Raw genomic sequence first — 118,660 nt, 5'->3', positions numbered from 1 at the left:
TGCTCTGGTCAGATGAGACCAAAATGCAAAACGCTATGTGTGGCAGAAAACTAACACTGCACATCACTCTGAACACACCATCCCCACTGTCAAATATGGTGGTGGCAGTATCATGCTCTGGGGGTGCTTCTCTTCAGCAGGGACAGGGAAGCTGGTCAGAGTTGATGGGAAGATGGATGGAGCCAAATACAGAGCAATCTTGGAAGAAAACCTCTTGGAGTCTGCAAAAGACTTGAGACTGGGGCGGAGGTTTACCTTCCAGCAGGACAACGACCCTAAACATAAAGCCAGGGCAACGAGGGAATGGTTTAAAACAAAACATGTCCATGTGTTAGAATGGCCCAGTCAAAGTCCAGATCTAAATCCAATCGAGAATCTGTGGCAAGATCTGAAAACTGCTGTTCACAAACGCTATCCATCTAATCTGACTGAGCTGGAGCTGTTTTGCAAAGAAGAATGGGCAAGAATTTCCGTCTGTAGATGTGCAAAGCTGGTAGAGACATACCCTAAAAGACTGGCAGCTGTAATTGCAGCAAAAGTATTGACTCAGGGGGCTGAATAATTACACACACCCCACTTTGCAGTTATTTGTAAAAAAAAATGTTTGGAATCATGTATGATTTTCGTTCCACTTCTCACGTGTACACCACTTTGTATTGGTCTTTCACGTGGAATTCCAATAAAACTGATTCATGTTTGTGGCTTTAATGTGACAAAATGCGGAAAAGTTCAAGGGGGCCGAATACTTTTGCAAGCCACTGTACATTTCTGCCCGCGAGGCAGCAAACAAACCACAACAAAGCTCATTCGAATCAAGCAACAGGCCGCCGTTTTTCTTTTGCATACAATAACACCCATCATGCAACTGTGCACACGTTACTATTTTCACCTACTGGAACATTAAAAAAACGAGGGAGCACGATATTTATGTTAACGCTGAACACAAAGGTTTTGCGGCCGCCTGTGCTGACGCCGAAATGTCACATCAGACAGAGTCTCAGAGTTCCCGAGAGTAACACTGAAGTCTCCTAAACCGTTTCACTCAGCAACGCTGGTGCACAATGTTATACCATTCAAAGCTGAAAGCATGACACATATAATCTCCCTCAAAATACTTGGTTTCACCTGTGATCGCCATGACAACATAGCACAAAATGTCTATGCAACGTTGTGGTGCTGCAATAACATGCTCTCAGCGTGCGTGTAGATGATGGAGATTATGTTTAATAGGAGACGATGAATCTAAATACAAAGCTGAACAGCTGGTGACTTTGACTTTGACTTTGACTTTTGACTTTGATGCGTGACCACCACATATTATAATTTATGTACACAGTTTGCCTCCTTTCATTGCCAGAGTAACGCTAATACCTACCAAAGGTGCAGACGTGAATTATGGCTTTGAATGCATCAGAAAGTAAGTATATGGGTTTTTTTTTTTTAAGTTCAATACAACATTGAGAATATTCAAGGTCGATGTGAGTTTTTCAGATTGTATGACTGTCTTTGAATGTACATCACTGAGATTATTGGTGTCTTTTAACCTAGTCTCCATACTTTCTACCTGTCTACCTGAGATTAGCAAGTGATTTCTTTCTCTTTTTTCACAATTTCAGTGCATATGTTGACTTAAACATGTAAGCAATACAAAATGAAGGAGATTTCTTGTATAGACAAAAGTGGGTATAAATATTGGCAGGGAAAATGGCGAGCTTTAAAGAAGACAGCTGACACAAAAACACATCAAGATAAAATCAAGTTAAAAATAAATCCAAAACACAACCAAAGGAGGAAAAACTAAAGGGAACAGAAAAAAAACAGGTAAGAATCACAGGAGAGAAATGAAGTCAGGGACCACAGAAAAGAACGAGGGAGAGGCTGTGGTTGCATTTGAATGGTCACTTTTGCTTCCTGAGTGTAGTGGCCCAAAAACATCTAAATGCCATCTATAAAAAGAGCTGATCCAATTCTCTAAATACTAACCAAAGGCTGTCCAGTGCTTTTTTGTTAGCTATTTTAGCATACGATCCACTGGACCTACTTTTGTTTACATGACTCATGTAAACAAATGATCAGTGTGACTAATTAGGAATGCCCATTATCATGTAAACTGGCTGTGTGTTTTCCATCTTGTGCCAAAACTTGCTGATATGCTGATACAGTTATCTGTGTGTTCACAGGACTCTATGCAGTGCTGTGAAAAATTAAGTACAGCCTCACTGCTTCAATAGGAATTAGAAGGGTAAGAGCAGCCAGGCATCGCTAGCAAGTGTGATCATCTTTATTAAAGCAGCAGTTTTGGCAATTTGTTTTTCTTGAGGATTCAGGTGAGGTCAGACAGTGCAATGCTTAAGGAAAAAACAAAAACAAGAGCTACATCTCACGTTGGTAGTGCAATCAGAAAAAGACTTTTAAAGAAAAACCCTCTTCTCTCTAAAATGAACATGACAGCACAGCTTAGGTTTACAAAGTTGCATCTGAACAAACCATAAAACCCGTGGAACAATGTCTTTGGATAGATGAGACCAACGTGGAGATGTTTGACTATGATGTGCAGCACCATGTTTGGAGAAAGCCAAACACAGCATAACAACTAGAAGAGTAACGTTTTAGGCTTCTTCTGCAACCACAGGACCTGGGAGCATTGCAGTCACTGAGATAAACCATGGAGCAAAGTAAAGCTAACTTGATAATATATTTATTATAACGTGTAAATGAGCAAAGAAAATGTCTGAAATTGTTACCATTTGTTCCAGGAGAGCGTTTCGTACACACAAATGATTTGTTTGTGTTCCAGACCTCGACCTGATTGAAACGCTTATATATGAGGTATTGGAACCGAGGAACAACAAAGGTGAGGAAAAGACAAAGTAAAAGCAACGGGAAAGAACCCATTAACAAAAAGACGGGAGATTGAATAAACCAAGAGAAAGAGAAGCAAAGACAGACAGATAAGAACACACACATGTAAGAAAACACAGATGAACCCTAAGTAGCATTAACAAAATCCTGCAAAGTGTTTTGCTTGTGCTGTTCACAACTGTCACCCTATTGCACAACATTTTTTATACGAAAAGCATGAAAAATGCCAACAAAAAGTGATGCCACAATGTCCATGTTTGCGCCCCCCCTGCTTTCTGTCCAAATAGACAGTTGGTGTCTAGTGGACAGATAACCCTCGCGTGCATGCATCCCTTCTCATCAGTCTGTGGCATCCTTCAGTTTCTACAAGGCTTTGTCAGCATTAACTGTTACAGTTGTTTCCCAGCCATCGCTTCAATTCGCCCATGGTCTCTGGTCACCGCGCCGCTGCCAATTTCATCATTATTTGTCCCCACCCCACCCCGACCCCCCACCTACATTGAATACACCTCCTGCTGCATGAGATGGATTTAATCATGGTCATCATCAGCCTCACACTGTGCGGTGTCTACTGGAGCATTGCAGTGAATATGAAAGAAAAAAAATATGGGATGAGAAGTCTTCTAGTTTGAAAATACAAGAAATCAATCAAAAGGTTATTAATGATAGTTTTTTTCATTTCCTGTTTTGACCTGTGTATGCATGAGACAAACATAACATCAATTTCTCGTCATGTCACAGTGCTATTTAGATCTTTGATAGTTTGTTTTTAATGTTTTCACCTCTCACAACCCAAAATCACTTTTGGATTAATTCAATTTCGGGTGTAAGAAAGATAGAAATTGTTTCTTTTTTCTCCCTCTGTGCATATTCTACAAATCCTCTGGCTAGATGACAGCAAATCAAAGGAAAACCAAGGAAAAATACTGCAGCAGGATGGATTTCAGGTGGTCTGCGGATAAATATGACGATATTTTCACGCTAAGGTGGGTTCAGTTTCCCTCTGAGAATCCATCCTTGTGTCCTGAATGGTAAACCAAGGTTGTTAAGACATATCTTACAGCAACTGATCCTGTTAAACTTGAACATTGGATTTTTTTTTTCACAGAGACTGAACTTCATTGCTACCCTGCCAGCCAGTCTGTGAAGGTTTTCTTGTTTTTTTCCATCACAATACAATATAAAAAGATGTTTAAGTAACATGATGAATGCTTTATCCATTTGTCAAGGCTCGGGGACATTGTTTTTAACAAACATCAGGAAGGGAAATCAAATAAAAAACTGGCGTGAAAAGAGAAAAAGCATGTGTGAACGTGGAGCGGTTGCTTTATAAGCTTCAGGGGAGAAAAAGTCACATCTTTCAGCAATTCACAGTCACCACAAAAGCCACTCCACACCCTGCTGCTTTTGAAATTACTGGCCCAGACTTACAGATCTGAGATTACCAAATGTTCTGCCCTATTTGATGAAGCCCTAGAAGAGATTTAACCTCAAAAGGCAGGACATCAGTTAGGCTTGGGGCTTAAGAGGTTAAACAACTCAGTTCAGTCCAGGATTGTCTCCAGTCAGCTCACAGCCACAATGGGCTCCACTGAGAGGATGTCGGTCCTCCCTGTGAGCGCCTGCCGGGCAGTGAAAAGCACATGTGCATCTTTCAGGTTGTGGGACTGACTTGAAGAAGGGTGACTCTGCTGTGAGGAAGCTTGGACCGGGTGTGACCAAACGTTCCTTGGCCTCGAGGAGTCCTGGTTGTCGGGCCAGGCAGTTCTGTGACATGGAGCGTGAGGTACTGCAGGGCGAAGCTCCGGATCCAAGCCGACCACTGCCCGTCGTCTCTTCCTGCACCTGTCAACGAGGAGCTGGAGCTCCTGACGGAAAGTGGGGTTCAGACAGCAGTAGATGAAAGGGTTGTAGCAGGTGGAGCTCATAGCTAGCCAGTGAAAGCAGAAGTAAAGGGCATTAGAAGAATGGATGGCCTGGCTGGACAGCAGCACCACATAGCAGTTGAGGGGAAACCAGCAAACGGCAAACACTCCGACCACCAGAAGCAGCATCGCCAGTGTTCTCCGGCGCTTCCTTCTCTGCGTGGCATGCTGAGCTGTTGTGGTGTCACCGATGGCATTGTGGCGCCACAGTCTACGGGCCACTATGGTGTAGGAGGCAGTGATGATGAGGAGGGGCAGCAAGTAAAGCAATATGAAGGTCAACAGGTCAATGTACTGCCAATAGACATCTGACGGCTCTGGGAAGTCTGGGACACACAGGCTTCGCTCTTTCTCCTTACTGTCAGGAGAAAGACAGAAGACAGAAAATACTACAGTACTGTGCAGAAATCTTTATATTTTGTCAGGAAAAATGGGAAATAAGTACAATGATTTATCAACATGTGCAAACATAAATGGAAATACAGATTATATATGGCAAAACAAAAACCTTGAAGCTGTAATATTCTAACCAGCTTCTAAGTCAATGATTGACTGTACGACCACCTTTCATTAACCCAGCCTGAACTCTCTGGGCAAGGTTTTTCTCATTTAAATAAGTAGTCTTCAGGAATAGTTCTCCGGGCTTCTAGAAGGACATTCAAAACACCTCTTTGGATGTTGGCTGTTCTGTCACCATGATCCCAGCCTGCTTCAATAATGTGGATGCCTGGGCTCTGGAGAGGCCAATCCATGACTTACAGTGTTTTTCTATAAGTCATCAATTCGAACCCAAAATTTCTGATTGGATTTCTTGATTTTCAGTGCAGGTCTGGTGTAATGTGACATGCCAAATCACCCTTATCCTTTCAGCAAGAATGGCTTCTTGACAGCCACCCTTCCATTTTCTTATGAGGTTTCAATGAACTTCAGTGAAACTGAAAGGGACACATGCATCTCTCAGGTCATGAACAGTAAAGCAGCAGGTCTTTGTTAGAGATTTTCCTATTTTTAAGGACTTGACACTCATCTGCTGTAGATGGTTTTTTTAGGCCTGCCACTTTTTTTTTAAACTCTCATCCAGTTTCCACATCTTTTTAAGGACACACCATGAATCACATTACTAGTTCAAAAATAGTAGTTTATGTCTATCAAATATTATTATTTTTGCCATTTTTAACAAATTCAATTAAAGAAAATAAAACACATGATGCACTTTTGTGACAGGGTGCTGGTTAAAATAAAATAAAGTTCCTAAAATTACAATTGAAAATTGGTTCTTTGTTCTTAATGTCTCTCATGTATAGATACACTTCTGGGTCATCTGTTGAGTAAGGTTCCTTTATATGTTTGAATGATACATAGTACCGTGTTAAGTAACAAGTACAAACATTCCTCTGAAAATGGTCAGGTACAAGGACTGGACTGAAAATGAGTGAAAAATCAGCCGGAGTCAGAACCAGACACAGAGAAGCTGCATTCAGCTTTTATGCTCCATATATCTGGAACAAACTCCTAGAAAGCCTCAGATCAGCTGAAACACTCAGCTTATTTAAATCCAGGTTGAAGACTCACCTGTTCTCAGCTGCATTTGAATAAAAATAATAATAATAATAATATTTTTTTTATTTGTTTTTGTTATTTAATGTCTCTGTAAAGCACTTTGAATCACCTTGCTGTTGAATTGTGCTATATAAATAAACTTGCCTTGCCAATATCCAAATAAAAACTCTGACGGACCTTCAGAAAGCCTGGAGAGCTAAACCACTTTAAATTTACAAGAAAGTCTGACTGGTGGTGCAGCTCGAGCCTTTACCCAGTACTGTATATTAATAATCATTGGCTATTGTTATTTCATAGAGAAGTATGAATTAAAAAACAACAACATTTGTCTCTGATCCACTGAGTTTATTAGTTCATAGTTATTTTAAAGTTATTCTAGCTCTTCACTTTTCATTGTTACCTGATGTTTTTTTAAACCAAAGAGTTATTCATCATATTGTGTATGACTTTCATCAGGATAAACATTCATCAGAGCAGGAAATATAGGATACAAGTGCATATATTAGTAATACTTAAGCCACTTCCTCCCCTTTAATCAGACATGAGTGCATGGGGAAGGGACCTCTGACAAATATCTGCAAACATTTCTTTGGTTTTATCCACATTAATTTGGAGGAAAAACTGGTCACACCAGTTAATGAATTCATTAAGAACTCAGCCGTGATCTTGCTTCACACCCCACAGAAGGCTCACAACCACAAAGTCTTTGGTGTATTTAAGGGCAAATCTTCATCTGTGTTTGCTCTGATTCTCACTAGTATGTAACTCAAAGCCCAGTGGAATTTGATGCTTTTTGTTAAAAGCAACCACACTGTGTGTAAAATGCATATAAAAATTTGATAAGAGCCTAAAACTGGGTGAAAAGGGAAAGTGCACAGATGAATACATTTTCACAGAGTAAAATACTAAGAGATAAAAAAGAAATTCTTTGTATACGATTAATTTCTGCTTGCACAGAAATTTGAATTCTGAACTCTGGGAACGCGTGACTTGTTCTCAATTAGCTAATCAGTCTCCTTTGTAGATATAACTCCTGTGTAGCTCTTCCAATTTGCCAGACTGCTTTTGTGCTACCAAGTTGAGCATTCCAGTTTTCATTTTGCTTCTTTGACTTTGTTGTGTCGACTTTTGGCCACTGTTTTCGCCTACTTTCTGTAACTCTTGTGACTAAGTTCGTTCTTTTTAAATCAGGCCAATATTTCTTTTTCGGATTTTTTTCCCTTTAAATCTGACACAGAGCAAACCTGTTCCACATCCATCAGTACATAAAGTAGAGAACCTCCATCTCCATAGCTAACCTCACTGAATTGTGCCTCTACATAATGACTGTGAATCATTTTACCTGTATGTAAAGGTCAGGAGTTTTTGGTAGATTGCATGTGGGAGGGAGAAGCAGCTGGCCATTATCCAGATGACGGCGACCCAAACACCACCTTGTGTAGGAGACATGCGAGGCCTCAAAGGATGCAAAATCACCTGAGAATCACCACACACAGATCAAAGTCAGTGCAAATGCATACACTTCAGATCAATATCAATCACCAGTCTGTGCCCAGGGAAGTAGAAAGAAAGATTAGAGTATGTTTTTTTACAAGCGTGGCTCCAACTAGTCGAAAACAGCGTAGTATTGCAGTATAGCCAACTGCTGTTTCTCAGCCTCTGGCTGTTTTTGTTTGTGCCACAAGCCAACTACAGTGTGGAACGTAAGATAATAAAATGTCACAAGAGGAAGGTCTCGGTGTGTATTTAGCGATGAGCAGATGTGTGAGTGAGGAGGCAAAATGTCCCTGATACACAGATTAGTCAGGAGAGCAAGTGAAAAGGGAAGGAAACAAAAGCTTTTTGTTCACTTCAGTTCAATAAGATTAAAAATACTGGCCAGATACTGTGCCTTCTCCACAACAAAAAGCATGACATAACTGTTGAAATACACTTTTTTTTTCCTCCTTGAATTAAAGTTTTATTTTGGTCAAGTTAGGCAGTCACGCTGCCTCTTGGTCAAAAAGTCCTTGCAAAGTGTACAGAGATGGTTTGGCTCATTAAGCTGCTGCAAACACAAATACAATCCCACTCAAAATAAGGATCTCATCCTTCTTGCTTTATCTTGGGACCCATATTATGGAGATTCAATGTGTTTCATAAAGACATGCCAGCTGGGAGCAAATCTCTAATTTTGGCTCATCAAACTAAAGTTGTTCGTGTTTCTCGGACCGAGCAGTTATAATTGTCCTGTTCTCCCCCGGTGCTGGTTTCTGTGCAGCAATTCAACAATGAAGGCCTGATTTGTACAATCGCCTCTGAACACCATACGTTTGGATGTGCCTGCTAATTAAACTCTGGGAAGTATTTATGTGCGCTCTACTCTGTGGTGATTGGCAATTTCTGAGCCTGGTAGCTCTGATGAAGTCATTCTCTGCAGCAGAGGTAATTGTTGGTATTCGTATCTCTAATATGACTCCCTTCTATTTGATGTTTTTCCGGACCACACCCAAAGAAACTTTCATAACTGACTTTTTCCACACTTGCTGACTGTTACGTCTTAAAATACCAATCAACTGTCTTTTGTCTTTGCATATTTTAAAGGCTCTTTTTAACTACTGTGGTTAAGCAGAGCTTAAATGTGCTGTATACCCAGGAGTTATGGCATAACTAATGGATCCTCTGCACCACTTACTGGACATACAACTGAACACTTTCTCTAATTTATGCTTCAGCTCCACTGCCACTAGGATACATAGAGAAAATCTTTACCATCTCACACAATAATGCCTGTATTCATTTTAGACCCAAGCTCTTCATTTTGTCATATTTAAATTTCGGTTTGTTTAATCGCTTTTTCAAAAAATGATCTTTTACCCAATTACACCATCCTTCCCCTTATCCAATTCAGTTGAAGCCTTTCCCCGCTGTCATAGGGCGAGATGAGAGGTACACCAATCTGCCAGGGCTAACACAGAGACATGCAACCATTCACACTCACATTCACGCCTACGGCCAATTTAGAATTGCTAATTAAGCTAAACCCCACTCTCCAGTTTCTCCAGCTCCAACTGTGTAAGCAGCAAGTGCACAGTACCATGCAAACTGGATTTGAACCTAAGACCTTGCTGTGAGGCAAAAAGGTCTTCTTACTCCCAAACTACATCTTCAGTGTAATTTGTTTACCTTTCTTAGCTTTTTTTACTCTGCGATGCATTAATATTGTTTTTTTGCCACAGTAACTTTCTAGATTTTTGGATAAATAAGCCATTTTAGTATCATTAATGTGGACTGAGACCTTCTGAAATAGTGTTCAAACACCTTCAGTTTTTGACTAATAAAATCTTACAGGCAGTTTAATACAATAAAATATGCCATCAGTCAGTTCACTTTTCATCTACTGCTGCCTGCTAGTCCTTCCGGAGGATTTATCAGTGAAAGTAAAGTCATCCCATGGTGCCACTTGCAGACTCTGCAAGCATCCTTATTTTCTTGTCATCACTCTCGTGCATACAGATGTCAATAAAGTTGCAGTATTTGTACTTCCCCTAATTTCCTTCGGGATTAATAAAGTATTCTGATTCTGATTCTTCAGCATTTAGCGAGTACCACTGAAGGGGTGTGAGTAAAGACTTATGGAACGAATTCAAACGTGCGTGGGACAGTAAGTACAGGTCTTACTGGCTATTGTGCAGCATTGTGGTAACAATGACACAGACAGACTGTGGTTATTTAAAGATGAGGTCATGAGTAGCAGTAGAGACATACGAGGTAAAAAAAAAGTTTAAAACTATATTTTGGGCAAAGTCTGCATTTAATATTATATTTTTTTAAATCAGGTTTTACTGGGTAGTCTGTACATGTGTTTCCATTTTCTTTTGACCACTGAAATTAAAGTTAATTTAGATAATGTCTCAAAATAGCTTCCTGAATAAGTGCCTATTTCATCATGGCTAATGAGTGCCAGGACAAATTCTACCTTTGCACTAATTTTATTAGTGCTTGAAAAGATGGCAACTTCTTAAGGTTCACCAAGGCATTTCACCTTTCATCCATGAGCCAGAGCGATAACTGTTGTGAGGATTATCCCCCCATCTTATTAATGCAGGGGACAGACTCAAAACACAGTCTTAACTCACAGTTTTAAAAGGTTTATTGGACAAATCACTAAGCTGTTCTGATTCTCTTAAGAATCTTTTGTCTTTAGAGTGAAGGTAAGATAAATAAGTTTTACTTCAGATTTTTGAGATGTGAATTGTGGATGGTCTGATGGAACAGCAAGCAGGCACCCAGAGAGGCAAGGCGAGCAGCATGGAGCATGGCTATGAGTGTGGCTGGGGTCTTGAGTGAAACTTGGAGGGGATGCAGGTAAGTAAGAAATCAGGTTCACGGAGTTAACTCCAAAAAGGCAGAGGGAGAAATGAAATTAATAAATGTAAATAACTCGGATGGAAAGCAAACATGGATAGCCTAATTACCACCATGGGAGGTGTAACGATCTGACGAAGATCTGCCATACATCCAGCCATTAAATACTCTGGATGATGAGGAGACTCAGAACAAGGAATCAGAGAGAGGGCCCCGCCTGATGACCCATGGAAGCATTTTCCCACCACTTCGCCTGTGTGGAGAAAGAAAACTAAAAAATCAAGTGAGAGGAAAAGGAAGACAAACATAAAAACCCCGAGTCTTCCCAGACAAGGACACTCTCTGGAGGTGGTCCATCACACGAGCCGAGGTTTTACTGTCACTAGGGCCAAAGTGTACAGCCTCATTAGGAAACTTGCCTCATTCGACAATCATTTTCGCTACCGAGGTCACCCGAGGTAGATGTGAGTAAGGGTTGAAATGCCTGGAAACAGATCTCAAAACTGCACTGTAGGTGTCAGAAGTCACCAACTCTGTTCAACTATGATCATTCACAGTGGTCATAGATTGCCACCTTGGTCCAAAATTTGAGCACTGACATCCTTGAAAGAGTATTCTTTCTCCTTTAAACTGAAGAAGCCTCCATGACAGTTTATGTAACATACAACGTGATGCAACTGACTAAACCCACAAAATGCAGTAAACCTTAGAACCAGTAGCAGCACAGGTCAATCAGTGGAAAACTAATTTACCAGAGTTCACAATATAAAAATATTATGTCACTTATTTCCAAGTGAGTCATTTCCCCCTCTCCACTGAAAAACCGGAACTTCACACACCTGCCACGTCTCACTGCTGGTTATATGCCACTGTATGCCAGCAGTACCACTGAACTCACTTGTTAACTGAAAGTAAATACAAGTCACAGTCTCATAAAACTGGTTGAGACATTGTCACATGGTGGCTATTTTAGGCAATCCAAAAACATTCTGCGTTGTTTAAAGAGAACCTGTTACATCGAACTCCATATGTTTATTCTCACGCTGTACTGCAGTAGCGCTGCATGATTCACAGGTCAAAATGATCTTTATGTCATACTGGGCCTTCATTCAGCTGCCCTCCATCTAAGTCAGCAATCTCCTGATTATCCGAATATCAGAAATAGAAACAGCATTTGAACAGCAGGCGTATAGGGCACATAGCTTTCAAGTCTTTAGTGCTGCTCTACCATGTGGGTACTAAATTAAAAAGTCTGAATAACCCTTGAACTAACAGGCATACCCAAACTTATGACTGCACAGCTCCTATCTTTCCACAGCTGGGAGTGTTGAAAACACAGTTGAAATATTGCAATTAGAATGAGAAAACACTGTTGAGATGTAGAAATACTATTTAAATGCATTTAAAGCAAAAACAAGAACCACAAGAAGCTTGTGGCTTTGTTAATTAAGAATATTACAGAGGGTAATTTTTAGACTCCCTCAGCTTCATCAGTGAGATATATAGAGTCACGATTCAGAGAAAAAATATACTTACCAGCAGCATATGTCACTTTTTTTTTTATCAGAGCTGTTTTTAATAATGTGCCCTAAAGTTACTAAGATGCTGTTTATACTTTTCATGATGTAGAGCAGGGGTGTCAAACTCAAATACACAGTGGGCCAAAATTCAAAACTGGAACAACGTCGCGGGCTAACGTTAATATTTGTTGAAATATATTTATTCCTCCAGATATAAGAATGAATCTTTTCTTATGGACTCAAACACGTTTTGCTTAAAAACTGAATATGGAACAAGCAAAGCCTAATACTAGACAATATATATATTAGCTGTATAATACCAGTAGGCCAGCTCTGATAGTAATTTGGTATGGCGGGCCAGAGTTTGACACCTATGATGTAGAGGGTCAATATACATGTCCAGTGATTATTATGGAAGCTTAACGGGATTTCAGGTGGTAAAAGTCCACAAAGGAAATGTATATAAACAGATAACTCCAAGTTTCAGCACTGTGATGAGTCACTGCATCATAAGCAGGTCTGTTGGCCCTGTATACACACTTTTAGGGGTCCATTAGCGGAGCTGATCAGGTTTTCAGGTATGCAAGTGTGATCCTTGAATGACTCAGTGACCACAGATGTTAGAACTGTTGGTTTGAAGTCATTAATGCAGGGTCACATGTATGTTAATGGATTCTTTGAGGCAGTAAGCTGCAGAGCACAGAGATAGCAAGAAGCTGAATATGTTAAATAACTCATGAGCCAGTTCAGCAGCACAGTCTGATCTGCTGCTTTGTTTTTAGACAGTAGTCCAAAAGTGGCCCTTGCTGTCACCTTCCTGGGTCTGTTGACCCAGCGTTTTGAGTTTTAGTTTATTTGGATGATATGTTTGAGTTCTTTAGGGTAGCTAAGTTGTTTATTAGTTTCCCTTTGTGTCTTCTACCGCTGTATTTAAGTTTCCCTCTCCCTTTGCCCTTTGTGTTTCATGCTGCGTGTCTTATGTTGTCAAGTTTATATTGTCTTGTCTGCGTCACATGTTTCCTGTTATATTTTGAAAGTCTGTGTCCTATGTCAGTGTAGTCAGCTTTGCTTCCTTTGTCTCGTTATGTCAGACCAGTGCCAGCTCTTTCCCCATGTGTTTCCACTTCCCCCAATCACCCTTGTGTGTATTTAGTCTGTGTGTTTCTGTTCATTCCTTGTCAGGTCGTCTGTTGTTCACTCCAAGGTTGCCATGTCATGTTTCCAAGTTTCATGTCTAGGTTTTTCCTTGTTGTTTATTTAATTTATTTAATTCTCCCAGTTTAGGTTGATGTTAGTTTACTTCAGTTTGCCTTGCCTTTTCTTTGTACCCTTTTACCAGCCTTGTTAAATGGCTCGCTTTTTGTTAATACTCAAGCTTTGGTCCAAGTTCCTTCGTGTCTGCATTTTGGGTCCACTCTTCACAATTAATACAGTCTGACACCGCCAGACTGTGACACCTTGCTGTCTCTTCATGCCTAAAAATAAGAGAGAGTGGAGACAGAGAGGCTAACACTGCTCTTAGACATACTCCAGTCACAGCCTTGTCCTTTGCAGGTTTTTTTTTTTAGTTGTCTTAGAATTGGCCCAAAGCGTAAGGAAAAACGCTTTAACCATTTAAGGCTATGACACTTCTACTGGCTGTAATTGACAGGTACACACACTTCTGTGATTTCACAGAATGCTTGATGTCTCTGCCATCAAATTCTAACAGGCTTCTATTATGATACCTACCAATAAATCACATGTTTCCCTGAAAAGAACAGGTAAAGTGGATAGTGTGTTTTCATCTCTCGCCTCTGCCAAGTCTTTCTTTATTCACATTCATGTGTTCCAAATGTACAGAAAGTGCATCTTGGAGTTAATCTTTCACATTACCAAAATCCGAATAAAGTGGAATATAAACTCAAATAATATAAACACCAACCAGCATTTAATTTGTTAATTTTTTTTCCACATATGTTGACAGGATTACAGTAATGCTGATTTGCACTTTGATAAAAGCACATTTGTGTAGTGGGAAAGCCTGCAGAAATATGGCAGAGATAGCAGAAATAAGATTACAGTGACTAACTTTAAATAATTATTGGAGACACCTGCAAAATAGTCTGTGAACTTGTCAACTTATTTATATGTACAGGATTGGTGCTGTACAAACAAAACTGCTATTGCCTACTAGCACTACTACTATTGACAAGTCAAGCATAGAGTGGGTCTGGCAGATGCCAAGGCAAAAACTAGATCCAGGTTCAGCAGGTTCAGACTTCCCTCTCACTGGCTACCTCCAAGGCATTTCCAAGCCAGCCGAGAGATGTACGCTCTTCAGCATATCCTGGGTGTGCCCCAGGGCTTCCTTGCAGCATAACATGATTAAAACAACTCAAATAGGAGGCACCTTGGAGGCGTCCTTGTCAGATGCCCAAACCACCTTAACTGACTCCTTTCAATGTGGAGGAATAGAGGCTCCACTCTGACTTATTCACAAATGCCAAGCTCCTCGGCCTATATTTTGCCATTTCAGTTTGTCAATCTTGTGCTTATCTCTCTCTTCACTCATGAACAAAACCTCAAATGGTCCACCTGGGATACCATGACCTCAGAATTTGAGATGCTAACTCTCATCCCATTTGATTCACCTCCAGCTTGCAAACCTCCTGAGTGTGACCTGGAGTTTGCTGCTTAATGAAGCCAACAAAACCACACCCCCAACAGGATACCAAGAGTGACACGGTCAGATGCCTTCTCCTTGACGTGGCAGTGACGGGTGTGAAAAGTGACTCTACATTTACACTTGACTCAGTAAGTAGGATCACACCATTTTGAGACTGAACAACCTCATTGATAATATCTTATATCTCTAGCAAGTTTTTGCTGTACATGAAAGTGTGGATATGATCAAAGCACCCCTCAACATCTCCACCGATAAGCTGTGCAGTATTACTGACAGAAACCGGCACAATATTGGAAGGAATCTGGAAAAGCCTGTTAGATGACGGGGGAAGCGGACTCTTCCTCTTGCAGTCTGCCATGACAACAACTTCCTCGCTCCTTTGTAGCCGTTTACTTTCAAGTACATCTCGTCTTCTTTGTTTAGTCCCAGCTTGCTTCCCACAAACAGCTCATCTTCTCACGCTACATTGCACCACCAATTCTATCAGTCGCATGTCTTGTAGACTGTGGATTAGCTCATGACCAACAAGGAGAGCAGATCCTGGACAATAGGGGTGCAACGATACTCGTATCGATATTGAACCGTTCGATACAGTGCTTTCGGTTCGGTACGCATATGTATCGAACAATACAAAATTGTAATTTATTTTATCAACTTTCCTTCTGACGATGCTGTCTGTGTTGAGCGCTCAGTGAATCTGCGTTCGACTACTCCGCCTAGGCTGCACTGTCGAGCGCAGATCCACTGAGCGCTCAACACAGACAGCATTGTCAGAAGGAAGAGCGCAGGGCAAGCTAGCGAGACAGAAGTTAAGCTCTCCTTGCAACATGGCAAATTGAACCTCCCCCACCCTCATTCAGATCTGGCGTTTGGAACTATTTTGGTTTTCATGTGACGTATGACCCTGAAGGTAAGTGCGTCATGGACTAAAGTAAAGCAGTATGTTGGATGTGCCACGCAATGCTCAGTTACATGGGTGGGAGCTAGTGTGTTAGCGCAGTTAGCTCGTTAACGTGTTGGCCGTCCAGCCCCATGCACGGGGCGATCGGCGGTAGCTAGTTAACGGAGATTTGCCGTGTTGTGGCGTTAAGGTCATTTCAACGAGATTAACCTGAAATCACTAGTGGGAACACAACAAATATGACTGCACATTTATGCCGACATCATCCTAGTGCAAAGACAAGTGGAAGCAGACAAAAACAACAAGCACACATGCTACAAACTTTACCCAAGTCATTTAGACAGCCGTTAGCACATGATTCTCCTTATGGGGACCTGATATGTTTAATATGCTGCTGAGAATATAGCCCAGAAGAAGCGTATAGTATAGCTTTTATTTTGGAAAGAGACATTTCTCTGTAATAAACTCTCTTTTCCAAAGATGAGTGATTCCTCAATCAGATACAGGGCTCGCAATATCGCTAGCCCGACGTCCCGGGGCTATCTCTGCCCTGCCTGTCGGGCTATTGTAGGAAGGAAAAATATATGTCAATGCTTTTGCATTCTTTCGGAAATGTAGCTGGGTAATTATGTCATTGGCATCGATGAGCCACTGTTAATATGTGACATATTGAAGTCGCGTTTGAATTTGTGCTTGTTTTTTGCTTTCACTTTGCAATCGCGTGAACTGTGTATAGAGAGCGACAGCACTGATTGGTGAGTGATGATAATTTGTGCACCAATTCCTCTGACATCGTCTTATTAATCGTTAGCTTACTATGCAAACATGACAAGTGAAATCTCCGCAGCAAGCTTAAACATGTAAGAGGTTGATCGCGCAGAGAATCGCTGAGCTTATGTGAGTGCGTGTGTAAAAGCAGCAGGATATATATTTTAGTTCTGCTGAGCCAAATAAGACAGGTCAGGGTGAAGAAGTGACAGCCAAAGAAAAGCTTACCACAAAACGGAGAAGTTATGACAAATCAGACTATAAGGCAAAAAGAAAGTGCAGCTTTATGGACAAAATAATTTCTGTGGCTGCAATATGATGAGCTATATAACCAGGGGTGCACATAAGTGGTCTGCAGGTGCGCATTCGCTGTCAAAATAGAAAACACGCACAAGGGTTAGGGTTAGGGTTAAATTTAAAAACTGTACTTTTGAGTTAAAATATATATTTATAATTTTAATAAATGACAAATTTAAAAAGGCATGAACATTTTTTTTTGTTCGAACCGTGACACCAAAGTATCGAACCGAACCGAACCGTGAATTTTGTGTATCGTTGCACCCCTACTGGACAAGTCCCCAAGAATCTGTACCAGGCCCCTAACGTAAGGTCTGCGAACAAGTTACATTTTTCCCCGAAAAGAACAAGTAAGGTATATAGTGTGCTTTCCTTTTTTGGCTTCTGCCAAAGTCTGAAGACAAAAGCTAGTACCACACTAAACTGTCGTACTCAGGAGGAGGTGGTGCCCCCTTGTGGTGTAACTTGGGATATCACTCCATGAAGGATCTGTGAGTACAAGAAAATAATTATTAGAATATAATGTGTTAAATTTGCTTAGATGAAAGGGTCCAGCAATAGATCAGAGGAACAGGGAAGGATTTGTTTGTGTGTTTTAGTCTGGTTTAGCTGTAGGCTTGAGAGTGTGTGTGTGTAATTGTGTACAGGGAAAGGAATTTATGGACACTGGGGGTCTGCCTGTCATAAAAGGAGACCGGAAGCTACAGTTGGGGATTGCTGATGCTTGTACCTTTAATAAAAACTCATAATTATTATAACGTAGAAGCAGGTTTGCAGGAGACTCTCCACATGCTTATCTGTAAATGTAAGACAATAAGAGGCCAATGGCCCAGTGGATGCAGAGTGGAGGTCTCAGTGTTTGTAATGTTAACTCTGTTTTGTATGTTGTCAAAAGGAATTTGGTGTAGCTTGGGTGAGGAGATTACTTTTATGGCCATCATGAAGTCACGTACACAGAGACACACACACAAACACAGAGTGCTTTGACTGTTACACTCACACACCCACATGCACACACACGGGTACGCACACACACAGGCACTCATGTGCTCGTGCATACACACACAAACACAGAGTTTGCAGTACACCATGAGGGTTTTATGATGGGGTCGCTTCTATAAAGCTGACTGTAACAAACAAAGGAGTGGAAGATTTGCAGAGGGACACCGGCCTTGCACATCTCCCCTTCTAGAAGATGCATGCTTAACTGAAGATGAATAAAGGTTTTGTGAAAATGACTACTGAGTCCGGTGCCGTCTCTGGATGCCTCGAGGAATAAAAAAAAGAACCGGGGTGAAACTGATTTCGTAACAGATCTATCACTGAATCCAGGAGTTAGGACCCTTATTTAACAAAATTACAAATGAAAAACATTTAAAGCATAAAAAATAAGTAAAGCGCACAATGTGACCACATGTTACTTGGAGTTCTAAAATTCACCAGCACTGACAGCACACTGAGAGACGCACACTGTAGCTGTGTCCCACCCCCATATTTAATATTCATTCTAATCAGGTTTTGAATGTTTGGTGTGTTCACCCTGGAAAATGAAAAAAATAAAAAACTTAAAATGTCCTTAGGGCATCACTGTGCGTGCATGCTAAGTACTCTTTTAGTTTAACTTTTTGAGATGGCTTTGATGGACACTAGACTCCCATAATGCACTAAATAAAGGAAATTAGATGTCTGATGTTTGAAAAGCTCCAGTAATAAACATTGCAGCCATTGCCCATTTTTACAGGGAGTGACATTTTAAATCCTATCTGACAGTGAAAGCAGACATTTTTATTTCGTTCTTCTTTTTAAAAAACAAAACAAAACAATAAGAAACCTGTTGGTTGTGCCTCAGGACACACACTCAGCAAATTGTTTTTGTTTGCATTCATTTCGCATTCATGGAAACGAATTGTCACATTTTTTGGTGAGAGTGAGCACAAGTTTATAAGTAATGCATTTCCACAGGAAGCAGAAAAAGCAGGGGCCATCACCATGCCAACTAAGACAGCAGAGCTTTTTATTTTAAAAAAAGCAACAACTGTTTTTTAATCCAAACCAAGATCTTTTAACTAATAAGTTGTTTTTATTGCTTAACCCTTTAAAGCAGCGGTCCCCATAATTGTCAGAAAATTTTAATATTTTGAATCATCTGAGAAATTTCCATGAATGACTTTTCATTTGTATTGTATTTGCTACATCTGGATTAAAAAAAAAAAAATGAAATCCTTTAAAAATGTATTACGCAATTATTTGGGTTTTTCAGGAGGGGAAAAAAAAATCACACTGATGATGAAGTCTCAAAAACTCACGAAAAAAAACTATGTATCAAATATGGTACACTAAGTGTTAAGGAGTTAAATCAAACAAGTCAACAAAAAACAGTGTCTTTTGTTAATTTACTATTTAATAAAAATATAGGTAACATCTAATCATGAATCTTGAACTACTGACCTCAGATTTAATTAGATGGCTACTTATTAGTCTAGTCAGCATCATGGCTGAACTTCACTGTACTTCTTAAAGAAAGCAAATATGTAACCCCTGCAGCAGTTCTGTCAGGGCTCTGTGTGCAGGCAGCGTAGATGAGGACCCAAACGCAGGACTCAGAGACTGAATTGTAACTGAAAACTTCAGCTTTATTGCTGGCAAAGAAACAAAACATGAACTGAAACAATGAACCCGACGAACAGAAACACACAGGCACAATCTGAGGGTACGACACGACAGAGAGCACAGGGGAGTAATCAGGGAATGGAAAACAGGAGGGAGACACAGCTGGGAGAGATTAGGGCTAATGAGACAGGGTTGAGCGAACCTAGACACACTGACATAAGACATAATCCCTCTCTCGCGCAGCTTCCGGTTCCTTGGCGTACACCTGGCTGAGGATCTTACGTGGTCAGTACACACAAACAAAACAGTGAAGAAATGGTAAATGGTAAATGGCCTGCATTTGTATAGCGCTTTTCTAGTCCATAGGACCCCAAAGCGCTTTACACTACATTCAGTCATTCACCCATTCACACACACATTCACACACTGGCGATAGCAAGCTACATTGTAGCCACAGCTGCCCTGGGGCACACTGACAGAGGCGCAGCAGCGCCTCTTCTTTCTCAGGAGACTGAAAAGATTCGGCATGAGCCCCCGCATCCTCAGGACCTTCTATCACTGTGCCATTGAGAGCATACTGGAACATACTAAATATCATCATCATCATCATCATTGCCTGACGATAGATCAAGAAAATAACCAAAAATCAAACCAAAACATGAGAACTCAAAATGCTGGATCAAAATGACCCAGAACTGTGATAAGTTCCTTGTCATTTGACCACTGGGCTTTTTAGGCTGGGGTTTGTCCAATATAGCTTGAAATGCATTTCCTGAAAGTGACTCGTGACAAGCCTTTGAATGCTGGGTCCTTATTCTTCTGTGTTTGTATGAATGAAGTCTTCAACAGGGTCTCTCTGATATTTCACTTTTGACAGCTTTCCTTTTGTTTCTAGAAACATTTGTTGTTGTTCTTGTTGTTGGTTTTGCCTTGGAGACCCCTAGGGGTTTTTTGTTATGCTTTTTCTTGTTTTGTTTTTTTTGCTTTCATATTTGTTCATGATCCTTTTCTTACATGTTTTTGTTAATTGGCATTTTCTGAAATAAAACAATAACAGAGTTGGTGGTGAATTAGGATCTGTTATGTTAAGTCCTGCAACACACTGGAATCCAAGTTAAGGACTTAATAGTCTGCTATACGGTGTCCTGTATGGGCCAGCTTTGACCCATGAGCCACAGTTTAAATCAAATTTATTGATTTAAATTTGACTGAGCTGCGAGTAAATATTGTAGTAGGTAAGTTTGACTAATTGACTAATTGGTTGTTGTTTAAAATACCAGCATTTGCTGGAGAATTTTCAAGGTTCAGTCTGCGCTATAGAAACTAACAACGTTCTGTGCTTAAAATTCCCAGAAATTACAGTTCAGTTTGTTCATTTCGACCTTTTGCAGCTATTTTGAGTCAACTGTGTAAACATTTTTAGTTACAAATGTCAAATGCTTGAGCACTATCATTAGGGATGCAACGATACCAATTTCTTCAAACCGATACGATACCGATCCTTGGATGTGAGTACTTGCCGATACAGAGTACATAAAATGATACGTCTACCACACACACACAGAAAAATGCAATGAATTGGAAGACAGATTTTATTTTATTCTCTGTCAATAAAAAATATTAATAAAAATGACCACAGAAATTACATTTCAAGCGAAAAATAAACACTTCTCTTAAATTATCGCAGTGTCCACATTGTAAACAAACAAACAAAATAACTAAAGTGTTTTGCAGCCTCCATTTTTCAGAGAGACATAACATTAATGAACCTATTGCAGAGTATCCACATTTTAATTTAAAAAAATAAAATAACTGAACTCCTTGGGTCTCTTTCCCTCTTTCAGATTGAAAAATAAACACTTATGTTCAGAATAAAACAAATAAAACTTAGGTTTCAGAATAAAATAAACACTTTTGTTAAGTTATTGCACAATGCCCATATTATATCCAAACAAAATAACAGTGAACTATGTGGCACTGTCTACAGCTTTCAGATTCACATAACATTAATGAACCACCTATTGCAGAGTGCCCACATTTTCATCAAACAAAAAAAACTTCAGTCAGCAAGCAATGGTGTGACCTCCGAACTAAACTGTTTTTGGGAAAGTGAGAGGCAGGTTATTTTTGATGAAAAGAATCATCTCTGCATGATCAGCTGTGAGCCTGTTTCTGCTTTCATTCACAATGTGTGACACTGAGCTGAACAGCCTTTCACTATCTACACTTGTGCATGGTGCTGAAAGGTATCTGCCCGCCACTTTAGCCAGGTTTGGTAACCGCACTTTATTAACCATCCAGTATTGTAGAGGTTTGTCTTCTCGTAAAATTGCGGCCTCTCCAAGATATGTCTCTAACTCTACAGTAGAACCTACCGCAGCTCTGCCCACCGATGCGAATGCCTGCTCATCTGCAATTTCATCAAACATGCTGTCCAGACTAGTTGTGGGCTGGTCACTGCGTGCTTTTCCTGAAGGTGGTTCATTCAGGTCATGATCCTCCTCTCCAGGCAACCTTAGCAGCTCAAGTTTTAGCATCTCCTTGGCATTTGCAGCAGTTGTGGTGCTGGAGAAAAAACGATTTTTATATCTAAAACAGAGAAAGAAAAAAGTTAGCTGACAATAGGTTTGCTCACCATTTTTTTTTGCAGTAACAGTTACATACACAGTCATATTCACATACAGTCAAACAGTTACACACACACACAGGCACAACACTCACCTGGGATCGAGTAGCGCGGCGATGCTATAGAGTGGGTCTTCCTCCACATCAGTGAACCGTGTCCTGACAGCTGCAGCCAAGGTTCCCTTCATTGCTTTGATCCCATGGTCCTCGCCAGTCTCCCTTGTTAGAAATCTGTGGAGCACAGTGACGGCTGGAATGACGTCTGCAGCCATGGCATCTGCAGAGCTGACTTTTCGAGTTAACTCCTCGAATGGACCCAGAACAGATATCACCTTCTCCAGCAGTGTCCACTGGTGAGCCGTGAGCATATCAGGGAGTCCATATTCAGACACAAATATTCCCAGAGCCCGTTTCTGCTCGATCAATGACTGTATCATATAAAAGGTGCTGTTCCAGCGGGTCTGCACGTCTTGCTGGAGCCGCTTCGCGGGCTGGTTGATCTGTAATTGAATGTCCTCCAGATGGGAGCTGGCCAGAGCAGAATGTTTAAAATGTCCAACTGCCACCGCATCAGCAACACTCTGTGACAGAAGGCCCTTATGAACAACCAGCTGGAGAGTGTGAGCAGTACAAGGTAGGCTGGGCAGCTCAGCATAACTCATGGCCTTTATCATATTTCTTGCGTTGTCCCGGAGCACTATGTGGACGGACGTCTTTGGTATGTCCCAGGTTTAAAGCATACTATCGAAAGCAGTTGCGATGTTTTGGCTGGTGTGCGAGCCCCTGAACGACCTTGCATGTAGTGTTACTTGATGACGAACAAACTTCTCATCAATCCACTGCGCTGTTAAACTGAGGAGCGACATCGGGGACACACTGCTTGTCCAAATGTCGGTAGTGAAACTTAAGGCTGAAATCTCCTGCAAGAGGTTATGCACGTGTTTTTTTACCTCTTCAAAAAGTTTTGGCAGCATTACGTCCGTGATGGCTGGGAATCTCATATCGCGGCTCGAGTATGCTGAGAAGACGGCGAAATCCTACGTTTTCTGCGACCGACAGTGGCTGGTCATCCAGAGCGATAAAATGAGTCCGAGCCTCTGTTATTTTAACTGCTCGTGAATTTTCTCTTGACATTTTTCATCGCTTTTCCAAAACCCGAGTTGAAGTGGGCTGTTCTGGTCTTGCGTTAGCCTTAGCAAACTCGGTGTACTCCAGAGCATGATGTGTCCTCAGGTGTTTTATTAAATTGCTTTTATTGAACGATGTACTCTCCTTCCCTCCCCTGGACATCTTACTGGTACACAGTTTGTACTCGGCCTTGCTTCTGTCATCTTCACAAATTTTGAAGTAAGTCCACACTGCTGACATTTTGTTTAGCGTAGCTACAAGAGCCGCCAGTCTCACTCGCCTAACCCCCTGGCGACATGTCCCCCTAGCGGCCAATCTAAAAAATTACCACAGAAAGTACAGGCCACCCTCTGATTCATGAAGTAAGTTGGTATCGATTCATGGTATCGGTTAACTTTTGCGAGTATGAGTACACGCACATTTTATGGTATCGGCCCGATACCATATAATGTGCATCGGTATCGCTGCATCCCTAACTATCATACATTTTCTTATGAAACAGCAAAGAGGTAGACTTAAAAATCTAAGAACTATTCCTCCAACGCTGGAAAATACTCAAAATAGAGAAGGGAGGCAGAAAACACAGTTATGAATCAGAGAGCCCAGATCAACGGGGCCAGATCAAATTGTTACCTGCGCATAGTTAGCTTTCCTGAGTCAGCACTGGAGCAGACACAGTGAGAAGAAGCTCTCAAGTATCTACCACAATGAAGCTAAAAAGGTCACTAATTATTTAAACCAACATGGATGAGAAGTTATTTAAGTACAACACAAGGCTCACAGCCTCTAATTTTGAGGCAAGCGTGAATTTTCCTTTGAAACTTAAAACATGTGTTACTAGAATAAAAAAAAACCTCCCATGGTACATCAGTAAGCTTAAGGTACAAGGTACTAAATCATGATTATCCAACACTAAAGCTGCAATATGTAAAATAACGATTGTTTTTTTTTTTTTTTGTTCTGGGAGCTGTTCAAGGTGTGTACTTTTTCTTGTTTTGAGTCGTGCAAGGTAATGTCAAGAAAGTTTGAAGCAATTCCAGACACATCTGTAAAGATTACAGTATAGAAGCTGCAAGGTTGTTGGATATATCAACTTCTTCATAGAAGTGTGTGGCAGTGTGTGGTTGGTGGCCCGGCTGCATGGGAGGAGTGGAGTAACAGGTTCAGGGCGTGGTGTCAGGTGAGGCTGATCTTCACAGCCACCTGCACGACCCCACAGCCAGGTAACTACAGCCTGGCCCCACGCTGGGGGAGACTCGGCTGCTCAACACAGTGGTCCTTGAACAGTTTGTTGAGTGACTCCCGGTCAGGACAGTGGAATGGTTCCGTTGTCACAAGCTGGCAAGCCTCAAAGTTGTGTTGACACTGGCAGATGACCACCTGGTGGAGTGGCCACCAGCGGGCTACCGATTAGTCCTGGTTCCAGGACCAGAGCACTTGTGCTGAAAATGCCTGTAAATGGAGCTGGGAAAGGTGTTCCAAGTCACTAGACCTCCGAAACCCTTGCAAAGTCCAGGACACGCATTATGCATACCGGTAAGGTGCCAAGGGGGTGCACGTCAAGCTATGGTGGATTCAAGCTGTATGCAAACCCTGGTCCACCAAACCCTGCTTCATCCAGGGGCATTGCTGTAGGCAGAATAGGTAGAGGTTTGATGCGTGCATGGGGACATCCACAAATATCTCTTGGTTCCACTGGAAATTAGGTGCATAGAGTGAAGGCTCTGGTTAGTTTGCGCCTGATACACTTCTTAATTTTGGGAACAGAATGGCCCAGGTACAGTAGGTTAATGGGACAGTGTGTCAGGGTGTGTTTACAGTGGGCAGGGACATGCAGGGTTGCTTTGTGTTATTTCTGGTGGATTATGCAACATGATATCCTGAAGAGGTGCCGCTGCACACCAGTTCTGGAAAGACTGTGGCGCAGACACTGTTTCAGGCCATCTCCTGAGTCGGCATTCCGAAAGAGATACTGACTTACCAGGGCACACCGTTCATGTCTCACACAGTAAAAGAAATCAACATGTAGCCAAGTACAGGACAGGGTAGGGGAAGTTAAAGTAAGATGGAGAGAATGGGCCAATAGCTAGATTCGGATAAAGTGAGTTGCGTGGAGAAGAATGACTGGAGCCACAGGTAAAGTTGCTATGAATTGTATTAAACTATTTAGCAACAATTTAACAGCATTTCATAAACAGGAATGAAAACATAAAATAAAATACAGTGACAGCAATAATAATAACAATCAGAATCCTATCTGAGCTCAGATATGTCAGTCTTGCCGGAGTTAATAGTCAGTGTTCAGTCAAGTCAAATCCAATAAGTCAAAAGTCTGTGATTGGTGCAATTTCGTCCTACCGCACTGTTGCAATTGTTTGTGAGAGAAGAGCAACCTGCCCTTCTGGGCCAACTCGGAATGGCTGCGGTTCGGTTCAAAGGGAAAGGCTCGCCATCTTCCTCGTCAGGAAGAAATCCAGGTCTCACGATCCCATAAAAAACCTAGCCAGCACACTTCTAATGTTCAACTCTCAGAGAGGATCTTGTCCACTTCATCCGCTCCCGTGCAGATCTCGATGGTTTCAAAGTCCAAAATGTTCACAACAAATCAGGTCCGTTTCTTCAAGGTCCATGCAGATCTCCGGTATGGATATTTGCTCAATTTATCAAGTTAATAGTTATTTTCCAGCAACAAGCTTGGCGTTGAAAATCAGCGATGGTCTCGTGCACCTCCGTCTCTCTCTGTGTCTGAGCACATGTGACGGTACAGAGCAGGGGAAGGCGGGGCTTGTTCCTTCCTAACCAGTAGGGGTGTTAAATATACTCTTTGGGGTTTTATTCTTATATTTATATTATTTATCTTTTACTATTGATTTACTTTAGCTCAACTCACTGATTAACAGAGTAATGATAAATCCCAATTAACAATAACATGTTGTAGTGCATTACTGACTCGTGTAAACTCACTGGGTTACAAACAGTTGCTGGGAATTAAATCTATTTGGACTACCCTGAGACTGACAGGCTGGTGGAGCGGCTGAATAAGACGTTAAAATCCATGATTCGTAAGTTCAAGAAAGAGATTCAATATAAGTCCTGGACCTGAGAGCAAAGCTGCACACGTTGGGAAGGTTATCACAAGAAAATATTTGTTCCAGGCCCAGGAATGTCAGCAGCACCTGTACAATAGAGGGGCTAAACTCACAAATTTCACCGGGAGAAAAAGTGCTTGTATTACTCCCTTCTTCTAGCTCAAAGTTGCTCACCAAGTGGCAAGGACCCTTCGTGGTCACACAGCTAGTGGGGGACGTTGACTGTGAAGTCGTACGGTGAGATAGGGAGGAGTCACACAAATATATATCACCTCAACCTCCTTAAAGTATGTAGTGAGCCTGAAACTACTTCTTCAGTGAGCCTGGTTAAGGACGGTATGCTCACGGCCCAACAGGTTAAGCAGGTTCTCTAGAGAAGCAGTTTCAGGCTTTCTCTATGTTTTAAGGAGGTTGAGGTGATATATCTGTGTGATTTGGGGCCGAAGGTGCCAAATTCCACCATTCCTGCCTCCCTCCATTGTGATGATCATTTCGTACAGGCCCAGAGAGTGGATGTTTCTGCATTACAACAGCGGTTTGCAAATGTGTTCTCCCCCTTGCCTTCTCTGTACAAATCACACAGAGCACCATTTTTAAAAGCAAACCCTGGTGTGACGGTGCGTTCACGGCACAACAGGTTACCTGAGCACAAAAGACAAATTGTGCAAAAGGAATTGGCTGAAATGCTAAAGCTAGGAGTAATAGAAGAGACACACAGTGTTTGGTGTAGCCCCATAGTTCTTGTGGTGAAGAAAGATGGGCCTATATGGTTCTGTGTTGACACTGCAAGGTGAACGAAGTGTCACAGTTTGATGCTTATCCCATGCCCCGGGTCAACGAGCATGTTAGGCACTGCTCGTTTTTTCACAACGCTGGATTTAACCAAGGCAGATTCTCTTATCTAACGGTCCAAGGAAAAAACGACCTTCTCCACTCTGTATGGTTTGTACCAGTTCGACACACTTCCGTTTGCCTTGCTCAGAGGTCCTGCCACCTTCCAGCGCCTCATGGACAGGGTGCTGTGTCCACAGGCTACATATGCTGCTGCCTACCTGGATGACGTTATCATCCACAGTGACACCTGGGTGGAGCATATGAAGCGGTGGCTGCCGTCCTGGAGTTCCTGAGGCAGGCGGGGCTCACGGCCAAACCAAACAAGTGTGCAGTGGGACGGAGGGAGGTACAGTATCTGGGGTACCACTTGGGGAGCGAGCAGGTGCGTCCGTCATTATTCTACGGTGCTGGCCTTCCAGCTCTGTTTGGATCACTCCCCACTGCAATGGCTCCATTACATAAAGGATGCTAATGCCTGGATCACACAGTGGCATCTGGCTCACCAGCCTTTTAAGTTCAAAGTGGTCCATAGGCCAGGGGCAGAGGTGGTCATTTCCGCTCTCGCTGGAGGGGGAGAATAGGCTAGGCCGGATCGGTCCGCAGCCTAAGTCAGGAAGTGGGGGTGTGGTTGGTGGCTCGGCTGCAGGGGAGGAGTGGAGCAGTGGGTTCAGGGTATGGTGTCTGTCCAGGACCTTTTTTTCCACAAGAAGCTCATAGTTTCTTTGAGTATTTCATAACGGTGAAAGGAGTAGTGGAGGGAAATCGCAAGTGATTAAGCTAAGAAAACCTTTTTACTTCAGTCTCTCAGCAGACACCAACTTTCTGTTCATATCTGCATGCTCACAGAGTTTTTCTAAGTTTTACTTTGCTTCTAAGTTATAATTAATATTTTCATATTTTGTAAGATGAAAAAATATTACATTTTTAAATCAAATGTATGCTACTAATGAAACCGCACCACAAAAAATAACTGGGCAGTAAAATCTCTGGTGAGCCTCAGGCTAAAATCCTGGCATGAGAACTGCAGACTATTTTGTTGGATGAGGTTGATGTTCTGTCCTCTGTTCAGATATGGGTTTGAAAAGACGAGGGAGAAAAGCTGTAATAATAAGCAAACCAAATTCGATTGTATCCTGTACGGACTCTTGGTTCCTCTGGCACAAAGCACTTGGATTTAGTCTTTTTTTTCTGCAGTTTTCACTTAATAAGCTTTGCCTGGGGTGCTACAAACTTCTTTTTTTCCTGTTTGTATTTGCACCGCCAATAGGAGTGATAGCTAAACGCGACAGAGGAGGACATGGCAGGAACTGTGTGTTTGCTGTGTGTCATGGGTTTGCGTTTCTGACAGAAAAATTCGAAAAGTTAAGCCCAGTTGTTTCCTGCTGTCACAAGCCTGACATATGTAAAATTATGGTTATTGCACTAACTTTGAGGCACTGACAGAGCAGTGGAGCTGATAATACACAAAATCAGTGTGATATGACCATATTTAGTCTATTCCAGTAGTCATTGGGCAAGAGACATGTACATACTGGACGAGTCACCAATCTTTTGCAGGAAAGACAGACAGCCATTCACACCTATAGTCAGCCAAACCCATGTGTGTCTCTGAACTGTGGCAGGAAGCTAAAGTACCAACCCACAGTGTAAACTCCACACTGAAAGGTTTCAGACTGGATTTAAACCAAGGAGCTTCTTGCTGTGCTAACCGCTCCACAACAACTAGTCGCTTTGTGAATATTCTTCTCTCCTAGATATTCCACAATAACAATGTTTGTTTCCACAAACAAAAAGTGCGGTTATCAGCGTTTAGGAACCACAGAACATCAGGTGTGAATATCAGTAGATTTTTTTTCTTTAGGACACACAAATAATAAACAGCTTTCTCTAATATTTGGCATGTGCAGTTATTTATGAATCCATAATAAAATGATATGACGGTGCAGTTTAAAAATAATCTAGTTGTAATGCCACAACAAGTTGTGAATGGCTTATTCGCGCTCCGCCCTCTAGGATCAGCTGGTTGTTGGTTCCAAACACCTGTTGCCAACAGGCTGCAGAGTGCTCTCTGCTGGACAAACTATGCAACCTTAACACTCATGAGATGGTTAAAAGGTGTTTCTTTCCCGTCTTTACTTTTTTCAGTTTTTATTTGCGTCTGTTATAAATTCAGATACCTACTGAGCAGCTCCTGTAGGTGTAATGTGTAGGTGGCTAAGAACAATGGTAGTTTCTACAATTACAGATAAAAGAACTATAAAAAAGGCCTTGCTTGTTCTGTCTTCTGTATGATAGTTCTTATTGCTTATAAGCAACCCCGATGCTATATTCGTTTAATTTTAAAGACTTCGCACTCATCATCCCTTTTCCTCCTCTTCTCCCACTGATGGCTCCGAATGTTGCAGCAGATCGTTTTTGGTCAATTTTAATCCTAATAAAACCTGCATTAAGAAAAACTTATTTCTGTCCTCGTGCTGCTGGTGAGAAAGCCACATTTAATTTTAACCTTCAACAGTCCATGTCACTGTTGAATAATCACACCATGTAAAGCAGTTTATCTAATGCAGGTCAGATGACGTCATTTATTTGACTGATTTCCCAGGTAAGCACCAAGAGGTGGCCAAAGCAACTGGACCTTTGAGAAACTGCATTATTGAAAATTGTGAGTCTTCAGAAGAAAAGATATGAACTCCCCTGCAGCCTGACATTTTCAAAAAGCTCCTCTCTGCATGTCTACTGCGTTACTGTGTTATTTATGACTAATCCAACAGTCTACAAGCGGGGCAGATGTATATAGGTGCCACCTGAGCAAAATTGACCAGGCAATTTAGATGTTTTGTCTTCATTGAGACATTCCTCTAAAACAAGAGGCATGTTTTGCTTTCTTTAAATAAATTGACTAAATTCGCTGCCTTATTGAAATTCAAACAAAACAAACCCCCTCTTAACACCAATGCAGCTATCAACAATGTATGCTCTTCCACAGCAACACCTCACTTTTCTTTCATTTTACTTCTGAAATACATTCTTTTAAATATGTTCTGAATATCAGAGATTTAACAACCTGCATCAAACTAAATAAAATATTGATTTTTCTGCTCATGGCATCTCCACTCCACTCCCCCTTGCCTTTCTACCACAGTCAGTTGCTGAGGAGCTGAGATTCTCATTAATGCTGCTGCGCTGCCTGAGTATATGTCATTTTGCCGTGGATGTTTTACTTTATTTATGCCTTTGAATGCATAATAGCATTTGGGATATTAAAAGTTTGGATAAAATCTTGTGTTGGGTCAAATACCAACCCAATCAAAAACTTGTGACTTGGAACAACAAAGAAAATAATGTGCATATCTGTAATTCAAATCAACTCTGAATTGCATGATCACACCGACAACACAACATGTAACAATGCTGCGAGCCTTCCCAGACCATAGAAAGTTGAAAAACTTCAAGTCACAAAGGGCAAAGGAACTACTAGTGACACAATGTGGGCAGGGCACAAGATAAACTTTTCCATCTTCCAGGCAAGTGATTGAAACATCCACCAATGAGAGCACAGAATGCTGTTGAAATTTGACCTGGTAGTAAACACATTTGACTCACCTGGGCATTGTAAAGCCTTTGGATCACATCTGTCCATTTGGTTGTCCCATTGAGTGGAGGTCAATGGGAAATTAAAATTCAAATATAAATAAATATACACTTAAGAGTCTTTGATAAACTTCCCATCAGAGAATTACTATTTTTGCAATTTTTGTGGGAAATCATCAAACAGTTTATGTACATGCATGCAAATTAATTCAGCCTCACTATAAATGTGTTGGAACTGACATTTATGAGAGATGTGAGTTTGCTGGTCCTGAAAGATTTCAGCTCAGATTTAAAAAATAAATATAGAGTTTTTAACAAGATATGGATTGTAATATACAGTGGGGCAAAAAAGTATTTAGTCAGCCACCGATTGTGCAAGTTCCCCCACTTAAAATGATGACAGAGGTCAGTAATTTGCACCAGAGGTACACTTCAACTGTGAGAGACAGAATGTGAAAAAAAATCCATGAATCCACATGGTAGGATTTGTAAAGGATTTATTCATAAATCAGGGTGGAAAATAAGTATTTGGTCAATAACAAAAATACAACTCAATACTTTGTAACATAACCTTTGTTGGCAATAACAGAGGTCAAACGTTTACTATAGGTCTTTACCAGGTTTGCACACACAGTAGCTGGTATTTTGGCCCATTCCTCCATGCAGATCTTCTCGAGAGCAGTGATGTTTTGGGGCTGTCGCCGAGCAACACGGACTTTCAACTCCCGCCACAGATTTTCTATGGGGTTGAGGTCTGGAGACTGGCTAGGCCACTCCAGGACTTTCAAATGCTTCTTACGGAGCCACTCCTTTGTTGCCCGGGCGGTGTGTTTTGGATCATTGTCATGTTGGAAGACCCAGCCTCGTTTCATCTTCAAAGTTCTCACTGATGGAAGGAGGTTTTGGCTCAAAATCTCACGATACATGGCCCCATTCATTCTGTCCTTAACACGGATCAGTCGTCCTGTCCCCTTGGCAGAAAAACAGCCCCATAGCATGATGTTTCCACCCCCATGCTTCACAGTAGGTATGGTGTTCTTGGGATGCAACTCAGTATTCTTCTTCCTCCAAACACGACGAGTTGAGTTTATACCAAAAAGTTCTACTTTGGTTTCATCTGACCACATGACATTCTCCCAATCCTCTGCTGTATCATCCATGTGCTCTCTGGCAAACTTCAGACGGGCCTGGACATGCACTGGCTTCAGCAGCGGAACACGTCTGGCACTGCGGGATTTGATTCCCTGCCGTTGTAGTGTGTTACTGATGGTGACCTTTGTTACTTTGGTCCCAGCTCTCTGCAGGTCATTCACCAGGTCCCCCCGTGTGGTTCTGGGATCTTTGCTCACCGTTCTCATGATCATTTTGACCCCACGGGATGAGATCTTGCGTGGAGCCCCAGATCGAGGGAGATTATCCGTGGTCTTGTATGTCTTCCATTTTCTGATGATTGCTCCCACAGTTGATTTTTTCACACCAAGCTGCTTGCCTATTGTAGATTCACTCTTCCCAGTCTGGTGCAGGTCTACAATACTTTTCCTGGTGTCCTTCGAAAGCTCTTTGGTCTTGGCCATGGCGGAGTTTGGAGTCTGACTGTTTGAGGCTGTGGACAGGTGTCTTTTATACAGATGATGAGTTCAAACAGGTGCCATTCATACAGGTAACGAGTGGGGGACAGAAAAGCTTCTTACAGAAGACGTTACAGGTCTGTGAGAGCCAGAGATTTTCCTTGTTTGAGGTGACCAAATACTTATTTTCCACCCTAATTTACGAATAAATTCTTTACAAATCCTACCATGTGAATTCATGGATATTTTTTTTACATTCTGTCTCTCATAGTTGAAGTGTACCTCTGGTGCAAATTACTGACTTCTGTCATCATTTTAAGTGGGGAACTTGCACAATCGGTGGCTGACTAAATACTTTTTTGCCCCACTGTATTTAACCACTTAAGTCAGGAAGAGTAGGTGCCTACTTTGTAAAGAGTAGAGTGCTGTGTTTAAGCATTACAGTTTGAATTTGACTGATGCAGAGCGAAAACGCACATCTGACCATTTGCTAGCAATGCTGCAAGTGCAGCAAGGACTTTTCACCAAGCTTTACAAATCCAGGAATGGAGGAGTGGAGACCAGCTTTGTGATTTCCCACAAACCCACCGTAAGCCACAGTGAGACAAAAGAAGCATTTGATAATGTGCCCCTCTCCAGGTGAACCGTAACAAGTTTGATTGAGGATTTTATGGGAAATGTGGAGTGAAAAATAACACTTTTTACTCTTTTTATCCTGGGCTGTGACACAGTCCAGTTACTCGTCTTTGCACTTGGGATAACAGAGTTTGGGATTATGGAAGAGCTGGCAGCAATGCATGGAATGAAAGGCACTAAAATCTGACAGGAAAAATAGCAGTAGCACTTTGTATAACAATAGCCCTGCCAAGTATATAAAATTTGATACATTTATTTTTGTGAGCTTTCAAGACCTCTATATCGTCAGTGTGATTTTTTTCCCCAGAAAAACCTCAATAAATTGCACCAAAATTCCAAACATAGCAAGGACAATACAAAATAAAAATCATACATGTAAAATTACTTTTTTTATTTAGAAAGTTCAATAAACATTACAGTTTGAAAAAATAGAAATACCACACACACACACACACACACACACACACACACACACACTAATTGCCCTTCATAGATAAACTTTATTGTCTGCTTCTTTGATTTATTATAGCAAGTAAAATAAAAATAAAAATAAAGACTGAGACACAAACTGAGCCTCATGGGGTCACAAACTAGTGTACTCTTAGTGTTGATTCCAGAAAAAATTGAAGGTTTTGTGAAGGACATTCAGCAGGAAGTCTGTTCCAAATCGAATATGCAAATCCATCAACTGTGGTTACCACTTGGGGAATAAGGAGCACCCGAAAGTACTAGTGATAATAAAAGTGGAGTAATTGTCTCATGTGCTCACAATATGAAAATGGTGACTTCCCAGCATATAATTTTCTGTCTTTACTATGCTTTATACTCAAATACTTTTCACCAACTGCTGCTGTTTTACCATTGCTTTTGTGCATCATAGAACTCACAGAGACTCTCTGAAGCTCCTAAGTATCCTTAAAATTTGAAAAATTGCACAGATTCATCCCCCCAACTCCCTTATAGACAAACCTGTCGTCGGTCCAGCGCGATGGCGGTGAGCGTGAGGGTGGAGACGTGCAGTGAGCAGTACTGTACAAAGCGACTGATGTGGCACATAGTTCTTCCAAACACCCAGGTGCTGTTCACAAAGCGGACCTAAAGGAGTGCACACACACAGGGCAGGCCAAAATGAGAAATGTCAACGGTCTCATCAGGTAGACACACTGGGAGGAACGTCAACTTTTAAAACTGCAAAAATGAGAACTGGCATGTAATAACACATGCCAGTCCTCAACTTCTCTAGAGTACTTCTCATTATGATTATAATGATTAGCAGCCACTAAACGGACATGAGCTAACTATGTTCATACTCCAGTTCCCACAGCAACAATAAGCCTTAACTCTAAGTAACAGCTCTGGAATACTAGTGCACCAATGAGACAAATCAGAATTATTAGTAATTTTCTTGCAGTTCAGTGTAGACCCCTAAAAATAGTGTATGCCATGTGGGGAACATTTTGCTTTGTTATAGATTTTTTTCCATTGGAGGCTTTCATAGCATAGCAACCTTTTACACTGCTCTGATTCAGGTGAGGAAATGTCAGCAAAGATGGGAGCAATTTTAGACGCACCTGTAACACAAGATTACAGTTTATAGCCTGCACTGTCAGACATCCCCACTTGAGGTGTGCTCCTGCTTCTTCTAGTGTTTATAATCACAGTTACAGTGACACATGCTGTACAGGTCATGCAGGATACAGCCATCGTGTTAGATTTTTCGGCACATATGATCAAATGTTCTAAATAGCCTAAGTGCACTATTTCAAAAAGTGCTGAAAGAAAATCTGTCGGAAAGAGAGAGAGAGAAGGTGGGGTGAGGGTGTGTGAGGCAGGAGTTGTTTAGTGATCCTTGGGGTAGGTAAGAATGGAGAGTAATATTGAGTTGCCTGGCATGCCACAGAGGGCTCATTCAAGGTGAAGCTTTTTTCTTTTTCTTTTTTATCTCCGTAATAACACATGCCAGTCCTCAAACTGGAGCTGCTGCTCCAGCCCCACTAATACACAAACACCAAGCTTTCTCTTTCTCTGTCATTTGCAGCTACAGTGCCTTGAAAGATTATTTGTCCCATTCGTGATCTCTTTGATAATCTGATCTCAGATTATCAAGTAAATTTTAACATTAGAAAAAGATAATCCGAGTAAATACAAAACACCATTATTAAACAGTGATTTCATTTATTAAGGCAAAGGGGTTTTCCAAACCTGACCAGCCCTGTGTGAAAAAGTCATTGATATCTATCAGTCTGAAATGGGTTACAAATCCATTTCTAGGGGTTTGTCACTTCAGAGAACCATTATCCACAAATGGAGAAAACCTGGAACAGTGCTGAGGTGGCCGATGCACCAAAATGACTCCAGGAACACATCAAAGACTCATCCAGGAGGTCACAAAAGAACCCAGAAAAACATCTAAAGAACTGCCAGCCTCACCTGTCTCAGTTTAGGTGAGAGGTCATCCATGGGAGAGTTCCAAAGAAAAAAAAACACTGTTGACCAAAACTAACATAAAGGCTCAAAAATCCTGAAGGAGAATGTCCAGCTATCAGTTTGTGCCCTGAAGCTTAAGTGCACTTGAGTAATGCAGCAAGACAATGATTCAAAACACTCTGGCACACACTTGGAGTGGGCTGGTCAAAATCTGGAGTTACATCCAATTGAGATACTTTGGTATGACCTTTAACAGGCTGTTCATGCTTGAAAATCCTCCAGTGTGACTGAATTAAAACAATTCTGCAAAGAAGAGTGGGCCAAAATTCCTCCACAGCGATGAGTGAAAGTCTCATTGCCAGTTTTTGCAGATGCTTGACTAAAGTTCTTGCAGCCAAGAGCGGCACAACCAGTTATTAGGTTTAGGGGGCAATTACTTTTCACACATTTTGTGTTTACTCTGGTTATCTGTATATAATATTAATATTATTGTTTGATTATCTGAATTTTTAAGTGTGACAAATATGCGTGACACTTTACTGCTGAACAATATAAGGAGTGGGAAGGGAAAAATACTCCATGTAGTCGGGGTTTCACTATACAAATGTCAAAAACACAAGTCCAAACTGAAAAAAATGCTAAGTAGGTTAGGTTGTTAGAAAAAAAAAATCCTTTGCATGGAGAGACTCAATTAGCATATATTCAGAAACGCACTGTGTTTCGTGGACTCCAACATGAGGTCGGAGGCTGGAGGTGGTGGGCTGCCCACGTCTGATTAAAGCAGCATTTTTAATAAATACATTTCATGCATTCAGAGTAAGTCCCAAACTCAATGTCAGCTGTGAGTTTGCAGGCTCCAGGATGATTCAAAGCAGGAGTGACACATTTTCAACCTATTAAATGCTCATTTTTCTAAACAGTTTTCTACCTCACGGGACGGTTTAGCTCCCAGCTAAAAACACTTTCAACTATGAAGCGGTTTTTTAATATTAAGTTGGTAATGGAAACAGGGTGTGATATATTTTGCTTTAAAGTAACTACCCCACTCACACATGAGATATATAATACAACACAGCCAGCCAAAGAGAGGCATCACGATGACACCACTAGCGCCATCTTTTGGTAGCAGTTTAATACAGAACTTGGAGCAGTGCTCGGAGTGTTGAGCAGGTTCCCCTAATTTGACTTAGTTTAATTATTGCAGGACATTACAAATGTTGTTATTAAAAAAACATTTATGTGTGAAGATAAGAGCTGCCATACCCATCACACACACATGCACACCTACACACGCGCGCGCGCATACACAGTGGTCTTACCAGAGTAAAGGGTGTATTGAGGACTGTGATGAAGATATCAGCCACCGCCAGGTTTAGGATAAATAAACTGGTGGCGGACAAGGTGCGCTTGTTTTTGACCACCACGTGACACACCAGGGTGTTCCCGAACAGGGAGATCACGATTATGAGGGAATAGGCTGCCACAAGCAGCGCCTTGATGCCCCTGTCCTGAGACTCTCCGCCGCTGCTGGCCAGAGAGCGCCAGCCCTCCAGCAGACCCTCATCAAAGTCCAGGAGAAACAATCCGGAACTCGCGTTCCCTCTCTGTCCCGAAACGTTCATGAAACGCTCCGCGAAAGAAAGTATCTCCTCTCCCGAAAGTGAAGAGTCGTTAGTTCTGTGTCCCGCTGCTGCCCGGCTCATCCAGAGGACCACGGAGAGCCAAACACATACTGCTGTCATTTTTATTATTATTATTATTATTATCAGTGTAATTATCGCATCCCCCTGCCTGTAGTTTTAATGAGAGAATGAGAGGTTTGCAGCTGCTTCTCTGTCATTCGTGTCACTGGAGTAAAGGAGAGAGGCTGAAGCGTGGGCAACAAGTTGTGTGAAGCGACTCAGCAGCAGGAGAGGCTGCTGTTTATAAAGCTTCAGACTGTCGCGTGTGTGTCTGTGTGTAGCAGAGAGAGAGGGAGGGAGAGAGACTCCTTCCTTCTGTGCTTTTATTGATTCGTTCTTAGTGAGATGTTTACCTGCAGGGTGATGCAGGGTGAAGCTGGCTGATTTGCAAGTCCAAGGCTGCTTCGGGTCTCCATGCGTGCCAAATTAAACCGCCTGGTGGTTTATAATTGAATTGTTTTGGCAACAGACATTTAAGCTGATGGCCTGTAAACGTATCGACCATTTAGAGCATTCTGTTAAATACTTGGAAATTCGTAATTTAAACCCCAGTGTGTTCTTAGATGATATTAAAGGACTTTGCTTTTTTTACTTGTATAAGCTTTTTTCGAAGATTTTTCAGGTATATGTTGCCAGTCAAGGTCAGTGAAGTCACCAAATATGGTTCCTTGTTCATTTAGGGCAGGGGTGTCCAAACTCCGGCTCGCGGGCAGTCCATTTTTAATTGGCCCGCAAGTAATTTTATAAATAGAATAGAATATGGCCCGCACTTCAACTTTTGCTTGAGTGTATTGCACTTCTTAGTTTTAACACCAGGGGGAGCTGTTGTTAATCAAGGCAGTTGCTCCACCAAAAAGGTCAATCACAGAAGAAATTTACCCCCAAGTTACTAAACATGGCAGAACCAAAGAAGCGAAAGGTAGAAAGTGAGTGCAGAAAATTTCAGACACGGTGGGAGAGTGAATATTTCTTCAAAGAATTCAAGGGGAAGTGTGTCTGTTTGATCTGCACTGAAACTGCGGCAATTATGAAAGAGTATAATGTACGACGTCATATGAAACCAAACAAGAGGCCTATGCATCCTACACTGCACTCAGAAAAATTATGGTTCTTAAATGGTTCTTCAGATGTCTTCATGGTTCTTTGGTTTGGTTCGACCTTTAAAGGTGCCCCAACCATTTCTTGATGGTTCTTTGGGGCACCTTTAAAGGTTCTTCAATGAACCACGGAAAGAAATGGTTCTTCAAAGAACCATTGTTTGAAAGGTTCTTTCTGGCACCAAAAAAGGTTCCTCTATGGCATCAGTCTAAAGAACCACTTTTGGTTCCAGTTGGCACTTTTATTTTTCTGAGTGTGGCGCTGAGCGAGAGCAGAAATTAAAGCAAAGGGTAGCTCTCCTGCAAGGTCAGCAACGGTATTTTTTTCGTGCTCAAATTGTCCAGGAAAAGGCTCCAATAGCATGAGGTCTCCCAACTCATCGCAAGACATAGCAAGCCTTTTTCAGATGGAGACCTCATAAAACACGGCCTCGTTAAAGTCACCAAAATAAGTGACGCACTGCATGAAGACTCGTCAGCCAACATTAAACTGCAACTGTCTGATAAAGCTGTGCTTTTGATTTTTACTCCATCGCATGAGATGAGAGCAACGATGCCACAGACACCGCAGCTGTCAGCTGCTATGTTTTTTTGCGGGGAGTGGACGAGAGCACGAGCGCTTTAGGTGAGTAAAAAATATATTCCACAGTACCCGTGGGTTAATAAGCATGCATGTGCAGGTACACATGCTTCAAATATCTATAATGCGCATCAATTCTGTCACTACCCTGCTTTTGCGCACCACTTTCTTATAAGCGTTTTTCTTGTTAACACACAGAGTACACACCGCTGTGCACAGCGCACGCACACGCAGTCAGCTGATCTCATCTGATGCAGATCTGCTCCTTGATCAAGTGACATTTGTCCGGATTTTTAGCAGAGTGGCGTCGGATCAGCACCGCAGCTGGATGGCCCGATTTACATACCCAGCGCAGCTGATACTCACCAGAATAATTTACTAAAATTATATGGACTCCTGTTATTAAGTCCAGTTCAGTCTGTTAATGTTGATAATCGTTTCAAACGGACGTTAATAGATGTTTTGCTAAGCCTAATAACTTAAATAACAAACTTGAAATGTATCACTTTTAAGGGATTTTTCTAACTTTAATACAGTAAAGTTAAGGTTATACAGTGGGGCAAAAAAGTATTTAGTCAGCCACCGATTGTGCAAGTTCCCCCACCTAAAATGATGACAGAGGTCAGTAATTTGCACCAGAGGTACACTTCAACTGTGAGAGACAGAATGTGAAAAAAAATCCATGAATCCACATGGTAGGATTTGTAAAGAATTTATTCGTAAATCAGGGTGGAAAATAAGTATTTGGTCAATAACAAAAATACAACTCAATACTTTGTAACATAACCTTTGTTGGCAATAACAGAGGTCAAACGTTTACTATAGGTCTTTACCAGGTTTGCACACACAGTAGCTGGTATTTTGGCCCATTCCTCCATGCAGATCTTCTCGAGAGCAGTGATGCACAATTCTGTTGCTTGTGAAGCTCGCACACAAGAATTTCACTCACATGTGCTGTACCAATGTACCTGCACATGTGATGTGACAATAAAAGTGATTTGATTTGATGTTTTGGGGCTGTTGCCGAGCATCACGGACTTTCAACTCCCGCCACAGATTTTCTATGGGGTTGAGGTCTGGAGACTGGCTAGGCCACTCCAGGACTTTCAAATGCTTCTTACGGAGCCACTCCTTTGTTGCCCGGGCGGTGTGTTTTGGATCATTGTCATGTTGGAAGACCTCGTTTCATCTTCAAAGTTCTCACTGATGGAAGGAGGTTCTGGCTCAAAATCTCACGATACATGGCCCCATTCATTCTGTCCTTAACACGGATCAGTCGTCCTGTCCCCTTGGCAGAAAAACAGCCCCATAGCATGATGTTTCCACCCCCATGCTTCACAGTAGGTATGGTGTTCTTGGGATGCAACTCAGTATTCTTCTTCCTCCAAACACGACGAGTTGAGTTTATACCAAAAAGTTCTACTTTGGTTTCATCTGACCACATGACATTCTCCCAATCCTCTGCTGTATCATCCATGTGCTCTCTGGCAAACTTCAGACGGGCCTGGACATGCACTGGCTTCAGCAGCGGAACACGTCTGGCACTGCGGGATTTGATTCCCTGCCGTTGTAGTGTGTTACTGATGGTGACCTTTGTTACTTTGGTCCCAGCTCTCTGCAGGTCATTCACCAGGTCCCCCCGTGTGGTTCTGGGATCTTTGCTCACCGTTCTCATGATCATTTTGACCCCACGGGATGAGATCTTGCGTGGAGCCCCAGATCGAGGGACATTATCAGTGGTCTTGTATGTCTTCCATTTTCTGATGATTGCTCCCACAGTTGATTTTTTCACACCAAGCTGCTTGCCTATTGTAGATTCACTCTTCCCAGTCTGGTGCAGGTCTACAATACTTTTCCTGGTGTCCTTCGAAAGCTCTTTGGTCTTGGCCATGGCGGAGTTTGGAGTCTGACTGTTTGAGGCTGTGGACAGGTGTCTTTTATACAGATGATGAGTTCAAACAGGTGCCATTCATACAGGTAACGAGTGGGGGACAGAAACGCTTCTTACAGAAGACGTTACAGGTCTGTGAGAGCCAGAGATTTTCCTTGTTTGAGGTGACCAAATACTTATTTTCCACCCTGATTTACGAATAAATTCTTTACAAATCCTACCATGTGGATTCATGGATTTTTTTTTCACATTCTGACTCTCACAGTTGAAGTGTACCTCTGGTGCAAATTACTGACCTCTGTCATCATTTTAAGTGGGGGAACTTGCACAATCGGTGGCTGACTAAATACTTTTTTTCCCCACTGTATACCTAAGTGGCCCAGCCCCTCCTATATTTCTATGTATGTGGCCCTCAGTGAAAAAAGTTTGGACACCCCTGATTTAGGGTAAACGTCTTTCTAAAAAATGAATAAATAAATTATGAGAGGGAAAAGTACGGAATAAAATTATTATATTATTAAATTTGTTTCTGACATCTTACAGTTACTTTTGCTAAGGTATTCATGAAGATTATTATTATTTTTGCTTGTTGCTCATTTTTGTTGCCGGTTCCTACCCCTGTGTGGATTTGGTGTGTGTGCTACTAACTACAGTTCCACTGATTGGGCTGCTGTCTGTCTTGGCCAGGACACTCTTGTGAAAAAGATTTTGACCCGCTCTCTTGGAGCCGCTGGTCCGGGGTGGCTTGAACCTCTTCCTTGTCGGGGGAGCTCCCTCTGGTGCCGGGTGGTTCGTGGGTGTCTGGGGCCATGGTGGCCGGCCTCTGGCGGGGTCGGCAGCTTCAGATTCACTGGGACTCTCCCCCTTTTGCTGTGGGCACCCCATCTGGGCCCTTCGTCCTTGTCCTGATGGGATGGACGCTTAGATGTCGCCCAGATGTGTGGCCTCAGGTCTGCGGGCTGCTGACGGCACTTTTCTCCTGGATACATCTCTGTCTGCCTCTGGCTAAATTGTAGATGTATAACTCAAAGCATTAAAAAGCTTTACAATTACTTATGATACCACTTTTTTCTTATAAATCAGTAAAAACTAAAATCAGAAATATTGAATTACTAAACCAATTATAGTTCTAATAAGACCCACAGTAAAAACAAACACTGACATCTGCAATTTAAGTATATTAAAAACTGCTATAAGGCCATAAAACTGAGTGAAACAGTCACGCACGTTTCATTATTTACAGGACGAAAACGTCTATAAATGGGTTAATTTCTCACTGGGTTACTTTATAATGATACACAAACCTGTCACAATATCCTATGGACCACTGAGTACTGCAGTAGTTGTATGTACAGTCTCTTCTATCTATGCCCCTGAAGCTTTTAAATCCTTCAGAGTGGACACCTGGTGGCCTCCATCACTGGTGTTTTTCTTCCCCAGTCACTCTGTTTGCGAGGATGACCAGCTCTAGGCAAATTTAGACAACTGCCATACTTCTTCCATTTCTTAATTATGGACTTACCTGAACTCTGTGGTATATCCAGTGAGTTGGAAATCGTTTTGTAGCCAACTCCCAACTTTCAAGGACAGAGTTTTCTGAGTTCCTTTATGTTTTCTTTTTGCAGCAGCTGATGAACCAGAGTCTGAACCTTACAGATACAGGTGCCTTTATACAATCGCTTCATACATGGTAGATGCACAGGTGATCTCCAATTCCTCCACTGCTGGAATCAGCTGGACCTCTGATAAATTAGGTTGTCACTTTAAAGATCAAATGTTTATTTTACTATATATACTTTTAATTAACTGGCATTATTTTATCAACATGAAAGAAGCTTGACCATTGTTTTGACCATGATCTTATGTATTAAAGCATTGAAGGGGTGAATACCTTTTATAAGCATTGTATATGCAGTCAAATATACCTGGCTCATAAAGTAGTATCAGTCTCAGATTAGCAAATAACACAGTCCCCTGCTGAGAGCGATAATAGCAGTGAAATCAGCCATGAAGAGGCTTGGACTGCTGGGAGGAGAAATAGGATACCAGCATAAATTATATATGTAAATTAAGGAAAAGACAAACACGTGTAACACAGGTGATAAATAGATTCCAGTGCTCACAAGACTCAGATTTTTACACTATAGATGCAAACAGTTTTGTTTTATTTGTACCGGTTAAGCTCAGTGTGCTGCAAAAACTCTCAGAAAAATAGATTAAAATTAAAGTATCAAATAAATAAACTGTTAATGTTATTCAATCAATAGCTGCTCTGACAGTCTGCTTCCATGCAATTACAGTGTCTGCTGCAGTGTTTTTAAATGCCACTCAGTCCAGATGAGTCGGAGGCTGAAAGGATGGGAAAAGTGACAGAAACACTGGCGAGAGCAGTAAGAAAAGCCACAAACAGATGTCAGAGACGAAAGGATAAGACACGCGTTAATGATCAAAAATACAGGAGAGTAAGAGCTGAACTGTTGCTTCACTTATCTAAATTCCTCTAGCATGAAAAGAAGTTGGCTTGTCTTGAGCAGAGGATACCAAGGCATTAAATTGGCTTCACTCTGAGCCTGTATGTGGTAGATGGATTGCAAAATGCGGGAGCCTCAAGTTCAGCATGTGCCCCTGGTAATTAGCACTGCACTTAAATAAAAGTAATGGACGGATAGTTTTAAAAATTGGATTTAAATCGATGCGGCAGAACCAGAGATAGCTAATCTCGTTCAGTGTCTGGGGTCCTGCAGCATTCATTTCTGCCCCGTGGCCCCAGAGGCTTGAACCAGCCCTTGTAGAAAGCAGATGGGCTGCAGAATGTTTTGGAAAGCAATTGCAAAATCATGATTAACTGTCTCCATCTCGCAACTCCTCACTATTAGGCCAAATTTAATGATCACAGAATCAGACTGTAAAAAGCTAAAAAGCTGTTTTAACACTCCTCAACATAAACCTTTGGGAAACCAGTTTGCACTGCATATGGAACGTTTTGGTGTTTGGAGGTTTTGCTGTGCGGTGTGATGAAAAGTCCCTCCTTGACAGGATAAATATGAGCCAGCAGGCTGGTGGGTCTCTTGTAGAAAAAAAACGTAGAAAATTATAGAGCTCGTTGAAATACTTCTAATATTATAATACTAAATGAACCATGAAAGGATTTTTCTTGATTTTCTACTGACAGTGTGAATGGCACAAGGAAATGTTATTCAAACCAAGTTTCAAGGAAGGTCATTATAAATATATATCGAATGAATACAATCACAACCCACACTCAGCAAACTGAGCTCCACTCTTCCAGTCCACACAGCGTCTGCCTGCAGGTATTTTGATCATCAAGCAGATCTAGTTCAAAGGTTTGCCTGATCGTTAAATGCTGCAAAATATTAGTTCTGCAAAGCTGCTATGCTGTAATCTGGTATGATTGTCTCAGATATGAACATGATGTGGATAATAAAATTCATTGCAGGGTTTAGGCTTACTTAGGAGTCACAGACTCGTCATTCATTTGCATTATGAGCCACCATTTGAGTCATATTTCAAGTGAACAAGTAATAATTTGTGTGAAAAAAAAAATCATACAAAAGCAGTGGTGGCGTGAGATTCATTCACACGTCCATTCATTCCCACAAATATCTGTTATCTTAATGTGGATGTGATGAATGATGATAAAAGGAAGCGTTGAAAATGGGAGGACATGGGGCAGGATGTTCACTATTAATTCAATCATTCATTTTCTTTTATTTATGCAAAACATTTGCATGTTCTTTTTCACTATCCACTTAGATTGAACATTATGCTCTTAGCATTTTTATTCAATCAACATTCAATCAACGATGATGGTCAAAGAGAGCCTGCAAATGGCTTGCATGTGTAATATTTTAAGAGTGGTAAAAGCGTGGTAGTGTGGAAGTCAGAGCTGTCGCCTCGCAGTAGGAAGATCCTGAGTTTGAATGCACCTGCTAGCATCTTTGCATTTCAGAGTACTCAGGCTTCCTCCCACAGTCCAGAGACATGTGTGTTAGGTTAACTCCATCCAGCCATTTTCTACAGCTTATACAGAGTCAGACTTCCCTCTCCCTGCCTACCTCCAAGCCAGCCAAGACATGTATCCTCTCCAGCATATCCTGGGCCTGCCGCCGGGCTTCCTCACAGCATAACATACCTAAAACACTTCAACTGGCTCCTTTTGATGTGGAAGAGTACTGGCTCTACTGATCAACATAACGCTCAGCTCTCTCTTCAGCACAACAGATCAGTACAGTACTTCATCCACATCACTGTAGATGCTGCATCAATCTGCCTGTCAATCTCCTGGTACTTAAGGTACTTAAATTAAACTTAAAGTTGGGGCCATCGCCTTTTTCTGGTAGAAAATAATGGCTTCACAGCTGCATGTGTCAGTTGTCGTATCTGATTCAGATCCATGAGGCCACAACCTGATTAAACCAAAAGACCCACATCATCCACCGTCCCAGCGGAAATAAAGAGTTTGATTCCCTAATTCTGGAGCACATCTTCCAGGAAGCAAGTCAAGGTGAATCTCATCCAATCCAGTGAATGAGGTTAATTGATGACTGCAAATGGGTATTAATGCATGTGTAATTGGTTGTCTGTCTCTGTGTGTCAACTATGCAACACACTGGCATCCTATGCAGGGTGTAGCCTGCTTCTCACCCAGCAGGAATAGGCTCCTTTGCCTGCTCCCAGCCACCCTGAAAGGATCAGCAGAAATGGGTGGATGAATGGATGGTAAGAGTAAGACTGTGCACCACAGTGACTGACTAGAGGCAATGAAAACTATTACATGAGCTCCACCACAGTGAGTACCTCTCAAGGATGCTCACTCTTTATCAAACGCTTTAGTGAACCAGACCGAGGTGAGCATTAATAAGACTTTACTGATTACTTTAAAGGTTCTTTGCAACATCACATCTTGATCTATATATGAAGAGCCTTAATAGTAAAGGACCAAAGGGACTCACTTAGTGGCTTTTTTCTTATTGGAATTTTGCTGATAGCCATTTTAATATCTGTCTTTGTTTTTGTAAAATAACAGTTCAAACATGTTGGTAAATGTATGCATTTTCTGGCAAAGAGAAGAGAGAAGAAGGCTACCACTCCTGCTTTCTCATTTGTACTGTTAGGATGCCTGGGTCGTTGACCCAGGCTTTTGAGTTTATTATATTAATATCATTTCTAGTCTTCGGTTTCTTTGTTAGAGTTCTGTCTTATGGTTTATGTCTCTGTGTTCTCTAGTTGCTCTGTCTCCCCTGTCAGCTGTATCCCCTTGTCAAGTTCGCGTCTCTGTGTTATGTTTCCTGTTTTACTTTGAAAGTCCGTGTCTCATGTAAATGCGTCTGGTTTTGCTTCCTTTGTCTCGTTAGGCCTGATTTGCCTCAGCTGTGTTTCCCTCCTGTTACCCATTCCCTGATTGCTCCCTCTGTGTATTTAAGCCTTGTGTTTCTCTGTGTCCCTGTTGTAATCTACTGTTATCTACCCTCACTCATGCTGTGTGTTTTGGGGCTTCCTGCCTGCGTTAATATTTGTATTTTGGAAGTTTGTTACTTTGAGTTCAGCATTAAAGCTGTTTTTTGAGTTCATATCTGTCTCTGGAGTCTGCACTTTGGGTCCTTTTCCTGCCTGCACACAGCTGTTCCATAACATGTACACTGAATATAAAGTGGCAACAACCGTCTGTTATCTTACTTCAAACACGGGGAAAGACTAACCTGGCTCTACACGAAGCCAACTAAATCTGCCGAGCAACATCTTTAAGGGGCTTCTTCCTCTTGTGGCATGAAAAAAAGCAAGATGACAGTGCCAAACTGAATTTTTAAAATCCTCTTTGGGGACATCCCACCCAAAAATAAATTATGCATGTTTTTTCTCTATCCATCTGTTTTTGGTTAGAACTGGTGAGTTTTGGCAAGAACGGACTGTTTATCTCCCTGGCCAACTAATTGCACTGGCCTTGTGGTTCTCTCAGCAAAAATGCTAAAAAATGTGATGCTCACATTCTCAAATGCAACTTGCTCAATGGAAAAGGAAGGCCATTATTGTATATATGCTGTATTTGGGATTAGGGGAATGTGAGATTTCTCTCTTTATAAATATAATATAGGATGCAAACATGTGTACACCTGACATGTTACCCAGTAACAGCTATAAAACTGTAAGGCCAAAATCAGTGGCCTTGGGTTCCTTGAATAAGAGACAGGTTTTAGAATATTTTCTCTTCCTTATCATAAATCCAGAGTAAAACATATAAACTCTGCCTCTGCCTGAAAACCAGAAAAAAAAAACTGAGAATAAATAACAACCAGTGAGTCACTAACAGCTATTGTACCTATTCTAAAAGATTCTCAAGTGTAGCTTGACCAAATTTTATCTAACAGAAATGCAACGCAACAGTTTACAACCTTCTGAAGTGAATCTGCCATGTTTGATACCCTTTGAAAAACATGGCTTATTTCCTCTTTATACCAGACCTGGTAGAGGGACCAGTGAGAGGGAAGGATCAAGAGTTGAATTTCTTTTTATTTTGCCCAATTAATGGCATTTTAACTTTTAAAGTTCTCATTTTCAACTAGAGTCACAAGAGAAGGGATACAGACTCACCTGTGTTTACAGGGACCTCTCAGCAAACTGAAGGATGGTGGGTAACGTCAGTAAACATCTCATTTCTGAAGTGCTGCACAGAGGGCACATTGTCATCATATAATGCATACAGTAGCGTCTGGGTTTTTGCTCTGGCTCTGCTTTGAGCAGAGGCAAGCAGTAACATACTGCTTTAACAAGGGATCAGCAGCATCATTACAGCTGCACAAAGACATCTCCTCTACTGCTGCGGCGCTTTGTGGAAGTTTCCCAGCCGAAGCACAAGCAAACACCAGATCACCAATAACGCAGGTTGCCAAAGTGTGTGTGTGTATATATATATGTATATGTGTGTGTGCAAAAACATATTTGTCAGCACAGTTGCCCACACACACTTTTTTGCATGATTAGATCAAAACTATGCAAAAAGTATGAAAAACACATGCAGTATTTTGCATGTGGATGTACTTACCAATACCTGCAGTGTTGCAAACCACATATTTTGTACCTGTCACTCTGAGGTTTCTTGTTTGTTTGATTTTCATGTCTAAAAAAATTCCAGGGTGATGCCATCCTGAGTGTTGCTAATGCACTCACTCTGTTGACTAGTTAGAGCCCAGGCCTATTTCTATTATCTTGCTGATGAGCCATCTGATTGATTCACGACTCTCGGTGCAAATGCCCTCAGAAAAATTTTAACAGGGTGGAAAAGAAGTCTTTTATATTTTAGCTTTCCAGCTGTGTTGACATGTGTCAAAAAATGAGAATAAATTCTTGTGACATTGCTTTGATTGGCTTAATTTCGTTACATTTCAAATGAGCTCCAAAAGATGTGTTGTTTTTTGCAGAATGGCTGGATGAACAACCTTTGCCTCGGAGAGCGTGTTGTGGAGATAACAAGGCAGCTGCTGAACATTAATCCTTGGCTGAGGTTTAAATACTATAAAGGCTCCAGGCGAGATCTCGCAAAAGTCCGTCTTAATTTTTTTTCTCCCATGTCCCCTGCGGGGCTCCGTAATTTATAGCTGTTCGAAATTAAAGTTATTCCAGCAGGTATTATGAAAAGCAGGAGTACACTGTGTTTCAGGGATAACAGCGACCTCTGTGGCCACAAGTGGAAATTACATCATTTTGGCACAGCTTATCATGTGCCCGCGAACCCAAAACAAAATCTCATCTCATTACAAAACAGCAATTTTACAGTTCACAGTCATTTAATTTAATTTAACTTAACGCGAGCTCAGTGTAAAATGTGGTGGATAAAACATGCCAGTTTATGCAATGTTAGTTTATTTTGTATCTTTCACCCTCCTAATGTGAAATTTTTGAATCATGACTACAAGCAGCAATTATGAAATAATAACGTGATTCCAGCATTAAAATTATACCATCACAGCTGATATCTGCACATTCACATTTGGTTCTGTTTTAAAAGAAAAAAAATGTTTATTGGTTTGAAAGGCATGCCTCAAAAGCTACAGTATGTTAGGGGTCAGGGTGAGATGGTGCTAGATGATCCCTACAGGGAGCAGCTGAAAGAAGAAGAGACATGAAAAAGAATAACAAAGTGCTGAAAACTTTGATGGTTTGGCCTACAGCAAATTGCCAGACATTCATTGTGATAGTTTCAGCCTGGCCATTTTACCGCTGCCAGTCTTCAGGAATAGTGTCCAGGCTCATTGAAGCACATTCAGAGCTCTTCAACGCTTCACTAAAACCGAGGTCGGAGCTCTGGAGAGGCCAACCCGTGACAGACAGTTTGTTATTGTGTGTTTTTCTATTCATGTATGTTTTTATTGCATACCTGGATAGAAATGTTTTTATTGATTTTTTATTATTATTATTATTACATTGGCAGTGTGTTTGGGGTCACTGTGAAAAATTAAGCTGCTGTTAATCAGATGCTTTCCAGATGGTATTACATGGTGGATCAATATCTAACAGTACTTTTCTGTGTTCATAATTCCATCATTTTGATGAGAGCTCCAATAATACTGCCTGAAATGCAGCCAATGGACAACTTAGTTTTGAGTTGTGGGAAAAAACCATGACAGAGCCTCTACTGTTGCTCTTCTGTGTTGGCTGTAGACTCTCACTTTTGTACCTCTCCTCACCCTCTCCTTACATACTCACTCAAAAGACTTAAAACAAATGTTTCAAATTTAGATTCATCACTCCATCAGACCTGTTGCTAGTGATTTTTAGTTTGGTTCTTGTATAATTTAACACAGTGGCCCCCAACCTTTTTTGCGCCCTGTCGCGACCTTTAAGGTGTCACGGATAAATACGTTAAAATAAAACCAGTGCTGGTAACAAAAAAAAGATTTATTCATAACACATGGGAAAAGACCCAGAGAAAAAGAGTTAATGATAAATGTGATTTTTTTAAAATAACTCTAAAAATCAATAAAAACCCTGAAAACCATAAATTTCACGCCAAACCTCAACTCTCACGGCCCGGTACAAAACAACTCACGGACCGGTACCGGGCCATGGCCCGGGGGTTGGGGACCACTGATTTAAGAAACCTTAGCCTTTTCTTTCTTTTTCCTTTCATTACGAATGGCTTCTTGACAGCCACCACCTTGATACCACGTCCACTGAGACCATTTCTGATGATTAGACTGATTAGCTGAAGGGCCAGATGCATCTCTCAGGGTCTGTGTCAGATTTTTTTCTGAATTTTTTACTCATTGTGAAAGACATGACTTTCAGATACTGTTAATCTGGTGTAGATACTTTATTAGACCTGCCACTTTTTCTTTTGTCCTCCACTTTGTCCAATTTCCTCAACTTTTTTTAGGACACCTTGCACATGATATGTCAAGTTTTCAGTTAACAGGTCTTGGGAATCACCTTGTTGGTGCAAAAATAAAATTTCATGCCTGTCAAATTATGTTTACTTTGACATTTCTCATGGATCCAACCAAAGAAACTAGAACAAATGATTATTTTTTTCCCACAACTTAAAACTAAGTTGTCCGTTTTATACAGACACAACCAGTGACGGTCCTAGCCTGTTTGGCGCCCTGGGCGAAAACTCCCTCCCTTATTTCTGGGATTTCGCACAACCTAGGATCCAAATCATGAATACATAATGGACTTGGATTTACAAGATTATGAATGAAATGTGCTCTATTTGGAAGCAGCCGGCCCCCTCCCCTTTCGATTGTTTGTGTGTGAGACTTTAAATCATCAAACTGTAAATTATAAATTTTGAATTGTTATTGATCCCTTTACCCCTGGTCCTAAAGTGTATATTTATTTTCTTACTCTTCTTATATTTATTGTTTGTTTACTTGCACTGCTGTAACTGGAGCCTTGTCGCCTCGTTTATGCTGGACTGTATGTAGCGGAGATGACTTTGACTTCGGCAGCGAGCAGGCGCACTGAGGGCTCTCGCGCTCACTTTTCGCGTATAGAATTTCGAAAAAACATCGGTGCAAATTATAAGTCTGTATCATAATATCTGGTGTTTTCGTGTTTGTTGGTTTGTTTTTATTTTGTTTTATTTTGCGAGTTGGTTATTAGATGCCACTCCAGCCAGCCAGAGAATCCCCCGCTGCCCCGACCTCTCCTCCCTGTGCCGCAAGCAGCAGGCGCACCTCGCAAACGGAGGGCACCCTTACTCCCAGCAAATAGGCGATAGAAAACCAATTGGTGCCTATACCATTCCCAATATGCGCTGGCATGACGTTGGGGCAGCATGAGTAGGCTACGAGCATTCTTTTTTTTTAAAATTTTTTGCCGATGCCCGTGATGCCGCCCCCCACAAGGTAACCGTATCAAACCGTATCAAAAACCGCTACTGGACACAACACCAGTTGACCCCTTTAATCAGGTGCATTTTTATGTTTGAATGGTTCACAGGTCCGTGTTAAAACACTCCTATGAAAAAGTTCACGTAAAAGGACTGGACTGAAAATGAGTGGAAAAAGCAGCCAGTGTCCAAAGAAAAACTTCCAAAAGCCTTCAGAAAGCCTGGAGAACTATTGTTCAAGATCACTTTAAAAGATTACCAGAAAGTCTCACTCCTTTTAAAGAAACACAAAGATGTCAGGCGGCTCAATCCGATCACTCTACACTATAGATACAAATGCTGGTATTGATCAGTGCCAGCACAACTGGATCAATACTTTATTTCTATCCTCTAAGTTTGGTATGTAGCCCACTAAATTGTGTTTAAAAAAAAATTTTTTTTAGATGACTGCCATAAAATATATTTTCAAAATAAATCAAAAGCAGGTTTGTTTTTATTAGGAAATTATTGTGAAAACTAAAACTCACAGTGCTTTAGTGATCAGAATTTGCAAACTAATCATAATTCATCTCATAAACCATGGCACACTGCTCTCCCCTACATTAGCTACCTTTTTAAGTTTAAAAGTATCGATATCGGTATGTTCAACACTTCCTCCGTGTTCACTACTAACTGTTTAATAAATCTGTATTTATAACACCGGCACCAATTGTTCTGCCAGACGGAAGCAGCAGTTTTACTACCAGATGTCGAATAAAAGAAGAAGTAACCCTCCGCGAGCGTTTGTGGGTAATGGAGTCTTTCAATGGCGTGTCTGCTTGGCGCTAACTAGGCGAAGAACTACATATCCCGCTTGTCTTCACTGCAGCGTGTTTTTGTGTGGACGAGGTGAAACGTACTTCGCTTTGCTTTTCTATGCTAGCAGTTAGAGCAGTTACACTCGTGTCTGTGAGCGGTGCTTCACAGATAGTGGACGTCAAAACACGGCCACCATACGTCACGGTGCGGAATGTCAACAACGGCATCTGGCGGAACAGTTTCAGGTGTGTAAGTGTGAATTAAATGTCGTGAACTGCTTGTAAAATTAATCTAACGCCTTTGTTTCACTCATAGTCACTTGGATGAGTGACGAAACGTTTCTCCCACTGAAAACGCTCCGTCCAGATGAACAGAATCAACCTTTGGAGGTCTCCTAATAAAGTTGTCATGTTCATTTTTAAGTGAACATTTCTCAAGGAATAGGGTCGTTGTCAGGTCATTTAGGACCCCTTAAAGATGTTTTATTTTCATTGAGTTGCATTACAGCTCCAGTTCTAAACCCTACATTATTTTTGCTTTACATTTGAGCATGAATAAAGACTTAATGCTGAAGAAGCATTGATGAAGATAATAAATTTTTAATGCACATGAGTCAGGTTAACAAGGCTTTTTTTCTTTAGCATTTACAGTCAAGTGAAACGATGAGCAAATTTTAATACTATACAAAGGTAACCCGAGTAAATACAAAATGCAGTATGTAAGTGGTGATTTCATTTATTAAGGGCAAAAGTTATAAAAACCGCACCGGCCACTGTCAAAATGTAATTCCCCACCTTGTTAAGTCACAAATTCAAAGCCATTAATCACATTTTTTTGGAAAGCTAGCCATGCAAAGACCTGGTTACTGTTGGACCTCTTCAATTATGAAATATGTAAATAGAACCTGTTTTTCAAAGTGAAGTAGATTTAAAGATCTCTAAAAGCAACACATCATGCCACAATCTAAAGAAAGTTGAGAACTCCTGAGAAACAATTTCTCATCTATCAGTCTGGAAATTATTACACAGATATTTCCAAGGTTTTGGACTCCAGCAAACTGCTGTGAGAGGCACTGTCTAGAAATGACCAGCTTCACCACTGAACTTTTCCAGGAGTGGCCAGCTTACCAAAATTCCTCCAAGAACACATCAACGACTTATCCAGGAGGTTGCAAAACAACAAACAGGCAAAAACCACTGCTGACCAAAAGGAACACGACGACTTGTCTCACATTCGCCCAAAAACATCTTGATGATGCCTTAGACTTTTGGGAAAATATTCCATGGACTGAGTCAAAGGTTTCATAAAAAGAGCATCGTAGCAACAGTCAAGCATGGTGGTGGTAGTGTAATGGTCTGGGGCTGCTTTGCGGCTTCAGGATCAGGATGACTTGTCGTAACTGATGCAACCATGAATTCTGCTTTCTACCAGAAAATTCTGAAGGAGAATGTCTGACATTCATGCCCTGAAGCTTGAACACATTTGAGTCCTGCAGCAGGAAAAAGATTTGCAGTCCACTTCTTAACGGCTCCAAAACAAAAATGTTTGGAGTGACCTAGTCAAAAAAACCACACCTGATGCCTCTTAAAGTCACCTTTCTCTGCACCTCTGGACCGTTTCCAGTGCAGTTTTCTGGAAATCCCTTTCACTCTCCTCAATCCTGAGTGTCACTAATGATGAGAGCGGAGCCTCACGCGACAACCGGGTGACCAAACAGAAGTTCCCAACATCAAAGCCTGAAGATAAGCCCCCTGAACAGGAGCATGTTTGTTTTTGTTCTGACATTTACAGTATTCTGCACTGAGAGTCCACCCACAACAGTTGCACTGTCAAACCAGGGTTGTGCTCTAACATCCTGAGTCACCCAAACTCATCCGATTTATTGTCCTAACCCTATTTTAATAAGCAGCAATCACTTAAAGTTTTTCGATTCACACCATGTAAAATTAAACATTGTTTTTACTTTGATACAATTATAATTTTCATCACTTCCCTTTCAGTAATTTTTCAGTTAATTATTTTTTAGCCACTGAGAGTAGTCAGCTTTGTCCTACCCGAGAGATTTAATTTAGACTGACATAAAAGGGAGAAAGGAAAAAAAAATAGCTAAAAACCTGATGCGAGAATGTCTGATCATAACAAAAATGACGATAAAATGGTTTCTGTTGTAAAGTCTGCCAGTCAATTAACCATTCTGATATTGCAAACTAGGAATAATGGAATGACAGCTCACATTTGAGAAACTTGAAAGGTCTATATTTGACATTTTCCAGTTACCAAAATAGGTTTTAATTATTTTTCTACTCATTAATTCCCTCATTGTGTCAGTGCCGCAGCTAAGAAAGAATCTGACGGGAACAACAGATGTGATGGCTTATTGTTTGTCTACTCTTAAAGGTGCGAATATCAAATTTAAGAAGCAACAGACCAAAAATAATTATGAAACCATCTGTGCATGCCAGATTCTTCTATAATGACTGTTTGTCAGCAGTGAGGTAGCCCGAGCCCGGCAGCTGGATATGTTTCTGTAATCCTAATGATGCTGGACATTTTTTATCCAATGCGGTCTATAAAGAACTGGGGGAAATAAATGAGCCACAAGGCTTTAGGTCGTTGCACACTTACATTTTAAAGATCTGGTAGATCATATCTTACACAAACACTAGGTAGAAATTAATTGGTTCTTTGGGTGGCTCACTGGTGTTTGTGTCTACTTCAACCTTAACACGAGGAACAAACTAATAACTCTGACGTGTCTTCTCTGTCCAAAGCAGCGACTGATGGAGTTTCCAGAAGATTTTAACCAGCTCGAGCTTCTCGACACACACGGACACCTGATCCCCCGAGGGTCTGGCAGCGTGTGGACCGGAAGCAAGGACGATGAAGAAGAGCCAGAGGAGAGGGAGCACAGTGAGGAGTGGTATCTGGAAAAGGAGGAAGCTCTCAAAGATGAACCCAACGAGCTCATTCTGTGGGCGGCAGAAAACAATCGCGTAAGTCCAGTTTTGTTTTCAGATTAGGGGTGAGCGGTAGAGCTTTAAAATAATATTATTATTTCAAGGAAATTTGTGAAAATGATATTATGTATGGGGAAAAATCTTTTCCATCCTTGTTTTACAGTGAGCTACTGTCACTGCTGACAGGCTATCTAATTTGAAGTGTGAATCTATTGAAACAAAGTGCCAGTTTTTCCTGGTGCCAACTGGTACCAATTCCCTTCTGGCTTCATCTTCGTTTTTGCAGCGTTTAAAAAAAAAAAGAAAAAGAAAAGAAAAGTTTAGTTGTTTTGCTTCTCATTTCCTTCCTTCTTCACATGAACTACAGTAGAACCCAAAGGAAGGAGATAATATCCTCGTTTATATTGTAGCCTGAATAGTTAAACTTTGAGTTTTTCTTCCATCTGTTGCAGCACAAACGGTATCATCAGTCATTCAGGTCTTTAAACTGAAACATGGTTTGATTTTCATCCTTTGGGCATCCAGTTTTTTTTAACCATCTATCAACATGAACATCTTGTGCTGCTGCAGTTTAGCTCACTTTTGTCAACTACTGTAGGTTTTTTTTTTGGTAGTTTAAGATGAATTTTACCCGTTTTGATCCCAACTCTCTGTAGATGACCTTTACTTAACTAAAGATACCAAACTTATACAAAGTTCACCTAAATACGCTGCAGTCTCAGAAGTGAGCAGGAAACGAGTTAACACTATTATTGTACCGAGATTAAACGGCTGTCGCAGTACAGCTTCTTCTGCAAATGACTTTTTCCTGTCGTGAAAATGGCGACAGCAGCTTTCAGTGGTCTCAACATAATACCACAAAAATACATTTTGCTGTCATCTTAAAAGCAGCACTTTGCTTCCCCCTCACACACTCCTGCCCTCTTCCCCATCATCTTCCTCTTTGCAGTCAGCAGCTGCGAGCGGATCAGTCTGTTCTTTTTCCTTCTTTGTCGCTGGTTTTCTTTGTAAGATACTGAGTTATCCAATGTAGCATCTGCTGCTGACTATTTGTTGACAGTAAAACTACGCCTCTGGAAACCTATGTTATTTTAAAGCATGAGCTTTTTTATTTTAAAGGTCACTGGGAAATGAAAACTGAAGGTATAGAGCCGCCGGTCTTTGCTGTTGCTGATGTCTCCCCTAAATTTTAGTTCAGGATACACTGACTGCCACGTCTATTTACTGCAATTTCTCAGCCAAGCATCCCTCTTGGTCAATTACTAGACACTATTTATTCAAGTTTGAATTAAAGTCCTGGGGGCACACACTGGGGAAAAAATCACAGCACAAGCTGATGCTTTATGAATTTCAAACCAGTCATGACCTTTGAGTCTTCATCTCAGGATAGAAGCAGAGCTGAATAAATAGTAATTACAGCATTTAGGGACACAAATTAAAGTCACTCCATTAAAGTCAAATGTTTGTCAAACAAATATTTTCCCCCGACAGATCTCTGGCCTGCTGCGAGATCTAAGCAGCAACTAATCGTAACTGCATAAAATTCCTACTGGCTGAAGCTGGACATCATCCAAGTGTGAGGGTAGAGCAATGGCAAAACTAATCAGCTTCGTATATTCACTTTATTTTTACACTTCACCTTTAAGGATAAATACAAAGATAAAAGCACAGTTTCATCATATGCATCCTTTATTTTGGCAGATTTTTGTTCTAATCCCACGGAGACGTTGACCACACACAGGATGGTTTGTGGTATCCTTTAAGTTGTTTCCACTTGAGAAGGTTAAATAGTGTAAATAAATAGTCTTGAATGTTGATTTTTTTTTTTTAATGATTATTTCTTCTAGTTAAAATTACACATGGCTCTCTAACCACAAATGGGAACTCGTGAATTAGTTGTAAATATTTCACAGGCAGCAGTGATTATATTTGAATTTCAAATTTTAATACTCAGAAGGCATCAATACCTTTTTCCCAGTTATATAAAAAATAAAAACAAAACACAGAGTTTACAAAGTGACCGTCTAGATTAAAAATGATAGAACTATATACTAATGCACCAGTATAGCTGTATGAGTAACCTGCTGTCTGAGACTTGTGGTAAATTCAATATTAAATGTCAAGAATTGCAGAAGTTCCACCGAGGAATAAAAAATCTCATGACTTTCTACACCATGAGGCAGGAAGCAGCACAGAAACACAGCTGCATTTAATACAGCCTGAACTCCCGAAAAAGACAAAGCACAAAAGCTGAATGAAAAACAATATACACTTGCAGATAATTAAACTTGCGTCAGCCTAATTTAATCAAAGTTCATTATTTGCATTATAACACTGTCACATCCAGCAGTTTCCCTCAACACACCATAATTGAAAAAGATTCGTGCGTGGAATAAATTCCCAAATAATTCAAAGTTATTTGGAGTCATGACAAATTTTCTTGATTTTTGTCTTGATTAAGTGAGTAGAAGAATTCAGCTGAGCAGTTTCCAGACAGTAAGTCCTGATAATGTCAGGAGAATAATTTCATGGAGCTGTCCAGAGTTTCCTTTTTGTACATGTAGCCCATAGCAGGAGATTTTCATCAGATGTGTTCTCATTGTTCTCACCTCTGGAACAAGTCAGCTTAACTTTGGAGCTAAGAAGCTGGGTAGAGCATGTAGGAGGCAGGATGCGCAGCACCCACTCATTTGCTGTAAATTCCCAGAGCTTTTGCCTTCTGTGTTCTCAGTTTGACCTTGCACTGACTTTGTACAAGGAAGCTGGCAGGGAGAAGATCTTTTGACGCCTGGTCCGGGGCTACAGTGCATGTGTGAATATAATTTAAACAGCAGTTCTTCCTCCTGCAGGGTGATTTTCAGTCTGACATTACTGTCTTTAAATCATAATCTTATATGCTTTTCATACAAGTTTCACACAAGACAGATACAAACTTTATAAGATTTATATATATCTTTTCCATATGGGTAACCTTTACTTTGAAGCTGAACAGTCTACGTTTCCAGTTTATATTAAAGTTTCTCCACTGCTCAGAGACTAGTTGACAAGTGTTTGCAGAGTGTTCCTTTTGACCTTTTTTCTTTGTTAGCCTACGTTATTGGTATCAGTTTGTTGGTTAAACCGAAGCTTTGCTGAAGAGGTATCAGAAAGTCTGAAAATCAAACTGCTGCATCAGGTCCTTTGACAGCTTTTGGTGCCTTTACCGCAAAGTAAAAAATAAACGAAGGTGCTTATGTGACTATTTAAAGTTTGCATGAAGCACAAATGGAGCCGACCTTGTGATCAATGTTGCAGAAATGAAGTTTTATTTGAGAAAGAGCAGCTCAAATGAAAGGTTTTCTTACAATCACTTTATGTGGTTTTCTTTCAGCTTGCCACAGTCCACAGTTTGTTAGCTGCTGATCCTTCGCTGGTGCACTGCTGTGATGAAGATGGTTACACTCCCCTGCACCGTGCAGCATACAGCGGTCACATCGAAGTCGTCTGTGCTCTGCTTGCCGGCGGCTCTAAGGTCAACCCCCGCACCATCGACGGCTGGACTCCCCTTCACAGCGCTTGCCGCTGGAGCCGCGTTTCTGTGGCGAGTTGTCTCCTGCAGCACGGAGCGGAACTGAACGCCCAGACCAACGGTGGACTCACACCATTACATCTCGCTGCTTCATACACAAGCTTCTCAAAAACAGACTCCAGACACACCTTAGAGCTGCTGCTCTCTCAGCGCCATCTGAAGCCGGGGCTCCGCAGCAGCAGCGGGGAGACTGCCGGAGAGGTGGCTCGACGTAGTGGGCCCCATCACTTTATGTTTGAGATGGTGGAAGACTATGTGAATGTGGTGCCCATCTCATGAACAAAAGCACAGGCCCACACAGGCTTTCACATTAGTATTGATGTCTTGCTCATGGTCAGGTTTCCTTTTGAAGCAACATAATAAACGTGAATGTCAAATCTCCAATTCATCTTCTTTACAATTAGACTGAAAGTTTCTTCTCTTTTATTCTGCAATAGACCACAGGTTAAAAAAAGGTCTCTTTAAACCTGAAATTGCAGGATTTCTGAGGAGCTGAAAAGATGCTGTGATAAGATTCAAGCTGTGTTTCTGAGTGCCAATTGTTCAGTGACATTTAGATATTAGAAATTCAAACCATTATATATGAGTAGTTATTTTAGTATCTACCTGTTAACTAAAAGTCTTTTTCAACCTTGAAAGGTTTTCTTTGGATTTGTGTAGGGCCTAACTTTTACACTCATTAGCCACTTTATTTGTTGCTCGAGTAGGCTCTGGTACTCAAACGATGATCACTTGGTACTATGGTGCCCAAAATGTGCCAAGTAAATATAACCCACACCATTACAACACCACTACTAGCCTGAAACACTGATTAAAGGTAGGATGGATGAGACTTATCAGATCAGGCAATGTTTTTTTATTTTCTATGGTCCAGTTATAGTGAACTTGTTGTGTAGCCTCAATTTCCTGTTCTTAGCTGACAGAGATGGCATCCAGGTTGGTCTTCTGCTGCTATAGCCCATCTGCTTTAAGGTTTGACATGTTTTAAGAGATGCTTTTCTGCATAACTTGGTTGTAACTTATGCTTATTAGTGAATATTCATACTGATCTTCTTTTGGCCTCTGACAGTGGATTTATGTCTGTGCTTGTATGGCTAAACCTCAGTGCAGTGTTTGATACTGTTGAGAATATTTTATTATAGAAATTAGAGCATGCCATAGATACTGCACTGCTGTGATTTGAATCATATCTAATAAACCCCAATGTGTTAATGTAAATGGGAAGTCCACAGGGTTCTAGGATTCTGCTGACATTATATATGGATCCCTTAGGCCAGGGGTCCCCAATCCCAGTCCACGAGGGCCGGTGTCCCTGCAGGTTTTAGATGTGGCCTTGATCCATCACAGCTGATTTAAATGGATAAATTACCTTCTCAACATGTCTTGCAGTTCTCCAGAGGCCTGGTAATGAACTGATCATGTGATTCAGGTGTGTTGACTCAGGGTGAGATCTAAAACCTGCAGGGACTGGCATTGGGGACCCCTGCCTTAGGCAATATCATTAGCATGCATTTTTATTGGTTTGCAGATGATACCCAGGTTTATCTATGAAGTCGGAAGTCAGGTAGCACACACCAATTAGTTAAACTGCAGGAACATCTTAAAGACATAAAGACCTGGATGACCTCTAATTTCCAGCTTGTAAATCCAGATTGTCACAGAACACGGAGTGTTCAGGTAACAGGACCCCAAAGCAGACTCAGCACACCGCAGCTCAGAACTATGTACAAGTTTTTATTGAACTGAAGAATCTTTTAACAACGCTAAGGAAACGAAAAACTAAGGCTCATACCACGGGGGGAAACGAGGAGCGTGGAGCCCAGGAGCACCGTAATCGGGACCGTGGGGAAACTGCAACAGAAAGGGGAGACACAGTTAACAGCACGCAGGTTGTCAAGAAATGAACAGCTAGACTTCATAAGTTGCCGAGGCTTACAGGTAGAGCAGGACCGTGGAGCTTGGAGGGGAGAGGTGCCCGTGAAGGGAATCCTAGGGAGGGAGGGAGGCCACAAGCTTCCAGGAGACTTACGGACTGGCGAAGAGAAGCTGTCAGAGCTGGCTGAAGTAGTCCTCCGGTGATTGCCTCAGATGAGACGTAGGTGGTTTGGAGGCGGCCCAGCCCGAGGGTGTGGCCACCGTAGCCTCCCACGGCTCCCTGGATGCCGAGCCATGGGCCGTGACACAGATAAAACTGAGCGACTGTTATTGTGATTTGGTGCTGTCTAGTTAAAGTGAGGTTTAATTTTTGAGTTCCCATTGAGTTAATATTTGATTTACTGCTGGCCTCCCTGTCAGCTCAAAGCAGTCTGGTTATGCTCTGACCTCTGGCATCAACAGTTAAAGTAGTTTAAACATGCTGTGTGCAACATAGATCGCAACTAGAATATTTTTCTTTTCAGTTACTGCTAAATATTAAAGTTTTTAATAATAGCTTCTTACTTTGTGTGACAAGGTTTTACAGATCTTCTCTGCATGCTTTTTCTCAGGCAATGACCATTAAAAGGAACCCCGGCTATTAAGACATGTTTGTGTTAAAATATGTATGTGCTTTCAATAATATATATGTGGAATTAAAATACGCCAAATGTTTTCCTTTTAAGCACATTTTACAGGGAGTGCAGAATTATTAGGCAAGTTGTATTTTTGAGGAATAATTTTATTATTGAACAACAACCATGTTCTCAATGAACCCAAAAAACTCATTAATATCAAAGCTGAATGTTTTTGGAAGTAGTTTTTAGTTTGTTTTTAGTTTTAGCTATTTTAGGGGGATATCTGTGTGTGCAGGTGACTATTACTGTGCATAATTATTAGGCAACTTAACAAAAAACAAATATATACCCATTTCAATTATTTATTTTTACCAGTGAAACCAATATAACATCTCCACATTCACAAATATACATTTCTGACATTCAAAAACAAAACAAAAACAAATCAGCGACCAATATAGCCACCTTTCTTTGCAAGGACACTCAAAAGCCTGCCATCCATGGATTCTGTCAGTGTTTTGATCTGTTCACCATCAACATTGCGTGCAGCAGCAACCACAGCCTCCCAGACACTGTTCAGAGAGGTGTACTGTTTTCCCTCCTTGTAAATCTCACATTTGATGATGGACCACAGGTTCTCAATGGGGTTCAGATCAGGTGAACAAGGTGGCCATGTCATTAGTTTTTCTTCTTTTATACCCTTTCTTGCCAGCCACGCTGTGGAGTACTTGGACGCGTGTGATGGAGCATTGTCCTGCATGAAAATCATGTTTTTCTTGAAGGATGCAGACTTCTTCCTGTACCACTGCTTGAAGAAGGTGTCTTCCAGAAACTGGCAGTAGGACTGGGAGTTGAGCTTGACTCCATCCTCAACCCGAAAAGGCCCCACAAGCTCATCTTTGATGATACCAGCCCAAACCAGTACTCCACCTCCACCTTGCTGGCGTCTGAGTCGGACTGGAGCTCTCTGCCCTTTACCAATCCAGCCACGGGCCCATCCATCTGGCCCATCAAGACTCACTCTCATTTCATCAGTCCATAAAACCTTAGAAAAACCAGTCTTGAGATATTTCTTGGCCCAGTCTTGACGTTTCAGCTTGTGTGTCTTGTTCAGTGGTGGTCGTCTTTCAGCCTTTCTTACCTTGGCCATGTCTCTGAGTATTGTACACCTTGTGCTTTTGGGCACTCCAGTGATGTTGCAGCTCTGAAATATGGCCAAACTGGTGGCAAGTGGCATCTTGGCAGCTGCACGCTTGACTTTTCTCAGTTCATGGGCAGTTATTTTGCGCCTTGGTTTTTCCACACGCTTCTTGCGACCCTGTTGACTATTTTGAATGAAACGCTTGATTGTTCGATGATCACGCTTCAGAAGCTTTGCAATTTTGAGACTGCTGCATCCCTCTGCAAGATATCTCACTATTTTTGACTTTTCTGAGCCTGTCAAGTCCTTCTTTTGACCCATTTTGCCAAAGGAAAGGACGTTGCCTAATAATTATGCACACCTGATATAGGGTGTTGATGTCATTAGACCACACCCCTTCTCATTACAGAGATGCACATCACCTAATATGCTTAATTGGTAGTAGGCTTTCGAGCCTATACAGCTTGGAGTAAGACAACATGCATGAAGAGGATGATGTGGACAAAATACTCATTTGCCTAATAATTCTGCACTCCCTGTATATATAACCGATTTACAAGTAGGCCGCCATTGTTATTTACTTCTCAATACACTCTGGGTAGTGTCATCATACGGTTTCACCGCATCACAGTTTGAACCAGAGAGAGGATGAAAATAGTCAACCAGGGCCCTATTTCAGGAAGCCGGTTTAGTGCAAACTCTGAGTAAGTATACCCTGAGTTAACGAAAACTCTGGGTTTTCGGTTTCACAAAGCGAGTTTAGATTAATTCTGAGTGAGTTACTATGACGACACACTCCGTGAAGCTAACCTGCCCCCTAGCAGGTTTACTTCAACTAACCCTGACTGTCCCCGCCTCTTTGTCAGAAACCTGACTGTAGGAAGTGTCAGACATGGCATGCCCCTTCCTTGAAGAGCCAGTAGATGTTGAAGCCCAAATTCTCCGCAGAGCTCTCCGCCGGGAGAGAGTGATTAGAGCGCGTTTGGACATTTTATCATTTCCTGATGATTTCCTGTGTGAACGTTACCGTTTTTCAGCACAATCTATAATTTATTTGAATAACATCCTCAGGCCTAATATTGCTCATGTGACACATCGCGGACATTCTCTCAGTTCTGTACATATTATTTGTATCGCACTTCGGTTTCTTGCAAACGGGAGCTTTCTGTATAATATTGGTTACGCTGAGCACGTTCCCAAGGCTACCGTCTGTCGGGCAGTCAGGAATGTTACAGTTGCACTGAAACGTCTCCTGTACTCGTTTGTGGTGTTCCCCGGTCATAGACCCACAAGATTTATCAAAGAGGGATTCCACAAAATTGCAGGTATCAGGATGAACAAAACTTAATTCATGATGTGGTGATACTTGAACTACTACTTAAATTTTACATTTATTCTCACGGTTCCCAGGCGTGATTGGCTGTATAGATGGCACTCACATTCCAATCATTGCTCCTTCAGTAAATGAAGGAGACTATGTGAACAGGAAGTCTTTCCACAGCATTAATGTACAGGTACATAGTTCCCTGTAGCATTTCAAACTAACAAATTATTTCATTATAGTAATGGATGCTAATTTGTGTTCTCTGCACTGTGAAGATCATATGTGATGCTGCCAACATTATCACAAATGTGGAAGCCAACTGCTCAGCCTCTGTGAGTGGTGGTGGTGGAGGACCCCCACCTGTTTTTCGGGCCTCCGCTTTTTTTTCTGTTGGCTATAACGGGTCACATTTGAGCATACAGAGTAAGCAACTATGTACTTGTAATGTGCTCAGATAATTTCAATAAGTGCTTACAGAAAGAAAATTAATGTAGCCTCTAACTGCAATTGATTTACATCGGACAAACAGACCAAGCACTATGGCCCATGATACAATTACACCTTACCTGTTTGGGCTTTATGTATCCTCGTGCGCGCGCTTAACTTGGGGCTAAAGCAACTCCGCGTTGATTGAACTAATTGTTATCAGCCTTTCTGAAACCGAATATTCCGAGTTGGACAGTTCGGGGTTACTCAACCCTGAGTATCGTTTTTCACTCTGAGTTTTCTAAACCGGCTTCCTGAAATAGGGCCCTGGTCTCTTTTTTTGGTTATGCTTGGACTTTTTTTCTTTTTTAGAAAAAAGGGAATTATTTTGAAAATATAACTTCAGTGTTATACTGTGTCATCATAATACTTACCTAACCCTCCTCCCCTAATGCATCAATTTGTATCTCTTTCTGCGTAAATTTATGCTGGATATGTCTTCATTGATGCAAAGAAAACACAAAATGAGTCAACACTGTTGAAACATAATGCCAGGTGCATCCCGGGCATTTTGCATTGATTTCAAATTGTTATTCTCAGCTCATATTATTTTTGAATGTACTATTATCTCTGATGAGTCAACACTCATACAGATATGATTCACTCTTCTCTCCTCTTTTTTGTTTGCCTCAGTCCACACAGGAGATTCTGAGTTTTTGTGTCTTTTTGGGAAGTAGCCTCCTTGTTTATGTGAATGATAAATTCATTTATTTTAATGCACCAGCTGCGCATGTTGAATGCTCAGATGTGTTGAAACACACATCTGTGGTTTTGGATCATTTTCAGGATCGTGTTCATCTCAGCTATGTCACTGAGGCTCACTAAAAACATGCCCAGGCAGTGGGTATCTACAGATTTGTTAACAAACTAAACTTAATAGACGCCTTTCTTGTTTTTAAGCTTTTTTGAGAAAATGTCATTGCACATGAGGGCAGGGATAGCTCAGTAGGTAGAGTGGTGGCCCCATGATCGGAAGGTCGGTGGTTCGACTCCACTTAACAGCTACCCTGAGGTACCCCTGAGCAAGGTACCGTCCCTACACACTGCTCCCCGGGCGCTGCATTGGTGGCTGCCCACTGCTTCACTGGGTGAATGGGTTAAATGCAGAGGAACTATTTCCCTACGGGGACTAACATGCACACTTTACTTTTACTTTACTTTTACATTGTCATTACTCCCTTTTCTCCTCTGGCACCTTATTAGTTATAAATCTGTGTGTGTGTGTGGGCGGGGTGCCTGTGCAGCAGGTGACTGAACTCACAACACTGTGTGTATGTGGTGGGGATAATTATGTTTACCATAAAAGTGATTGGATGCACTTGTTACTCATAATCAAACTTTGCTGGGAGAAAAAGACCCTCACATTTTTCTGCTTGGAAACATCAGAGGGACATGACCTCTTCATCTTCCCTGAAATATACACCTGTGCTTCTCACGTCTCACCTTCATTGGTTCCCTGTAAAAGCCACAAATTAATTCTAAAGACCTCATCATATTATCCCAGCAGACCACTAAGATCTTAGAGGTTCCCCACTTTCACCTGTCGGGCTCCTCTCTTTTGGAACCAGCTCTCAGTTCTCTACATTTAACATTAGATGCCAAACTTTCATTTTTGGTACAGTGTACTTAGAGCTGTACCAGTTAGTTATGCATCTAGCCTATTCTGCTGGAGGCACTCTGCTCTGCCCTCCTCCCCTCGTGAATTTATATTCCACTACATAACATGTACACTGCGTTCCAAATTTTTATGCAAATGATGTTTTTCTCTGATTTTCCTAAATAGTCGATTCAAATGACAGTCAGCATAATTTTCGAGTCATCAACCATTAGAGTATAACTCAAATGTTACTCAACAAAACTGCCAATGAAAAAGTATGTTTTTCAAAAATAATAAACTTAAAATACACTGTTCTAAATTATTCCGCACAGAGTTTCAAAACATTTTATAGATAGTAGAGAATTGAAAATGGTCATTTGTTGAATTTGCAGCATTAGTAGATCAATTTTACTGAAATCAAAAGCTATTTAATCAAAAACAGCCTCCCACCCTCTTATTTTTTTGTTTGAGGATGCTCCAAAGGTTCTCAATAGGATTGAAGTCAGGGAAGAATGGGGACCACACCATGAGTTTCTCTCCTTTTATGCCGATAGCAGCCAATGATGCAGAGGTATTCGCTGTAGCATAAGATGGTGCATTGTCTTACATGAAGACGGTTGTGTTGCAGAGGCACAGTTCTTCTCTTTCTACCATGGAAGAAAGTGGTCAGTCAGAAACTCCACATACTTTGCAGAGGTCATTTTCACACCTTCAGGGACCCAAAAGAGGCCAACGAGCTCTCTCCCCGTGATTCCGGCTCAAAACATGACTCCACCACGTCCTTGCTGACGTTGCTGCCCTGTTGAGACATGGTGGCTGTCCACCAACCATCCACCACTGCATCCATCTGGACCATCAAGGGTTGCATTGCACTCATCAGCAGAGGTGTGGACTCGAGTCACATGACTTGGACTCGAGTCAGACTCGAGTCATTAATTTTATGACTTTAGACTTGACTTGAAAAAATGTTCTCAGACTTGTGACTTGACTTGGACTTTTACACCAATGACCTGGGACTTGAATTGGACTTGAACCGGTTTACTTGAAAAGACTTGATATTTCACCCCAAATATAAAATTTAACATGCATATTATATAGAGATTGAAAATGTGACGTCATTCACGGGTAGAACCGCAAAGGATTCTGGGAACTCGTGGCAAGAGGTACTAGCACACGCAGGCTTTCAATTAAAATCAGTTATACAGCGATAAAAAGAAACACAAAAATGTCAAGAAGCTGTTGTATCATTAACTGCAATAGCCGGTCGCATGACAGCCACGGGAAGCCGACGGGTAAAGAGATCGGTTGTTATCGGATTACGTCGTGGAAGAGAAATTGTTCAGCCATGTTTCCGAAGTAACAAAGAGGCGACTGGATTGCAGCCATTCAAAGATCAAATATAACGTCCCAGAACACTCCAGCTCACAGGTTAGTCTGCTCCAAGCATTTACACGAAGGTCATTCTGCTGTTGTAGTTAATGCGTCATTTTTCTTAACATAATTAGTGATATAGGTTACAAGCAAGTCTGGCGCTGAACAGAAATTGTGGCGCTATGCTCCTTTATTTATTGTGCATAAATAGTGAATTGTCCTGACACAATATTGTGTTTCGCTTCTGTTATTATGGTACATTGACAAAAACATATACTTTTATTCACAGGATAAAACAGGTTTTTTGTATCACTAATTGCCCAGTACGATTACAGCATACAATATTATTGTCACTGCTACATTTCTGTGATGGGTACCAGAAATTATTTCCACTGCTAATTAATTACCGTTGAGCTCAAAGGTCCTATTAATAAACGGTTAATGAATGTGTATTTATGAAGACGATTTGTGAGACTGGTAAACTTATGATACGTACGATGGTCTTTCGTTCTACACGGTGCATTTCAAGGTCCTGCACCCATCCATCGGTAAACTGTACCTGGGCTTGTTGCAGTGACCGGAAGTTACTAAACTTCATGAGTGTATGCACTCACTCCAAGAACCGTATGATTATAAATATGCATATAAATATGCTACAATGAGATAGCTGACTTCATCTAACTAGCAAATGTTGTCCAGGCTACGTTGGTGATGCAGTTTTTTTTGTGTATGATATTTTTGTCATGCGATTTTAAAGCTGGTCCTACAACCGCATCCAAGAATAACATGCAGCTTATCTCAGAACTGTCGGTGAAAATTATTCTTGGAGCTAGGTTTAATTGAGCTGCATTTTAAAGAGGTGCAATTTCACAATTTGTGTATATTTTCTAAGTTCACTATTTTGTCATGTGTTGAGAAAAACACAGATTTAAAAATTACATGGTCTAATATTTACATTTAGCATAACTGCAACATTATTTTTTCATTTTTTTTTTTTAAAGACTCGAAAGGACTTGAAATTCAAAAACTGAAAATTGAAAATTTCAGACTTGTGACTTTACTCGGACTTTTACACCAGTGACTTGAGACTCGACTCTGACTTGCCTGACATTACTTGAGACTTGACTTGAGACTTGAGGATAAAGACTTGAGACTTACTTGAGACTTGCAAAACAATGACTTGGTCCCACCTCTGCTCATCAGTGAACAGGACTGTTTGAAAATTAGTCTTCATGTAGTTCTGGGCCCACTGCAGCCATTTCTGCTTGTGAGCATTGGTTAGAGGTGGCCAGATATAAGGTTTATGCACAACTGCAAGTCTCTGGAGGATCCTACACCTTGATGTTCGCAGGGCTCCAGAGGCACCAGCAGCTTCAAATATGTGTTTGCTGCTTTGTTATGGCCTTTTAGCAGCTGCTCTCTTAGTCTGATGCATTTGTCTGGCAGAAACCTTCATCATTGTGCCTTTATCTGCATGAACCCATGTGTGCTCTGACTGAGCCACAAATTTCTTACATTACGGTGATCACGCTTAAGTTTTCGTGAAATATGAGGTTTTCATTACGTGTCCAAGGCATTCAACTATTTCACGCTTTTCAGCAGCAGAGAGATCATGTTTCTTTCCTATATTGCTTGAAAATGGTGGTCTGCTTAATAATGTGGAACATCCTTCTTTAGTAGTTTTTCCTTTAATTGGGCTCACCTGGCAAACTAATGATCACAGGTGTCCAAGACTGAGTTTAGTCATCCAAAGAGCCCTGAGACACAATTTCATCCATGGGTTTAATTGAAAAACAACTTATTTAATCTTCATGACACTTAAACACAATTTGCATAATAATTTGGAACGCGGTGTAATGTGGTGTTTGTGTCTCCTGTAGTTTGTGCTTCTTTCACTCCCTCTCTTCCTGCAGGTATTTCAGCATCCAAAGCTGCTGCTAAAAGGCTTCTATTTCTTGTAATATTTGCTTTATTTGCTTACTTGAAGCAAATTGTTGGGTTTTTCTTTGTATTCTAGGGTTTTAGCATTCTGATGTAAAGTGGTTTAAGATTGCTTATGCTGTAATTGGCCAATAACAAGTAGCTTTAAACTGATTTATGCCTTTGGCATTTGCACCATGTGGACTGGGAACGTAGATGTATAGTTGGCACATGGTTGCCAGCAGGTAGAAGGTTATTTTTCTTTTGTAAATCGCATGAATGATTCATTTTGTATTAAACTAGTTCAAGGTCTTGATGTACTAAAGCTATTTTGAAATGCCGCATGCATTTCCATTAGAGATTCACTTCTTCTTAATAGCAAGACAGTCCATAAACCAGTGCCTTTATAAAGTAACTGATGTGTGTGTGTGTGTGGTCCAGGTTTTTCTTATGATGTGGGGACCTTACTCTGATTTCACTGTAATATATCAGGGACTATCTTCCTTATGGGGACTAAAACGTACATCAGTAAGTTTTAAATGTTTTAAAAGTTTTAAAGGGCACTGTGCTGGTGTCTGAAGCCACTGTTTGTGTACTCCATGTCATTGTGAGGACCTATGGGATTCTCTGATGCTGAGTTTGAGGACATTTGGTGTTTGATGATTATGAATTATTTTCCTCAGTCACTCAAAGGGTTGTTTGAAGTTTTCTGCCTTTTCCACACAGTTACTACAGTCCTGAACCTTTCTAGACACAACCTGATTAATCATCAGAATCAGAATCAGAATCAGAATACTTTATTGATCCCTGGGGGAAATTATTTTTTGTTACAGTGCTCCATTTTAAACCAACATTAAGACAAGACAGACAATACACTAACTAAGAATAGTACAATATATACATATATATACATACATACATACATAAGTCACTCATAAATAAATAGTTGGAAAAGAAACATGTGTAGTTGTAGCAGCAAACAGTGTGTTAAGTGGATGCGTTGTACAGGGAGATGGCCACAGGCAGGAATGATTTCCTGTGTCGTTCAGTGGTGCTTTTCGGTAATCTCAGATTAAGCTGCATGATGAAAAGCAAATGTCCACAGCATATTCAACAGGCTTTAACTCAGCAGCTCTAAAAGCTACTGTGAAAAACTCACCAGAGAAACTGATTATTTAATGTTGTTTATTTGCTTCTTTAGGAAATGGATGGGATTACTTGATAATCAAAGTTTGAGGTAAAATACAATGACAGAGAGTACGAGTACATGAGCACAATAATTACAACGTGTCCCTGTATACATTTATACAAGTACTCCGTGTATAAATACGCATATTTGACCAACAGTTTCATCAAAACTGTGACTGTTTGGTGCAGTGACTCCCTACATATTAGACAGTCGAGTATGAAAATTCAAACCAAAGACATCTCAAATGAAATTCCAATAAAAAAAAATAAAAAAAAACATACTTCCTTCTAAACATAAAAGATTGAACTCCTAGAGCGACCTCCTCTCTGAAAGTAGATTTCCCGAAGTGCATTAAAAACCAGCTTAAGCATTAAATCCTGCGACAAGCTATTTGGAAACCTCAGATGTGTGACAGTAAAACCCTCACCAACACTCTGTGTACCAGCTGTGACGTGTGCGCATGATGAGACATTGATGAGATAAATCTATGTAATTATTTACTTTTCAAAGACAAGTGGTTAATGAAGGTTTTAACATTTAATCAGCGTGGCAGCTGGTGATTTTGTGCTAAAACACTCACCCCAGTTTTAGCTTTTTAATTTCAAAGGTCATTTTGTGGCATTTCACATAAACAGCTTTTTATCATTGCAGGAACATTTCTCTCTCTGTGAGCTGCACGTGGAAAAGCCGTAGCTCTCTTTTATAACCTGCAGGTTGGACAGAATACAGTAATCGGCTGCAGTTCATCCATAAATCTCCACAATTAGTCAGAAACATGTTCATTTATAATTTTAAAGTTTAGTAATTATTCTACAAATAGCCGTAATCTCTTCACAAGACTATCGAGAAATGCTCAACAGTATTTAAACAAAAGGAAGCCTCATAAACTCCTCTGTCTATTCTCTTATCTGCTCCAATACAAAAATAAAAAGAGTCCATGGTGCTCATTTCAGTCTTTATGTTGTGAGTCTCTGGAGCAGCCTTCCACAAGATCTAAGAACAGTAGAAGATACTCCTATCTTTAAAAATCCAGCGGTTAAGCCTGGCTTCTATGGGGCATCTTTTAATTTATTAAATGTTCTTATTGATTAAATGTATCAGTGGATACACTGTTGCAACTGTTTTTGCACAAAGTATCCTAAAACTACCTTATTGAACTGAAAGAGAGATAAAATTATATGTTATGCATTCATTTATTTATTAGGTACAAACATTCAGCGCCCACCTCCTATCAACATTTAGGCTGCTGGTGGCGTAAGGGTGTGGAGGATATCTTCTTGGCACACTTTGGTCCCCTTAATACAAAGTGAGCATCATTTAAACACCACAGTCTGAGTATCGTTGCTGGTCGTAACAGAAATTTGTGACCACAGCATATCCATCTTCTAATGGATGTCACAGAGCTCCGGTGATCTCAAACTGGTTTCATGAAAATAACAATGAATTCACTGAACTAAAATGCTCTCCACAGTCACCAGATCTCAATCAAACAGATCACTTTTAGCATGCGGTGGAATAGGAAATTCAGCTTTGCAGCTGACAAATCTGCAAACTGTGAGATACTTTCATGTCAACATCATCCACAATCTCCGAGGATTGTTTTCAGCACTTTGTTGAATCTGTGCTGTGAAGAATTAAGTCAGTTCTCAAGGAAGACGGGGTCCAACCTCATACGAGCAAGGTGTACCTGATGACCTGTGAGCGTGTATTTATTGTCTTTATTATTATTATTATTATTATTATTATTATTATTATTTCTCATATCCTCTTTCACTGTTGTATTCCTCAAGTAAATATTTTAAAATGAGTTTTCATTATTATTATTTGCATTTTGAATTTCATTAACTTTAGAAGTCTGGCTTCGTTGTTATTTTATTTTTCGACGTCGTGCATGGTTGTACAAACATAACCCCACAGTGGATTGGATTCATTCTGAAAATATTGCTCTTTTTGTGGCTTGCAATTATGGTCAGGTCACTAATGGCTAATCAAAACAATATTCACAACATCATATCTTCAGCTTATTAGCATATAAACTGGGTAACAAAGTTTATTGAGGTCAACAAGAAATATCGTTTTCTTTGTTTAAATCTCTAAGTCATAGCTCTTGTAAAAAACAAACAAATTTATAAATAGATAATAATAATAAATATAAATAAATAACCCGATAAATGCTACAAATGCAGAGTCCTCAGAGGGACCAGTCAACTTTTTTGGAAAGTGCTGATCTCATGGACTGTTTTGGAAGATGGGCTGTTTTGTTGTTTTGAGTGTGTCGGATGAATTTTAGGAACCATTTTAAACGAATTTTAGGAAGTTTATTTACTTATTGACTTACTTCCTGCCACCGCAGAAACATCCAGCCTGACGTGGACTGAACGCGTTTTGCACTGACACATTTTGGTTCACTTGGAGTTTTATCTTTTCGATAAAAGCTGGAATTGTACAAATTCAACAGATGATTTTCACCAGAGTAAATAAAACTATATTTATAAAACTAAACAAACACCCTTAGTCTTTGCTCACTCTCCCTCTGCCCAACTTCGTGCTGTTTATTTAGTTCCTTTGGCCTGGTTATTCTAGGTTACACCACCTTACATGTTAATTTAGGGGCTTTTGGCTGATAAATTTGTATCTTTTGTTACGGCTTCGTCTCTCCGCCTCCCATCATTAGCCATGACTAATGATAAATTTAAGTGGAGGGGTTAAACAATGCTCTAGGCCAGAATTAATTACTGCTATTTTTATACACAGCCCCCTGTTCTTAAAGGTGTAAAAGTAATGGGACATTTTCCTCACAGAGAGCTTTTCTTTCTCACTTCTATATAAATTCAGCAGGTAAAAAGGTTTTGGAGAGGATTCCATGTGTGGCACTTGCATTTGGATCCATTTGCTGTGATCGCACACAGGAGCTTTTAATGCTTGGTGAAAATAGCCATCATTAGACTTCCAAAGCAAAGCAAGTCCATCAAAATAGATCTGGACCATTAGGAACGGGCAAATCAAGAAAAGCAGCACAGACAGCAGCACACACTGGTAATTTAAAGGAAAAAAAGTTAGAAAAGGCATTGAGAAAACAACAGTGGTGGAGGATTGTGGGATCCTTTTCAAACCTTTACATAATAACCAGGAGAAAGACACCTTGATGCATTCTCAATCATCCAGGAAAGTATCTCCAAAAAGTTGATTCTGTTCATCTGGATGAGCGCTTTGTCACTCATCCAAGTGACTTCTTCCACGCTACGCTATGTCCAGATGAACAGAATCAACTTTCTGGAGACAGGAGAAAGACACTTTCCAGAAGGAGACGGTTCACCGTGAGATGCAAACGAATAATCTATGAAATATTATGGTTTGAGTTTGTTTTGGAAAATCTTAGGTAATAGGAAAATAGGTGAAGTGACACCACCCGTCACCTCCCTATGAGCAGGATGTCTGGAGATCTTCAAGTCTACAATGTGCCCTCTGTGAAGGTGCAATAACACTTGTGATAACATTCTACATGCATGCATACAACTGGTGTCAGGAGCGACCTTGCTATACTAAAATGATATGATTAAAATATGTGATTAATACATGAGAAAAGAAATTGCCACCACATTAGCCTTAGTGTTGTGTTTGGGTTACATTTTGCCTGATTTATAAGTCTTACTTCAGAAAAATGCAGTTTGTGTCTAATTTGTGTGTTTTATTCAACATACTTTTGGTATTCCAAGTCAAACATAATTGGTCATTAAAAATGAACGGGGGGAATACAGTAATTACCCTAAACAACATGCATGTGTGTGCACACACACATGCGTACAGCTTGGGTTCATTGGCAACCACTACAAAAACTTTTGCCCAGTAGAGTTTCTTCTCCATGAGAACCATTCCTGTGTTGGCATTTCTCATAGACAGTTACAAAATTGTTTCAATAACTCTGAACTTTTCTCATAGCTTTGTTGTATCATGCTTTTTTAAAGCCTTGCTCACAGGTCACTGCGTGGCAGCTATCACTTCTACCTCTTCTTAAAGTCAATAAAGAGTTCTTTTACTGATGGCATGAAGTTGGCTTTAATGTTAGTTGTAAGATCTTGGGGTTGTTACAGCTTCACCTTGATCACAAACTACGCCACCGTCGAACTAAAACATAACATAAAATCCAATGAGATAGTAAGACGAGTGAATTAAAGACATAAAATGATCTATATAACATACAAACATACCTCGCTGGCTGACCCATGCTTTGAGGCAGAAATGAGCACTTTACAGATACTTTTAAGAAACAACTTTCTCTGAATTAAATTGGCTTCTCTTGCTTCAACTTGCCATGCTCACACATCAACATGGGCGTGCATCTCCCTCATAGTTCCTACATGAGAATTTTCACAATAAATGACCTAATGGCATATAAAATATGCATAGTGCAAAACAAAATACATTAACTGAAAGTAAGGCAGTAAAACTCCCACCAAATCACAAAACTATTGTGATTTCTACTTAAACATTATAATAGGAACATGTTTACAATTTAGCATTTATTCTGCTTCTAGCAATAACACAGTTTTGTGTACTGGCCTATCAAGGTACACTGGTTTGACAGTCCTTTTGCCATCCTTATCCAAGGTTGAATCACTGAGCAAAAGCTTAACCTTTCTAATTCTTCCATCTGCACTTGGATATATCTCCGTTACTCTTGCCAATTTCCACTTGTTCCTTGGAGAATTGTCCTCTTGGAGAATAACAATGTCATTCACCTTTGCATTCCTTTTATCTCTTTGCCAGATTTGTCTCTGTTGAAGATTGAGAAGGTATTCCTTTTTCCACCTAGTCCAGAATTCATTGGCCAAAAACTGAACTTGGCGCCATCTCCTTCTTAGGTACAGGTCCTGGCTCACAAATTCACCAGGAGGAGGTAGAATAACACTGGACTTCATCATGAGAATATGATTTGGTGTAAGAGGCTCTAAATTTGGATCATTTAGGTTCTCTACTGTTAATGGCCTGCTATTCACAATAGCCATGACTTCATAAAGAAATGTTCTGAGTGAGGAATTGTCAAGTCTCTTAGAAGTGTGATCCAAAATAGAAGTTAAAACACTTCTAATAGTTCTAATTTGCCTCTCCCAAACACCTCCCATGTGACTTGAAGAGGGGGTGTTCAGAACAAACTCACATCCATATTGTTTCAACTGTTCTTTGTCAAAATCCTTTAGTGCATTCAAAAACTCTCCCTTAGCACCAACAAAATTAGTACCTTGGTCACACCTAATTTGTCTTACATGTCCACGAATAGAAATAAAACAACGTAATGCATTCATAAAGGCATCAGTGGTAAGGTCATCCAGCATTTCAATATGTATTGCCCTAGAACACATACATGTAAAAAGAAGACCATACCTTTTAAGTTCTTTTCTACCCTCTTTTACATAAAAAGGTCCAAAACAGTCAATGCCACAGTAGGAGAATGGGGGTGTTGCTTCCATTCTATCCTCTGGCAGATCGGACATCCGTTGATCTTGAGTATGTCTCCTGTACTTTCTGCAGGTTGTGCACTTGTAGATGTGAGAAGCAACTGCATTGCTGCATCCTGTGATCCATAGTCCATTGGAGCGCAGCTCGTTGACAGTTATTCCTCTTCCTTGATGTTGCACCTTTTCGTGGTAGTGTTTAATAAGTAAAGACGACACATGACTTGATTTGGGAATAATGGCAGGATGTTTGATATATGGGTGCAGAGTTGCTCTTGTTAAACGTCCTCCCACCCTGAGCACTCCCTGCTCATCAACAAATGGACTTAGGCTGTACAGCTTGTGTGTCTTATCCTTCAGTTGAATGTCCTTTCCTCTAGTTAAGTCCTTGATTTCTTTGCTGAATGTGTTTTCTTGTGCAAGTTTTATTATGAACAGTTCTGCCCTTTGTCTGTCCTCAACACTTGTGTTTTCACCCTTTGTTTGGGTGAGTCCTTTAAAATCCTTCACAAATTTCTGTAGACGAGCAATAGCTTTAACCGCTCTTCTCCAGTCTGAGAATTTGGTGAGACGGTCTAGTATTGTTCTCCTTTCTTCTACTTTGGTGTTGAACACATGTACTGTTTTTAGCTCTGGATCATTGGGCTTGACTTCCGTAAACTTGCCATTTTCAACAGGTAGCTCGCTTTGCCACAAAAACTCTGGACCTTTAAACCAGTTAGAGTTGAGTAGCTGTTGGACACTGAGTCCTCTTGATGCATGGTCTGCAGGATTACTTTCAGATGGTACATGATGCCACTGTCGTGGGTCTGTGAGTGACCGTATCCTTTGAATCCTATTTGCCACAAACACGTGAAATCTCTTTGCATCATTATTCACGTATCCCAACACTACCTTGGAATCTGTCCAGAAGTGTTCTTCAAGATCACTTATCTCCAGTTCATTTCTTAACATTGCACTTGTTCTTGCGGCAACTACTGCAGCCGTTAATTCAAGTCTAGGGACAGTAGTGACCTTGGTTGGGGCTACACGTGCCTTTCCCAGGACTAGGGCACAATGAACATCACCCTTTGATGTTACTGTTCTTAAATAACTGCACTCTCCGTAGCCTGTCACACTAGCGTCTGAAAAATGGTGTAATTCACACTGTGCAATGTCTGTGTTTGCAGGTAAGACATGTCTTTGAACTTTCACCTTTGACAGGTTTTGAAGATCTAGGAGCCAGGATTCCCACTGTGTGCTGAGATCATTTGAGAGTGGCTCGTCCCATCCAACTTTCTCTTGACATAACTGTTGCAGGATTTGCTTTCCTCTTAGGATGAACGGTACCACAAATCCCAGTGGGTCATACACTGATGCTATTGTGCGCAGAATTCCTCTTCTTGTCATTGGGTGCTCTTTTACAGTTATTCTGAACTGAAATTCATCAGCAGAAACGCACCACTGAACACCAAGAGCCCTTTCCATTAATGGCTCTCCAAGTGCCAAATCTAAATCCTTAATACTTTCTGCACACTCTTCTCTCGGCAATGACTTTATCACATTTTCACTGTTTGATATGAACTTGTGTAATCTTAGTTTACCTGTGCTACACAGTTCTCTTGCCTCTTGGACTAGTTTTATGGCTTCTGACTCTGACATAACACTAACAAGTCCATCATCTACATAAAAGTTCCTTTGAATGAACCTTGCAGTGTTTGGAGTGAACTTTCCCTCACCTTGCGTGGCTAGATGTTTTAACCCAAAGTTGGCACAGCCAGGAGAAGAAGCAGCGCCAAAGAGATGAACCTTCATTCGAAAGACTGAGGGTGGAACGCTTAGGTCACCATGCTCCCACCACAGGAAGCGTAAGTAGTCCTGGTCTTGAGGTGTTACATGAAACTGGTGAAACATGCGTTCCACGTCACACATTACAGCAACGGAGCCCTTCCTGAACCTACAGAGCACTCCCACCAAAGTGTTTGTGAGGTCAGGCCCTGTAAGCAGGTGCATGTTCAGCGAAGTGTCTTGATATTGTGCAGAGCAGTCAAAGACTACACGTATCTTGCCGGGCTTCTGAGGGTGGTATACCCCATGGTGGGGGATATACCAAACAGGTGTATTACAGAGTTCTTTCTCCGGCACTTTCTCTGCGTCACCACATGCTATCATGTTCGCCATAAAATTTGCATAGTCTGTGTAGTACCTTTGGTCCCTTTTGAATCTGCGTTCGAGACTACTTAAACGTTGCATTGCACTTGGCATTGGGAAGATCTGGCCTGTCGCCCTTGAAAGGCAGTGGCATTTCATAGTGTCCATCTAGCTTTTGCTTTATTCCTTCTTGTAGCTTTGTAATAAAGCGGACATCTTCTTGCGAAATGCTTGTCTCTTCCACTGCTCTCTCTGTAAAGTCTGATTCAAGTGCTTTGATTACATCTGGAAATGTTACTTCCTTTACTTGTGTCTTGCAGATGTAATGAACCTTATTCTTTAGTTTTGTGGGTGACTCAGTCTCTGGTATAACTTGTTTTACAATGATGCGGTGACTTACTCCAATTACATCATTACCTGTATCACATGAATCACAGTAGCTGATGATGCTCCAACCCAAATCTGTTCTCTGAGCGTATGGCTGGTTTTCTTCACCACATACGACCTCTCTGGGCATTAAGGCTTGTGTGCAGTTGTACCCTAAAAGGAGTCCTATATCACAGTCCAAAGGGGGTGCAATATGTTCAGTGAGATGCTCCAAATGTGACCATGCCCTTGCAGTGTCTGGAGTAGGAATATGACTACGATTAGCGGGTATAAAGTCTCGTGTGTAAACAACTGGTACAGTGAGTTTCTTCTTGGAAAACAGTCCTCTTATTTGCAGAGCTTCAAGTTTTGTGCATGGTACAGTAGTTTTCTTGGATGACATTGTAGATAGATTGAGCTTAACTTGAGTTTTGGTTGTGTCCAAGTTATTTGCTACTTCATTAAGAATAAATGAAGAATCACTCTGTGTGTCCAGCAGAGCGTAGATCAGTACTTCTTTACTTGGCTCATTTTGTGTGGATACGTAGACTGGGACTATTGCGGATGTCTGTGTGTTTTTACTTTCATGAGTCACTCTATTAGATGTGGTCTCATTGACTATGTCTTGTGACTGTGTTACCTGATGCTGGGTTTCCTTCAGTTCACTTACTTGTTGCTCTTTAGGTGGTTCTTTCTTTGCCTCTTGTCTTTGTCTTTCTTCATGCAGGCATGTAGGATGCCGTTTTGAGCATGTGTTGCATGTCATCTTGTTGCTGCAGTTCTTGGAGAGATGGCCACTATTTAAACAGCCAAAACATAATTTTTCACCTTGAATGAATTTGACTCTCTCAGCGACAGGTTTCTCAGTGAACTTACGACACTTGTGTAAGCCGTGTCCTGCTCTTTTACAAAACACACAAGAGACCATGCTTCTTTCAGTAGAGTTAGTTGTGAAGATTTTCACTGTATCTTGTCTCTTAGGAATGGGTGTAGGTTGAGGTTTTGTCTTTGGTTGGTCAAAGTCACTTTGTCTTATGGCTTGGTATGATGTAATGGGATTACATGCGATACTTGCCTCCATTGACAGGAATGTTACAAAGTAACTGAAACGTGGGAATCTTTTGTGCTCCAGCTGGTACTCTGTAGCCTTTCGGTTCCACCTGTTACTTAACCAATCTGGTAGTTTAGCAGCAAGTCTTTGATTCTCAATGCCATCATTGAGAATGTTCAGATTCTCATTATTAGTCATTGCAGATTGGCAGCTTTGTAAAAAGTCCACAAACTTTCTTAGCTCTGCACTATCCTTTCCTGTGACCTTTGGCCAGGTGTGTAACTTGTCTCTAAAGGCCTTAGCAATGACAAAAGGCTCTCCATAACGTTCATTGAGCATATTCCATGCTGCCTCATATGAGTCTTCAGAGCCAATCAGAAAATAGCCATCTAAGGCTTCCTTAACACAGCCACCAACATACTTCTGTAGAAAAAATATCTTTTCGGCAGTGGGAATGTTCTTTCTCTCTATTAGAGTCTGAAAGGACGCCTTCCAATGCTTAAACTTAAGTGGATCCCCACTAAATACCGAGGGCTCTGGAATAGGCAGTCTATTAGCTGACATAGCTTCTGCCAAAACCTTTACAAGCTCACCTGTGCTCTCATAAGTGACATTTAACTCTCTTCGTGGTTGTAAGGGTTGATTAGCAGTATTCTTGGACTCTGTTACCTGTAAGTTTGCAGGGTTTAGAGTGACTCTTTCTTGCTTTACTGAAATGTAGTCTTCCTCATAAACTTGTAGTTTTGCCTGTGCTGCCTTGAGTCCTTTCAGATTTTCCAATCTTTCAATTTCTCTTCTTAAGTCCTCAACTGACCTTCTCCTCGCAGCACTTTCCTCTTGTTGTCTCTTTATCAGGGCCGCTTTCTCCTTTTCTCTTTGTAACTTGCGCTCAGTTTCCTCCTTTTCCTCTAGGAGACGTTGTGACATTGCAGCAGCTGCTTGCTCTGCGAATATGCGTTTGTCTTCTTCTTCAAGCATTTGCATTCTTTCTCTGTACTTCTCTTGTTCTGTCATTATCTGAAGCACAGCCTTTGTGGCTTCATACTCTGCTGCAGCTTCTTGTCTTTTGGAGGAGGAACCATTAGAAAGAACTGTATTGGCTTTAAATGGACTATGAACTGAGACACTAACAGAGCTAGAGGATGTAAATATAGAGCCTGCATCAGGCCATACAATCTCCTCTTGAGTTTCTCCTTTAATGTGACATTTGATCTTTTGCAAAACTACTGTAGTCACTGATGTGCATTTGTCTAGCTTGGAACGCATATCATGAGGTGGTCCATCCATTGCTCTGTATTCATCATAAATATCATTAAGCTCGGCTGCTTCTCTTTGTACAACGTTCATGTGACCTTCAAGAATGTCAGGTGGATCTCCTTTTATAACAGATTTTTTTGCCACCTTGATTAATGCTTTCCATCTGTCATAAATACTGTCAAAGCGACGTTGCAACCCTTGTAACCTTTGATTATGGAATTCTTTTCCCTTTTCTGTGAGCATGCGAGACCTTTCACTTCTACGTTGCTCTATTTGCACTGTTTGCTCTAAAGAGGTTTCATCCACTTGCCTTGCAGCTTGTTCTGCACTGGGAGCTTCAATTTCTGTCTCATTTGTGTCTGACATTTTGTTTTTCTTGTAATGCATTTATTTGTTGATGCAAAATCTCCCTTTAACTTGACTTGAGTAATGAATTGTGAACTTGGGTGCATTAATTCCCTTCTTGCTAACTTGTGATGCTGTTGTTGTCAGGCTTAACACAGTTCCTTATTGTTTCTCCTTCCTTGTGTCATCTTTCCAAACATAAACTTTAATGTCTGGCTTCTGGACATCTTTATGAAGAAGCAACTGTGAACCTGTGTGTCCATTAACATTTGCAGCAGCTTGGTCCTTGGTGCACTGGCACGATGTTGCCACCAGGGGGCCGGGAATCATGCAGGTCCGAGTTCGACTATCACTTCTACCTCTTCTTAAAGTCAATAAAGAGTTCTTTTACTGATGGCATGAAGTTGGCTTTAATGTTAGTTGTAAGATCTTGGGGTTGTTACAGCTTCACCTTGATCACAAACTACGCCACCGTCGAACTAAAACATAACATAAAATCCAATGAGATAGTAAGACGAGTGAATTAAAGACATAAAATGATCTATATAACATACAAACATACCTCGCTGGCTGACCCATGCTTTGAGGCAGAAATGAGCACTTTACAGATACTTTTAAGAAACAACTTTCTCTGAATTAAATTGGCTTCTCTTGCTTCAACTTGCCATGCTCACACATCAACATGGGCGTGCATCTCCCTCAGGTGCACCAGTGGAACCAAAATGCAGTACAATAGTTCCTACATGAGAATTTTCACAATAAATGACCTAATGGCATATAAAATATACATAGTGCAAAACAAAATACATTAACTGAAAGTAAGGCAGTAAAAGCAGCACCATGGCAGGTCGATATACAGTGGGCCAAAAAAGTATTTAGTCAGCCACCGATTGTGCAAGTTCCCCCACCTAAAATGATGACAGAGGTCAGTAATTTGCACCAGAGGTACACTTCAACTGTGAGAGACAGAATGTGAAAAAAAAAATCCATGAATCCACATGGTAGGATTTGTAAAGAAATTATTCGTAAATCAGGGTGGAAAATAAGTATTTGGTCAATAACAAAAATACAACTCAATACTTTGTAACATAACCTTTGTTGGCAATAACAGAGGTCAAACGTTTACTATAGGTCTTTACCAGGTTTGCACACACAGTAGCTGGTATTTTGGCCCATTCCTCCATGCAGATCTTCTCGAGAGCAGTGATGTTTTGGGGCTGTCGCTGAGCAACACGGACTTTCAACTCCCGCCACAGATTTTCTATGGGGTTGAGGTCTGGAGACTGGCTAGGCCACTCCAGGACTTTCAAATGCTTCTTACGGAGCCACTCCTTTGTTGCCCGGGCGGTGTGTTTTGGATCATTGTCATGTTGGAAGACCCAGCCTCGTTTCATCTTCAAAGTTCTCACTGATGGAAGGAGGTTCTGGCTCAAAATCTCACGATACATGGCCCCATTCATTCTGTCCTTAACACGGATCAGTCGTCCTGTCCCCTTGGCAGAAAAACAGCCCCATAGCATGATGTTTCCACCCCCATGCTTCACAGTAGGTATGGTGTTCTTGGGATGCAACTCAGTATTCTTCTTCCTCCAAACACGACAAGTTGAGTTTATACCAAAAAGTTCTACTTTGGTTTCATCTGACCACATGACATTCTCCCAATCCTCTGCTGTATCATCCATGTGCTCTCTGGCAAACTTCAGACGGGCCTGGACATGCACTGGCTTCAGCAGCGGAACACGTCTGGCACTGCGGGATTTGATTCCCTGCCGTTGTAGTGTGTTACTGATGGTGACCTTTGTTACTTTGGTCCCAGCTCTCTGCAGGTCATTCACCAGGTCCCCCCGTGTGGTTCTGGGATCTTTGCTCACCGTTCTCATGATCATTTTGACCCCACGGGATGAGATCTTGCGTGGAGCCCCAGATCGAGGGAGATTATCAGTGGTCTTGTATGTCTTCCATTTTCTGATGATTGCTCCCACAGTTGATTTTTTCACACCAAGCTGCTTGCCTATTGTAGATTCACTCTTCCCAGTCTGGTGCAGGTCTACAATACTTTTCCTGGTGTCCTTCGAAAGCTCTTTGGTCTTGGCCATGGCGGAGTTTGGAGTCTGACTGTTTGAGGCTGTGGACAGGTGTCTTTTATACAGATGATGAGTTCAAACAGGTGCCATTCATACAGGTAACGAGTGGGGGACAGAAAAGCTTCTTACAGAAGACGTTACAGGTCTGTGAGAGCCAGAGATTTTCCTTGTTTGAGGTGACCAAATACTTATTTTCCACCCTGATTTACGAATAAATTCTTTACAAATCCTACCATGTGAATTCATGGATTTTTTTTTTCACATTCTGTCTCTCACAGTTGAAGTGTACCTCTGGTGCAAATTACTGACCTCTGTCATCATTTTAAGTGGGGGAACTTGCACAATCGGTGGCTGACTCTGTTACGCTGCGTCCGCACCTACACAGGTATTTTTGAAAACGCAGCTGTTTCGTCCACATGTAAACGACGTTTCGAATCACCGAAAACAGATTTTTTTTAAAACTCCTTTTTTGCGTTTACGTGTGGACGAGGAATACAGAGTTCGTCACTCAACGTCAAAGGTATGTGCCTTTTTTCACATCACGCTGTGCGCTACGTTATTGTTTACATGAGATGAATTGCAGAATGGCAGATAGAGACAAAATACTGTTAATCTGACTATCTGCAGGTTTTACACGCAGTTACTGTCCCTCCATTTAGAAAGGCAGAGACCTCACAATGTGATTATTTTACGTGTAGTTGTTTTTTTCCTGTGTAATAATGTTCAACATTGCTATCAATACATTTTTCAAAAAATGCCTCTGTGCAAAATAGGTTTAAAAACATCAACAGCTGTGGGATACTGTTTGAACCGAGGGAACAAATCGCGGCAGGATCAGCCTGATGTTATTTGTATCCAGCTGTAACTTTACTGTATGTCAGGAGTAGTTGGTCATTACAAGAAGTGTTTGTGAACTAAAAATCAAGAATGTGGGATGCTGTTTGTCCGTGATTTAAACAGCCCAGCGCTGCTCCCGAGTCGACGAAGGGAAAAGCAATTCTGCAGGGGAGACCTACCTTGGCACTTGTGCAGGTGAAACCAAAGGGCAGATATGCTTCACCATATTTTCTAGTCTTTGGCTTAGAATGAAGTTGGTTTGGAAGCATATTCAGCGATGCTTCATCTCCTGCTTTGCGTTTCTGTAGGCGGCCATGCTAGCAGTGTCCAAGCGTTTTGTCCCCCCCCCCCCCCTTTTCATCCTGTGCCCCCCCTGCCATGACTCTGCACCTCCCCTAGGGGGCTGGCCCCACTCTTTGGGAAGGTCTGGATTAGAGGAGGAAGCGTCGGAGCTAAAGACGGCACGGAATAAAATTAGTGCAATCCAGACCAAGAAATGACTGGTGGGGAGGAATTCAGTGATGAAGAGGACGGCCAAAGAAGAATCAAGTTGGGCTTTCAATTGAAAATATCATCAGGATGATGCAGGGGCAACAAAATGTGCCATATCCTGAATTGATGACATCAGATCCTGCTTTGAACACTTCCTCAGTCTATTAAAACCATAGCAGTAAACATGATCGACTCGGAGAGGAAAAAGACTTACAAGGACAGCTGGAAGGTGGTAACCCAGAAAGACATCAAGCAAATCAGATCAAAGCAGATCAAGAAATTAATCTACCAACAGTTTATGGGATGCAGAGTCTGGTCAGAAAATATTTCAGGCCATCAACTCACTCAAGAAATTTTATTACGCTGTTACGGTGATTCGCTTTGACAATGGAGATACAAGACCAGGTTGCCATCAACAATACAAATTGGCAGTGATCAAATAGGTTTGTGGAGCAGCTACTCATCTGTATCCCAAGTCCAAAATCACAGTCGATGAGCATCTGTCAATCTAAAAATGGTACAAAGATATGGGTAACATATGATGCCAGAACAAGTTATGTCTGGAGCATGCAGATTTATACTGGGAGACCCACCAGTGTAGTTTTGGGATAATTTCCCTAATACACAAATAAAATCTTCCTAGTCAAACGTGACTGGGAACACTACAGGAGTTATTTTTTGTGAAAAGTTTGTGATCAGCAGTACAATATATTTCATCCAAGTATTTCTTAAAGTTGGAAATTCTTTTTTTAGAACTCAAATTCAAAGCATATAAACTCAGATTAATGAGACATACGGGCCACAAATACCAAACAGAAGTTTGAAAATTGTAATGTTCACAAGAACTTAAGCAGATAAAAAGATCTAGAGCAACAAGTAGTGATAGCATATCAATAATTATAGTTTTTATGATGAGTCTTAATGAGACGGTCATTTTTGACAGGAACACAAAGTTGTTTGACATGAAATGAACACAGACAGAAAGGCCCACAAACAATATGATAAGAAGTGAAACATAAAAGCACTGATAGGTTGATTTTTGATTTTATTTTTACTTAGAGTAGCACAAATGTCATCATTAAAGACAAAAAAATTTCTCAACAGGCTTTTAGCATGAAACAAACCAATGTACTGTTAGAAAACTGCAAACTACATTTAGCAGTCTTGTGAACTGTAGGGTTACTTTCTTTGTCAAATTATACTTTGCAATACAAGCTTTAAAAGTTAGTTTTTGCTGTAATGTTGGAAAAAAACAAAAAAAAAAACAAACAAACAGTGGCACAGCCTTCCAAGGGGGCAAGACACTCTGTTCTCAAGCAATGGAAAACATGTTTATTAAATATGTAGAATACCAAAAAAAGACAACTATGATTGTGCTCGGGTCCAACCCTGAGGCCAACACATCTGCAAGTTGTTAAAGCTGTAATTTGATGGAGTTATTCTAGCACATTGTATTTGCAGAGGGAACGCGTAAGTGGTGATAATAATTCATTAACTTCAGGACATTTTCTTTTTACGCTGAACTGTAGCAAAGCAGGGCTGCAGACGAACACGGTGTGCCGGATCGAGGCTAATGAGTTTTCACAACATCACAGCCAAGAAAATATATAATTTAAAATCAAATGCACTCAAACTGCAGGTATGATAATTATGACCGATTAAGCAAGAGGGGGGGGAAAAATCATTCTTACACATGCAAATTTGGGCAATTTTCACAGTGTGAGGAAAAAGAGGACTAGGTGAATAAAAGAGCATTACACAAAAAGCTGCTTAAATGCTAGTAGGAATAGAAGTCATTAGAGCGCCGAGAATGAGCAACAAAACCAAAAAGATTGGGCTTATAACCCTCTGTAGAGTCATATGGGAAGCCCCTATAACGTTAATTGCATCAGATGATCACAAACCGGCTCAGAGGATGTCACTGAAGAGCCCATTGAGAAATAAAGTGATAATAAAGTTAAAAATATTACTAATGCAAGCGGCGTGCTGATGTGTGCATGCGTGCTGAGGAGCAAAAGAAGTCAGATCCCTGGAGGATGGACAGCGAGACATGGTGGAGCTTTGATGGCCCAGAGAACCGAGCTGAGTGCACGAGATGATGACCCTTATGCTGGCCGAGGTCTCCTGCACAGCAACAGCGGGGTCGCGGGCAGTGTTGGTCAAGTTACTTGAAAAAAGTAATCAGTAACTAATTACTTCCCAAAAAGAGTAGTCCAGTTACTTTACTGATTACTTATTTTCAAAAGTAATTAATTACTTAGTTACTTAGTTACTTTTTAAAAACACAATTTACAACCTGAATAGGTGATAAAGCGATAGATCTTTCAGCCCAATTCTACTTTTTCTACATAATCCATCATACAAAATGTAATCAAATGGAAAAGTCTCTTTTTAAAACTTGTTTTATTAGTTTTAATCTTTTAACTTTAAACATCAAGCAAAAATTTAATTATATGCACCATTCTCTGACTTGAATAAATTAGTTTAACATTTAAACCTATTTTCTACACATTCCAGCACATAAAATAAAATATTTTTTGTGTTTACACTCAGTCTTTCAAATAGATGCAAGTAAAACACAGCAGAAAATAAATAAAGTCAAAGACTCAGCGGTCCTTTTGCTCTATTTTCACCTGTAAAGCAGGAGTGGGGTAGGCGGAGGTTTACCCTGGTGCAGGTGTGCCGCGGCGGTCAGTGGAAGAATCCGCGAGTTTCTCTGTGAGTTTCCCATTAAGTCGTTGCGCACTCGGTGCTTGTTTGGAAGTTTAGGGGGTTTTTTCGCTGTAAAAAGTTTTCTTCCCACGCACAACGGACACTAATGTTTTTGTCACTTTTTATGGAATCAAACTCAAAGTAAGGTCAGTACTTCCACGCTTTAAACGCTGCACGCTCATACTCTCTCCCACAATCGATATATGATCCATTGTTGATCTGCACACAGCTGTTGTCACGAACGTCGCACTCGCTTACGTCACTGTCATGAGACATTCTCGCAAAAAAAAAAAATCACGGTTTTAGTAACGCAGTAACGCAGCGTTCCTACGGGAAAGTAATGGTAATCTAATTACCATTTTTGCAATAGTAATCCCTTACTTTACTCGTTACTTGAAAAAAGTAATCGGATTACAGTAACGTCTTACGCGTTACTGCCCATCTCTGGTCGCGAGTTAATGTATTATTCAAGGTAATGTATCCAATATTTATCAGGGTGGTGGAGGTCTGTTAAACGCACAGCCAAGATTCACTTTACCAGGCACGTGCAGAGGGGGGGGCTAGAGGGGCTTGAGCACCCGCCCCTTTCCAGATGAGTGCCCAAAGTGCCCTTTTGATAAGGCAACTTTTTAAAAAAAAATTATTTATTTTTTTATGTGTGTGCGCGTGCGGAGTCCTGTCTGTGCCCCTCAACAATAATATTTAACTATTAATCACAGTTTTGCTAAATAAAAGGATCTGGCTTGCATCAGTCACATGATCGCATTTAACCAATGATCGCCCTCGACGGCAGAACGCGCTGGTTACGAGCCGGGAACGAGCTCACAAAGAGCACGCGCATTTTTAGCGGTCCGGAGCTGTAGGAGAAACACAAGTTAACTCAGAGACACAGACTGATGCGACAAAACCAGTAAGTAGGTGTACAGCATACACTGTAGTGTATAGCACCCAGAGTATTGGCTTATTACGTACACGTTGGTAAGCTGTCTTGTTGCAACTGACGAACTGAAACAAACGAGCGTGCTGTGTGTGCAACAGCGTGACAAACATTACCTGTCCTTTTATTAACTGCACAAGTAGTGCTGGTCATAGCTGCTGGCTACCTGGCTGTCATGGGTCTGTAGCTCTGTCACCGTTTTAGGGAACATATTTAGTTTTAAAGTAAGTTACAGGGCTTTTCCTGCCTTTCTGGAGGGATTATATTTCACTAAAAAACGATCTAATATGTATGTCCACATAATTATTATAATTATAATATATTAAAAACACACGCTGTATTTTAAAGAACATACATTAAGAAGCAGATTATATTAGATTTATATTTTAAATAAGACAAATTTGGATTTTACAGCAGTAAAATTATTGTATCGCTACAGTTTAAAAATGTAATAAGCTTTGCCCCTGCACAGAGTGGATAGTGAAACAAATGGAATCATCATAAATACATTATTTCATATTTATTACTTCCCCCTCCTCATTGCTTTATTATTGTAGCTCTGAATAATAATGTAAGGATTCTGGATCAGCACCGTGATGCCCATAGTATATACAGTATTCTGAAGAAGGCCTAAAATGTCCCTGTGTGTGCGTGTGTGTGTTTTATTTAGATGGATTTTTAAAAAAAACTATTACTCATGATATAACATTGTCCAGACATGGCTGGTAAGGACATGAGGAGGAAACAGCAGGAGCTGTGTGAGGCTACTAAAGGCAGGGCTATAACATTTTTCTGTCATCATTTTATTATAGATTAAGTGCAAGAGTTGTTAGGTGTGGATAATTAGATTATAGTTTATTGCAATAGCAAGTTGTGCCTTGTTCTCACATAGACAGCAAGTGGAGAGTGATATATGAAATGATGGGATGGAAGGAAGAAGAGAAGCAAAGAGTGATTCACAGGCAGAGCCTAAGCGCTGTCACCAATCTTTGAATTTTGTTATTATCTCATGACACTTGTTTAATCAGCTACCATCTCTCCTATGGACTTTTTAATGTCTACAGTCTCAGATCAACACAGCCCTGCCCTTCCCATATTAGATTCTTGATGAATGTGTGTTGTTGTTATTCAGCCTGGTTCAATGTGCCCCTTTTTAACTTTGAGCACCCGCCCCTTTAAACCTCTCTGCACGGCCCTGCACTTTACCAATACTTTTTTTTATTTAAACAAATACAAATAAACTAAGAGTACTGAGTCCTGGTTAAAAGAAACAAAAAGGCGGTCCAGAAGAAAGGAAGACCTTCGCAAATGGCTGAAGATGTTTGAGGGTTGAGAGAAAAACCGGGAGATAGTGGTTTCTCCACTTCAACACACCTGCGGATCAGAGCACTGAAAGAACACGAGCAGAGAGAAACAGGGGAGCAATGAGCATGTATGACAGTCTGCCTGAATTAAGTTTGTTTATGAAAAATGTAAATGAACACATGCGGTGGTCGACCGAACAACTTTTGTCCGGCACCTGCAGCTGTTTAAATTTTTTTTTTTTTTGCGTAATCAGGAGCACCGTAGAGCTGTAGAGTTACACGATTCACAGCTGTGTAAAGAAATGTAAATTATTCAGACAGATCTGTATGTTTAAAAGAGAGAAAAGGTCTATAGGTGACTGGTGCTTTGCAAATATTTTTATGCTTAAATGAGGATAAAACTCATCTCAATTCCTCTCCTCTTCAGAAATCCTCATCTTCTACCAGTTTTTAATATGAATGTGTATTGCACATCCATGTTTATGTTTGAATCGCCTAGACAAGACTTCTGTTGCCAAAAGTATTCACTCACCCATCCAAATCAGTGACTTCTGTGTATAAATTGAAGCACGTAGGCATGCAGACAGTTTCTGTCAACATTTGTGAATGAATGGGTCGCTCTCAGGTCCACAAAGACATGGATGAGTCAGTTTGGTGTGGAAGAACTTGACTGGCCTGCACAGAGTCCTGACCTCAATCCGACTGAGCACCTTTGGGATGAACCAGGCCGTGTCATCGCTGTGTGTGGGCAGGCAGGAAGAGAGGACCCAAATTGCAGGACTCAAGGACGCGGAAAAAACTCAAAATACACAGCTTTATTGCTGGGATGAAGCAGAAAAACACTAACTAAACTGGGAGTACCGAATAACTGGACAGGTTGGCAGGCTGGCAAACAGAACACACAGAGGGAGTGAGGGCAGAAGACGTTAACGACACGACGCTGAACACTGGAGGATACGCGCTATAAATACTGAGGCAGGAACAAGAAGGAACGAGGAACAGGTGGGAACACAACCGAGACGCGGGGAGCAAAGCTAGACACACAGACATAAGACAGGAACACGAACCTCCAAAGTAAAGCAGGAAACAAGACACACTTTTCCAGGACACGGACTCGACAGAGTGAGACAGACAAGACACTGAACTAAACCTGCAATAACAACGAAATACAACCCGAACATTAATCCTAATACAGAAACACACCAGAATAACAGAAACATAGATTCATAATAATAAAAATCAAAGCACCATAGAAACATAAAGAACAATCCATCTTTCAAAAATAAACCAAAACACAAGGAACTCAAAATGCTGGGTCGAACCGACCCAGAACCATGACAGGCCGTCTCGTCCCAGTGTTCAACTTCATAAATCCGCTTCTGAAAGAATGGACATTAAGATGTCACTCAAGTTCACAGGCGTGTGAAGGCACACCAACCCATTCTTTTGGCAGTATGCTGTATTTACACTCAAGACTTGCCCAGTGCTTTCCAGAATTTGTTTAAGCTCTATACAGAAATTAATTCATGCTTCGGGCTTTCTAAGGACTTCCATCTTTGTTACACTTTCCTTAATAAACAAACGTCAACATATAGAGGAACAATTGACCTCTAGCTGTAAAATGTTCTAAAATTTTTTGTCTTTCAGCTTCTCTTCCATGTAACTGTCATTCTTTCGTCCTATAATCTGCATTTTTATTAAGCTGCATTTTTCATGTATTTTGAGGTGACAAATCTTCTGACTGGAGGATGAAGCCCTCCACAGTTAGGGAGATGTGGCTTCATTTCAGCCTAAACCCAACAACACGTTAGAAACTGCTCTCCATTACTCTCTATAAAACAGCAAATGATCTAATCTGGTGTCCCGACACGTACTAAAACACTTTTTCTTGACTTTTCTTTTAATCATCTGCCCCTCATTTGAAGATGGATATTAATATGACCCGTCGGCAATATAAATATCCAATCCCAATTTAATTTCAAATGGAGGAAGGCCTTTCCTCAGGAGAGGGAAAGTTTATTACATGTGCAAGAAAGTAAGCTATATTAAAAACATGTTAGAGCCGACGCTGAGCAGAAAGCATCACTGCACCTCAGACGCTGTTTATGCAGACGGCTCACTCCTCCAGACGGTGATTCACACACCTGTGACTCATCTTATATGTAGCGGGTTTGGATATTGTTGAAATGGCACTGAAACAAAGTTTTGCATTTAAAGAAGCTTATTAAATCTAGGATAATCTAAGACTCTGATATTACTATGAACAACGCTCTGTAATGAATTATAATAGCTTTAAAAGCACTAAAGGCTGACACATTATGCACAACAAGCTACTGTGTTAATTAGCGACTGTGGCTCAGGGAGTTGGGAAGTGTATCTGTAACCGGAAGGTCGCCGATTCGATCCCCGGGCTCTCTGTCCTAGTCGTTGTGTCCTTGGGCAAGACACTTTACCTTACCGCCTACTGGTGTTGGCCAGAGGGGCCGATGGCGCGATATGGCAGTCCCCAGGGCAGCTGTGGCTACAACTGTAGCTGCCTCTACCAGTGTGTGAATGCGAGAGTGAATGAATTGTGGAATTGTAAAGTCCTTTGGGTGCCTTGAAGAGCGCTATATAAATCCAATCCATTATTATTATTAATTAAAATAATATGATAAAGTCATTGGTAAAATGTCCATTTCCCACTGCTACATTTACTACATGTGGTGCTAACACAACTGAAGAATGGTTAATTAACACATTGAGGAGTGTCCGACTGCATTTGCTTTCTGAAGATATATCAGATGTTCTCGGAGCCCTTATCAAACGTAGGAAAACAGATGAGCCTACTTGTGCTTTTCAGTCTTGTTGTGTATTAAACAGTAGAGTTAGATTTTGTCATAAAACCTTCACTTCTGGCATTCGGTGCTTTAAACAACACTGGAGGTGGCAAGAATTATTTTCAGAGCCAGGAGGATGAGTGGAGTGATGAAGCGGAGCCACTCTGAAGCTCCAGGGACCAGACAAGAGAAGTCTCACTGAAGGCTGGCCCTGACGGACAAAACACACGTTGTCAAATTGTCTGGCTCACTGAGCCGTGCACCACATACCTTTAAGGGAATGACCAAACAAACAGGCAATTTCTGTTCCACCAGCTGAGCAATAAAAGCTTTTTGTAAGCATTAAATGCCTGTTTGTTGTTAGTATTTTATCAGCAGTACCAATATGGAGCCAGCAATAATCATAAACAGCAGTTAAATGAAGACAGATAAATGTCTAGTTAAATGCTAAGGTTCAAATTATAATGAAAATCATAAATTATCAGCAACTGGGAAAAGGCTCCCCAAGAAATAACTCTGTAGGAAATAAGTAATAACAAGGAAATAAAAACAGGAAACACAAATAACTGTATGTTCACAGCAGTGCACGCAAATAGACATTTATCGATGTAACTGAAAAATGAAACGAGATCAGACAAATGAAACTATTAACACTAGCAATAAAATGATAGTCTAATATAGTTGTTATTTTTCATTTTATTTAACCTTTATTTATACAAGTAGTCCCATTGAGACCCAATGTCTCATTTACAAGAGAGAACTGTTCCAGACAAACATGGTAAAATTATAACAATAACATATTAAGTTTAAAAATGTATCACAAAATCTACTTTTTTTAAACTGGACTTCTCACAATTCTCTTTAAAGAACTTAAATATCAGTTTGGATACATATGTTTTAATGTGCATGATACATTTGTGCAATTCATTTAGTTTTTTTTTGTTTTTTTTTTAAAGAAAAAGCCCACTGATTATATATAGCTCTCAAAAACTCAAATCATATCATTATTATTGTCATATACAGGAAATGATGGCATATCACTATCGGCAATGAAATTCTTAGTCTCGGAGTCTCCTCAATATTGCATAGAAGCAAATATTGCACATAAAGTAACACCTAGATAAAATATAAAGAAAATACATATTTAAACAAACAAGAGTATAAGGATACCGTTATGGCCCGTTTAGGGGTGACCAGACCACAGGGTGATCCATCCTTGTCAGCCAGACCTCATCAGCCACATCACACAGTTGTTACAGTTTGATAATGATTTATTTACAATATGTTAGTTTGTTAGGTTATTTGACACTAAGAATGAGCTGCTTATAGCTTCAGAGTGGACTTAACGCCAAAACAACAAACAAAAGGAGCCTAACTCGAGGATTTACCAAGTTTACCTCATCAAAAGAATCAAAGCAAATCCCAACAACTTGCCTCCTTAACTAAAAAAAACCACAGAAAACTATAAAGCAAAAAGGCAGTCCATCCCTACAATAGAGCAAAATAGAGCAAGTACAATCATATAAATATCTTGGGACCATAATAAATGAAAAACTGAACTTTGATCAAAATTGCAAATCAGTTTGTAAAAAGGGTCACCAGCACCTTTATTGCCTTAGGAAACTTGTTCATTTCCACATTGACCAAAAAATTTTAACTTTGTTTTATCGTTCTTTTATTGAGTCTGTTTTATCCTTTTGTTTGGTGGCATGGTTTGGTCAGACCTCTGTCACAGAGAAAAACTCTCTAAATCAGATAGTGAGATGGTCCAGTCGTCTGATAGGTGAGCCACAGTCTTGTTTAGCCTCCCTGTACTCTAAGCAGGTACAGAGGATGGCTTTATCAATCCTTAAAAATGGTTCCCATCCTCTAAGGGGTGAATTTCAGCTTCTTCCCTCAGGACGGAGGTTTCTATTTCCGAGATGCAGGACAAAGCGTTATAAAAATAGCTTTGTCCCCGTTGCTGTCACTGAATTAAATAAGAACTGTTTTTGATTCGAAATATTAAAGTATGTGTCACAGTGAGTTTTATATATTTACTAGGTATGTGTGTTTTTAAAGGGATGTCAAATGCTGTCATTTTTCTGTAAAGCAAATTTACCTTGCCTTTAGGTATAAATAAAGTTACCTTACCTTACCTTACCTTACAAACACCTGTATATAATTAACCGCATTGGGCATGTTTGCAGAGGTCTGCTGGTTGGGATGAGCCAAGGATGAATGAATAGCAGTCTATGGCGGTGCCATCATATAAGTCATTTCCAGCTAGTTAGCCAGTCTGTATGGTCCGGCCTCTGGATCCACCAATCACGGAAAGGCACCTGCATACTGAGATTTGCATATTAGAAAGAGTATATTCTCGAGCATCTCACACTTCTGATAATCAGTTGTCTGCTTGACGTTTATTCAGCTGTGTAAAAACAGGATTCATACGCCTTTTTCAGGGTCAAATTCAAGCACCTTTTAAGCACTTTCAAGGTCCCTTTTCAAGCTTTTCTAGCACCCCCCCCAAAAAAAAGAAAAGAAAAAAAAGAATGCATGTTTCATTCGCATCACCTCAGTAAGACCATGTGAAAAGACACCTTTGCTCCCCTTCTGTTAAGACATAGAAAAACGCACCACACAAAAATACTGCGAAAGGAAACAGTTGCCTTATATAGGTAGTGTATAAACTCAAAATGCACATTTCACTTAAAAATTAAGATGTGAAAATGTGAACAAATCAACTTGTTGGAGATATTCTTCTCCTGTTGAAAAAAACAAAAAAAACAAAAAAGAAATAAATAAGTCTTCTCATCAGATATTGATGCTTCTTTCATGTGTAACAAAAAATAGGAGACAGATGTTTGTTTGTTGTTTGTTTGTTTTTTAAGTTAATTCCCAATAAAACTGTTTTATTGCTAACTGCATTGCTGTCTGTATTATTGCTGAAGTCCTAAATGATCACCTTTAAAGTGTTTGTGCTAATAACATCATGTCAGACAGGCATGGAGAACAGCACTGACTGTTTAAGTAGTTTAATGTGCAGGTGCTGACCATAAACACATTTTGAATTAAAGCCGGGGACCTTGGTAGCACAGAAACAAGTGGCTATTCTTTGTGACCATATGGATCGGTCCCTCATATTACCATTATTTCACCCAAAGGCACCAAGTTAATACTTAAAAAAGCTGCAGCAATACACACAAATATAAACGGTACTTGGTGACAACTTTGCTTTTAGCCTTTAACCCTCTGGGGTCCAGGGTATAACTGGCCGTTTTTGACTACTTTTGATTTGGCCTCTATATTTCACCTTTAAAAACTGTTTATCTTGCCAATCTGTTATTTACTCATTTTGACATAATGTGTCAGCACAATTTATCTAAATTCAGACAAAATTTAAAATACGAGTAGAAAGTGATATTTTTTGACTGTAAAAACCACAAGCATGTTTAACGAATCATTTTCATAACTTGAAATGCAAATAGAAATTGTACATTTTTTTAAAAAATATGCACAAGTTTTGCAAACAACAAAGTTACATGGTACTATTTACCTAAAAATGCAGCCAAGGATCAGACGTTTTTTATATAACCATTTAAAACTATTTACAGAACAATCAGGTGTTCTGCATCAAATAAGAAGGCACACAAATTATTTATGCAACTCCACAAAATTGTTTGTGTCCACTATAACACAGATGAGAACAGCACAGGGATAAACCTGCAGGTCTGACAGCAGGTGTGTCACTCAGTGTTTACACTGCAATCTGCCTTCGGTGGCTTTTTTGCAGCAACTGTGACATTCACTAGTAGAACTGACATACAAAACAAAACGACGACTACACTACACACTAACTACACAAGACAACACACTAACTTGAGACTCCAAACACGGTAAACGTCACAAATCTCTCACGTATCAAAACTCTCTCTCTCTCTCTCTCTCTCTCTCTCCGGCCACTCCTAAAACTCCCCTCTCTTCCCAAACAACCAAATGCCACATGTTGCCATATCATTTTTTGATTGGTCGACATGGTACATTTTTCCACAAATAAGGAAGGAGTGTTTTTTCTTTCTCTTTTTTCACTCACAAGCAAAGTGTGTTTGCTAGCGCTCTCCTTAGAAAACGCCGTTTTTACCGTTTCTTCCCAGAGTAAACGCCACTGTCTTATTCAAAAAACATCGGTTTTACATGGCCTATCAACACAATTTTAAAACTGGTATATAGTTTGAAGTCCGCATGTTCGACCCAAGTTGAAATGGAGACTCTGGGTCCGTCGACCCCAGAGGGTTAATCAGAAAGCCTTGTTGGCTAGTTATGTATCGGCTAATGTTTAAAGCTTTCACTTGAGTAAATTAACTAACATTACTTAGCAGTGATATGAGTCAAGTTCACAGCATATTCCATAATAGCGCTGCCATACTGCCATCATTTCTCCAGCGAGTTTGATAGCTAGCAAAATAATAATCATAATTTTAAAAAATAGCATGTGTAACGTACACGTAATGAAAAATTATTTACTAGGACTCACCTATCATGCGACTGGAGAGCGCAAACTCCGCCATTGTCGTTTTCCATCAACACTAAAACAGCAAGCTACAGGTATGTTAGCGCACTCATCCCCGACTATCCGAGGGGGGGGACACATTGAAACAGACAGAGGCCCAAAATGTAAAAACAAAAAGGAAATTTTGTTTTTACATTTTGCGACCCATTTTAGTTCTCTATCTGATAAAAAAAAAAAATTCAATCAGATAGTTATTTATTGTGAATGAAATACAGTTATATTTTCAAGCACTTTTAAGCACCACATCTGAAATTCAAGCACTTTCCAAACCTTGAAAAGACAACATTAACATTCAAGCATTTTCAAGGAGTTCAAGCACCCATACGAACCCTGTAAAAACTATAACTTTAATCTCAGCCAAACCGATTTACTCAGGAACAAATAAAATACAAAAAAAAAGCCAAACAATAACATTTTTAAGTTATCTAAGTCAGCAGTCCCCAATCTTTTTTGTGCCACGGACCGGTTTATGCCCGACAATATTTTCACGGACCGGCCTTTAAGGTGTCGCGGATAAATACAACAAATAAAACTAGTACCGGTACCGAAAAAAAGAAGATTTATTCATAACACACGTGAAAAGACCCAGGAAAACCGAGTTAACGATAAAAACGATAACAAAATAACGATGAAAACCGATAAAAACCCTGAAAATCATACATTTCACACCTGAGCCTCAACTCTCGCGGCCCGCTACCAAACAACTTACGGACCGGTACCGGTCCGAGGCCCGGGGGTTGGGGACCGCTGATCTAAGTATCTTATATATATTTAACCTGAGTAGCGAAAGACGACGGTGGGTTTGAAAACGATTTGCCGGGAGTCCAGTGTTCTCACGGGCTCTAGTAAGCCTTGCCCCCGGCTAGCTATCGAGCTGGTGGGTAACAGACGTCTCCAAAAACGTCGGAGCGCTTTTGAAAATATGTGGTGTCTTGATAAACTGAGCAGATATTTGAGGTTTACACAGTTACATTCTCGCCTGAAAATATGTTTAACGTTTGTTTTATGGTAAATGGCCTGTATTTGTATAGTGCTTTCCTAGTCCCTAAGGACCCCAAAGCGCTTTACACATCTAGTCATCCACCCATTCACGCACACATTCACACACTGGTGATGGCAAGCTACATTGTAGCCACAGCCACCCTGGGGCGCACTGACAGAGGCGAGGCTGCCGGACACTGGCGCCACCGGACCCTCTGACCACCACCAGTAGGCAACGGGTGAAGTGTCTTGCCCAAGGACACAACGACCGAGACTGTCCGAGCCGGGGCTCGAACCGGCAACCTTCCAATTACAAGGCGAACTCCCAACTCTTGAGCCACGATCTCCCCATTTTATGACCCAGAAAGAATAATAAGAGTAATATTAAAACTAACTAGCTGCTGCCATTGTTGGAAACTGAGCTGGGCTGCGCTATGAATTCTGGGACAGAGCTACTTCTTCTTCTTCTTCGGGGTTTAACGGCAGCTGGCATCCTTGTACATGCAGTGCTGCCATCTTCTGTTTCAGTCCGTTATTACACTCTTAAATCCTCCTGTGTCCTTCAAATGACGCGTCGACTATTAAATCAGTTGTCGACGATTTTGATAGTCGACGTAATCGTGACTAGTCGACTAATTGTGGCAGCCCTAGTGCAATATATTTATCAGCCAAAATTCTTCATTTATCACCCAAAATACATTTTTGTGAATGGGCTCCTGTCTACTAGTGGTTTGAAATCTATCAGATGAATAAAATTAAAATGAAAGCATTTCATTTTGATTTCTACTGATATGTTAAAAAGATGAAATGTATTATTTAAGTAAATAAAAAAAGTTCAGAATCATTTTTAAAGGTTTACCTATAGATATTTGTTTTTCTTTGTAGTGCATCCAGAAAGTATTCACAGCGCTTCATTTGTTGCACGTTTTGTCATATAAAATGGATTCAATTCATTTTTCACCTCCAGAGCGCTCTGTGGCAGGTTATCATCAAGGATGTTTCTTTACATTGCTGCGTTCATCTTTCCCTCTAACCTGACTAGTCTGCCTGTTGATGCTGAAAAAACATCGCTATAGAATTGATACTGCCTCCACCATCCTTCACTCTGGGGATGGTATTTGCCAGGTGATGAGCAGTGCCTGGTTTCCTCCAGACATGAGACCAGAGAATTTTTGTTTGGCAAACTGCAGATGGGCTGTCATGTGACTTTTACTGAAAAGTGGCTTCTGTTTGGCCACTCTATCATACAGGCCTGATTGGTGTAGTGCTGCAGAAATGGCTGTCCTTCTAGAACTTTCACTTCTTTCCACAGAGCCACACTAGAGCTCTGTCAGAGTGGCCAGTGGGTTCTTGGTCACCTCCCTGACTAAGGGCCTTCTGTCCTGATTGCTCAGATTGGCCTGGCAGCAGGCTACAGGAATAGTCCTGCTGGTTTCAAACTTCTTCCTTTACCAAATGATGGAGGGCACTGTGCTCACTGGGACAATGCTACAGATTTTTTTCTGTATCTTTTTCTGTATGTATCTATCAGATCTGTGCATTGATATGATCCTGTCTCAGTTGCTGGACAATTCCCTGGCCTGGTTTGTGTTCTGACATGACGTGTCAACTTTAACTTTGCCCAATCAACTGAAAGTAATGCAGTTGGACCCCTATCATGTAGTGATCAGGGGAAAACGTATCATGACAAAGGCTGTGAATACTTTTGTACATGTTACATCTTTGGTTTTTGGTTTTAAAGAATTTGTTAACTTTCATTGTTATCTGGTATTGTGTGTAGGATTTTGAGATGAATAAATTAATGTCATCCTTTTTGGAATAAGGTTGTAACATGACACAATGTGGAAAAAGTGAAGAACAAGTGAATACATTTAATATATTTTGTCCTATGTTTTTATTAAACATTTAGTTTTCTGCACCAAAAGTGTAAGTTTGTGCATGATAAAGTGCAGCGATTAAAGTGTGGTATAAATATGTGTGTGAACATGTGAATGAGGAATGCAGAGGCTCTTTGAGTGCTCAGTAAGAGAAAAAAAGTGCTGTAAATATGTGCACAGCCTTGACATGGATCTATGCTTTCAAAGCCTTCATATATATTTCACAGCAGGCAGCATACCTTTCAAATAATCTGCTTCATCCTGCACCTCACGTCCTATATATTTCTTTACCTACTTGCCTTGCTCTGCAGCTTCCTCGTGGCGAGGATTGAAGCAGGACCCTGGACAGCAACAAATCCAAACAAAATCCATACCACAAGAACAAATGCAGGCAGCCTGATGTGTTACTGTCCTGAATAGATAACGTGACAAGCCTGCTAACAAAAGCCCCCACTTTTCCCGATGAGGTTCAAACACAATGTTCTTGTGATTGCAATGAAAAAGTGGTTTACACACTATAGGTATAATGTGCAGAGAGAGTACTTTAAAGAAGGAATGGTTTTCATTTGACAGCTGACAGACTGGATTGGACACGAGGTCAGTAGTTGCCTCTAACCATTGATGATCTGCCCAGTCCCCTCGATGGGAACACGCTTTTGATCTTTGAATTCAGATTTCAAAACACACCGTTTGAAAATCGTCCTGCTGGTGGTGAACTGAATGTGTAGCTTCCACATGAGAGATAAAACAAGATCAGATAAGTCAACTGCACTTTTACTGCATGACAGACATGTTTTCCATAATTAGAAAAGGGATGAACAGAGGAATTAAAACACTTGTTTACAAGGAACGATGACTTCTTCAGGGGTTTAACAATGATTTTACTTTGATTTTGGAATTGGCTTCAGATTTTCCACTCATGCTCAGTATTTTCACAGGATCAATGACTTTGGGGACCTTCAAAGGTTTTTTTTGTTTGTTTGTTTTTAATCCTACCTGAAAATGATTCATATTTTTAAAATTTGAATACAAAAATTTTGCACATTTAATTTTGCAAGTTTGCTTGAAACATAACGTGCACATATTTGTTATTATGTACTTTGTCCAAGCAGCAACCTCCAGCGTTGGACTATCCCAGCTGCCACAGGGCAAGAGGAAGGGTGTACTGTGTGCAGGTCACCAATCAATCAGGGCTAACACAAAGAGACAGACAACCAATCACACTCACATGATGAATGATCAATTAGACTAACTTCATGCATTTCTTTCGACTCTGGATGCCAGAGTACTCTCGCGAACACTCACTGAAGTTAGTTATAATTTTGTACTTCTAGTTTCCGTGTCTTTGTTTTTTTGTTGGTTGGTTGTTTTGTTATATTTTTGTATATTTTTGCTTTGATTTGCTTTAATTGATGTCTAAAATTGCCTGAAATTGCCATTTTCTTTATTTAGTGGTGATATGACTGATATTAGAAATCCAGTACGTTTTCTGTCAAAGGAACCAGGGAAACTATATCATTAGCATAGGGGTTTTGCACATGCCCTGGGGGTCCAGTCCAGTCCCAAAAGGTCACTGTGTCCATTCACCTGAACTGTACTGACATATTTTTACAAGTAAAATTAAGTCATAAGATTTAGTAATAAGAATATTAAATACTCACCTGTTTTTGTAGCAGAAACCAAGCATAATGTTGATGATTAGATTTTTTTTAAATGAAATAACAAAGTAAATTAATTTTCTGCTGGACCATTCTGATGGCATCATTATGGTGAACACTGTTTAACATTCAGATATGCGGTACATTGGTACACCAAAGCAAGCTCCAGTGCTAAGCCATACTCCAGACTCCATCATGTGAGCATGCTGCATTTAGCATAGTGTTCATGAACGTTACAGGATGCTATAAAAGATCCAGAAATCAAAGCCTTACCTGCAATTACTATAAGTACTAACATTGTAGAAGTACTTGTCCTCTGTGACTACTTCAAACGTAAGACAGGAACAGTGGTTTCGACTTTGAGTCCCTCTTCTGCACAATGCATGAAAAGTATTACGATATTAGAAGCTACAGACCTGCAGTCTGGTCTGTGTGCAGACAGAATATTTTGTCTATTTACTACCATTTCCTGGAAAAAAAAAAAAAAGGCAAAACGGCGACTCGCCCTGCATTTTAAAAATTGTCTACATGCTGTTGCAAAATGCAAACACAGAGGTGTAGCATAGATATTCCAATCACTGTAAACTACATTAATTTAACAGATCTCTGCACGCCCAAATCGGTTCGAGGTCAGTAAGCACAACCAGAATTCATACATAAGGCGCACTCTCGATTTTTGAGAAAATTAAAGGATTTTAAGTGTGCTTTATAGCGTGGAAAATACGTTATACAGAAGAAAAGAATATATCACGATATATATCGTTACCACGCATGCTTCAAATTATATCACATTAACACATAGTGAGTGAGAAAGGTGACTAGAAAGGAAAAACTCAATGCATCATGGGAATCCCCAGCAGCCTATGTCTATTGCAGCATAACAAAGGGAGGATTCAGGGTCACCTGGTCCAGCCCTAACTATATGCTTTAGCAAAAAGGAAAGTTTTAAGCCTAATCTTAAAAGTAGAGATAGTGTCTGTCTCCCGAATCAAAACTGGAAGCTGGTTCCACAGAAGAGGGGCCTGAAAACTGAAGGCTCTGCCTCCCATTCTACTTTTAAATACTCTAAGAACAACAAGTAGGCCTGGAGTGCGAGAGCAAAGTGCTCTAATAGGGTGATATGGCACTACAAGGTCATTAAGATAAGATAAGGGCTGATTATTTAAGACCTTGAATGTGAGGAGCAGGATTTTGAATTCAATTCTAGATTTAACAGGGAGCCAATGCAGGGAAGCCAATACAGGAGAAATCTGCTCTCTCTTTCTAGTCCCTGTCAGGACTCTTGCTGCAGCATTTTGGATAACTGAAGGCTTTTCAGGGAGTTTCTAGGACTTCCTGATAGTAATGAATTACAGTAGTCCAGCCTAGAAGTAATAAATGCATGAACTAGTTCAGCGTCAATCTGAGACAGGATATTTCTAATTTTAGAGATGTTGCCCAAATGGAAGAAAGCAGTCCTACATATTTGTTTAATATGTGCATTGACGGACATGTCTTGCTCAGAGAGGGGCAGCCATCTGCTGTGAGCGGTTGTGGTTGAGGGGAAGAATTCTTTGAATTTGATATTTCGGTGTGTTTTGATTAGCTGTAACCTCCCCTGTGTTTCTATGACTAGTTGAGTGTTAGTCTCTTGTCTCTGTGTGTAATTAGTTCAGTTTCTGTTTTCAGTTTTTTGTCTCTTGTACTTTGCCTTTAGTTTTATTTTCAATTGCTCTATTATTTAGATTGAGCTCAGCTGTGTCTTCTTGCACTTATTCAATTTCAAGTCACTTTTATTAATGTAGCGCCAACATCACAACAACGTTTGCCTCCTATGCACTTTATATTGAAAGGTAAAGACCTGACAATAATGCAAAGGAAAGAAAGAAAAGCCCATGTCACAAACTGGAAATGAGAGTGCAGTTGGACCTAAGAGCAGACTCGATCACTTGAAATATTTACAAGATTTATTCATGAGAGGAATCAACTTAAACAGGAGCACGGTCATTAACAGAAACTCTGCACAGGTGACGTGGGAAACCAGGGGGCAGAGAAACAGTCGGGCATGCGGAACACAGGAAGAGCACGGGCTGGAACTTCTGCAACAGAGGAGAGAGGCGTGACTGGACTGGGAAACGAGTGAGAGAAGGCAGAGTGAGAGAGACAAGGCCAACTTTTACAGACAGGTAAGAGAGCGCAGACGGTCATTAGCATCACAGTGGATTCTTTTGTCACACATTAGGTGATCAGTCAAACAGCTCTATTAAATTTATGGAATTCACATTGAGTATAGATGGATATTAAGAAATATGGCTGGGTATCGTCACTGATTTCTAGAATCGATTCGATTCCGATTCACAAGGTCCCGAATCGATTCGATCCACGATTTGATTTGTTTCGATTCGATTTGAATCAGGGAAATTTTGCCTCAGACAGTCAGAAATATTATAATTCTGATCACTTATCAGTACATATCTATATTTTTATATCTATAAAAAGAAAGCTGACGCTTGCGAGACTTGGCCTGGGTTTTTATAGCAGATGACATTAAAAATATTGTGCAGTCAAAAACGAAGTGAAGCAGAGCAAAGTTACAGAGGTTTGATTAGAGACACAGCTAAGCGTACGTGCCGGCGGGTGAGAAAGCCACATCTCAGTGATTCTGATCCGTCGGGTCCGCGTTTTGTGTTCACATCTTTGTGCAGAATCCGTGTACCTGCTCTCATTTACTGTTTTAGCGGTTTGGTGGTTGTAGAAATTTTGTGAGGTTTAACCTGAGATTCTGGCGTTTCGGGCAAAATAAATTTATTTAAAAATCGATTCAGGTTTTAATGAATCGATATCACGTTATCCAAGCCAGAATCGATTTTAATCGATAAATCGATCATCAAAACCCACCCCTATTAAGAAATATAAAATTTTCACTACTGAATGGACATTAATGATTCAATTCAACCTTAACTATAGCAACAAGTCACATCTGTTGTCTAGAGGCACTTTACATTGGAAGGCAGAGACCCTATACTATTAGAAAATGAATCCCACCAATCAGAGAGCCCACTATGAGCAAACAATCAGCAACAGTGGGAAGGAAAAACTGTTGCAACCTCTGTTAGATCCAGGAAATCTGTTGAGACGCATTAGAGGTTAGGGCAACAGATGCAAGTCTTCAGAGCAGTGACAGTGTGACTTTCGTTGTGCATGCTTTAACCTGATTGAGTTTTCAGTTTTCTTACTTGTCAAAATGCATCATGAGTAAAAAACAATCCTTGACATGGTAATGAAAGAGTATTCTCAGCAAAGTTGAGTTAAACAAGTTTTAATGGAAGTTTAAGTTAAATCTTTTGATTTTTACTAATTTTGATTACATCAACGTAATTTTATTACATTAACCTAATCAAATAAGGCCAATTTTGATGAAGCTCCTGACCCAGCCCAAGCTCTCTATGAAGACGAGGAAAAACTCCCCGGGGGGCCAGAATGATGGGAAGAAACCTCGGGAAAGCCAATTCAAAGAGAGATCCCCTTTCCTGGGATGGCTGGGGGGGGGGTTACAGGAATTTCAGGATAGCAAAATTTAGAATTGGCCAAAAAAACCCAAAAAACAACCTTTTCCTGTTAAAAAAAACCAAAAAAATGAAAGAAAGACAAAAAAAGAAAGTTAGGTCACGTATCACACTTATATGATAATATATGAAATGTGTGTGTGTGAGAGATGGGTTTATCTGAGCCAGGGGTGACGCTGGAGGTCCCCCAGCGTTGGGCGCTTCTCCGGGACATCGGTTAAACACGCATCCAGGAAATTCCGGCAGTCTGGAAAGAAAGAAAGGAGAGAAAAGATGAAGATGATAGTTCCAGTGATCCAAGCCATCAGTGAATCTTGAAGTGTGATGTTTTCTTACGTGGGGACAGATGCTCGTTGAATTTCAGTTTGTTTTCAATGAACGTCATGATATTAAAGTCCCCCACATGAAGCGCTTCGTACAGCACCACTCCCATTTGCCACACCGTGGTGGGTCCAGGCCTGTATTTTTTGCCCCAGTAACATTCGGGAGGGCTGTGGATAGGTGTACCTAATAAACAGACACAATTACAATTTCTTCTAAAACAAAAGGCACAAATTGCTACATCTGTGAAGAGCAGGAGCTGAATATGTTACCATAGAAGAAGCAGAACTGCGATTGCTCCGTAGCAAAGCAGCTCAGGCCAAAGTCAATGATACGAACTCGAGGCACATCTGAGCCGGTCTCAATCAGAATGTTGTCACTCTTGATGTCCCGGTGAAAGATGTCTTTCTCTTCCAGGTCCTTTGCTGCATCAACCAGTTGCTTCAGAATGACCTGGAAAAGATGAAAAAGACAGTAATGAGTCAACAGGTTGATGCTTCTCTGATACTCTATGCTTTGATTGAATGCTGTACAGTCTAAGGCTCTTCCAGTCAACTTACCTTGGCCTTTCCTTCTGGTAAACATCCTCCATTTTCTCTTATGTATTCAAACAGGTCCACCGCGGGGACAGGTCTCTCCTGCACCAGGATCAGCTCTGTGCCAAAGTCAAACCAGTCCAACAGAGACACAGGAGCCGACGTTCCCACTGATCCATCTGCTTCAGCTGCAAGCTTCAGCAAAATGGCCACTTCCACTGAGACTTCCTTCCCGTTTTCATCCTGATATATTACAACAAAGTGGATGATGAGGAACAGATGTTTCACAGGTGAACGCTGCACTCAGTCCAGGAATGTAAAAACAGTTCAAGTGTTGCACACTTACCGTCACTTTGATGGGGATTCTGTTCTTGGGAACGTGTTTGATGGCTACCTAAAAGACACAGAGCATTGGTGAGCATTTCCTCAGTATGACATCATTAAAGGTGTAAAACTGCACCTTTAATGCTCAGCTGACGATATTATCCGTTATCTGCATTACTGCCTGTCTTACTCCCACCATCTGAACACTTACTGGGAAATGATCTGTTATCCTGTAGCCAGCAAACACTGCTCCACAGCCGCCATTTCCTAGATGGTGCTCCTGCACATATCTGGCTTGGTATTCCCCTGAAAAGACCCAAATGTTGTTTTACTACAGCTGTGACACAAATTACTCTCTGCTGTACCCTAAATGTTCATTTTGCTCTTCACCTGAGTATAAAAGCCAAGCTGCTTGCTACTTACGTTGCTGGTCGGCTGCTGGATTTTGGACGACGTTTTTGGTTTTGTCCTTTTTCTTTTTCTTGGGTGACTCTTTGCTGTCTCCCGCAGACTTGTTTCTGCCATTTTTTGTGCACCCCTTTGTGTTTTGACTGCAGTCTGCAGATGTGGAAAACAGCAAAAGCACATCAGCGTATTAGATCATACACACAAATATCTCCCAAACACTAATATCTTAAACCGAGCAACCAGCTGTGCACTTAATCTACCCCTCACTCAACTAATTAGCCTACCTTTACCAGTGTCCACGGAGGAAGACGCTTGCTCCCTGTCTTCACTCGTAGGCTCAGCAAGTTTAATCTTCTTCGGTGCACTGGTTGTGCCCGCTCCATCTTGCTGGGCCTTACGCTTCACTGCTTTGACCTGGTGTGTATCTGAGCTGGTGGAAGGAGCAGCCTGCTCAGTGACCCTCCTTCTTTTTACGGGGGTCTTCTTTTCAGGACTGGCCTTTCTTTTAGCCATCCTGCTCTTAGAGTCTATAAACAACAACAACAACACAGTAGTGAAAAAGAGTGCTCGACATCAGGACTGGAAGGATTTTGATGCCATTTTAGGAAGTATTGGTTAAATTATAATAACAAGTTTATCCTTTTGATAAAAACAGAGCAACACGAGTCCATACTAGGTCTACTAAGACTTAGATCTTCATGACACTTGTTGATCTGTTTTTACTGCTGAGTCCAAGAATAAACTTGTCACATTATTTTACCAAAAGACAAAGTGCCCCATTAACCTTTCTTTGATTAGACGTGTTGTAATTATGTTGTTTTCAGTCAAACATACCCATATGGAAAAGAAATGGTACAAATTTATAAAAGACTTGCGTAAGATGTGGCCTACTTCATACAGTGAATCATATCAGGCTTATATGATTTACTCATGAAAGTGGCCACTTTCTCATTACTTTCATATATTGTTTTAGTAAGTATCCAAAACATACAAGTTTCACACAAGACAGATACAAACTTTATAAGATTTATATATATCTTTTCCATATGGGTAGGATTCAAATGTTTCATTTTATACACAGACTGTCAACATTTTTAGAAAAGTAGATTCTGTTATTTGAGGGATTTTACCCAGATTTGATGTATTTGTTTACTTACTTTGATCTCCTGGATCTTTCTTTTCTCCTGAATTTGTATTTTTTCTCGTTTCCTTTTTCATGTTAATTTTTGAGACCTTGTAAAATGGAAAATGTCACCGTGATGAGGGAATACTTCTTCAAATGTGTGCGCTTGTCTTTCCTAAGCTGTTTAAGCGAGTTCCGTAAGTGAGCTTTCAAAATAAACTCAGGCTTAGGGATGGGTATCGTTTCGGTTTTATCCGATACCGGTGCCAAACCGGTACTTTTGAAACGGTGCCGGTGCTCAAACGGTGCTCAAACCGGTGCTTAAAGAATGGAGAGCACAAAATTGGTCCAAAAACCTCTCATGTTCAGCTGTTTTTTGTAAAAAGATAACAATGTTAGCCTTTTCTGCAGCTATGGGGCATATATGGCATCACTCTTGGCTGGAAGCAGTGCTTAATCAATGGAAAAAAAACAAACTTTGTCCTAAACCTCTCATGTTTAACTGTTTTCCACTTTTTCTTTGGTCTTTTTAGCCTTTTTGGCCAGGGTGAAGCGAGTATCTGCCATCAAACAAGAGGACAGCTGCATGTAGCTATGATGATGTTTGCTAGTTCACCTTACATGCATTAATGTAATAACGTGGTTAGCCTACTCAACGTAAATTACACACGAACAACATTAAGCTACTCACGCGGAGAAGAATGGCTGCTGCTGCATCATCATCCGTCATCATTTCTGCTACACTGGCAGGGCTAGGGGCCAGGACTCTCCTCTTCGTGTTTTTGGGGGATGTTGCATAACAGGCAACCCACCCGCAGTAGATGTGCTCGGTGTGAGGTCTCGCAGCAAGCTATCAAATATGGCGCATTTCTCGGCTTTAAAAAACCACTATGCCTCGCCAGGTGTTTCGTCGGATTCGAGGTGTTACCTCCTTTGACAGTATCACAGTATCAGCTTAAAGCACTTGTTGCAGGCTGCTGAGTTTGCATATATTGCTGTGAAGTACAGCTAGACTTTTGACCGCTTCGCCTTGGACATTTTTAATCTGTAGCTCTGCTCTAAAAGAACGCACGTACCTGGACCCGCCTACTATCCTCGGAAACGTAAAATGATTGGCTAGAAGTTTATCACAGCTCAGGAAAAAAAAGCACCGAAATGTGCGCTGCTTTTCGGTCTGGTTACTACCGTTTATGTCAGAACCGGTGCCATCATGGCACCGGACACCGGTACCCATCCCTACTCAGGAGACTATGGCATCAGAACCTTGCCTTTCAGTGACATCACTGACTGCCAGTAAAAGTGCTCCTAAGTAGTTTAAAGAAAAACACTATGGCAGACAAAGCCATAATAATTCATATAATTTAATGAGAAGTCGATATACCTACCTATAAATTTTGTTTTTTAAATTGTGCATTTATTTTTTATATAGTGTAACTACTGGACTTTTTTTCTCTTTTTAAATCTAGAGGCAACCACGTTTTTGAGGTTGTATCACCTTTCCCATAGCTATTCATTTGTGTGAATAGCTATGGGTTAACTAGCTATTGGTGTTAATTTACTGATTAACTTATAAAACACATGCTCAACTTACTGAAAAAGTCCCACAGTGGCTTCCATCCTTATGTTGGTTTGTCCAGTTTACGGCAGAACACATCAAACCTGGGGCCCATGTCAGCCCTACTTGCGGCCGTATATTTAAGTGAAGAAATATAAAGCAATTTGGCACTTGAAGAGCCTTTTTTGTTAGCGGGGGATTTATTTATTTTTGAGTCCAATGTTAAAATGCGTTCTTAAAAAAGTTTAAAAAAAAAATTAATATGAAGGTCTAACCCAGGAGTCAGCAACCTTTCTGATGATAAGTGCCATCTAAAATTTCCTTAGAAGTCAACGTGCCATATGATTGCATTAGCAATAAATTTAATAACGCTCTATATCAACAGTTACACACTATATAGACCAACTTTATAGAATTATATTTGTTCGCAGATGTTGGCATAGAGCAGATCAGCTATTTTGAAACAAAAAATACACTTTTTTTTCATCAGTAACAAGAACTCCATAACAGCAAATGAACTGTACAACAGAAAAATATCTCCCAAACACTAATATCTTAAACCGAGCAACCAGCTGTGCACTTAATCTACCCCTCACTCAACTAATTAGCCTACCTTTACCAGTGTCCACGGAGGAAGACGCTTGCTCCCTGTCTTCACTCGTAGGCTCAGCAAGTTTAATCTTCTTCGGTGCACTGGTTGTGCCCGCTCCATCTTGCTGGGCCTTACGCTTCACTGCTTTGACCTGGTGTGTATCTGAGCTGGTGGAAGGAGCAGCCTGCTCAGTGACCCTCCTTCTTTTTACGGGGGTCTTCTTTTCAGGACTGGCCTTTCTTTTAGCCATCCTGCTCTTAGAGTCTATAAACAACAACAACAACAACAACAACAACAACAACACAGTAGTGAAAAAGAGTGCTCGACATCAGGACCGGAAGGATTTTGATGCCATTTTAGGAAGTATTGGTTAAATTATAATAACAAGTTTATCCTTTTGATAAAAAACAGAGCAACACGAGTCCATACTAGGTCTACTAAGACTTAGATCTTCATGACACTTGTTGATCTGTTTTTACTGCTGAGTCCAAGAATAAACTTGTCACATTATTTTACCAAAAGACAAAGTGCCCCATTAACCTTTCTTTGATTAGACGTGTTGTAATTATGCTATTTTCAGTCAAACATACCCATATGGAAAAGAAATGGTACAAATTTATAAAAAGACTTGCGTAAGATGTGGCCTACTTCATGCAGTGAATCATATCAGGCTTATATGATTTACTCATGAAAGTGGCCACTTTCTCATTACTTTCATATATTGTTTTAGTAAGTATCCAAAACATACAAGTTTCACACAAGACAGATACAAACTTTATAAGATTTATATATATCTTTTCCATATGGGTAGGATTCAAATGTTTCATTTTATACACAGACTGTCAACATTTTTAGAAAAGTAGATTCTGTTATTTGAGGGATTTTACCCAGATTTGATGTATTTGTTTACTTACTTTGATCTCCTGGATCTTTCTTTTCTCCTGAATTTGTATTTTTTCTCGTTTCCTTTTTCATGTTAATTTTTGAGACCGTTTAAAAGTGAAAATGTCACCGTGATGAGGGAATACTTCTTCAAATGTGTGCGCTTGTCTTTCCTAAGCTGTTTAAGCGAGTTCCGTAAGTTAGCTTTCAAAATAAACTCAGGAGACTATGGCAACAGAACCTTGCCTTTCAGTGACATCACCGACTGCCAGTAAAAGTGTTCCTAAGTAGTTTAAAGAAAAACACTATGGCAGACAAAGCCATAATAATTCATATAATTTAATGAGAAGTCGATATACCTACCTATAAATTTTGTTTTTTAAATTGTGCATTTATTTTTTTATATAGTGTAACTACTGGACCTTATTTCTCTTTTTAAATCTAGAGACAACCACGTTTTTGAGGTTGTATCACCTTTCCCATAGCTATTCATTTGTGTGAATAGCTATGGGTTAACTAGCTATTGGTGTTAATTTACTGATTAACTTATAAAACACATGCTCAACTTACTGAAAAAGTCCCACAGTGGCTTCCATCCTTATGTTGGTTTGTCCAGTTTACGGCAGAACACATCAAACCTGGGGCCCATGTCAGCCCTACTTGCGGCCGTATATTTAAGTGAAGAAATATAAAGCAATTTGGCACTTGAAGAGCCTTTTTTGTTAGCGGGGGATTTATTTATTTTTGAGTCCAATGTTAAAATGCGTTCTTAAAAAAGTTTTTAAAAAAAATTAATATGAAGGTCTAACCCAGGAGTCAGCAACCTTTCTGATGATAAGTGCCATCTAAAATTTCCTTAGAAGTCAACGTGCCATATGATTGCAGTAGCAATAAATTAAATAACGCTCTATATCAGGGGTGTCAAACTCAAATACACAGTGGGCCAAAATTCAAAACTGGAACAAAGTCGCGGGCTAACAGTAATATTTATTGAAATATATTTATTGCTCCAGATATAAGAATGAATCTTTTCTTATAGACTCAAAAACGTTTTGCTGAAAAACTGAATATGGAACAAGCAAAGCCTAATACTAGACAATATATATATTAGCTGTATAATACCAGTAGGCCAGCTCTGATAGTAATTTGGTATGGCTTCGCGGGCCAAATGTAATTAGTCTGCGGGCCAAATTTGGCCCGCGGGCCAGAGTTTGACACCTATGCTCTATATCAACAGTTACACACTATATAGACCAACTTTATAGAATTATATTTGTTCGCAGATGTTGGCATAGAGCAGATCAGCTATTTTGAAACAAAAAATACACTTTTTTTTATCAGTAACAAGAACTCCATAACAGCAAATGAACTGTACAACAGAAAAGTATCTCCCAAACACTAATATCTTAAACCGAGCAACCAGCTGTGCACTTAATCTACCCCTCACTCAACTAATTAGCCTACCTTTACCAGTGTCCACGGAGGAAGACGCTTGCTCCCTGTCTCCATTCGTAGGCTCAGCAAGTTTAATCTTCTTCGGTGCACTGGTTGTGCCCGCTCCATCTTGCTGGGCCTTACGCTTCACTGCTTTGACCTGGTGTGTATCTGAGCTGGTGGAAGGAGCAGCCTGCTCAGTGACCCTCCCTCTTTTTACGGGGGTCTTCTTTTCAGGACTGGCCTTTCTTTTAGCCATCCTGCTCTTAGGGTCTATAAACAACAACAACAACAACAACACAGTAGTGAAAAAGAGTGCTCGACATCAGGACTGGAAGGATTTTGATGCCATTTTAGGAAGTATTGGTTAAATTATAATAACAAGTTTATCCTTTTGATAAAAAACAGAGCAACACGAGTCCATACTAGGTCTACTAAGACTTAGATCTTCATGACACTTGTTGATCTGTTTTTACTGCTGAGTCCAAGAATAAACTAATAATAAAGATTTGAAATAAAGATTTAAATAAAGAAATAAAGATTTCAACTAATTCTTCTTCAGTCATATGGGTATACACACTATATAGACCACCTTTATAGAATTATATTTTTTTCGCAGATGTTGGCATAGAACAGATCAGCTATTTTGAAAAAAAAAAAAGACACTTTTTATTAAGAACAAGAACTCCATAACAGCAAATGAACTGTACAACGGAAAATGCAAATGCCATTTATGGTCTCCTCAAAACAATGATAAGAGACATAGGTCTCCGAGTGTCCAGCATGCAGACGGCTACCTGAGGACACTCTTCGTGTGAGAGAAAATCTGCTCACAGGGATATGTAGAGCCAAATACTGTCAATAAGGCCTCTGCAATGTTCTGAAGACAGTTAAACTTGTCAGGTAGTGATGTCCAGCAGGTGAAAATGCAAGCTCCATGAACAGGCACACCTATGGATTCCAGCTGTGTTCGTAGTTCTGCAAACTTTGACCCCCACAGAGTCAACCTTTTCAGTTCAGTCAGCTGCATTTCAATGTCATCTGTGTCCAGCCAGATTCCATACCCAAATCCACTTGCTCATTAAAGCTTTCTGGTTTGATCATAAAAGAAAACATTGGTCCATACACCTAAAAGCCCCGAAAACGCATTGTGAATTCTGCTCGAGTCTACGGATGTATCCGTGTATTTCCGCGGTGCTGATGCTGCGCTGAGCGGAGAGCTCCTGAAGCCCTTGAAGTGTCGGAATGTGGAAATTTCAACATCGCTTGAAAAAACTACCAGCTAGCAAAGTCCCTCTCACTGGTAGGCTACGTTATTTTTAGCCAACTACAAGTTGAATCTGGTACATGGGGTTGTTAGTTTAGATACCGTCATTAAGAAGCAGTACAACTAATGTGTCTATGCGAGTTAATTTGCGATGTGCTCCGCTGGCACGGCCATTAATTTTTTAATACACCTTCTCAGATTAATTCACTGGGTGTCGTGCCATCAGTTAACCCTTCGCGTGCCAGCTGCGTGGCAGGAGTGCCCAGGATTGCCGACCCCTGGTCTAACCCATGCAAAATACAGGGCTGCAAATTCCCCTCTTGTCATCTAAAACGATTGCCTATTATTGTCACAAGGGGGCGCTTTGATGCAGTCTTGCTGCGTTACGACCTTGTGTCTCGTGCGCAGGAAGCATTGGCTGTCTCTTCCTATGAGAGCTTCGCAATAATGGCGGTCAAGTGTTTTTTCAACAAAGTATGCAGTGCTGCAAACTAGATAATGAGACCAAATTGTTTTTGTTTTTTTACATATCAATGCTAATAAGCTACTCTTTTATTAGGCCCCGAACTCTGACCACAAAGGGAATAACGTGTGTCGAGTTATTTGTCCCGGTGAGTCACTCGCTTTCGTTAGCTACCTGTTAAGTTTAGACAATGTATTTTTCCCGCCGATTAAGCTCAGAAACATTTGAAAAAACTAAACAAAACACCAATACAATCGGGAACTGTGAGAATGTAGTGTGTTGTTTTACTTATCTTGTTGTTCCTTACAGTAAGTACAATAAGTGTTTAATGTTCTAAGCTACAGATGGTACTGCCGATGCTAGGTGTGATGCTATAGCTGCTATGTGCGGTTACTCAGGACTCAGGGAGGGGCGGCCCTCTGCTGCTACCGGTTGGGGTGAGAGAAGGAAAACAGGATAAAGACATGATGTGAAAGAGAGACAGAGATTAATAACAGGTACGATTCAATGCAGAGAGGTCTATTAACTAGGGGTTTGCGATAGAAACGATATACGATAGAAACGATATAAATTTGGCCAACGATAGAGATTTTATACCGCTCTATCACGATAGCGGATGTTGATGATGTCATCAAGCTGCGCCTGTTTTGGTCGAAAGCATCGCAGTGGCTACAACCATTATCATCTGCAAATTATGCTCACAGTCATAGCAAAGAGAGATGGTGATTGATTTTAGGAGACAGAGAGGCGAGAAAACTCACACCCCAATTCAGATCAATGGAAACCCTGTGGAGAAAGTCTCTAATTTTAAATACCTCGGTGTTTATATCAACGAGGACCTTAATTGGAACACACATACGGACTTCCTCATCAGCAAAGGCAGACAGCGCCTCTATCATCTGAGGCGTTTAAAGAGGTTTAAGATCTCCAAGAACATCCAGAGGAGATTCTACACCGGGGTCATTGAGAGCATCCTGTGTAATAACATCACGGTGTGGTACGGGAACTGCACAGTACAGCAACAGAAAGCCCTGCAGAGGGTCGTGCGCACAGCTGAACGCACTATGGGAACATCTTTACCAACACTGCAGGACATCTACGCTGAAAGGTGCAGATCCCGGGCCATCAGGATCACTAACGACTCCAGCCATCCCGCTTACAAACTGTTCAGGCCACTGAGGTCAGGGAAACGCCTCTGTAGCCTGAAAACAAGAACTGAAAGGTTCAGGAGGAGTTTTTACCCACAAACAGTGAGACTCCTCAATCAAAACACAAATCGGACAACATGATGGACAATTCCATACACAGTATATAATTTTCTTTTGAGTTTTATCCTTATTTTTATTTGTATTTTATCATTTACATCTGTATTTACGTAAATACGTACACTATAGCTCTTAACTATTACAGCGTAATATTTTGCACGATATTATACATTTTTATACTTTTATATAGATATTTTTTTATTATAAGTTTAGTAAGATGCACAGTCGGGGGGGGAGTACTTTTTAGCCGGAAAAAACATTTCACTGTGTGTTGTACTAGTTATAACTACATGTGACAAATAAATAAAGAATTGAATTGAATTGAATTGAAGCACTTTTGAAATATGGGGAAAGCCAAAAACTGCGCTTCCTCCACTTCCGTAACATTGATACATTAATGTTGAATTCTCTCGCAGCTGCTCTATTCCCATGTTGTTGTAGTATATTAATAACTAACCCCGTATTGTGGATGAATAATCTCAGTTGTTCTCCTGACTGAAGTTTGCCCCGTGTATAGCATCCTGCTATGCGACTGCATTTGTCCCTGACCACCAGAATCCGTCACGATAAGTTAACCTTTATCGAGTGGGAAAAAAAGTTGGCGTTCATCCTCCAGCTTCACTGTGCTAATGTTATGCTAACATAGCTGTGTGGCTAGGAATCGTGTAGCACAACATTATATTCCAGGTAGTCCAACTTCAGTAACCATACAAACGCCACTGCTGTTTAGTTTTCTGTCTTCATTTATGTCGGAAGTGGTAGCAGAGCTGTACGTTTTAGTTAGTTTCAAAAATCTCTGTCAGAACATGGTATGTCATGTTTAGGTGGAAAGTAGCGAGCTTAACTTCCTGCTAACTTCTAACTCCGTTAAATTTAATAACTTCTGTTTTCATGGATGCCTGGATGTTAAACTTAATTGTTACACCTGGTAAAGCAGCAACGATGATGATTTTATTAAAGATTAAAGAATTTAGACCGTTTTTAACTCTGTGTTCGTTTGACTTTGGGACCTGAAATGGACGGCATTTTGGACCCAGAGTATTCCGCGAAGCTCCTACTACGGCAGCCGTAATTCTCTGACAACCCAGCAGTGCGGCTTACCAAAGTTGTACTAAAACATTTTTTAAGATGAAGCTCCTTTGAAAGCGTTTAAAGAAGAGGCAGACTCAGATCTCTTGAACAGGAAAAATCCTCAAGAATGCATTTTTTTTTTGCCTCCAACACAGCATTCATATTTAAATTATTTTAGTTTAGTTTAGTCCAATGATAATCAGATTCAGTGAGACACTCACAAGAACAGATCTCTATTTGATGCAGCTATTGTGGTTGTTTGTCGGTGCTAATTGTGTTGACAACCTTTTGGGTAAGAGCATATTCTAATCATTAAAGTAAATCCCAGAAAACAGGAGCAGATAACAACAGAGTTCTTCAACTAAATCTTGGAAACCAGGCGTCCGCAGAAAGCATTATTCAGCACCCAGTATGAGGCTCTAAAGAGCTTGTTGTGAGGAGGTAATAAGTGTTATATTCAAAAGGCACAGAGGAAATGGAAGATCTCAAGACATGAGGGACACAGCACCCTAATTACTTTCCAGCAGCCAGTTTCAGGGAAGATTGTAAGAATAAAACCTGGTACACCTGGTTTGGTACACTCTGGAGAGCACCAAAAATGTCCCTTTCTTTCTTTCTTTCTTTCTTTCTTTCTTTCTTTCTTTCTTTCTTTCTTTCTTTCTTTCTTTCTTTCTTTCTTTCTTATGTATATATCAGTACAAATAACAAGTAGCATAATTGTGAGAGACACACTTCGTTGCACCAAAAGCTCCAAAAGGAGCTGTAAAAATTAATTAACCAAATGTGCATGAAGCATTACTGTGCAGCAGTGTTGTGAGTGTGAAGAACAATGCTTTCTCATCTTGCTGTCATCGTTGTTTGAAGGTTTTACAGATCAGATAAAAATCTCTCTCTCCTCCAGTTTTGATCAAGATGTCTCTGTAACCACTGGGGTTGAAATCTTATTCTGTGTTTGGACATAGAAAATATGTTAAGACTGAAGCTAGTGATTTATGTTTATAAAATTTGGTTCAGTGCATGAAGATCATTTCTATGTAATGTGTTGGCCCAGCTGTTAAATAAGCATCTGGATTTGGAACAATTTTATACAAAATCCTTTATCATAATTCAATTAAAAAAATATAAACAGTGGATGTCAAGTGGTGAAAAGCTTTTACTTTTTAATAGTCATTCCAGCTCACAGCTTGACTGCATCATGTCATGCTGTAGCAGATTGATCAGAAAGCGGCTTTAGTCTCTGCTGCCCTCTAGTGCTCAGAATGGTTTCTCCAGACCGTGACTGAGAATAGTTGACAGCACTGATGGGTGAGTGCAGTATATTTTATTTCATTTTATTTTCATTGAATTCATAGTTACCATGTACAAAAGGGAACACAAATTCTTTGGTGGATGTTTGACGGGATTTGCAATCTTTGTCTTGAAAATGTACGCTGAAGCCTTTTGCCCATCCGAAGCCTTGCACTCATCAGATTTTCTAAAAGTGGGGAAAAAAACAAAACAAATGCAAGCAGCCTTATCCCAATACCTTTGCAATAGGCAAAAATGTCCTCCCTCTTGACCCAGCATGGTATCTGGATCTAGATTATGCCAAGAAACTGTGTGCCAGTTTGTCTTGTTTCAAATTCTTATTTTCTTTGGACATAACACAGTGATTCTTGTTTATCTCCACCACCTCCTTTAAACCCACTGATTTTACACAACTGAAATTTCAGATGCATGCTGTCATTGTTTGTGTAGCAGCAGTCGCAAACTTTTTCATGACTCCATATCTCTGAATGCTCTTTCTCTGCAGATCCATTTTCAAATTCCATAGTGCATTATGCTGACATTGAATTTACCATAAATATATATTCAAAAGAAACAAATGATTTGGATATGAATATTATAGATACGTTTGTTTTTTAGTTAAAAGCTAAACATATTGGTGGCAGTAATATATTCTCTGTGTTTTGATTAGATGCATATTTGTAACAACCTAATCAAAGGCTGTTGGTACTCCCACAAACACATTTTAAGACCAGAGGAGATCTTTTAGAGTTGTAGCCCCCAGGTTGTGGAATTCTTTGCCTTCATTGCATTTATTCTTTTAAACATCAGCTTAAGACTCATTTATTTAGACTGGCTTTTAACTAGATTTTTGCTGTATCTTCGATTGTGCTGTTTTGTGTATATCTGTTTTATATTATTGTGAAGCACTTTGTGGTTCTTATCCTGTGAAGAGTGTAATTACTTTACTGCAAGTATTGTAATTTACTGTGGTGTTCTGGGTAAGCAAAGCAGGCTGTGCTTGTCCTGTGAAATCGAAAAATAGATATAATTTAAAATCTACCAAAGCAAACATGATCTCTTTCTCTGTGTGCATCTCTCTCTGTTGCCTGTTTGCAACCACCCAGTAAATTAGTTCCATCTTGTGGCCACAGTTGAATATTGTCTTCAGGAGCAGGTTTCTATTGTCACTGTCTCTGGCATTGTCATTTCTTTATGGGTGTGTCTGTTTCACATTAACCAAGGCTTGAGTTGAGCAAGGTGAAGGGCCACCAGCTGATCCTGGTTATTTGCACATGCACATTTTGGATAAACATCTGGACTTCAATGGAAATTTGACAGGAAATCAGAGTGGTAGCTGAGCTGCTGCTGGCTCTGTTTTCACTGCTCTGAGATCAGTTGTCATCTGTGTGTTATTGCACACATGCACAGATATGTGTAGCATTAGCAAGTAACTGAGAATAATGTGATTTATCATCCTAAGAAAAAAGTTTTCTCTTACTAACCACCTTGGCTAACATGTGTGATGCTTTGTTTTTTGTTTTTTTGTTTATGAAAGGGTCTGATGGTTGTCTTTGGGAAAAGGTGGAATTAAAAAAAAAAACCCAGGAAGGTTTATTTTTCTTATCAACAAAGACACACAAAAAATAAGGAAAGGTTGTTTTTTATTGTTACCCAGTCTAATAATGAAAAAGTTTTTAAAATCTCATGGATTAAATGTGCAGTTTATATAGGTGGGAAGTAATGAAGAATAAATACTTGAGTACAGGAACGAAGTATAAATACTGTACTTAAGTAGAATTTTCAGATATCTGTACTTTACTTGAGTATTTATTTTTCTGACAACTTTTTACTTTTACTTCCTACAGTTTAACACAAATATCTGTATTTTCTGCTTCTTACATTTTCATTACTTTAGGTTTAGTACTATCATTAATGGCGTTTGTGCGGGTTAAA

At 40.5% G+C, this 118,660-nt stretch overlaps 3 protein-coding genes and 3 long non-coding RNA genes across 8 annotated transcripts; 2 read left to right on the top strand and 4 right to left on the bottom strand.

Moving 5' to 3' along the window:
* Positions 1 to 712: 712 nt before the first annotated feature.
* On the bottom strand, positions 713 to 37,064 carry gpr83 (G protein-coupled receptor 83). Its single transcript, XM_026171055.2, has 4 exons — positions 36,676 to 37,064; positions 33,899 to 34,024; positions 7,690 to 7,823; positions 713 to 5,145 (listed from the first exon to the last, which is right to left on the bottom strand). The coding sequence occupies exons 1-4, from the start codon at positions 37,057 to 37,059 to the stop codon at positions 4,428 to 4,430; spliced, it is 1,362 nt and encodes a 453-aa protein (XP_026026840.2). The 5' UTR covers positions 37,060 to 37,064; the 3' UTR covers positions 713 to 4,427.
* An 864-nt stretch (positions 37,065 to 37,928) lies between these two features.
* On the top strand, positions 37,929 to 46,197 carry LOC113023286 (uncharacterized). The gene is made up of 2 exons (XR_003272533.2): positions 37,929 to 38,760; positions 41,294 to 46,197. It is a non-coding gene; the product is annotated as an uncharacterized LOC113023286 (long non-coding RNA).
* A 5,615-nt stretch (positions 46,198 to 51,812) lies between these two features.
* On the top strand, positions 51,813 to 58,661 carry ankrd49 (ankyrin repeat domain 49). Of its 2 annotated transcripts, none has more exons than XM_026171053.2 (3): positions 51,813 to 51,997; positions 54,527 to 54,745; positions 58,080 to 58,661. In XM_026171053.2, exons 2-3 carry the CDS (start codon positions 54,533 to 54,535, stop codon positions 58,554 to 58,556), a joined length of 690 nt encoding a protein of 229 aa, XP_026026838.1. In that variant the 5' UTR covers positions 51,813 to 51,997; positions 54,527 to 54,532; the 3' UTR covers positions 58,557 to 58,661. The 2 variants fall into 2 exon arrangements, with proteins under 2 accessions (XP_026026838.1, XP_026026839.1); XM_026171054.2 differs by having other exon boundaries at positions 51,831 to 51,997; positions 54,524 to 54,745.
* Positions 58,662 to 73,834: 15,173 nt separating this feature from the next.
* LOC145429305 (uncharacterized) lies at positions 73,835 to 74,145 on the bottom strand. The gene is made up of 2 exons (XR_013909540.1): positions 74,006 to 74,145; positions 73,835 to 73,922 (listed from the first exon to the last, which is right to left on the bottom strand). It is a non-coding gene; the product is annotated as an uncharacterized LOC145429305 (long non-coding RNA).
* A 6,645-nt stretch (positions 74,146 to 80,790) lies between these two features.
* LOC145429455 (uncharacterized) lies at positions 80,791 to 81,101 on the bottom strand. Its single transcript, XR_013909688.1, has 2 exons — positions 80,962 to 81,101; positions 80,791 to 80,878 (listed from the first exon to the last, which is right to left on the bottom strand). It is a non-coding gene; the product is annotated as an uncharacterized LOC145429455 (long non-coding RNA).
* Positions 81,102 to 102,565: 21,464 nt separating this feature from the next.
* On the bottom strand, positions 102,566 to 112,600 carry LOC113024189 (serine/threonine-protein kinase pim-2-like). 2 transcript variants are annotated; one of them, XM_026171051.2, is made up of 10 exons: positions 111,403 to 112,600; positions 109,078 to 109,320; positions 106,071 to 106,313; positions 105,802 to 105,936; positions 105,590 to 105,684; positions 105,401 to 105,448; positions 105,079 to 105,297; positions 104,791 to 104,971; positions 104,534 to 104,704; positions 102,566 to 104,444 (listed from the first exon to the last, which is right to left on the bottom strand). In XM_026171051.2, the coding sequence occupies exons 1-10, from the start codon at positions 111,629 to 111,631 to the stop codon at positions 104,353 to 104,355; spliced, it is 1,656 nt and encodes a 551-aa protein (XP_026026836.1). In that variant the 5' UTR covers positions 111,632 to 112,600; the 3' UTR covers positions 102,566 to 104,352. The 2 variants fall into 2 exon arrangements, with proteins under 2 accessions (XP_026026836.1, XP_080159080.1); XM_080302954.1 differs by lacking the exon at positions 111,403 to 112,600 and adding an exon at positions 109,971 to 110,111 and having other exon boundaries at positions 102,567 to 104,444.
* Positions 112,601 to 118,660: the final 6,060 nt, after the last annotated feature.

The sequence above is a fragment of the Astatotilapia calliptera genome, chromosome 6 (genome assembly GCF_964374335.1).
Source record: "Astatotilapia calliptera chromosome 6, fAstCal68.1, whole genome shotgun sequence".
NCBI classification, from domain to species: Eukaryota; Metazoa; Chordata; class Actinopteri; order Cichliformes; family Cichlidae; genus Astatotilapia; species Astatotilapia calliptera.
The sequence above is the reverse complement of the archived record's forward strand: the minus strand, read 5'-3'. Positions and strand labels throughout refer to the sequence as shown.

Excerpts from the sequence above, each read along its gene's own strand:
- gpr83 (XM_026171055.2), bottom strand. The coding sequence starts at position 37,059 with ATGAGCCGGGCAGCAGCGGGACACAGAACTAACGACTCTTCACTTTCG. Across the intron at positions 34,025-36,675 it reads TCAATACACCCTTTACTCTG|GTCCGCTTTGTGAACAGCAC; the intron begins GTAAGACCACTG and ends GCACTCCTTTAG. Across the intron at positions 7,824-33,898 it reads TCGCGCTGGACCGACGACAG|GTGATTTTGCATCCTTTGAG; the intron begins GTTTGTCTATAA and ends GGTGATTCTCAG.
- ankrd49 (XM_026171053.2), top strand. The coding sequence starts at position 54,533 with ATGGAGTTTCCAGAAGATTTTAACCAGCTCGAGCTTCTCGACACACAC. Across the intron at positions 54,746-58,079 it reads GGGCGGCAGAAAACAATCGC|CTTGCCACAGTCCACAGTTT; the intron begins GTAAGTCCAGTT and ends GTTTTCTTTCAG.
- LOC113024189 (XM_026171051.2), bottom strand. The coding sequence starts at position 111,631 with ATGGCTAAAAGAAAGGCCAGTCCTGAAAAGAAGACCCCCGTAAAAAGA. Across the intron at positions 105,937-106,070 it reads CTCCGTGGACACTGGTAAAG|ACTGCAGTCAAAACACAAAG; the intron begins GTAGGCTAATTA and ends CCACATCTGCAG. Across the intron at positions 105,298-105,400 it reads GAATCCCCATCAAAGTGACG|GATGAAAACGGGAAGGAAGT; the intron begins GTAAGTGTGCAA and ends GTAATATATCAG.